Source organism: Python bivittatus, unplaced genomic scaffold, assembly GCF_059951505.1.
Source record: "Python bivittatus isolate LINGU-HERP-01145 unplaced genomic scaffold, Pbiv_v1 ctg000690_np1212, whole genome shotgun sequence".
Classification (NCBI taxonomy): domain Eukaryota; kingdom Metazoa; phylum Chordata; class Lepidosauria; order Squamata; family Pythonidae; genus Python; species Python bivittatus.
The window spans coordinates 12,640,484-12,756,605 of record NW_028277096.1 but is presented as its reverse complement, the minus strand read 5'-3'; the positions used below and the strand labels follow the sequence as shown (position 1 = coordinate 12,756,605).

General features: G+C 39.8%; 2 protein-coding genes across 5 annotated transcripts; both read right to left on the bottom strand.

The window, feature by feature from the left end:
• Positions 1–3,628: 3,628 nt before the first annotated feature.
• On the bottom strand, positions 3,629–22,679 carry NCF1 (neutrophil cytosolic factor 1). Its single transcript, XM_007421174.4, has 11 exons — positions 22,374–22,679; positions 20,249–20,329; positions 17,784–17,859; positions 15,189–15,354; positions 11,291–11,346; positions 9,780–9,902; positions 9,571–9,678; positions 7,915–8,032; positions 6,514–6,621; positions 5,695–5,837; positions 3,629–5,257 (listed from the first exon to the last, which is right to left on the bottom strand). The coding sequence occupies exons 1-11, from the start codon at positions 22,449–22,451 to the stop codon at positions 5,145–5,147; spliced, it is 1,170 nt and encodes a 389-aa protein (XP_007421236.1). The 5' UTR covers positions 22,452–22,679; the 3' UTR covers positions 3,629–5,144.
• Positions 22,680–37,131: 14,452 nt separating this feature from the next.
• GTF2I (general transcription factor IIi) lies at positions 37,132–115,444 on the bottom strand. Of its 4 annotated transcripts, XM_088152469.1 has the most exons (35): positions 115,140–115,444; positions 106,412–106,515; positions 105,076–105,214; positions 101,344–101,478; positions 99,549–99,732; positions 98,798–98,826; positions 96,918–96,966; positions 96,242–96,285; positions 94,583–94,648; positions 90,234–90,293; positions 89,471–89,527; positions 85,756–85,818; positions 83,716–83,817; positions 76,756–76,821; positions 72,506–72,586; positions 71,685–71,868; positions 65,355–65,413; positions 63,659–63,730; positions 62,964–63,147; positions 59,445–59,503; positions 56,416–56,487; positions 55,350–55,533; positions 54,332–54,390; positions 53,318–53,404; positions 52,336–52,434; positions 51,869–51,934; positions 48,466–48,649; positions 45,969–46,027; positions 44,262–44,372; positions 43,525–43,605; positions 41,462–41,645; positions 39,682–39,710; positions 39,070–39,138; positions 38,665–38,709; positions 37,132–38,249 (listed from the first exon to the last, which is right to left on the bottom strand). In XM_088152469.1, exons 2-35 carry the CDS (start codon positions 106,508–106,510, stop codon positions 38,191–38,193), a joined length of 3,120 nt encoding a protein of 1,039 aa, XP_088008595.1. In that variant the 5' UTR covers positions 106,511–106,515; positions 115,140–115,444; the 3' UTR covers positions 37,132–38,190. The 4 variants fall into 4 exon arrangements, with proteins under 4 accessions (XP_088008595.1, XP_088008593.1, XP_088008591.1 ...); XM_088152467.1 differs by lacking the exons at positions 89,471–89,527; positions 90,234–90,293 and having other exon boundaries at positions 115,140–115,443; XM_088152465.1 differs by lacking the exons at positions 85,756–85,818; positions 89,471–89,527; positions 90,234–90,293.
• Between the last annotated feature and the right edge of the window lie 678 nt (positions 115,445–116,122).

Genomic DNA, 116,122 nt, shown 5'->3' with positions numbered 1-116,122 from the left:
ACATATATCACATTCTACATCATCATCATTTTATGAATCTTCCAGGGTCAGAGGCAGTCTACCTCACAACTCAATTTGCTAGGAATTAATAGTGGAAGAGGGCTTATAATTAATTTTTTTTCCTAGGCAGTGTGGTCTAGCTTGTGAGGGCTGGGTCCCCACATCTCCCTAAGCTGTATATGTAGTTCAGTTTTGGTTTAACGTTCTGAGTGACTGGAAGAAAATTAAGCATGAGTTTTGTACAAAAAACATTAGAAGAATATTCACTCTCCCAACAAAATGAATGGAAAGAAGCTGTAAAGTTATAGAAGCCACTTGGACACAGTGAAAATCATTATGTTACAAAGTGCCACAGAAGTGTGTATAGTTTGGTCACGTCCGTGCAATTTTCTTGTCAGCGGTACCGAAATATATTGTAAGAAATGCTTGAGGTGATGTTAGAAAGGTGCATTAGTATGGGAAGTGAATGTATACATATTTTTATTTGCAGACAGGGCCATGTTGTGAATTGAAACCTGAATGATTGGCAGTAAAAGATTATATGATGCACTGAGGATTTGAAAAGTAATGTATCACAGACAAAGGTACTTGGGTTTGACAGGGAAATGGAGAGATTCATTGCAAGTTAGACATAAATATATGTAACCATGACTCTATGGCTTGACAGCAGAATATCTGCAGGACCGCCTCTTCCAACCTATTGCAAGAAATGAATGTTAGTCGAAAGGGGCATTTCAAATACGACTGTGTTTAACAATCTGCTTCTGTCCATTTTGTTATATGCAAGTGAAAGTTGGATATATCAGGAGTGCTAAATACGTGATCCTCATATATTTTCCTTCTTGGTGCAGACTGGAAGAAGCATCACCGGGTGTCCTTTCCACCTCTATTCTGCCACTATTATGTGGCATAAAAGGCACATTTTATTATGTGCGTAAAAGGGTTGGAATAACAAAGGGACCGTCATCTTTGGGACTGGCCGTGCTAATTACCCGCAGTCTTGTTTCCAGGGGATCTGGAAAGTTCTGTGCATTTTAACAACAATATAGATTATTGACATTAAATCCTCCTTTTATCACCTTCTTGTATTCATGATTCTCTTTCCCTGCTTTTGCCCTGCTTTTTCCAGTTTCTGATGTTTGCTGAAGTTTAATCAGTCAACATCAAACTATATAATTTTTTGCCAGCTGAACTGACTTGGGTGTGCCCTGAAGGATTGACCGGGTGTGGGCTGAGTGCAAACAAAACTGGAAACTAACCACAGTTACTTTTCCAGTGAGGAGGAACATCAAAGCAATTTGAATGCAGGAAGCCTCGCTAATGAACGGCTGTTAAATCAGCAGAAAAGTGAGTGACCGGTACAAAAGGAGAACTTGACATGGTTTGGCCGCGTAGGGCAAATAAAGCTTTCTTACCCTGTTGTAACAGGAAGGGGAGTTCACTTCAGGGAAAGAGTCCAAAAACAGAATGCAGGCATGCCACCAAAAAGAGCTTTTTGTCTCCAGCAATGATTGCTTGTTGGCCCAGTTTCCAGAAAAGTAGCCGCTGGCTTTGCCTTTTGCAAGAGTCTTGTAGCAATTTAAAGATTAACAAAGGTAATATTGTAAGCTTTCGCAGATGACAATCCACTTCACAAAGCACAGTCCTGAGAGAGGACAGATACACACACACACACACAGACAAGAACACACACACAGAGAACTATTTATTATAGGAGGAGAGCTGTGTTAGTCGACTGCAGCCAACATCAGAAGTCTGGTAGCACTGTTCCGACGGACAACTTTTATTAAAAGGCATCAGCTTTCATAAGCACGCTAGCCGTTCTGATTAAAAGAGCTGGAGCTCATGAAAGCTGATGCCCTTTAATAAAGTTGTTAGACTGACAGAGCTAGTGAGTAAGCAGTGCGGAGCTAAATAGACTGACAATCTTAACAAATACGGACAGTTTGCAGCAGTGCAGAAGCATCTTTGCTTCAGTGTGGTCCTATACTGTTGTCATCTGTCATTTATTTCCAGCTCTGCTGTAGGATATCTGAATCACCCAGCAGCCATCTTTCCTTTTGTGGTTCTGCAGAGCAGATGGACCCATCAGGAGGACCTTGCTTAACCCCCACCTCGCAGCACCTGGGTTCACACCAGCATCTTCGCTCTCAGAAATAGCACATCTGCTTTCTTTAATCACTGACCCAGACACACTCAAAAGGTGGGAAGAGGGCACAGGGGCTGAGTGCAGCTTCTTGGACAGCTGGAAGAAAGACTGCATAGCTCCTGTGGGTTTCAGAGTTTCAGAGTGAAACCATAAGTCAGCTTCAAGCTGTTTTTGAGGAACAGAGAACAAGGAATGGTGGCCGTGTGGAAGGACGCCGTAAGGCACCTTTCTTTCTCACCAATTTGTCTGGGAATGAGCCTCCCAGATTACAGATTGGCTTAATTTCAAGTCAACACCCATAAGATTGCATTGCATTTTAATGCTGGGAAAGGTGGAAAGAAAGAGAGGAAGAGGATGATCAGAACAAGGTGGATGGGCTCAATTACAGTGGTGATGGGTGCGCTAATGGAAGACCAGCTTGGGAACCGAGCGTCCTGGAGAAAATTATCTATGTGGTAGCTAAGAGTTGACACCACTTTGATGGCACATAATCAATTGAAGCAAATACATCCTTTCTCTGAATGTCCCCTGCCCTACCCCCCATCTTCCTCTGGTTTTTGTGCTGCCCATGTTGGATTGTGAACTTTTTAGCCCAAAGCTTTTATATATATATTTTATATATATTTTACATGGAGGGCATAAATACTGTAATAAAAAAGCAAAAGAGAGGGAAGGAACAATAGCTGATGTCAATATGGCACCTTCCCCCCTTCTAATTGTGAATTTAACTAAAGAACACTAATGAGATGTGAGTCCATGGAGAAATAACAGGGAAGTATCTTCACTGACATGGGGGAAGGCTACAGCTGGCAGAAATATAGAACAAAAGCAGGAAACATGTTCAAGCATCAAGCTGACCAGGTAGCCATGGAATATTGTGTGTCAGTTGGAAAGAGAGAAGCATAGAGAGGAAGCAATGGACAGACCCGCAGGTGGGCATTTTTAAAAAAATTTATGTAATTTATCAATGCCCTCAATCCTCATGGACTCTAGGTAGTTGACAGGTATTAAAATAGCAATGAGGAAAATATGATTTAAAACTTTAGTAACAAAAATATTAACAAGGTGTATGAAATAACAAGAAAAATGCACGTGTGTGTGCACACACACACACACACACACGGGCAGCTGTGGTTCCTCAGTCAGTCCCAAGGCCTTCTCGGAAAGCCAAATTTTTATGAGCTTCCGGAAAGCCACGCACGGGGCTGGCCAACAACTGGAATCATAACCCAGAGAGGGCAGGAGTCTTACACAATTTTTGGTTGAAAATTCAGCTTGTTGACCAACTTTCCTCGGAAGCAGCTTTCTGAAATATTTGCAAATTCCTTTCTGCCCAGAACCTTATGCAAGAGGCTTTTCTGGGTAATCTGCAGTTCTAAATTAAAAGTTACAATGGAAAGGTTTTCTTTGTGTGACAATCACTGCTGTTTAATTAGAACTGACTTGCTGAAAAGAGGATAGAAGCCATTTTCACACCAGTTTGTTTATTAATCATATAATTACAGATGTTACAAGTATAATACAATGGACATAGAGCAAGATCCCATATACCCAAAACATACTTTAGAAAACAGCCTATCTCATGCATGGGTAACAATCTTTGGCACATGAAAAATAAGTACGTTAAGTTGACAGATTTATGCCTGGATGAATCATATCTACAAGCTAGACGCATGTGTGTGCTCTGTAATGCCAGTTACCCCATTGATCAAGGCTCAAAACATCTCTGAGCATTTGTCCTTACTCACCTGTGGCTTGATACATAGACATCCATTTTCTGGATTTGCAGAAACAAAAACAATTATAATGCTCTAACTACAATAATTTCTATATAATTTCTACTATAATAATTTCGTTGTACGAGAAGTACAATGACAATAAAGATTACTTACTTAATAATTAGCAAATAAGAACCAAACAGCAGTTATACATATGCAAAAAGAATAAAATCAATATATACCATCATATATTTACACTGACAATGAAACAAATAGTATATAATAAACTAAAAATAAAACCTAAACCTACCTATCATTTCACTTCACTAACATATATTGAACACAAATTAACCAAATGAGTTAAATCACAGACAAATAAACCCCCAAAACAAAACCCCAAATGGAAGTGAAAATTAAACAGGCTTTGAATGTAAGGAAAAACACTGTTATTGGGGCTTTAATTGACATGGCTAAGAATGATGCATAAACCCAATTTGTACAACACACTTAACCTGGTTACTGAATTAACCTGTTTTCTGGATTCCCACAATACATTTGAGCCATAAACTAACTAAACAGATCACTGTGTTCTTGGGGTTCTTGGTGACATGGGAGAGTGAAAGCTGTTGGTTGTCCAAGGAACTGTCAAAGAAAAAAAACCACACCCCAACCATGACTGGCAGGGCAGGCTACTATATATAAACCGCCAGCAAACTTCACTCCCCCCTGCACTGGTGATGTTAACAAGCTTTGTAATGAAACAGCTGCAGGAAAACAGCCCACGCTCAGAGCACACCCAGAACCCAACAGCTCAACACTGAGTTGTAAATACTCTCTACTCTTTAAACAGGCTCAGTTTACAAAATGCACAAATCCGGGGGGGAGGCGGGGGGAATTAACTGATTTTAACACTAACCAAACTCAGCATAGCTTTACCAACTTGATTAAGCCAGTTATACAAAACACAGACTGTTTGTAAGAATTTGGATCTGTAGGGAGTCATGAGTGCTGAACACCTTTCTCCTCTGTAAGGTTGTTCGGGGCAGGCAGAAAAAGCATCACATTCTCAGAACACAACACAAGAGCTGCGAGATTTGTATTATTCAGTCATCGCCTACCAAACAGATACTGTATATACATTAAGCTCAGGGCGAATCACTAAAGATCTTTGCAATAACTCTTCCAGAAACACAGACCCTCAGAGGATCCTTTCTGAATCACTCGAGTCCCTTCGTGATGGTAGCAAAGGGAGAAGAATAAACCCCACAACTTCTTCCTCACTGGATTTTTCTCTTTGTGCTTTCAGAACAACGAATCAGGATCAGATCTTTACTGGGTCTCGGAGGAATTGCCGGCTGAGCCTTGGGTTCATCGCTCTCATTTGTTTCCTCTAGAAAATAAAACGGTGGGGTGGGGGGAAACACGCTTGAGACGATGCAGCAAGACCTATTACGACATGCCGCGCTGCCTTCCTGTATTGTGGTGGAGGCAAACCAGGGCTGCAAGACTGTCTTTCAGATCTGGCATCTGTAATGTGGCAACCCTGAGGTTAAAGAATTACTTTTCAGAGGCCTGGTTTGCACAAGAGGAGGCAAATCATCGTAGCATCTTGGGTGACCCCAGCTATCATGTTAGGCCAAATGTTCCATACAAATATTCCATACAAAAATATTTATATCAAAAAAAGGAAGAGAAGAAAGGAGCCTGCGTAGCCCTAGCTGAAGGTTTAGGTTGTCAAAGAAGGCCGTTTTGTGCCCTGACACCTTTTCATATTTAACCCAATTAGACACTCCAGGAGGACGTTTTCTGATGCTCCCCACAACTTACTGATAATGTTGGTTTTGCTTATGAGGTTGTTCTTCAGCTTCTTCCTGCTCAGCATGTACTTCACGCTATTTCGCCGGTACATCTCCTGGCTGATCTGCTTGCGGCTTTGATTGTGGATGCTCTTGATATTACTGATGCTAGACCTGGTCAGTCATCCGGAGGAAGGGGAAATCATCACTGAAACTATAAGTACACTAAGAGCAACATTGGAATCTGCTAAGCCAGGTTTCCCCAGCCTGGCATCTTCCTTGTGCGTGGACTACAATTCTCATTGTTCCCAGGCTGAGCGATTCCCGTTGCGTTTCCCCAGAAAATCCCCACGGTTCCACTGGCTAGGGATGATTTATTTGGATCCTGCATTGAGCAAAATGTCGGATTCCGTGGCACCTCCTTTCTAATTCTTTGTTTCAGGAATTCTATGCAATTTGCCCATTTCCCAGCCTTAAGATCTCATCTATCCTCTCTCTCCTGAGAAAACACAACTCAGGTTCTGCTTACTTCCTGCTGAAGTAACCAGAGTTTATGAGAGCCCCTGACTCAGATACTGGCCTTGGCAAGTGCCTGAGAATGTCTACTTATGGCCAAAGGCTGAAACAAACTAGTTTATTGATTTACATTCATATCTAGGGGCTCCAGATGACTTCTATAGAGAACTCTCTTCATTTTATCCCCACAACAGCCCTGTGAGGTAGGCTGCACTGACATTAGACTAGCCCAAAGTCTCCCAGTGAATTATCATGGCTGAGGATGGCCTTGAAGTTTAGTTTCACCAATCGTAATCCAACCCTTCAAAACAAACCAACATCCAGAGAACCCTACCTTCGAGGTGGTGCTGCTTTGTTCCTCAGCTGATTGTTCTCTGTAGCTTTTTCCTCTCCTGCTTTCTGCAGATACATTGAAGGGTAGTAGCCGGTGATTTCATCCTTCCTAAGATTTAAAAACATCATTTTATTGACACATAAAAATAAACAAGCAGGGATAGCTTGAACCATGGCCGCACCCCATGAGCAAGATCCTTCTAAGAAAGTTGAAATCTATATAATACTGAACAGCGTAAGAATGATTCATGCTCCAGGGCTATCTCCCACACACTGGTTTATTTAGCTATGGCAGTGTTTCTCAACCTTGGCAACTGGAAGATGTGTGGACTTCTTCGGGGGAATACTGGGTGTTGAAGTCCACACATCTTCCGGTTGCCAAGGTTGAGAAACACTGAGCTATGGTCTTAATAGCATTTGCAACACATGGATGTTAATCAGACTGCTGTCAGTTGAGACTTCCTCTTCTTAATCCTGCCACTTCAGATTTTTGAGGGCCTCTTTTGGGCTCTTTCTGGCTACTTATTCTTTGTTGACAGAGGCTTGCCTTTTAAGCATCACACTGAAGGTACGTGGACACTGGAAAATGGGAGGCACTCTCTCCATCTGTTGACGATGGTGTGGAGATAGGCCACTGGATCAGGAACTGCCCTGCAAAGTTTCTAACAAGGGCTTTTCCCAGTTTAACGGGGAATTAACCTAAAACTTCTGCCCATAAGTCAAGCCCTTGGCTCTGAGTGATGACTAAGGATGAAAGAATACGCTCACTAGTTTCACTCTGAAGAACTCCAGCAACATTCACAGATGACTTCATATATGGGAGAGAGAAAGAACTTTAAAAACATGAATAAGGAAGTAACCAAACGGGAGAAAAATAAACTGGCAGATTCATCCTCACAGGAAAGAGGTTCTCAGACCTTAAAACCGTTAGGATGGATTTGCATAACACATTGAATCTGGTTAGCTCAAGGCCTAACAGCAGCACTTAGACCACTTGCTCAGCTAACTTAGTTTTAATCTAAGTCAGAATTCTGGTCTTCACTGCAGCCAAAGCAACATTTCAGAATGAACACAAAGCCCAACATTTGGAGAGAAGATTGGCTGGTGCCACAGCATCCTGCCAAGTCACCACAGGGTGGAGGCTCTGTTGTAAAATCATCTCCTCAGCCAACAGTAAGTGGAGCACGGTTGCACAACAGGAAAGCAGGTGTGGTGAATGCCATTTCTGCAGGAGCCTTCAATGTGATGTCCTCCTAGTGGGTTGGGACTTTGGCTCCCAGATTTCCCAGTCAGAATTTTGAAATTGGTCCCAGTGCATTGCAGGGGAACAATTCGTGGAGAATTCAGGTACAGAGCATCCCCATTGTTCTCTCTTTGAGAAGATTCATAGCTGAAGCCTTACCTGACTACCCACCAACCATCAAGCAATTTATGGATAACTTCTATGGTTTCTCCTTCCTTCAAGGAAATCTCATCTTCCTGAGCAGCTGTGTAACCTTTTTGGACAATATGGAGTTCCCCTTAGAAGAAGAGAGTTGAAACTGATGTCAGGTGCCCAAAAACATTTATTGTAACCGCTTTCATTCATTTAGGTTCCCTTTTAAATCTTGATTTCACTCAGCTACTCATTTTACAGATTGGAATTGTGGAGGGTGAAACCAGCTTATGCACACAAAGTGTGAATGAGAGAAGTGGGACTAACTTAAGTTAGAGCTGAAACAAATTCTGAGGGACAATCAAAGCTTCATACAAATCTAATTCATTTTTTTATATTTCAACTAAACTGGTTTCAACCAGCAACCTCTTTTTAATGTCTTTTCTTTTTAACCAATGGTGAATATTTTCAGTTAATGAGGCATTCTAACAGGAAAATGGGCTTAACAATTTAAATGTTTTTAAAACACACTTATGGTAGCTTCTTCTGATTTATAATTCATAGAGCTGAACTAGACCCACACTTTGCAAAGCCATCCCAGTTCACCTTTCTATTAATTGATCAGCTTTATATTAATTTTTACTCAATATTTATTAATAACTTGATATTTTGTGATACACTGCTTACTGATCACTGAAACACATATCCTGTACTATTTTTGTTTAGTGTTTATTGATCACTAAAAATATTACAGTAACTTTTGGTATCTTTTGAAAGAAATCATATACATTATATGACATAAAGTATAATACATATAAACTATCCTTTTAAAAATCTAAGATGTCGTATGCTCTTTTTTTTCCCTCACAACAACTACCTTGCAATGAAGAGGTTCTCTTTCAGCTCCTTTGCCTAAAACAATTACATTTGCCTCAGATTAAGCTTTTTGGTGCTGATTGAAGCCAGTTTAGATGAAATATTTAAAAAAATGAATCAGATTTGGCTGAAGTTTTGATTGTCCCTCAGAATTTGTTTCATCTCTCGCTCTATGGTTGTTAAACCGAATCACCTTTGATTTTGCATTCTGAACCAATCTGGCCTTTATTGCTAATTATTTTAAAATATTACATTCAAATCTGAAAGGAATAAAGCCATTCAGAGACATCCTTAGCTCGCTCGCTCACTTGCTCGTTTATTTATCTATCTATCTATCTATCTATCTATCTATCTATCTATCTATCTATCTATCTATCTATCTATCTATCATATTTCTATAGCCGCCCATCTCACACAAGGTGACTCTGGGTGGCGTACAACAATTAAAAAAATGAATACATAAAAACAGCTACATATAAAAAACAGTAAAAACACACAAAACAGGAGGGGATAAAATTAATAAGGGAGCCATGGTAAAATCTCTCCGGTCCCCTGGGAGCCCCAGGCCTGATCACATAGCCAGGTCTTGAGGGACTTGTGGAATGTTAAGATTCCTATTAATAATCATAACTAATTAATAATTAATAATCATATTAAGATTCATATATTACAATATGAATGTCTAAACCTTAACTCACCACTTCCTTTTCCTTTTTCACACAATACCTGTAGAGCTAAACTGGGACCTTGCTCTGTGCGGTCCTTAGCTTGAGGACAGCTTCAAATCCAACAGTAAAGTTCATTTACCTGCATAATTGGGCTCCTGTTCTTCAGATTCATCTGGACTATCCATTGGTTCTAGATAAGCTGCTGGTACCCAGCCTCGTTTATTCTTTTGCTGACAAAACCACCATCCTGGAATGCATAACCATGATAGGAAAAAATGGTTTTTTCATGAAGCTCAAGCTCTGATCCCCCACAAGACAAGCAAAAAAACTCCCCAGCTATTTTCTTACCACTTTCGCTCTTCTCCACCACGTCTACCATATCCCCCACCTTTATGGCCATCTCAGTGTTAGAGTTCTTCTCATAGTCAGCAATCGCACGGTAGGTCTGTAGGATGATAGGGCCTGTGATGTCTACAGAAGAGGAGAAACCATGGTAATTAGAAGACCAGAAGACCCAGTTGGAGCCAACATTTAATAGAACTGGGTTACCCAAGAGCTATTTACAAGGGGAGGGGATCGTCCCTGGTTTGTGTACATCTGGCTTTGCTTCTTCCCCAGTGATCATCCAACCGCCAATCTACCCATTGTAGCAGAGGGAGGAAGGAAGATCCTTAGGCTATTAAGAACCAGAAGAACTTTTCCTTGGCGCTGTTCTCTTTTCAGGTTGTGAACCTGAGAGCAGGGACGATCTTCTTTCAAGGGGAAAATCACAGTTTATTTATTTAGTTCATTTGCTATATGTGCTTTTTTGCCTCTTCAGTTAAAAAGAATAAGCCGCTTAAAAGAGCAGCATATATATGGTACCTATCATTACTAATAAACCACAGCATAAAGTCAATAACAACATCATTAGCTGTGCCCACAGTCATCCTACGTACATACGTTCTCCATATCAGTCCCCAAATGCCTGTTTAATTAGCCAGGTTTTCACTAATCTTTTAAAGATTATCAGTGAAGATGCTGATCTAATTTCTGGCTGATTCCACAGAAAGGGGATTCCACAGAAAGGGGATTCCACAGAAAGGGGACCCACTCAGAATTTTTCCAGCTGAAGTGTAGGGTATAAAAACATTAAATAAACAATTCAGACCACATGTCTCCTCATCACCCAATGGTTTGTTTTTTTTAAGTTAGGTAATATTCTTCAGGTACAGCAAAACCAGTAATGCGTCTTGTGGCCCTCCTTTCTTCAACCTGGTGCCCTCCACTTTCTCAGCCAGCACAACTATTTAATCACATCTGGAGAGCACCGAGTTAGGAACACCTGGGCTAACACCTTTATTACGGCCCTCATTTTCATGGAGCACAACTCACTTCATCAGATGTGTGAAGCGTGATGCTAAATTTCAAGCACGCATGAACATGATTGGGATAGAGGGAAATGAGCAGCAAGATGAGAAGAAGATGAGATGAAGGGATAATTTCCAGAACTTTCATGGAACCTAAAAACTAGGCTTCAGCCCTGGGAGCTCTCACTTTTAAAAATTTACCCAATGCCATTTTTTTAAAAACGTATGTTTCTAGTCCTCATGATAAACTATGAATTAAAACTCCCTGAAAATGATAATAAAATCATTTTATCAGAGAGGGCAGCTAAGAGCCCACTTGGAACAGACCAAAGGGCATCTAATCCAATATTCTGCTTTACATCCCAGTGGGCACCCAGATGCCTTAGGGGAACCCAGATTTAGTGCAGGAACATCCTAGCACCACTTCATTCTCAACACAGATACGACCAACACAGGAACAAATGCAAGAGATGACACAAGCGTTTCCTTTTGCCACTTCCATTGACTTACCTGTTGCAATCTTCTTTGCATCTTTTGGCATTAGGAATGTTTCTGGTTTCTTGGTGCTGCAAGGGGAAAAGGACCAGACTTGTTACCATCTCAAGCCTCATCTCTTAGCCTCCGATGCAAATGAAATAGCCTCTAGCAAACTGCTGAATTCTTTAATTATTTCTAGGCTGGGCCTCTGGGGTGAAGGTGTAGTGAGATTTATCAAATCCTGTCCTTTAGACCAGGGAGTTTCAAACAGTGTTCCATAGAATCTGAAGGTTCTTGAGAACTTAACGGGATTGTGTGAGATATTAAGTGAGGGGGAAACATTCATTGAACTGCATTGAAGGGTATCCATTGCAATGTTTTCTAAGGTACAGTAGACAGGGGAGGCTGGTCAGGTGACATTCAAAAGCCCCATCCCTTTAGGACAGTGTTTCTCAACCTTGGCAACTTTAAGATGAGTGGACTTCAACTCCCAGGATTCCCCAGCCAGCCATGGGAGTCAAAGTCCACTCATCCTAAAGTTCCCAAGGTTGAGAAACACTGCTGTACGGTGTACACTACTTTAGAGAGATTGGGAAATAGAAACCACCCCATATGGAAGTGCCCTAAACCGGAAGCAGCCATTTTATCCATATTTTAATGAGAAAAGGGAATCTCCCTTATATTTTATAGTTGCTATTTTAGCTGGGGGACTGGCTCTGGGAATTTTGATTAGGAGGCAGGTTGCAAGTATTAAGTTCATTCTGAAGCTGTTGATTTTGGCAAATGTGAATCCGTTTGGAGAGAATAGCTAGTTTTCCGGGCTTGGGGCTTTGAAATTATATTTAACGTGCAATCATAGGAATTGAGTCTAGGAATTTTTTTCACGCAAGGTGTCTGTTTTGTGGGTGAGCAGCAGGGGAAGTCACAATGGGCTGGGTGCTAGACCCACCTTTGCAGACACAACAAAACACCCTATTCAATGATTCCCAGATAACATACAGAAAAGAAACTTTAGGTTCAAAATGACCAAGAAGTTGGAAAGTTTCCTAGCGAGGGTTGATGAGAAAGTGTGTGTGAGTGTGCTCGGATGTGTGCATAAAGTTAAACACCTTTAACTTGGGGGAGCCACTTCTTACAATATTCTCTTTAGAGATACATTTCAGGTTGCATGCTATAGGGTGGTTAGGAATGGAAGGCAGGGGGGTCCACAGGGAAGGGGTCAAAAAAGTCAAGATGGCACCCACAACCATGTGATGGCCTGTAAAAAAGGGTGGGGCTTCCATCGCACGGTTGTGGCTTGTCTGACACCCCTGCAGTTACCCCTGGTGGAGGGGCTGTTCTTTCTCTTTGCAATCATGGAATGGCAACAGATCTGATAGAAAGCTGATCCTTGTCATTTGTATCCTTTCTCACAAAAGTCTAAACCAAAGATTTAATATTTTTTCAGGCCAAGGAAACTGCTAAAAAAATATTTCGTGGAACCCCTGATCAAGGGGCAAAGTAATGAGTCATCATGAGCATAAACATCCCTTACAGCAGTGTTTCTCAACTTTGGCAACTTTAAGAGATGTGGACTTCAGCTCCCAGAATTCCCCAGCCAACCATACTGGCTGGGGAATTCTGGAAGGTCACTCGTCTTAAAGTTGCTGAGATTGAGAAACACTGCTCTAAAGCAATTGAAAGTGGACTTCAGCGCAGTTGTGTGCATTTGTTATTAATAAAAATAACTCATCATCTTAGAGAAGTTCTATCTATGTTGACATTGAAGAGCACATGATGAGCACATGATCACGAAAACAACTGAGCATTTGAACAAGGGAAAGCTCCCTGGCTGCTAAGCCATTATTCCATTTCTATTAAAAAATCACATTGCGAGCAGCGATGGTGACATGAGGTATCATAAATTTGCAACGAGATTCTTTCTCTAAGACCTCAAACCGCGGTCCGTGGCTGCAGCAGTGGCTGAAGAAAGGAAGAGGAAGTGCCAGGTTCTGAACAAAATAAATATGTACTTTGAAATTGCAGGTGGGTCCTTCCACAATGCCACTGTTTCCACCCAACTGGGGTGAATAAACCCTCATTTGCCTACCACTTTACATCAACGGGGAAGACGAGGGGGAAAGGCCAGGCTCCCTGGCACTTCGCATGTCCACTAGTTCCCAGCTAAGAAAAGGTGGAAACAGCAGAAATCTTGGGCATTTTACTCTTTATCAGCCAAGCTGGCAATGGATAAAGCGTAAATTGCAGAGTGGGTGGGCCAAAAGTTTCAGTCTTTTGATTATATTTCAGGAGGAAGCAGGAGACATTAAAGGGCAAAATGCAGAGACCCAAAGCATCCATTTTGCCCCCTAAGCTCCCCCCCCCCCGCCCCAAACACTTCCTGGTTTCACTATGTTGGATTGTGGCCCTCGACACACCAAGAACACTGGTGCATCCCTCAAACCAGTGTTGTCCAAACTTGGCCACTTTAAGATGAGTGGACTTCAACTCCCAGGATTCCCCAGCCATGCTGGCTGGGGAATTCTGGGAGTTGAAGTCCACTCATCTTAAAGTGGCCAAGTTTGGACAACACTGCCTCAGACCAACAAAAGCAGACTCACATTACAGGACCTGGAGAGGGAACGAAGCAAGACTGTCCTTATTTGTGGAAATAATTTGCCCATGAGCTCTGCAGAGCTACGCTGTTGCGTCACCAAAAAAAGTGGGTGGGTTTGTTGTTTGTTCCGTATTTGCAATTCAGCTTTCACCACAGCACTGCCCAAAATAAATATCCTCAGACTCTGAGGTCGCAGAGCCCTGGACTTGATGTTGAACTCTGCAGAATCCTCAGGCAGAAGAGCCTCACTAGCATCCATGACAGTTTATTGATAAGCTGAGTTTATATAGCAAGGTTGGGTGGGTGGCTGGGTGGGTGGGTGGGTGGTGAACCCTTCATGATTGGTTTGTGGTTCCAGGTGTCATGCAAATACAGGAAAGTGGATTAATTGAGTCTGCTCCATTCAGGAAGCCTTATATCAAAGTGCTATGTGAACAGCCTGAACATCATCATCAGCTTTTTACCCTGCTTTTGGTCAACTTCGTGTGATCGGTCACCATTTACCCCTTTCAGATCTTGCTGACTCTCTAGCAACTTCCTAAGTCTACCGGCCTTCTTTTTTATTCTTCCCCCCGTCTTGAAAGGGGAAGGGGGAATAAACAAAATTGACTTCACAATGGAGAGATCCTTGGGAGAGGGTTATGTAACAGACTCCCTTCTATGGCAATGCCACTTTAAATTTCCCATAAAGCTCCAAAGTCCAGACCAATGCAAAGTCAGGGGCATTCTGGGAATTATAAAATGGCATTTCAAGTGGCACTTCACCACCCCTAAGGATTAGGCAGGTGTTACATAAAATAAAAACTCCTTTATTTAGGCAAGGTCATGCTTGATTGTTGACATTGTCCTGCTCTGACTCTGTGTTTTTGCAATGAAGAACTTTTGGGGAGTTTCCTTCCCTGTTATCCTCCCTATTTACTCTGCCAATTTTCCTACCTAGATCTGCAGATATTGCATTGTCCAGAACAACCACCTGGCACATACAGAGCAAATGTGAATGCTGACAGGATAATGTGGATGCCAGGCTCAAGATACATAAGAAATTATTCCATACTGCAGTTTCTCCAGCTTCCATTTCAGTCTATAACTGGGGTCACATTGCGTGGTTTCATTTGATTTGGGCTTAGCACATTGTATGAATTCAATCACTGCAGTTTGTAAACTATGTACAGTATGTGCACCTGGGGTTAAACCATGTTTTTATAGCCATGGCTAGTGGCTTAATATATTTATCTAGCAATTGGGGTTTATTCCATAAGCATTGGTTACCCAAAACATGGAGGATCACAAAGCTTAAATGTAACCTGTTTCTTCCAGTGTCTTGCCAATACTCACTGGCTTGCAGTAGTCGGGTTCAGATCTTCTGGTCTGACTTTGAAGAAGTTCAAGACATGCATACAACGGGAGATCTTACGAGGAAGATTGATCAAGGCAGAGGAGTACTCAGACAGAGTATTTTGCCGGTTTTCAGTGGAGCGCTGGTTGTCAAACCACCTTGGGGCTAGGGAGAGAAAGGGAAACAAATGCATTTTACTTCAGGTGAGGCTATTTACCTATCTGCTCCAGAACAGCCAACTCTAACCTGCTGTAGGTCCCCAAAATCCAAGACAGAGATTTTGCTCCACATTCTCAAGTCTTGGACATTTCTCCTGTGTGTTTTGAGCTTCCGTCAAGGGAAAAGGAAGAAAAGGAAAGAAGATCAACTAAACCCTACAAGGAATGGTCACCCTTCAGGAATTCCATAATCACATCCTACAATGTAGACTCTGAGTTGGGTGAATTAGAAGACCTTTGAGGGCACTCCTAAGTCTGAGGTCGCTGGGCTATAATGTCGTTTGTTTGGCTTTGACTTAGCCTCGTATATGAATTCCAATTCTGGCTTTTATAAGTGTTTATGGTGTAGGACATTGTGTGAACCCAATCAAATGTGGTTCATTCAATAAACCACAGTTAAGTAACAGCTGAGGATGATAGTTCCAAATAGGTCTAAACCAATACCCCAGGGCTGAACTTCCCAACAGCCTATTTTTGCCAGCAGATGCTAGAGAAAAAGAAAGCAGAAGTCCCAAGGAGCTTTCACAACTGCTGGCCTTCTAAAACAGGATGGGCTGAATAAAAGGCAGGTCCAAGGCTAATTGGCTTGCAAGCATAGGCCCCAAATTCGGAAACTACCTGTCAGCAGTGTTGATGTATGGCTGCTTCTTTAGCCACCTGCAACAAAATAGTACTTTCAATTCCTCTGGCCCATAATGCAACCTTCCCAGGACACCTCTCTATTACATGTGAGGTTACTGTGCAAAAACCCAGAATTTGCACAAATATATAATGATCAGATCATGCCTTTCCCAGAATGCAGTGTAAATCTGGGCACATTGTGGTATTACGATCAAAATATTTAAACCTTCAGTTTAAGGAACCCATAAAATCTCAGGAAAGAGATCTTTTGAGCTTATCAAGGGCTCAGTTCCACTTTTCTAAAGCTCCAGACATCTGATGGTTGGAGGAAGAGGTGGCTTTTAAACAGAATTGCAGATTTCAGTCATAAACAGGTCAATAATAATGACAAAGATAACAATTATTCCATTAAAATGTTAGCTTGTGTGTAAGCAGGTGGGGGAAATTTCACAGAGACCTGCTCTGTTCAGGATGAAATCATTCTTCCACATCAATTTACTGCTGTTATTTTCATGAAATACTGATACTTCTTGTTTAGTTACATTCAGTGTATTTATAACTGAGAGCAAACACCTAGGAAATTCCAGTTAATCAGGGATCACATGTGGGCAATCGGATGCCCCAGGCTGAGTACAACACCTGGTCCCCCTTCTTTCTTTTTACAGCCTTCAGATTTCTCTCTGGTTACAAGTGCAGAAAATCAGTGTCATAATTTCCATTGTGAAGCAGGAATCAAACCAAAATAGTAATGTATGTTCTAAAGTAAGATTATACTATATATATATAGTATATATATATACTATACTATACTATATAGTATAGTATAGTATATATATATATATATATATACACTATACTATACTACTATATACTATACTAGTATATACTATATATATACTAAAAATATATATAAAAGAAACAAATAACTCCCCCACAAAGCCCAGGGAAAATTGAAGGGGGGAAAAAAACAGCAAAGTGGCCTGACCTCCCCCTGTATGGACATTGCCCCAGTCTTGTGATTGTAGCCTCCCTCCTTCAGTGCTGCCCAGTAAACCTTGATAAACCAAGAATTCTTGTGCATCTCTTTGAGCATACAATAGAGCTATGGGATTCTGCTAACTAGCTGAACTGTTGCAGATATTGTCCAAATATCCTGGTGGCATCTGGCATGTATATGAAAGGACTTTGCCTGTGTTTGCATATGGCCCCTTTTCTACATTGGGGCAAATCTTAGGCCAAGAGTGGATCTCAGTTTAGTGTGCTGCAAATCCAGGATCCTTCTTTGTTGTGTTTGACTTAAAAAAAACCTGGCTTGTTTGGAAACAACAAGCCACAGTCTGGGTTTTTTATAACACTGTAATTGCAAGTCTTTCTGGTTTGTTAAGCTAATTGTATAAATAGGAGAAGCCATGCAGCAGGAAATTGAACTATATGGACCAGCAGGTAGTTCTCTCTTACAAACTCAGCTGATTTTCTTTAATCCAGATCCAGGGAACCTGTAGCCCCTTAAGTGCTCCTGAACTACAATTCCCAGTGACCTTCACCAGAAGTAATGCTGGATGGAGTTAGAGGGTAACAAATCGTCCCTGTCCTAGGCAACCAGGTCCATCCATAGACCCTTCATACAGTTGCCAAAGACAGTCATGGGAGCAACATGGAAAACATACTTGAAGTTGGCTGGTGGAACTAACCCAGGCAAACTTTAACTTCATGCAGTTTGCTCACAGCTAACTGCAGCTACAAATGGCCACTTACCTGGCAAATGTGGGATTATCCTATTCTCTGTGTTAATTTCCCCAGATTCAATCGGAAACATTTCCTTCAAAACTTTCTAGCAAGAGAAAGGAACAAAATATCGGTTTTAGAATCTAGCTGAAAGTCTAAGTCTAACCGCCCAGAGTCACCCCACAGTGAGATGGGTGTTGTCAAATTTGAAATATAAATAAATAAAAATAAAATAAGTTAATTCACTGTTAAACATTATCTAACTGTCAGGTTCAACCCAAAGAACTCCCCGAGACAGTGCAGATACAGTTCTGTTGCATTTATTAGCTTCCACCTCAAGACAGAATCTCTCCAGATTGAATCTAACTTCCCAAGCCAGCAAGCCAAAACACCGTGAATTCCTTAGGGTGGTGCCAGTCTCATCTTCTTAAACTTCCCACACTCCTGTTGAGGGCTATACTTATCTCCTTGAGTGTGGCCTTCATCCAACCTGGTTGAGAAACATTGCCCTGGAGTAATCCATTATCCACCAATTTAGAAACCATTATTCTTTGTTTAAAAACACAAAGAAACAATCCTACATTATAGCGATATAGAAATTGTAGGTTGTAAAAAACAGGGTGCCTCCATATTCATTTGCACCCCTTTGCCTAAACCAGGTTAAAACAGGGACAGTGATTTGCCAGGCACCCCTTCCATTGGGTAAAATGTGGCAACTGCCTCAAATGGCAGATTCTGGAGGTCAAGGAGCAGCAAGGAGTTAGAAGACTAACTAAGCTGTATGTGACATGTGGACTGCCTGGACCATCTATGTTAGCCTCTCCCTCCAGACCAGCTAGCTTCTACCCATGAGAGAGGACGGGGGGCAAGGAGGATCCCGTGTTATCCTTCAACTCAGGGGACGAGGCTAGGTTCTCACAACACAAAAATCTCAGGTGAATGAAACACAGCTGCCATGTTCACCAAATGCGCCCTGCCCGCTATATATACTAGAGATTAACATAGGTTATTTACTTGAAAAGCTCTGGAACAACAAACATCACTGTAATTTAGAAAAGAACAAGTGTCTGGGGAATTCTTGCCCTTTGTCCCACCATCTGACATCTGGTTCTTACAATATCCTAAGACAATAGCTGTTCTCACAACACGGAGAAACTACACACAGACACTCCATTTAGCCTAGACCGGCATGTTGTGCAAACTCAGCCTCACAGTCTTGGATCAATCTAGGAAAAGGAACCAGAAACTGGGCTGCCTTAGGGAAATAAAGGGAGTTGAAACATACAGGGTTAAAAGGACCATCTTTCTTGGACCCCCGAGTCTAACCTGACATTATTACTGGATTCCACAAGCCTTCCCAATACTTTTAAACGTGCACATACGCACTCAGAAACAAAAAAAAAAAAACCCATGCCACTTTTTAAAAAAATAGTGATAACCAATTTCTTCTTTGTGGGCTTCCTCGACTTTCACAACAAGGGAAATCTTCATGGGGCTTGATTTCATCATCCTGTCAAGTCAGGAGGTATAAAAATTCCAACCAGCTATATTTTTGAAAAAAGAAAGAAAACAGAAGACCAGTCGTGGTGTGGGAGCTATGTCCAATGGAGAAATAGTTCCCTCCATCTTGACTTCCAGAAGTTATTCTCCATTGGGCTTGTTCAGCAGATGTGCGGGTTAAGCTCAAAAAGTTCCTCTATTAATTTCTACATTTGGGGGTCAAATATGATGAGACTAAGTTGAGGTGGCCTTGAGAAATATGCTACCTATCCTCAATTCTCAGCATTCTGTCCTAAGATCCCTTCCCCACATGGCTCTAGCTGCTATTATCATCTTCATCAATCATCATCATCATCCATAATTAGATTCACAGTCTAAGACTGGTAAAAATTTAATAATTCAAGTCCTAACCAAGGACCTAAGAATCATTAAGGTACTGTCTAAGAATATAGGCAGTTCCAAGCAAGGTGGTTTTTTTATAAAATTAGGATGTTCACGTCCTATAAATTCAAAATTTCCAGATATCGAGGGAGTCCTTTAGATATTGCTCTGAGGGCTCAATCATGATTGGTATAACAGCAGATTTCTTTTTCCATAAGAATTCAACTTCAATCTGCAAGTCCTGGTATTTTGTAATGTTTTCCGATTGCTTTTCCTCAATCCTCACATCATCCAGTACAGCAACATCAATGAACCAGACTTTCTTCTTTTCAAAGATTGTTATCTCAGGCATGTTATGAACATGGTGCCTGTCTGTTTGGAAGAAGGAGGAGGAGGAGGAGGAGGAGGAGGAGGAGGAGGAGGAGGAGGAGGAGGAGGAGGAGGAGGAGGAGGAGCAGGAGGAGGAGCAGGAGCAGGAGCAGGAGCAGGAGCAGGAGCAGGAGGAGCAGGAGGAGGAGGAGGAGGAGGAGATAATGGTGGTGATTTTTTTTTCACACCCTTCCCCCAAATCTAATCTAACCTAATAATAAAACACTCAGGCAAGCCATACTTACATGGAACTCATAGATCTCTGTGAACTTCCGATACACAACTTTTTCTATCAGATCTTGCCATTTCACCAAAAACATATAAACCTGTGTAAAGCACAACATTCAAAATCAACAACAATGTTCAACTATTTTTTTCTCTGCCCCACTGATTCCTCATCCATGTTCCAGAACAGGAAGAGATTGTTTTAGATTCTGGGTGTATATTGTCTTACTTACTGGCAGGGGCGGGCAGATGCTCTTTAGATAATACATTGTGATCATGTTCTGCCTTGATTTTAGCAAAGCCTTTAAGTCATGACCCTCTGATTAGAAAGCTAGTTATATGTGGGCTTGACTGGGGGACTATAAAATACATATTGGCTCTACAATCATACTCAAAGGCACACTAATAGTTCCTCATCAAACCAGAGTGGGTTTGTAAATTGAACATTGAATATTGAGCAGGGCCACAAAGTTCAGTCCTAGACCGTGTCCTCTCCATGTTTTTATTAATAATTTGAGGACAGGGTGGAGGAAATACTTATCCCATTTGCAGATGATAATTACAAACTTATTTGGGTGGGCTAGCTAATACTGTAGAAGACAGAAATAAAATTCAAAACCATCTTGATAAGTTTGAGAAATGGGCTGGAAATAACAGAATGAAATCTAAAAGAGACTAATGCAGGGTTCTTCATTTAGGATAACTGGCTTGGAAGGGATAGATGTGAAAAGGACCTTGGAATTATAACTGATCATTGGGGGATTGAGCGGCTAATGTGACTTGACTTTTCGGCAGATAAATGAAACTTTAGCCTGCTACAATAGCAGTCTAGTTTCTAAATCCTGGGCACTCATTCTTTCATTATATTCAGCATTGATCAGAGTCCACCTCAATTCCCATGCCCAGTTGTGGACACCACATTTTAAGGACGATTCCAAGAAATGGTGATAGGTGTAAAGAAGAGCAGTGAGGATTCTCAAGGGACTAGAAACTAAATCTGGGGAGGATAACGTTAGCATTTTTCAAACACCTGCAGAGGTATCATAACATGGAAGTCAAGACCTGTCTTCCATCTTCCCAGTGTTTCAGATACTTGAAAAGTCCTAGCATATCCCCCTATCAGTCATCTTTCAGTGGCCTTCAACGACAAGAAGGCAGACGTTGAGTGTTTAGGAAAGACTTCCTAGTGGTAGACCACTTTGTCAGTGGAACCAGAAAAGCGATGGGTTCCCCTTTACAGGATCTGTCCAGGGGAGGCTAGACAGCCATCTGGCGACCTGATTGAGATGCTTTTGTTAGGATTCCTGACCAGACCTGGAAGTTGGACTCCTTGGCCAACATGCCCTATCCAGCTGCACAGCAGCACTCCTTTAACTGGCCACACTGCAGTAACCAATTTTTCTCATTTTGTGCAATACACTAAAACACGAGCTAGCCGAGCAAGATGACTTCATGCATGTTAAGCCTCCACAGCATCTAATTAAAGTTAAAACTAACCAACACTGATTAGTTAGTTAGTTAGTTGCACTCTCTCAGACACTGAGAGAGTGCAACTGTTGGGTCTTTATCTGGCCAAATTAAGTCTGATTAAGTCTGTTCTTCTATGATTCTTTGAAAGATTCACTCCCTCTACTCATTCTGCTCCATTGAGCCCCTGTATCTCTGTCCCAAAGTCCTGCTTTAAAGGTCTCCCCAGTAATGAGGAAGATGAGATGGCCACTGAAAACATAAAGAGCTGCCTTATATTTCCATCAAGCTCAATATTATCTATTCTGATTGCTTAGACGAGTGTTTCTCAACCTTGGCAATTTTATGATGTGTAGATTTCAACTCCCAGAATTCCCCAGCCAGCACACTTTAAGGTCCACACATCTTTAAAGTTGCCAAGGTTGAGAAACACTGGCTTAGACCCTTCCTTTCTCCCTTTGGTAATTGCCAAAGCTGGGGATTAAACCAGAGACCTTTTGACTATTGAATACATGCTTCACCTCCAGACGGAGCCAGATCCCCAGGACATTGTAAATAAGTTCAACAATTTTTCTGAGATATGAAAGGAGACCATCAGCTGGACCCTCTATCCTCCAGAAGTCAAGGCTGAGGAGATTCAGCTTCTTAAATCAGAGAAGCTGATCTCCAAGGACTTACATAGTGTTGGCTGGGGAAAAATCTCTTCTCAAACCCCAGCAACTCGATATGCCGAATGTAGATGTCTGATTCACCCATCGCTGCTTCTGGGGATCTGTCCTTTTGATTCACCCTGGGAACGGTCAGTCTTACACTTTTCTCTGGTCTGACTTCAGCTTTTAACTACCATAAAAGGGGGAAGTTCGATTTCCCCACATTGCTGGCCCAGGGTTTTCCGTTTTTAATTTCCTTCCTTCCTACCGTGTGTTTCTTTCATTCTTTCATTGTGTATCACTTTCTGTTTGATTGCATCTGTCAGGGATCTAAGCCCTTTATGGCTTGGCATCAGAAACCTGCAGGACCACTTACTCCAGTCAGTATCGGCCTGACCAGTAAGACCTGCCAGGAGAAACTGCTACAAATCTCACACTTTGGGGAGGTTCAGGTGCTGAGGCGAGGAACTGCAGCTTTTCTGATGCAACATGGAACAGCTAATCCATGGAGATAGGCCAGCACCCTCGATGGTGGCTTTTCAGATACTTTTGAAGACCAAGCCAGTTCAGAGAACTTTTTCCTGCTTTGATGTGGCCATTTTTGTTTTTTATTTTATTTTTTATCTTGTTGTGTTTTTATCTTTTGTACTGGGCATATTTAAACTGTATTGTTTTTTCCTATGTAACCTGCTAAGAGTCGTTTTGATAGCGGCAGTATGGAAAAATGTCAAATAAACAAACAAATAAATAAAACGAAACACCCAGCAGCACCCAGTGTCAAAATCTGCAAGATGCTAGGTGTGATGTCATGACCCAAGCCACGCCCCTTCTGTATGTGTGTCAGCATTCCGTACACCTGCAAAAAGGGCGGGGCTTCAGTCCCAGCGACACATCTGCCATCTTGCAGATTCTGATATCTCCCTGCAGATGCCCATGTGGTAGTAGGGATAGTAGTAATAAGATGAATAGTAATCATAATTGTTTTGAAGAGGGAGAAAAAAGAACAATGCCTCACCCCCAATTCCCAACTTCTGCTGCTTAATATTAGCAGCATGATCTGAGGGTGCTCTGGGGATATCAAAATGTGTTTTGGGGGGGTCATGTGTGGTCCATGGGTTTCCCAACCCTGGCTTGTCTTCACATGAGCTCTGCCAGAAGAAGGAACAAGTGACAACATGTCTTACACATGGCTACCATCTTGGTTTTTTTGACCACATCTTGTGGACACCCTGTGGACATTGTCTCCTCACAATGTTGTGATTGATTCTGTGCCATCAAGTCATTTTCGACTCCTAGCAACCACATAGGTAGATTTTCTCCATGACGATCTTTAGGTCTCCCAATGGTGCACCCACAATGTTGTAGAAAGGATAAAATAAGGCTAATTCCATGTACAAAATTCCAGAGTTACTTCAAGTCATGCTCTCCTTAAGGTCTTTGGAGAAAATAATATGGTGGTTCTCAGCAATTCACTGATGATGATGATGATGATGATGATGATGATGATGATGATGATTCCGGGGCATCCATCTATGTTCAAGGCTTGGTACACTGGCAACAGACAGACGTTGTTACCCCAGACTGCAGCTTGCCATGCCCTGAGTAAGCCTGAAATCACCTGCCTGCAATTGTTTAATTTATTATTAGATTTGTATCCTGCCTATTTTGTCCAACTCAGAGTAGGCATACAATGCTCCTGCTTCTATTTTCTCCACAACCACCACCCTGTGAGGTGGGTTGGGGTAAGAGCTGGCTTCCATGCCTAAAGGAGGACTGGAACTCGCCATCTCCTAGTTTCGAATCCAGCACCTTTATCACTACACCAGACCGTGAGCAGCCTTCCCTTCCATGCAGGTGTGGCTCCTTCTGGCCTGCCATTGTGAGGAAGAGAAGCTGGAGGGGGGGAATTTGAACCCCATCTTGACAGGCTGTCCCATGACTTCTTTAATGAAACATTGCCATAGAAACTCAGCTTGTGTTGCTCTAAAGGGAAGCTCCCCCCACCCACAGCACCTATTTCCTTGTGAGATCATCCCAGAAAAAATGAATGAAAAAAGCATTAATTCCCTGCCCAGTTTTTTCTCTGCTCTGCACACTCTGCAGACAGGGGGACGGAGGGTGGATTTACAGGAAAAAGTTGCAGCACAATGAGATCACCTTCCATGTCTTTTTAAGTTATGTATCATCAGACAGACATACAAAGGGAGTCTGTCCTCTTGATAGGAATTTTGGAACTCCGTCATCACACTTTCAAATCCCGTCAGATCACTAGATTCCCACTCCCAGATTTGATGGCACCTGTAGAGAGTAAGGAAGGCGACCTTGATGGAAGTATGCAGGAACCGTTTCCTAGGCAAAAGGGGCTGAAACATGTTTTAAGCCCTGAGAAATGAGATAACATTTGGAAGTGACTCAGGCTGCCATCTCACTCATTCACATGGGTATAAGAAGTGGGAGGAGGTCTGGCCCAAGACTCGCAAGACTCGGTTAATTATAGCCAATCTCCGTAAAAGGAGTTTTAGCCTTCCAGTGGAATTGATTTCCTGGTCTGGTCTACCTCGTGGGGCTGACAGAACCTCAAGACTCACCAAGGGCTGAGATTTGCACCACTGGGAGGGGAATATGGTTTAGGGAATGCTGTCTTGGGTTGAATAGCCTTGCAGTGGCATCTCTTGGCCTGTGAACTGCAGGCAATTTATGTCTTTGGCCTTTGGGCTGATGGTTTGTATAGCTGCCCATCTCACATAAACGACTCTGGGTGGATCACCACAAGTAATATATGGCCGTAAACTCCCCCCACCCCTTTTTTTTGTGGCCTTTAGCTTCAGATAGGATATATTTGAATTTCTGTTTGGTTCTTTTGTTCTTGTTTTTAACTGGAAGTTAACTAGTTGGAGTTGCATGGTGAGTGGACAGTGATACAAAGTGAGTGGATGGATGGATGGATAATTGTCAGCCCTTGAAGGTAGGGCAGGTCAGGAAACAGACACCAGAAGAACTCCTGGATCTCTATTGTTATAGGGTATAAGAACAGAATCTTGAAAGCCTGACAGGGTTTTTCCGTCTTTTAAAGGGAATTAAGGTGGAGAACAAGCTTCTTCCTGTTCCCAGCTTTAGTTTTGTTAACTGTCACATTTCTTCTCCCAGGTTCTCTCTGAAGTTCTCTATAATAACAACACAACCTCTAGCAATTGTGCTGCTGACTGCGTGCAAGTTTTTATTTAGGCTTTCCACACCCAAAAGCAAAAAATAAAAACAAAACAAAGCCAAAAACCTTTAATCTCCCCAACATTCCCTTTTTTGGAAATCTCAACCTGACTCATGACTCAGGAGCATCGTTACATCACTGGATTGTCCTCAGTTGCTCTAAAAAAAAGAAAAGAAAGAAAATGCCATCCCAACCGCCAAGAAAATTGCCACTGGTTTTTGGATTTGGTGGACTTACACTTCCCACTGGCTTTTATCATGTTTGGATGGCCGAGGAGGGCTTTTTAGAAATATCTCAGCTTTGGGATTATGATTTATTGTGTCCAACCGAGAGTTTGAGATCAGGGTTTGTTGTTAAAGAATCCTCAAGGAGAATCAGTAAAAAATAATCTCAGGTTTGGACATTAGCCTGGTTGCCCTTGTCTGGTTTCTTTACTCACTTGTACGAATGGGAAATTACAGGTTGCTGATCCAGGGAGTCCTCGTTTAGTGACCACAATTGGGACCAGCAACTCAGTCGTTAAGCAGTGATCACTAAGTTGAAACCTCAACTGTACTTACGATCTGACTTCAGCTTTCCTTTGCTTTACAGACATGTGAAGGTTGTAAATGTGAGGATTGGTCGCAAAGTTACTTTTTCATCACTGTCATAACTGTGAATGGTTGCTAAACAAATACTACCTGTATTAATACACCGCTCACTCATGTTCTGATTTATTAAAACTTAACAAGTGGTTCATAGTGTTGTACAAACACAGCTCATGTTAACCTGCCACAGGAGGAAAAAAATCGACAGGAAGGTGTGCTGTGAGTTGGAGCCAGTCTTATGAATCCATGGCACCCTTGCTAAAAAGTTACTTAGGGTGAAACAAAGCTGAGAACCAGACTCTGCTCAGATATGGCTAAACTATAATCCTGAGCAGCCCCCAATCAAAATGGCCAATGTTGAAAAATGCTGGGAGTTGTAGTTCAATAGGATTTGAAAGGCTGCAGATTTCCCACTGCTGGATAAAGGGAAAGACACTGAATTTACATGAACAAATCAACTGCTATATAAAACTTATTTTGCTCTTCCATGATTTCTCCTATTTGCACAACTAGCTAAACAAACCTGAAAGATATGTGCTTGCCATGTTGTGCCATGCCTTGTGTAAGCCCACTATAACAAAGAAGTGTTATGGATTTGCCATATCCTAAACCAGGAATGGCAACAGCATAGGCTCCAGATGATTCGGACTACATCACCAGTCATTCAAGCCACCATGACTATCGGTGGAGGAAGGTGGCAGCTGCAATGCAGCATAGAAGTGTTGAGTTGTGTCTCCACTCCTCCATGCTAAAACCAGCCTTGAGAAAAAGGAGATCACACAGGCAACCTGTCCCCCCCATGTAGCATTTTCAGGGCAATTTTGCTTACAAGGCTAGAATGTTGGTTTATGAGGAGAACCTGTTCAATGCTGACCTCACTCTACTTTCTCGTCCAAGGTCAAACTCTACGTGAGTTTTAAGATCATTTCATAGCATAGGCCCTGTACATTTCTGTTCTTCTATTTCTTTTCTCATACTTGGGTTCTACAGACCCCCGAGAGAGAAGCTCACGAATTGGATTCCACCTAACGTCATATGCCTACGTGCCTGCAGAAGTTCTGCTTCTGCTGACTGAGGTGTGGTTGCTGTGGCAGGATGAATAAACAATTGCACCACAACTGAGAAACGATTATTGCACAGGGCTATGGCGTACAGAAGCCAGGTTGCTTGGTCTGAAGCAAGCTTCTATGAAAATGTCTGAGTAATCCAGTCTACCTCCAGGTGAAGAGATTGACTTTTGCGAGAACTGAACTCAGAGGTAACGTCTCCAGTGTCCACACGGCCATTTATTGATCTGCACTTTGTAGAATCAAGCTGCTGTAGCTATTCCAGCTAATAGGCAATCCAAAGGTGGGTTCTGCTCCATTGATTTCTTGCAGCTCAAACAACCTGGACCCAGCTGTTAAAGTAATTTGGATTTAATGTCTGATGATTTTGTCTGAATAAACAGAGAGCCCCTGATTGCATGCAAAAGTGATACCCTTCATTAGAAGCCCACATGAGATTCTTGGTCCACCACATGTAATAAAACATTCCTTCTGCTTCCTGACATTTCCAGCATCTATTGCTGTATGATTTATCTATCTTAGATATTATTGATGGGGTAGTATACCACCCATAAAACATTTTTCTACTAATTTTCCTTTAGATTTTAACTGGGTGTGCCAGTTTGGTCAGTGTGTATAATGTCTGGAACACATTTCTTCAGTCTATCAGCTAATATTGTAGTGCAAATCTTATAATCTACATTCAACAGGAAAATTGGTCTATATGTACTTTATATGAGATTGTCATAGGATTAGACAGCAAGAATAGCAGATTAAAGATTGTTTTCTATCTTTCTCACTCTTTGTCCTTTTCAAAAACTTCCATTGTGACTCCCACCAACCCCTGACTTTAAAAGTAGAACAGAGCAAAGGCAGAAAGTTTTGGAAAGACTTTTCCCCTTCTTGAATATTTTGGCATAAGTCTGGAAAGGAGTTGCTAACAAAACTTACAACTTTATGGAAAATCAAAGTATCTTCTCATGCCTTTCTCTTTCGTTATTTTCTATTAGACATGCAAGAAACAAAAGGAGCTGTCTTTGACCACAAAGCACAAACATGCAAAACATTTTCAAGAAAGAATGCAGCTTGCCAAGTGTACTTGTGAGGAAATTCCAGCCCCTTAATTAATATACAGCCTCTCAGCCAGGTGCGAGAGCAGAAAGAGATAAAAGATCTATTTCTGTCAAGCTGAAGAGGAAGAAGAAGTCAAAACGAAATGCTTGAGTAAAGAAAATGCTTGTTAGTCTAGACAATAAGAAAAACAGTCGTGTTGCTTTATACCTTAGCTACAGTAAATGTTATATTAAATTTTAAAGAACAAGTTGAAAAGAGAGTGTTGTGCTGTACGGTGTCACCTACTGGGACCAGGAGTCAATCCTTTTCTGTTGTGGCCCCAGCCCTCTGGAATATCATCCCTCAAAAGATCCACCAGGCTCCTACCAGGATTATGTTCCAAAAGACTTTGAAGATCTTACTGTTCTCCCATGCCTTGGGGTCGGGTGGGTGTTGAGCCCATCAGGTGGTTTTTTTGTTATATTGTATGCTTTTTCTGGACATGCATGGTTCTTCTTCTCCATTTTATGGGGATTTTCCCTTACTTTTTAAATCTTAAGCTGCCCATCTGGAGTCAGGCAACTTTTAAGTAGTTAAGTTGCATGCCTACACAAAATTCATTAATCAAGACATGCAGATCCTGTTGAGACAGTTTGGGTAAGAATTAAAGGAGACACACAAAAGTGACATTTGCTGTGGGACTTTATTATAGATCACCTGGAACAGTGGAAGATATGGATGAGGACTTTCTCATTTTCAAAGAGGCATGTGATACTGGTAATGGGAGATTTCAACTACCCTTGGATCGGCAGGAAATCTGATTCAGCCAGGAGTCAGAGAACTAACACATTCCTGCCCTTTCTTGCCAACAAATTCATTTGTCAGAAGATGGAGGAGGAAACACAATAGAGAGCAACCATCTCTGACTCAATCCTACCAACACTGAGTGTCTGTGGGTGTTGGGACCGCCCAGACCTGAGGATATTCCATCATTGACCTTAGATGGGATAGATCAATTTGGGGGTCTTCCTGGACTCACAGCTCCTGTGATGAGCAAGTGGCAGTTATGGCCAGGAGGACCTTTGCACAGCTTCCTCTAGTGCACCAAGTGTGCCCTTCCCTAGATTGGGGCACCCTTCAGTTAGTCTTGCCCTGGTCTCTCATGGCTTGACTGGTCCAGAATGCAGTGGTGTGGGTAGTGATGGGCATGACTCAGTATGCCCATGTAACACCTCTGCTTTGTGAGTTGCACTGGTTGTTGGTTTGCTTCTGGGTGCGATTCAAGGTGCTGGTCATTACCTATAAAGCCCTGCATGGCATAGGGCCAGACTACTTGAGGGACTGCCTTTCTCCCATAGTATCTGGCAGCACCTGATCTGGCAGGGTTGGCACGCTCCGGGTTCCTTCAGTTAAACAGTGCCATCTATCAGGACCCTGGAAGTGTGCCTTCTTTCTCACAGCACCTGCCGTTTGGAAAACAAACAGCCCTCACCCTACTGATGTTTCGAAGGGCCCTGAAGACCTTGTTTTTCGCCCAGGTGTTTGAGGAGTGTGATTGAAGCCCCCTTTTCTTCTTGTTGTTTGTTCCCATCTGAGTCAGTTATCTTTGCCCGTTTTTGTTTTATGTTGTTTCCTTGTTTTAAATATTTTATATGTCAGGCTGCATAAATAAATAGATAAGTCTGCCCACTAACTTGGAGTTAATTTGTACCAACAGGGAGGAATTGGCTGAAGAAGTGAAGGTGACTTGAAATATGGGACCAAGTGACCATGTTATCTTTGAGTTCATGTTAGGAGGAATGAAGAAAAGTCTAAGTTGGATATTGGAGTTTGATGAGTTCAGGGAGAAAGTAGGTCAGAATCCCATGACATGAGATTCTGAAAAGTGTCTGGAAAGGTGGGAAATCCTGCAAAATGAGATACTGAAGGCATAATTCCAAATACCATATATATTCACAGATAAGCTCACCTGCGGATAAGCTGATCCTTGAGTTTTTAACCAAAATATCATGAAAAATATGCTGTGGATAAGCTGACCCTTGAAATTTTTGTCTTTTTTCAATATATTGTTTTTATTTGTTTTCATATTTGTATCAATAAATGCTGTTTCCAGAACAGATTCCATTTTAAATTTTCACAATTGGCTTATCCGCGAGTATATAAATCCTTTTAAAAAGTTATTACCATATATACTTGTGGATAAGCCCATCCGCAGATAAGCTGAAGCCAATTTTGGGGGTGCCTATCCATGAGTATATATAGTAATTCCTCCTAGAAGGAACACTGGAAGACCTCTAAAGAGACCTATGTGGATATGCATAGAACTTTCTAAAATACTGAAAAGAAAAAGGGACATTATAAAAATTAGATACAAGTTGCCAGAAATGGTAAAAATAGTGTCAGAGTGAGCGGAGGCTTGCAAGAAATGCCCCAAACAACAAGGGTGTGTCATTTTCTGTGTGTCAGACTAAAGACAAAGAGGCTGTAGGTCTGTTGAAAGGGAGAAAGGGGTGAACTGGAATTGGCAGGACATCTTAACTTAGATTTGAGTCTCTCTTCTCTCAGGTGGGAAACAAAATCCAGCTAGCTATTGTTGTGTCACTCTTGGAAGGAGGGAGATGCAACTCAAGACAGACAAGGAGAGGATAAAAGAATACCCAGCTAATATAAATGAATTCAAGATGCCAGGCCCCAAAAAATTACATTTCAGAACTAACGGAAGTGACTACAGGATTGCGGACTGTAATATTTGAGAACTAGAGAAGATTGGCGCAGAGCAAATCTTAAAAAAGGGAAGGAGGAACCAGGAAATTGCATACCTGTCAATTTGACATGTACGCTGGGCAAGATCCTCAAGCACGTTTGTGAAGTGTCATAGTATAGTAGTTTAATAAAAATAGTAATTTTATTAAACATTATAATTAAAAAGATGAAAATACAAACTAAAAAAATAAAAGAATAAAAAGAAAAAGTAGAAAGTGCAGAAAAGAAAAAAGAAAAATAGAGAAGAAAGAAAACATAAGAGTATAGTAAAGAAAATAAATATATAAAGAAGTAACTTCCTACCTTCATCATAAATATAAACAATTTTAGTAACTTATCACCTTCTCTTAAAATACAACAAATGATCTCTTCTTCCCATATCACATCTCTTATCTATAGACAAATCCTTAAAGCCTTGTTGTTCAGTCCTGATCAGCAAAAGTCCATTAAGGGTTACCAGAGATAACAACATATCTATTTTAACCTTGATCAAATAAACCAACTTTATGTTCCTTCATTTTAACAATCTTGATCTTTAATCCCTTCAAATAATGTCCTAGAACTTGATTTCTTTTCATCTTTTCTTTGTCCCTTCTCACAAAATTCTTCAAAGCTTTGATAAGTCTCTTTTGTAAATCCAATATAAGAAAGTTATCCAGGTCATTTGTATATCCCTTTTAAGACATCGGCTGGTTTCATTTGTATATCCAGTGTAGTATCTTTTTCCATATAATTCTTGTAGCTTGTCATTTTTAAATCCACTTTCAGATCAGTCTCAGTCTCATCTGGTATAACTTGTTTCTCTTCCATAACATCTTTTAAACACAGTCTATCTAAAACACTCTTAAAATCAACTTCTGGATCCATTGTTCAAAAACATCCTTCAACACATCCAATGTTAACTTTTTTTTTTAAGATGGCACTGAGGCCGGGTGTGTCGTGGAGCGGGTGCCAATGGTAGCTGGTTTTAGTATGTTGCAGAAGGTTGGCAGTTTGGAGAGCTGGATGACGAGACGGTAGAGTTCCTGTGGATTTGGGCTTGTCCCATATTGGGCCCAGTGGATGCTGCTTCCTGTTGAGCCCAGGTGATTCGTCTCCCTCTTTAGGCTGTGCCAGGGCTTGGCCAGAATTGCGTGTTGCCTCTGGGACTCACCTCCTTGGTTGGGCTGCTGCTGGCTAGACTGTTGGCTGGACCATCGTCTCCCTGGACCGGCAGTCAAGACAACTGGACTGCTGGGTGCACCAGGTGTGCAGAGTAATTGCGGTGTGCGGATCAGCTGTGACACGCTGAGCAGCATTCGGCCACACAACAATGGAGAGGGGCACACCAGTGGCAACAAAGAAGGCTTTCTGCTGGCTGGCGTGGAAATTGTGAGCTCTGGTGTGGTGGCGACAGAGGCAATTTGGAAATTAAGATTGAGGGACCTTAGGGGTAGGGACTGGGCTGTCTTGTGACCTCCCCACAAGGAGCAACTGTATGAAGCACTTGTGAGCAATATTAAGTCCTCTCCTTGTCTGGACAGGAATTATCGAAGAGCTGATCTACTCGCCATGTCTTCATTCTGCCATGGTCAACAGTTTGCTATCTCTTCCCTGGAAATCTAAAATATGTGTTAGATGATACAACTATTAGATGGCTTCCTAGTGGCTGAATGGCCATATCCAGAGGGTGCTCATTAATGGTGCCACATCAGCTTGGAGACCAGAATGAATGAAATTCTATGGGGCTCCTTCCTGGGCCTGTGCTGTTCAACATGTTTATTCATGACCTGGATGAAAGGCTACCACATGTGCAGTTGACACAAAGCTAGGAGTGATCAACATTTTAGAAAGGAAAATGATTCAAAGTGATCTAGACTCGACCAGTTGGCTGAAATAAAACAGGATGAAATTTAACAGAAGGGAAGGAGGGAGGGAGGGTAGGGAGGAGATAGCAGTAATACATATGAAAGGGATCTTGATGTCCTTGTTCACTACAAGTTAAACATGAGCCAGCAGTGTGAGGCAGCTGCTAAAAAGGCAAATGCTATTTCAGGATGTAGTAACATATCATAAGAATTGTCCCACTTGGTCATGGTCAGACCCCACTTGGAACATTGTGTCTAGTTTTGGGCACCACAGTTTTAAAAGGGTATTAACAAAGTGTAATAAATTTGGAGGAAAGCTATCAAAATGGTGGAGAGGGCTAAAAATATAGTCCTATGAGGAATGGTTAAAGATAAGTATGTTTAGCTACAGAAAAAACTGGGGAGAGATTATCATATAGCATACACAGTATTATTATAGATTAGCAGTTTTCACATATCTAAAGGGCTATCATATTTAAGGCAACTCTGTTGCCTTAAAGAGAAGAATCAGAACTAATATTTGAAATTATAGGGAAGCAGACTCAGGTTAAGTATTAGGAGGAATTTCCAGATAGTAAGAGCTGTCAACTAGTGGAATAAGTTATCCCATGAAATAGCCTGTTCCCCTTCACTGGGTAACTTCAGTCAGAAATGCTTTAGCATATCCTACATTGAGCAAGGGTGACTAGATGATTTCTGAGATCCCCTCCAGTTGAGTCTGCTTCTAAGTGGCTCTTCTGACAATTCTATGTCAAAATGTGAATGTCATTTTGCAAGGTATATCATCCAATCTCTTCTCTCCATATGGATTCTTATCTACACTGTGTTCCGCTCTCATTAGCTGTTTGGTGTTTCCCCACTTGTTTCTTCTTTATTTCCTTTTTTAGTATTCCTTTAATACTGGATTATTGTGTCAGTTATCAATGTGTCATTTATAATCCAAAATGTGCGTTAAATTCACAGAACTATGTTGTACATAGGTTTACAACATCTTCCAGGCAACTTCCTTTGTGGTTCTTGGTTAGTTCTTATCAAATTTTCAGGTTTTTCCTCAGAAAAACACACCCTCTACAATGTCTACTTGGTGAAGAATATCAGGCTTATGGAAGCGATGAATCACCAGTATTTAAAATAAAGTGAAAAGAGTGAACACCAGGTCAAAATACTAGCTTTCGGGGCCTGCAAGCTAAGTCACAGGCAAACTCAGGTTCATTTCTCCTATGAAGGCAGTGACGTTACCAATGCACAAACCAACTTAAGCCCAGTAGGCTACATCAGAGATGCAGATCCTCGTTTCCTTGGGGGCTATGAACTGGGTGCAGGCTGCCTGAAGCCAGTGATTGGCTAAATCACACCTTTTCATGATCCAATGACTTCAACAGTCTTGTCAGGGGCAAAAATCTGTGGGTACGCTTTCCTAATTTTCCAGATGTTCACATCTGTTTCCAATTCAACTCAGCCAAACAAGTTACAGACAGCTTTCCACGTAAGTCCAATTGATATGAACTGGAGAACTGAGAGTCTCTTTCATGTCTTTTGACAAGGCCTAGCATAAAAGGGGTTCCCGGAGTGGGAACTGTGCTGATATGGAGATGCAAAGCATTCTCAGTACACTTTTCTGTACCACAATTATCAGAAAGGAAAGCAGGTCCAATTTTAAGATCCCCTGGCTTTTTTAAAATGACAAATGACTGTTGGCTTATGTTACATTCTCATCAAAACTAAAACGACCCACCTGTTGTAAAGGTTATTTGGGAAAATTGTTCAGGCACATAAAATAATTCACAGTAACATATACCAATAAAGTCAGGTGTGGGATGAGTTTATAAAGCAAGAAAAGGACATTTTAAAGACCTCTTAATAGTGAACAACAACAGCATGGCTGATTTGTGTTTAATGATTACTTATGTGTAAGCGTCTAGCTTGATCCAACTAGGGCTTACATGGCTCAATGTATGTAGATGCTGTACAGCTTACCCAAACCTAGCCAACTGCCTGAGGTGATCAATTTTTTTGATCCAGCTTGGCATAAGAGATTCCCACTTTATAATTTGAGCTTTTTGCCCATTAAAAGGGGCCTCCTCAGCAGCCTGGCCTTGGGCATGCAACTATCATAACAGGCTGTTCTGAAGGAAGTGCTGATTAAAATAAGACTGAAGTGTATGTGATTTGTAAAACAAAACATTTATTAAGTGAAACATGAGAAAATGTTTGAGAATTGCTGCCCTATGGCATATTTAGTAAAATAACAACAGGCCACCCAACTCCACCATGACTCTGGACTGTAAAACAATGAAATATAAAAACCAAAAAAGGAACCCCCAGAGAAAACAATAGGATCCAATAAACTAATCATCCCACGAGGGTTTACCTTCCACTCTAGCCCAAGGTTTTAAGGCCGTATATAAATAGGGCCTGAATGAGGAGCAACTGGATTTCTAGGGGAACGTTGTTCCAGAGGGCAGGCCCCACAAGAGACGGCCTGCTTCCTGGGTCTTATCTGTTTAAATGATGGAACCCGCAGCATGCTGATTCTGCTAGATTGTATGGGATGGGTGAAAATGACAGAAGACAGGTGGTCCTTCAAATAACAGTCCCTATGCCATGAAGGGTTTTATAGGCCATAACCAGCACCTGGTAGCAGGTACAGCTCACAGAGGTGAGACATGGGCCAGTGCCACTGCATTCTGGACCAGTTGCAGCACCCAAACAGTCTTCAAAGGTAGCCCCACATGGAGGGCATTGCAATAGACCAAATGCAGGCAATGAAAGCATGGGCCACTGTCTTAAGAGCCTCCTGGTCCAGAGATGAGCACTAGATGAATTTATGCAAAGGTCTTCCCCAAGCAGGAATTGCAAGTCCAAAAAGACTCCCAATGTGGACCTGCCCCAAATCACTGATGGCCCAAGGCACACCAGTGGCTATGCATTAAATTTGGTTTTTGTCTTGGCACAGTTCTGAGGTAAACTGAGAGGATACCAACATCAACCCTTTGCCATAATCAGATCACTCTCTGATCTCTTTGGCTTGCTACTGCTGCCCCTACCCAGGGGGGTAAGATCTATTAGATCAGTCCACCCTGGCAGCTGGGGTTCCAGAGGGAGCTTGATTTTTTCCCCTAAGGATCTGCTTAGATGGTTTGAATGAGGTTTTGGTCACTCTCTGGAATGGGCATGTGACAAGGGCCTTGTGTGTGAATGCCATAAAGATGAAATGCCATAAAAGACGCCTTCAGTGCTGTTGGAAGAAGAGTGAATCTGCCCAAGAATAAGTAAGAGCGAGCCCAATTAGGGATTACTTTGGCAATACTCAGCTGTGCATCTCAACTCCAGGTCAACCAAGCAATGCTGTCAAGGTTTGTCCCAATGTCTGAAGGCTGTGTGTGTCTGGATGGGGAGAACAGGCTCCGCCCTGACAAGACTGGCTGTGAGACTGGCGTGCTATTTATTTGTTTGTTTATTTATTTGCAGCTGCCACCCAACTCAAAATTGACTCTGGGTGGCTCACAACGTAAAAACAAAATGCCAAATATACAATTTGTCTCCATAAGACTGTCTCCATAATAAATCCCAGCCTGAAACCCGCCTGAAATTTGTCTAGATAATCTGCTTCCTCCGAAGTTCTCTTCAACTGCAGTGTTTTCAACAACCTTCCCTATAAAAAAAGGTTGGAGACAGGACAATAGTTATCTAAAATGACTTGACCAAAAACAACCTCTTGAGGAGGGAGCACACTACCCCCTCCTTCAAGGCCAGAGACACTACCCCTTCCCTTAAAAAGGCTGATACCACATCATGGACCCAATCACAGGTCACTTTCCTGGCCACTTTCATGACTCAGGAGGGGTTTGGGTTTAATAAACTGACAGCACAGAAAACCCTCTTCACTTCCCTAGAATCCAATTACAACCAAAAGGTCTCACATCTGCTTACCTGTGGAGTAGAGCCTCCAAAAGCCATTAATTTCAGGAATAACTGCCGCCCTAATTCCACGACCCCCTCCAGACCCACCCAGGTCTTGATTACACCCCAGGTTATCTCCCTGAACTATGATCAGAACATGGACAAGGACAGTCTTATTACATATGGACCTGGCAATAAGAGCAGCTAGAGTCCAGGGCCACCAAGGATTCAATAACCTGGTCTCTGTGGGACTCAGGGCCGGACAGGTCTCAACCACTAGCCTTACCATCCTGTAAGCAGCCCACCCTCAGCTTCCCCCCATAATATGAACCCATTATCATAATCTTTACACATTCAAATGAAACAGCAGCTCAGGAAATCAGTTTTTATTTATTTATTAAAAACATATGAGTTGAGAGATATATCATAGGAAAAAATTATTTCAAATATACAGATACTATTATCCAATTAGCCATTAAAGGAGAAAGAGAAATTAAAATTCATTGGACAAATTTCAACTCCCACCCCACCAAGTTTAAATAAACCTGAACTATGGTGGACATCCTTCTTCAAAAAAACAAAAAGAAGAAAAAGAAAAAGAAAAAAAGGCCAAATGCATCTAGGGGCTATTCACTTAGAAGGAAGATTTATTTATTTGCTAATCCCTGCTGATTTTTATTAACAAAAGCAAAAAGTAACAATCATAAGCTATGTGTTTGGCCTCTCTTTTCTCAATTAGGGCTGGAATTGAAGATATCTCTGTTTTGTAACAATTCCAAGGACTTTTGACCCAGGTAGACAGGAAGGCAGTAAGAGGGGACGGAATAGGTTAGGATAGGACAGATAGAAGGTACCTCTCTTATACAATTATATTACACAGGCCAGGGCCATCCCAGCAAACTCTTCATAAGCCTTGATGCTTTTGCTTTTGATTGGAGATTGAGGAGAAAAAAACAACATGGCAGAGATTAAAGTTAAATAAACTACTAGAAGCCCTATGAAAATAATGGCTATTTTTTGCATACTGTACATATTTCACTCAGTTTAACATGGTTCTTGTTAAGCATCTCAAGCCCTCCAGATATGGACTCCAACACCCATCAGCCCCAGCCAGCAAAGCCAATGGGCACTCGAGAGGATGTCATCCAAAACATATGAAGGGCATTAGGGTGGGGAAGATTGCTCTAAAGATTCAGGAGGACTAGAGTTCAAAGCAAGTGGCCCAAGGACAAAAGGAGCACAACTTAAAGACTGTAAGAGGGATTCCGCCAAGTTAAGTGATCTACATAGTTACAGGACCAATATAAATGGAAGTCAGATCATAGATTCTGCATTCACCGCAAGAGTCAGGGTCCATTTCCTACCTAGAAAAGTATCTGAAAACCACCCACTGCTCTGCTTCCTTTATGACTGTCCTTTACCCTAATGCAAGCGAGCTCTACCACGTTGGATCTGGCTCTTGTTTTATTTGAGTGTTTTCTTCAGTCTCTGCTGAATCTGTGGAGACAAAGAATATTTGGCTGCTTTTCAGCAATTCTAAGATAACTGAAGAACAAGAGACATGGAGATCTAACACTCTATTTGTCCAAAGATTAACAAATTGGAAGGGCTGCTAAGCTTCCCTGAGGTTAGTACTGTTATCTTGATAAAAAAAAAGAAAAGCAGCAAATGGGATATGATTCACAAAACACACTGAACCTATGGCATATTGCAATTCAAGAATGAGATACCAAAATATTCTATCACTGGAGCCATGTATTAATACAGTATTTGGTCACTGATTCACAATGAGAAAAGCTAGCAAGATTCTTTACAAAGGTTATACAACTGATTTAACTTTACTTTGGACATGGACATGACATACTTATCCAAATAGCAAGTGCCTTCCTCTCATTAGATCACAGACCCTTACCTTCCTCCACAGATACTTGCACTATTTGGTCTGCTTCAACTGGCTCTAGAAGAAAATACATACAAATATTTGTATTAATTCTATATTGGTAGTTAACTTTATCAACATGCCTTGACAATGATTGTAGCCTTTGAATGATTATTTCTACTCTACACGGAAGTCTCTAAATTCTCTACTATAAAAGAAGAGCATCTAAAATCGATCATTCTATTTCTACCACAATACTGCAATGGAGGATTTTGCTAATAACCATCTCCTCTCAAAATAAGTAAAAATTAAAATGTATCATATAAACATAACACAGTGATCATGAGCACATGAAACTTGAAACATAATGAGCACTAGCTTCCTTAGAAATCATGTTGGTAATTACTAAGCACACATGAATACAAATGTAACATTTACCTTGTACCACTGGCTCAGGAGCTGGCACAGTGGCTGCTGGGGCTTCTGCTTCAGCTTTATCAGCGATTTCTAGAACAAACAGGATCAGCATAATGCTTTTACCAAGCAATGCCCCTCAGAAGTACCTGAGGGTTATACTTAGAGACATAATGTTATTCTGTTTCAGTGTGCAAGCTGTTAACATGTTTTGGCAGTTCAGATAGGCAACACCAGAACACGTGTTGCTGTCTGTTTAAAATCTGAGCTTATTAAAATCGCATTCCCTTTCTGCAATAACATTTTCAGATACATTTGAACCACCTAGAATCTAGAAGCCAGTTTGCAGAAGATTAAAGATTTCACTAAAACAAAAGAATATGTAGTGCTGAACTACAGATGCTGATGCAGCCAAACTAAAATGAAAAGCAGGTACAGACAGGTAATGAAATGTTGAGAAAATTATCCTTCAACATATTGCTGAATTGCTATGTGGCATGCCAGATTGTATCCTAGGCAATGATGGATTATTTAGATACTGGGGAAAACAGCAGAAAAAAACTCTAAACTGACCACAGAAATGACAGCAATGCATAGTTACAAAGATTCCATATATTCTATCAATGAAATACTTACGGTTGTTCATTACAAGTCCAGGGAATGGTCTGTAGGAAAACAATGTAACATTTCAATACTCAGAGATCATTTATGTAACCCAAACTTCCACTGATTTCTCGCAGGAAAGATTTTAAGTGTCAGATTTTAGAACCAACAGGAGCCCTCTCCAAAACCTATTTCACTTTCTTCTATGTTACTTTAATGCAGGCTTTCTCAACCTGATACCCTCCAAGTATATCTGACTGCAACTTCTTTCATCCCCAGCCACCAGTCACAGTGTAGAATAGTAGTGGTTAGTGTGTTGGACTAGGAATGTGGAGACCCAGGTTCAAATCTCTGCTCCAACATAGAATACCCTGGGTGACTTGAGGCCAGTCTTTCAGCCTAACATACCTTACAGGGTTGTTGCAAGTATAAAATTGAAGGGGGATAATGTAGACGGCCTTGAGCTCCTGGAGGAAAGGCGGGATATAAATGCAACAAATAGTTCAATTAATGGAGTCTAGAAAGTTCAACTGTGCTCTACCAATACTATAATTCCTAAACCATCCAACAAGTTCAGTAAGAAATATTCAACATTAAAAATACATGACCCTAGTTTTGCATCTTCATACCCAGTTCAAACTATTAATCATCATCTTATTTCCTGTTTTATTGAATTCTGTTTAATTCTTTCACTTTTGGCATATTCATTCCAATACCTAATACTGTATCTATTTTTTATTTTTTTTTTGGTTATACCCTGAACTCCCGAACGTGGCTAGTTCCATGCTAGATCAGAAGCATTATTGTCTTTTTCTAAAATTCTGTTTCTGTCTCTACCACAGGATAAATCTCAAGTAACGAAATACCTAACCCTGCTACTGAATAACATCTCTTCAAATAAATTCTTCTCTGTCTTAAACGGGGATGAGAGAAGAAACTGTCAGCCAACATTCTGACTATATTAGTTCCGAGGTGGGCTACACAAATCCTTATAGCTATAAAGCATTCTAGGCATTATACCAAAGAAGAGTTGATTTTCCAACTCTGCACTATTTAAAATGGCTCAGAATGTGAACTTCCAGGGAAAAGAATTCTACAAGGGTGAGGCAGAAACAAAATTCATTTTAGAGAGCATTCCCTCCTGATCTTTCAACACTGCCATGGGGAGCAGTAAAGAAAGCAACCTCTTAGATGTGTTTGACTTTAGTCCATTCCACAGGCCAATTGCCTATGTAGTCACCAAATCTTCTTTTAAGATGTTTGTAGAAGGCTGGGGTACTGAGGTCAGTAGAGGCTAGAACAGTGATGGCGAACCTACGACACGCGTGTCAAAGGTGACATGCCATGATGTTCTGGGTGACATGCCAGTGTTCACCAACACATGACAACTATTCTCCCTGTTTGAGTTACCAAGAAACTGAGTTTGTTTTACTTGTATTTCATTTTTGTAATTATTTGATGTTTCTTTATATAATACATAGTACCACACGACTGGATTTTATTTTTTTTTAAATAAATGAATATGTAAAGAATTTTTTCTCTTTTGTTTGCGGGGTGGGGTGTGTAACACGCCAGCAGAGTCAAATTAGGCATTTTCCAAATTTTTGGCAGGCCGAGCCCAAAAGGTTCGTCATCACTGGGCTAGAAGATAAGATGTGCTCTCTTAGCACCCTGACTGCAACTGAAAAGAGTGCTGGCTTTTCCCAGCTCTGAGGTGCTGTGGGCCCAATCCAACACCCAGATCTGCAACAGTTTCTTCCAACACACAGCTGGATTATGTAGGTTACACTAAATACTGTTGAAAACCACATACCTAATGACAGTAAATTTAATAAACTCTGCAGAATCCAGAATCTTCCTCATGGAACTGATCTCAAGATAGCTGGGAGCTTTAAAAGAGACACCAGGGGGCATTCCATCCACCACCACACAGCCAGGGTTGACAGTGATTTTTCGGTATGGGACTTTCACAGGGTATCCCATACCTATGGCTTCCCCTAACAGAAGAGAAATGGGAGCTTAACAAAGACTGCAAGTAAACGGTTCTGGGTTCAGACGTACTTCTTGAAATGCATACACATATCTTGGGTACTGTTTTATAAATGCATGAAGAATAAACAACATACTTTGAGTACAACACAGTGTCAAGAATACTATCATGAGAAAGACTTCAAATGTGACATTTTTTAAAAATAACAAGGAACCGAATATTGATTTAATTACAATGCTGATTTGTTCATTTAAGGTGGTAGTAGTGGGGTTTTTAAAAGCTCACATGACCTATTAATTTTTTTTAAAAAGAGATACATAACACAACCCAGCTGACCAGACTAAAAATCCATCATGCCCACATCCTTCTTAACATAGTAGCCACACAGATATTTTGAAGAAATCCATGATCAGGAAATGAAAGCAACAACTTCTGCCCATTATTTGCTTCTCAACAATTATTATTTTTATTCAGAGGAACAGTTGCTTTTAAACATTTAATTATCACAGCTAATATTAAAAGATATCAAAATCTCTTTCTAAAATTACATACACTTTGTGGGTCAAACAACACTGTATCTTAATTATACACTGTACACAGAAGGGTTTTCTTCTGCTCTGCTGAATGTGACTGTCAAACAGATGGAGGTCCTGCTCTGTTTGGTACGGCCAGTGGCTGCTAGGAAGGGGCCCTCCAGCTTTGGCACATTCTCCCCGGAGAGCTTTGCCTGGTGCCTCTTTCTTGACTCCAGGCCAAGTCCTTTTTATTCCCTAAAGCCTTTAATCCTCATTTCCTATTTGTACTGCAACAGTATTTCTGCTGGAGATTTTGTAGCTGTTTTATTTGACTGCTGTCCTGTATACGCTGGATTAGGATTTATGTTGTATCTTTAGTTACAGTTTTAAAATTATTTAGATACTAGCTCTTCAGCTTTTTTACTTCTGTTTTTCAAACTGTTAAATAACCAAGTAAATAATAAAACAAGTCAGGGTGGGGAAATTATTGCAAAAGAAAGCAAGAACCCTGAGCAGCAGCGGCAACAGCTTCCTGCTGGCTGGCTCTGGCCCTGGAGGCGGGATTCGCTGTAGGAGGGAGGCATCAGCAATGCAGTTTAATTGTGTGGGCAGTGAACTAGGAGGCAGCTGGCTGTGAGCACCTGTTTTGTGAAGGAGGGGGAGGAGAGTTTTACCCTAAATTCTCTTTCTAAACAATGGGGGGAGGGGGGTGTTACTGTTACCTGTATACACTTCCCTTTGAAATTTGACAAGGGGAGGAGAAGGGAGTTCATCCTTTTGCATGTTACACCCCTTTCTCAGAGGTAGGGTTTCTTTAGCTTACTGTTTCTCATATGTAGCAGGCTAGAAGAAAATCATGTTACCACTACAGGCAGATCACAGCATACAATTCTTCACAGATGCAGCAGGCAACCCTGAACGCCTCTCTCCTTAGTCAACGTTTCATCTGTGGTTTCACTGCCACCCTCCATTTTATCAGTAGTTTCAGGCACAGACCATCTGCCATTTTGTGTAGTGGTTCTGATAAGAAATACACCTGATCCCACATAAATCCACCTAACCCTCTCTAAAGCTTATTGCCTTTATAATTGGGAGAGGCTTGTTAAAGGAAACTATTCTTTACCGTAGAACATATGCTTTTCAATTCATATGGACATGGATCCACAGCTGCTTAAAACAAAACACAATAATTAAGTGCTTGCTTGGTGTGCATCTCCCCCTTGTTCCAACTTCAAAAATGATCAAGATGGTTTGCTGTTTCAGTTGCCCTGTGTAGCACAACTCTGTGTAGTACACAAACCTGTGTGAATTCAAGCAGAGAAGGCTAGAAGGCAATTAATTGACTTTCTGTAGAGGAAACGCACAAATTACCAAATTTCCGACTGAACAGATCATTCACTTGCTCTCTCAGTTGTCGGGCCTTCTCTACTTTGGAGGTTCTCTCATCATCATCTGCAAAACGTAAAGAGGCAAGTCCTGTATTTGGATTGTTTTTATCATGACTTAAAGACTTAAGATAATCTAATGATCAATCCAGGGGGAACTCATTGGGATTGCTCCATCTCCTTGTAGTGGACGGTGCTTTCATTCCTGCTGTAATCCTGGCCCAGCTGGTTTGCTCTTTGGGGCTTGAAGAAATGGAGAGAAGGGAGACTAGAAGCAGTCTCATAAATAAAATAGTGGTTTGGGGTGTGGTGGAAAATGTTCTGGGAAATGAACACACTCCAGGCGTGGTAGCTCTAGACCAAAAGCTGTTTGGGGGGGAGGGGAATAGGAGGGGATACATATATTCTAAAGAAAGAGGAAGTATCAATTAATAAAATGGATGGGGTACTTGCTGACGGGAGGAGGGGCAGGTAAATTGTTGCTAGCAGCTGATTATCTGCTGAGTGCCCACTGGGTATAACCCTTATTCATGGTTAGCTTAAAACATGTATAAGCCTGTTTTATGTTCAAAGGAAAATAATGTTCTAACTACTACTAATTGCCCTTACCCCTTTTTAAAAGGCAATTGTGTTTCTGAGTTAGAGCAAAAATGTAAACAGAATTTAAAAAGTTTTACTCAACAGCTTTTAAAACTATTGAATTGTAGAAAGTGGGCAGGGTACCTGGTATTGTCACCTGAATGATGTTAAGGTCTTCTACTCCAGCAGCTGTGTTCACCACTGGGTCAGGCACACTTACAGCATTTATCACAGTGTTACACAAACTGGTTCTTCCTTATAAAAGATGTAAAAGCAAAGCATTAGCTCCAAACCTCTCAAATAAACCCCATTCTCATTTTTAATAATGCAACTGCACAGCGAAAATGTTATAAAAGATAAACCAGAGATGCAAATGTAAGAATTAGCTGAAGGATGACAGCTGTAACTAGAGACAGATCAAAACCTGTTTCCTACTACAGAAGGGTGAAGGTGCCGCAGAGATCTGCAGCTTTTGAATTTTGAGCACTGAGAAGGAAATACAGACCAGCACGGAGAGTGGCAGCTAGAGATCTGGATAAATAATTAATGAAGAAAGCAGAATATCAGTAGGCCACAGCTGATGTTGCAGCTACTTCCTTGTAGCTGCAAATTCAATTGGAATCAAGAATCTGATTTAAAAGCCATTGGTCAGTTGAGATGTGCAGTGCCCACTTGTGCTTGTCTACTGAAGTCTGGTTTTGTACAGACAGAACAGCAGGATACATAGGAAATGGAGATATTTCTTAATGAATGTACCCTTTTCCTCTGGGAGCTTAGTATCAAATATGGGGCCTCTCACATGATATACAGGTAGTCCTCGCTTAATGACCATTCATTCAGCGACCATTCGAACGGCACTATAGCAGCACTGAACAAATGGTAGCTATGCCCAGTCCCTGAAGTTACGGCTGCTGCAGAGCCCCATGGTCAAGTCATCAAAATTTGGATGCTTGGCAGCCCGCCCACACTTACGAATGCAGAGGTGCTTCAATTCCGCCCACCTACCTATCTCCCCAGCACATCTCTGCCCTTTTGGCCTCCGTGCACTCCAATGCCTCTGCTGGCCCTGCCACCCTGGACTCTGCTGGCCCTGCTGCCCCCAGCTGATCCATCTTCTTCCTCCTGCTGCTGATGAGGTGCATCTGGTCTGGCCCTTCGAGAGGCAGCTGTTGGCTGCACCAGGCCTTCTTCCCAAGAAAGAAGACCACACACAGCCAGCAGCTGCCTCGGGAAGGGCCAAGCTGGGCATGCCTCATCAGCAGTGGGAGGAAGAAGACAGCAAAGGTCAGCTGGGAGTGGCAGGGCCAGCGGAGTCCAGGGCAGCAGGACCAGCGGAGTGCAGTGTTGGCAGAGGCAGTGGAGTACAGGATGACCAAAAGGGCAGAGATGGGGGGAGAGAGGTGGGTGGGGGGAGCTGAAGAAGAGGCAGTCCCTTACTTTACCGAGGCTCGTGGCTGGGAGGGACCAAGCCCGAATGGCTTGGATTGGGGTGGGTCCTTGCCTAATGACTGGTGGGATTTGTTTAATGATGGCAACAGGGACTGCTGGGATTGCTAACTGCTAAGTGATGTGGGCACATGACATCACACTTTATGACCACATCGTTTAGCAATGGAAATTCCAGTCTCAATTACTGTCGTAATTCAAGGACTACCTGTATGTTGGACTGAAAACAGACTGGCCCAAAGTCATCTAGCAAATTCTGTGGTCACGTGGAGACTCTTCCAAAAAACGTAGATTTATTTGTATCACTCTTTAAGAACATCCACATTCCTGATTCGAAACCACATAATTATGAATTTATGAAGAAAGAGAATTACTGCCTTCTGAAGCAGAAGAGGTGAAACTCACTTTGAGGACTTGGAATAGCAGTAGCATTTTCTTTAATTGCTGCCTCAAACATTTCAGGCCTGCAGAGAAACACAGTTAAGATTTGGCATAAGAAAATAAAGAAGCAAAATCAACAAGCAGTTTTATTTCTCTCCGAGGGCAAAGAAATTACAAGCAGCTCAATATAAGAAGCACAAGGGCAGAATATTAAATGTGGTCAAAGGGTAGGAAGGATAATCTCAACACGTTCACTCCCGTTTACTCGAAGTCATGCTTTCCAAACCCTGTCCCATTCACAGAGGTTCAGAAATGCCATGTCGTCCTTGAGCCAAAGGTTAAAGCAAAACTCAGGGCAACGCTTTAGCTGGTCTATGTGCATCCTAAACGGAGAATTTCCTTATAACTTCACCCAGATGCTACGCATGGAGGCACTCTTTGTGGCCCTTCGAAAACAGAAACCGAACTCCTAATGATAACAAGAAGTAACCAGAAAGGGACTCCAGAAAAATGGGGGGGGGGGGGGGACCTTAAAATGGCATGCTGAAAAAATGAAGATGAATCAGACAAAAATTTCCACGTCATCTAGTTTTCCCCAACTTGAAGCCCTTCACCAATGTTGGAACTCCCCAAACTGGTGCCCTACAGACAATTGTATTATGGACTGAAATCCAACACATTTGGAAGGCATCAGGTTGTGGAAGAATGCTCAAAGACAAAATTTTATTTAATTCTGAATGAAACTAACAGCTTTTCCTGGAGCCACACCATCTCCAAATTCAGGAACAATTGAAAATTGCCTCCTCTTTCATCAAAGGCATGACTCCATAAGAAAGGATGGGGGGTTGCCTACTTCCCTCTGCATTAAAGAAGCACAAACTCCTTTTGCTTTTTGAATGGATTTAAGAGCTTCCATTAGAATACTATGTGGACACCATGTTGAATTCATTTCTCCAATTCAATAGTCTTTGAGGATCTCTCAGCTCATATAGCTCCAAACCCTCCCATTTAAATGCTGTTTTCCTGCTGTTCATTTAATGCTATCACCCCAGAATGAAAGTGTGGATTACCCGTTCAATGCCTGGTTTTGTTTCATCCTCATTCTTCTGGGCAACTACAGAAGTGCTGGATAAATGTTACATGGAAAAACAGTGAGCAGGTGTTCAGTCTAACTGAGTTCAGAAATGCGATGTGGTTTTGCTAAATATGGCCTGAATTCTAGTGAACTAAACGCTATTTTGTTAAGACTTGGTCAAGACAATCAAGGAGAGAGATGAGATTAGAGTAAGGGTGGTTGCCCCATGACCCCAAGGTAGCTCGTGGCCTAATCTTTAAAATCCCTCTGTAAATTCATTCAGATTTCTGTCAAGAGAATTTTGTACCTCCCCAAAAATCCCAGTGGGTGAAGAGGAAGAGGAGGAGGAGGAAGAAGGGAGATTTTATTATTTATTGGATTTTGAGGCCACCCAACCCCAAAGAGACTCTGGGTGGCTTACATGGTTTGAAAGTATACATAATTTAAAAGGACCATGACTGCCTGGACAAAACCGCCTAACATCCAGAAAAACAGTTGGCAGGGGCTCTTCAAACACCCTAACCCAGTGTTTCTCAACCTCAGTAACTTTAAGATATGTGGACTTCAGCTTTGCTGGCTGGGGAAATTTGGGAGTTGAAGTCCACAAATCTTAAAGTTGCTGAGGCTGAGAAACACTGTCCTACCCAAGGCCTGGGAAACGGAGCCAGGTCTTAGGACAGCTCTAGAAAATTTGAATGGTTGCAAGAATGGCCAAAGAGGGTGGCCCTATCCACCATCAGCACCCAACAGATTATAACATAAGTAATGTGACTTTCAATTTGCACCCTTCAGTCAATTTACTGTATTGCTAGTTACACACAGCATATAATAACTGGAGAAAAATCATTACTGGTATTCTATTTGACTTCTTACATATAATTAATCTGAATAATTCTGCTTTTTTTATAGAGAAATCAAAACAATTGAAGTCTCTTGTTTCACTATTTTACCCAGGAAGTTTATATAAAAGTACTTGTGGCTTATTTGAGAAGTTATAAATGAAAACAGAATTCATTCAAAGCTAACATATCTTCAGCTGATCAAATGGCACAAATAGATAGCCACACATTAAGAGGATTTTTGGCATATTCTGTAATTCAGTTCCCTCACACTTGTGTAGTCTGGAAGATGATAAACATCTTTTACAGTGTTTAGAAAGGTAAGTCTGCCAAGTATGTCTAACAAAAAAATAAGGAGACTTATGGTAAATTTTCATATACTTGTAAAACGGAATTCTTTCTTCTTGTAGAGGAGCTATGGCTGTGTAAATTCAATGTTATTTGAGTATTTGGACAGTTCTGCTCTCTTAGGAAGGCTTAAGGTTCAACTCTTCCTATATTAAAACACAACTGTTTGAAGAATCCAGTATCTGACTAATCTGAATTCCATCTTAATTTAAGCTGTGTAGAAAGGACACCCGTGTGGTATGCATTACATCTGGCTTACTTTTTAATGATAAATTTTATCTTAGCTTTGTTTCGGAGGATCTTTTCCAATCTTGGAATGCCAAAAGTGGATGGGCGACGGAATGGCACTCCCTCAGGAAGGCCTTCAACATAAAAATCTTCAGGATAAGATTCAAAGAGCGCAAAAGGAACTTTCACAGGTTCTGTCAGTCCAAGAGCTTCCCCTAGAATAAGATAACATGTCTATATGATTTGTTTTTCATTTAATAGGTTTTTCTTACCTGTTTGGTAGGTTTGAGCCAAAATGAGTAAACAAGACACATTTCATGAAGCAATTTCAGAATTGTTTCAGCTAAGAGCAGGATAATACAGGTAGTACTCAACTTATGACCATTCATTCAGCCACTGTTTGAAGTTAGGATGGTGCTGAAAGAGGAGATATACGACCAGATCTCGAAGTTGCAGCCGTCCCAGCACCCCCACGGTCATATGATCGCAATCTGGGTGCTTGGCAACCTGTTCGCACTTATGACTAGTTGCCAAGCGCCCCACAATCACATGATTGCTATTTGCACCCTTCCATGACAGCTTCCCCAGAAAGTCAAAAGGGAAGCCAGCAGGGAAGATTGCAAATCGCTGGGGTAAGTCTCCCCCACCCGTGCACCCTCCTTCAGCCTCTCTGCGCTCATGTCAGCCACTTGTGCACCCTCCCTGACCCGTGCAGTGCCTCTCACACACCCTCCCTGACCCACGCAGCACCTCTTGTGCACTCTCCCCAGCCTGCATAGTGCTTCTCATGCACCCTTCCTGACCCCCACATCCCCTCGCTCCCTTCCCCACCGGAGCAGCCATTTACCTACCTGCAGGCCTGGGACTTGCAACTTCCTGCCAGCTTCCACGCTGAGTTTGGTTGTTGGAAGTCGGCAGGAATTTTCCTTACCTAAGAACCATGGGATTCAGCTAACAACAGCAATGGGGACTGCAGGGATTGCTGTCGCTAAGCGATGTGGTCGTGCTTTATGACTGAATCGCTTAGCAATGGAAATTCTGGTCCCAGTTGCTATTGTAAATCGAGGCCTACCTGTAACGCTTTATATGGTTCATCCACCACTAAGTATCTCTATTCCAACATTAAGGTAGGTGGATTGCACAGAACATAGGCAAAATATGTTGTTCTTTAAACTGGAACAATCATTTTGAAAGGAGTCAATTTGTAGCAATAGGCAATGGAATGTTTCTTGGAATCAAAACGTGTTTTTTTTTTAATTTCAGAAAATTAGCTGTGTTAGCCTGTTATGTATGGATTGTAGACCATGGAACTTTATATCACACTAAACTTATGAAGTTTTAAGGTGCTGTAATGCAATCTGTTGTATGTTTCCACATTCATGCAGTTATTCAAATTTTATCCCACTTTTTATTGAATAAAATACTGAGGAAGCTAACAATATCTAAAATACAGAATTTCTTTTTAGAAATTATGGCAGCACTACACCTTTGAAAAAACTGTCCTCTTCAAAATGTCACTTTTTGCCAAGAAAAAGACTCAAAATACCTACAATATGTATTTATAGATTTTCAAGTTAGTCTTAAAAATTGGAAGGCAACAGTACAAATATTATAAATAATTATAATCTGAACATGTTAGTTATTAATTCAAATTTCAGTCCAGCTCTTTGCAGTTGTCTGACGGAAGACAAACAGGTAGTCTTGGATCATGACCATTCATTCAGCAACCATTTGAAGTTATGACGGTGCTGAATGAATGGTAGTTATGACCAGTCCTCAAAGTTCCAGCTATTACAGTGCCTCTGTGGTCACATGATCAAAATTTGGGTGCTTGGCAACCAGCCCATATTTACGATTGGTCACAGCATCTCGCAGTCATGTTCTCCTGCCCTGTGCAAACTGTCTCTGCTTCAATTCCCCCCACCTGCCTATCTCCCCCCCATCTCTGCCTTTCATCGTCTTCTTCCTCCCATTACTGGCCTGCCCAGGGATCCAGGTGCTGGGTGAGGATGAAGCTCCGGGATGCACACAGTGAGCGCAGCAAGGTGGTGGTGCGTTTGCTGAAGGGAGCTTGCTGGGCCCGGCTAGGGAGGAGGCAGTGGGATGGAGCTAGCGGAGGAGACAAAGTGGTGGTGTGGGTAGAGGAGCCCATCTTCCACTGTCAGCGCAAGGAGCAATAGCTCACAGACCATGGAGAGTACAGTGGGACAGGTTGGAGAGGTGGTAGCAGTGGTTCTCCAGGCAAAGGTGGTGGCTGTGCGGGAGGTGCTGTTCATGGTGGAGGTGGAATAGGTGGGTGGGGGGAATTGAAGCAGAGGCAGTTCATGCAGGGCAGGAGAAGCGCCAAGTCCTGGCCTAATGGCCGCAACCGGAACTACCATAGCCAAGTGGTGTGGTCATATGATATTTTACTTAATGACCGCATTGCTTACCAATGGAAATTCTGGTCCCAATTAGGGTTGTAACCTGAGGACTACCTGTATTCTCTTCTCAAAGAATGTGGAGCCAAAACTGAAGTTGAGTACAGTAGTCCTTGCTTAACAATAGTAATTGGGACCAGAATTTCCATCACTAAGCAATGCAGTCATAAAGCATGAAGTCACATGACTGCACTGCTTAGTGACGTCAATCCCAGCAGTCTCTGTTGCCGTTGTTTAGTGAGAATCAAGGGTCATTAAGCAAGGACCTTAGGTGACCCAGGCTTGCAATTTCCTGCCGGCTTCCAATAAGCTAAGTAAATGGAGAAGCCAGCAGGAAGTTGCAAGTCCCAGTCGCGACAAGCCTTTCCTTAGGCAGCTCGCAAGCAGGCCAGCTAGCAGGTAAGCGCTGCGGAGTGTGCGCAAGAGGATGTTGTGGCCCGGCATGAGCATGGCCATGGATTACTGCAGAGGGTGGGTAGGTGCTACACAGTATGAGATCCCCGGGCTACATTTCAAGACTGAACTATTTTCTATATGTATAATGTTTTGGTCTTTTGCCCTTCTTTTTTTCTGTTCATTTTTGTTTTTTCCTTCTGTTTATTTAAGCAAATAAAATATATTTAAAAAGGAATGTTTTCATGATTAGCAGAGTATTATCTCATGATAGTTCTTATCTACAATGCGAAGTGACACAGCCAAATACAGATTTATTTGATTCTGTGAGAATCAAGCCGCAGAGATATGAGTATGTTAACCACTATGCAGTTAGGCTGGGTGGAATAAGAGACAGGGCATTTTTGATAACAGTAAACTCCCTCCACAGAGAACTTTTAGGAGCTTGCTCAACTTTATTTTCTACATCGTTAAATCCATTTTATTCAGGCAAACATTTGAGAAAATGGGAATTCAATTACATACATAGTTGATGCTTTACTGAAATCAGTTGTTATTTTGCTAACAAAGTTCTCCTCTAAAATGCTAAGCATACATATTTAACAAGATAACAACACTTACCACATTTTTCATTAAAAAGATTTTCAACTTTCTGTTTCAGATCAGTAATCTTGGCATTCCAGGCCTCTGTCAAAATATAATAGAAATTAGTTATTTATATTCAATTGCACTATTCTTTTGTTTCACTGATTACACAATTGGATTTCTTCAGAACCTGTTTACGATGGATTCCAGAACACATAATATGCAATAAAATCACACTGTTTATTAGAATTGTTCCCTTGCTGGTTTAAAACTGTGGCTATAGACCCTGAATGGTCAAACGTTTTTTACTACCAAGAAGCAACCAACATCTATCAACTAAGTTACTGAGTGGCAAAGCAGAATTGACAACTTAACTGAAGATATGTGGAATGTAATTAATGTACAACCTAGTAGATATGTAAATATTCCATCTTCTAATTAACAATTCTAATGAATTCAAGAAGCTTAATGTAACATAAAAGGAAATATCCTCATGAACTTACCAAAAGAAAACTCTCTTCCTCTTGGCTTAAAGCCAGTATTGGATCCATTGGTTTGAGGATTAGTTCTAACATCTGAAGTTGATACCCTATTAGCAGGACCTATATTGAAACATACCAAATACATTCCATTTAATCAGTAACAGAAATAGCTATTAAGTTTCAATTTCATAGTGCATATCCTGAATATACAGGATCAAAAATTTGTTTTTTTCTAAAAATTTAGTCCTGCACAGCACACCTGTCATCTGAGGAGAATGTAAAGGACATATCACAAAAGGCAGTCTACCCTAAACTATTCTCACAGTAGATGCAACTGAAGAATAAGCCATGTATTTAAAAAGGAAAAAAAGCTAGCTGCCTAAATAGTTGCTTTTAAGTCTTCAATGCCTTGATTTATTCATGCAAGCTGGCTGATTACACGATGGGAAAAGATCTGCCCTATTTCTTGCATCTATACCTGCTTTGATTCCTTAACCTCTCAAGGCTTTCTCCAAATATCCAATTCCCCATTTAAAAGTTATTTCATTAATCCATTATCTCAATATACATGGGGGAAATAAAGAGTTATATAGAAAACTCTCTTGATAGGGTAAGATTCAACAAGATTTGGAAACTCCTCTCCAAGAGTGTGTAAAACGTGTCAATCTTCTAGCAGGTTTAGCACATGTATTCTATGAGTTTTGATTCCAGGTTGGAACAAAATCATTTGTTTCAAGCAGTGATATTCAGGGTGTTTGATCGTTGAAATGGGAAGTTTCAAAGTTGAAATGGGTCGTTTCATGTTCTCTGAGGTCATCGCAGAACATCTGTTCCAAGAACTATTTTTTTCAAGGTTTCAACAAAATACTCTAGCCATTTTGAGTTGTGCTCTCAAAGTTCCAAGTGGAAACATTTCCTATATAATCCCAAGGAGGGATATTTGGGGAATATAGGAAAGGAATAAAGGAATAAAATAAAGGAAAATATTTGGGGAATTCCATACCTTCATCTACGGTAACTTCAATCTCTGGAACCTTAGAGTTGCTTACAGGACTTCGTGCAGAGTTTGAGCTGTTGGGACTCTGAGATCCTACAGAGAAGTTAAAGTGTTTATTGTTTTTCTAAATTAAAAGTAATTAGTTTTTGCATGATTTAGGCTACCATATATGAAAATCGTTTAATATCATCAATAAAATCAATGGTACATTTCTGCCAGCATATTTAATAGAGTAGCATGTAGGTGGAGAAACATTCCTCTTCTGGCAGAGCATAAAAGTAAATGGCTTTTTGTCCTTTCTAACAATGAGTTTACCATTAAGAAAAATTGCATTTTATGATGATCTAGACAAGGGGCACACAGGGGGATATAGCAGTGATGTGAATGGAAGCAGAGCATTATTCAGGGGCCTTAAATAAAATAAAATTCATTAAGTCTACTGGAAGAATAAAGAACTAACTTGGTTTTTATTTCTATAATAAAATCCCAGAAATAACATAACACCAAACAGTGGCATTTTGCCACCAAATGTTGATGAAGCAAAACGTTCTTTCCTAAACTAAGCTAAAATTCCCATCTGTTATAGCTATCTAAAAACTGATAAGCTTTTGTATCCATGTTGTTCTTTTCTTGATCACTAAAAAAATATGCTTATTCCAATAGATCTTTCTATTAGAACAAGAGAAAGGGGAACACACTTTGGAATACATTTCTTCCACTCCTTCTATAAGTTACAGGGAGTAGTCCTCATCTAATTAACCAGTATCCCAAATCCACAGAAAGAAGTAATGCTAATCCAAAACCTTAAGTTAAGTAGCCAACTATGTAGGAAAGAGAATACATATGATTCAACAGCCCACAACAGATTTCAGCAGTACTGGTTTCAAAACTAGAAGAATTGTGCAATATATTAAGACAATGAAAGCCTCTTTTCTTTGCGTTTATTTTTAAAATGTGTATATCATCTTTCAACACCAGATTCCCCCATTTTGTAGGTATTATAGCTTCTCAGTCACTTACCTGAAGTATTCACTTTACTAGCCAATTCTGGAGGCAAATATGAGGTAACAAGCTCTGGCCTACAAATTAGACAATTTATTTTTAATAGAGCATTATCACAATCACACAAGTTACGTACGCTGCCTGTCTATGGGGTTACCACAGGGTTTTACGTTATGCCTGGGGAGATTTTGCAATGAAAATGGACTCTACGTGGAAGTGATCTCTTTTGTTAGGATTAAGAAGATAAGCAATTTGTTTGGTCTAGTGGTTAAAGCACCAGGGTAGAAAACAGGAGACTGTGAGTTCTTGTCCTGCCTTAGGCATGAAAGCCGGCTGGGTGACTTTGAGCCAGTCGCTCTTTCTCAGTCCAGCTCACCTCACAGGGTTGTTGTTGTGGGGAAAGGAGGAGGAGGAAGGAGTATTAGGTATGTTCACCGCCTTGAGTAATTTATATTAAAAAAATAATAATAAAAGTGGGATAAAAAATCTAAAAAAAAAGGAACTGTTACAGAAATCACTTTGTAAACACCACCTGCCCATTTCTTAATAGCAGAAATGTAGACAATGCCACACCAAACCACATTTTTATATCATTCTGACCCCAGAGCACAAAAGGGAAGCTGGATTATTGAGAATTCTCCTAATTCTAATTGGTGAAAATAGAATCTAGCCATTGATCACCTTGACCCCACTATGACTGCATTATGTCCTGCAATCCTATTCACACATTTGAAATGAAAAACTGGTAATAATCGAAAGGGCTTTTGGCATCTGTTGTGCTGCTGGTAAAGCTTTCTGAAAAACTATTTGCACCTCATTCAACATGCAAGTTTCAATTTCCCAAAATGTCTTAGCCTCAAAGATTCAGCAAACCATTTAAAAATCATATCAATTACTTCTATGGATATGTGTGCTAAAATCACAATGAACTGGACGTCTTATTGCGTTACATAACCTACCAGAGACAGCACAATAAAAATGAAATCCAAAAAATGCTACCAAATGAAAACGCATTAAGCAGTAACTATCCACTTACTTCTTCACAATGAATTTAATTTTTCCACTCCCCCGCACAATTCTTTCCAGGCGTGGGATTCCAAACCACGTTGGGCTTCGAAAGGGGATCCCTTCAGGCAAACCTTCTACATATAGATGCTCAGGATTTGACTCAAAGACAGGATAAGGAACTTTCACTGCTTCACTAAGACCCAGAGCTTGTCCTGTAAACAAGGAGACAAGAACTTAATTTGGATCAAACTCCTGTCATAGAGACGGCATTCAAAAATAACACCCACCCATCCAAGGCATAGATAGTTACTCCATTTTTCTAAGGCTACTTAATAATAAAGTTCTGATTTTGTTTATTATTTTATTGGGCATACTATTCCAAGTTTATAAAATCTTGAAAAATACTACACTTTTTTAGTCAAACGAAAGGGCTTTTAAAAAACTTCGTTGAACCTCTCAGTAAAAAATATTTTGCAGCCACCTCTTAAAGCAGGCATGAGAATTCCAACCTCAAGAGTATCTTTCCAGAGTGTCTTACACAGACATTAATCCAATGTAAGTTTCATATTACCATGGCAAGACAACTCAATCCTGAATGTCCTCCTCTGTTGCCATGACTAATTTCTTTTTCCTTGCCACTGCCTCAGAGATAATAGGGAATCTTATGAAAACATAGTTCTCCAAGTGGATTTCAGCACTTGTAACATCCTGTTTGTGTCTTCCTGAGAAAATACAATACTTGCTGCCTTTTCCCACTTTTTTCATGTGGAAATTAGAGCTCATCAAAACCCTACTGGAATTAATGGTGATCAATATCCAAAGAAAGATGAAGGCAAGGCATCACAATTGCTCTAGAGAAAAAGCAATATCCAATATTTTTATTTACTACATCTGAACTTTGCATTATAAAATAATCCATTAACATTCTCTCACAGATGTTCTAGTATCCTTGGCTTGTATAGTTTTACTCACACTCTTCTCAAAAACAAATAAAGCAATTAGAACATAGTAAGTATGAATACAGTTTGTATTTTATTGTGTCTGTTTTCATGAAGCATCAGTACTAACTAGCAAACAAACAATGTTTCACCTACCAAATTTCAGGTTAAATATCTCCTCGACTTGTTTCCTCAATTTTGTGATTCTGACATTCCAATCTTCTTTAACTGGGATTAAAATAAAATGTCAAAAATATAGATTGCACATTTAGTAATAAGATACAATGATATCTAATAGATCTACATTCTATTTCCAAGTAAGTTTAGTTACAAAAAAGTATGTCAAATAATATCATTTACTGATTGTTATTAGATGTTATTGTCTCACATACAGTCGTGTGAAAAAGAAAGTACACCCTCTTTGAGTTCTATGGTTTTTACGTATCAGGACATAATAAAAATTATCTGGTCCTTAGCAGTTCTCAAAAGTAGGTAAGTACAATCTCAGATGAACAACACATGACATATTACACCATGTCATCATTTATTTTACAAAAAGAAAACCAAAATGGGGAGGCCATGTGTGAAAAACTAAGTAAACCTTATGATTCAATAGCTTGTAGAACCACCTTTAGCAGCAATAACTTGAAGTAATCGTTTTCTCTATGACTTTATCAGTCTCTCACATCGTTGTAGAGGAATTTTGGCCCACTCTTCTTTACAACACTGCTTCAGTTCATTGAGGTTTGTGGGCATTTGTTTATGCACAGCTCTCTTGAGGTCCCACCACAGCATTTCAATCAGGTTGAGGTCTGGACTTTGACTGGGACATTGCAACACCTTGATTCTTTTCTTTTTCAGCCATTCTGTTGTAGATTTGCTTGCGTGCTTGGATCATTGTCCTGTTGCATGACCCAGTGTCGGCCAAACTTTAGCTGTTGGACAGATGGCCTCACATTTGACTCTAGAATACTTTGGTATACAGAGGAGTTCATGGTCGACTCAATGACTACAAGGTGCCCAGGTCCTATGGCTGCAAAACAAGCCCAAATCATCACCCCTCACCACCATGCTTGACGATTGGTATGAGATGTTTGTGCTGATATGCTGTGTTTGGTTTTCACCAAACATGGCGCTGTACATGATGGCCAAACATCTCCATTTCGGTCTCGTCTGTCCAAAGGACAATGGGCCAGAAGTCTTATGATTTGTTCAGATGCAACTTTACAAACGTAAGCCATACTGGCATGTTCTTTTAGAGAGAAGAGGCTTTCTCCTGGCAACCCTTCCAAACAAACCATACTTGTTCAGTCTTTTTCTAATTGTACTGTCATGAACTTTAACATTTAACATGCTAACTGAGGCCAGCAGTGTCTGAGGTGTAACTCTTGGATTTTTTCAAATTTCTCTGAGCATTGCACAGTCTGACCTTGGGGTGAATTTGCTGGGACATCCACTCCTGGGAATATTGACAACTGTCTTGAATGTTTAATAATCTTCCTCACTGTAGAATGATGGACTTTAAATTGTTTGGAAATGGCCTTATAACCCTTCCCAGACTGATGGGCAGCAACAATTGCTTCTCTAAGATCATTGCTGACGTCTTGACTCTTTGGCATGGTGTTACACACACCTCAATGCTCAAGACCAGCAAACTCCTAAAACTTCGGCTTTTATAGAGGTAGTCACACTTGCTAATGATCAATTGATCAAGGGCATTTGATTAGCAGCACCTGGCTGCTACTTAGCCTCTTCATATCTATGGAAGCAGTAAGGGTGTACTTAGTTTTTTGCACATGGCTTCTCCATTTTGGCTTTCTTTTTGTAAAATAAATGATGACATGGTGTAATATGTCATGTGTTGTTGTTCATCTGAGCTTGTATTTACCTACTTTTCAGAACTGCTAAGGACCAGATGATTTTTATTATGTCCTGATACATAAAACCATAGAACTCAAAGAGTGTGTACTTTCTTTTTCACACAACTGTATATTCTTTTCCCATCTATAATTATCTTGGGCCAAGCAGCCACTCACATCAGATTTGGAGTACTATGATTTATTGTGAATTTTTAGATGATGGTTTTGTTGCAGAGAAGAAAAATATAAAGCAAATATGTGCATTTGAAAATTCAAGCTAAGGTCTAAAGTTATGATTAGTCCCAATTATTCCTTGGTATGCCATCTGGACTAATCCTATATATGCCGCAACATATCTGGATTGATTTAACTTCATCAGGATGGGTCCAATATTTTCATTTCAACAAAGCTAAAATATTCAGATGCGCTTAGGCCTCATCTTTAGCTGCAACAACAGAGACAATGCAGTTGTACCATTTACTTGCTCAACTTCAAAATACAGATTCTGCACCTTAAACTTGTCAAGAATCTAACTTCGTTTATATGATAAAAGAGTAATAAGGAAAGACCACCTGCAAGTTTAGGACTGCAAGATTTTAAAACTGGATTAAACTTATTTAGGCAAAATATTTTAAAAGTTCCTACTGCTAATTGATTCAATTGTTCCTTTTAAAAATCTAGATAGTAATTACTAAAAATTAAAGCCAGTTCTCAAATTATTCATATTCTATCAAAAATGACGAAGAGCCTGTCTTAGAATCTGCATCAGACCTTGCTTTCTACACATACAAAACTGCAGCTAATTTTAACTTGAAGAATTAAACAAGAGCAACTGTCACTTCAGCTCATAATGAGTTATTAACTGAGTTTATTCCAGGTTTCATTTTTCTTCTCACCATCATAAATGTGCAAGGTAGATTCAGATAGCAGCATTTGTAGCATGTTTCCAATTACAAGAATAATGAGCCAGAGGTCAGCGAAGGTAGAGGAGGGGAACCTATGGCCCTCCAGATGTCACTTTAATTAACTCAAAGAAGCCCCAGCTGGCATGTCCAATGATGAGGGATACTGGGCTATAGTTCAATAACATTTGGAAGGTTACAGATTTCTATATGGTAAGGGTTATAGACCCTTGTCTTTCAAGTCATAATAGGTAAATAAAAAAAAAAAGAGAACATCAAGCTATCTCAGAAAGAAAGAAAAAAACAGAATACTGAGGTTCTATACTCTATCTCTAGATATAAAATAGGAAAAGAAAACAATAAAGGTACCTCTACCTGAAGTGGGAAAAAGTTTTCCTATCATCTTAAGAAACACTCATCTTACCTGGCATGTTTGTTCTTGGTTGAGTAACCTCTGTGGGAGTGATTGTTAGTAGCTCTGGCCTACAATTTAAAAAAACATAGACAATGATTCTGTGGTACTCATCTTACAAATATTTAGTGTCTCTTTTCTGAATTACCTAACATTATGAAAATTATTTTGAAACAACTTCATTAGGTTGTAGCAGCTCAACTCAAAATGCAAAATAGAACAGGTTGTACTCATTAATTTTAAACGCATTTAAAACGTATAAACCCTACTTATTTTATTTATCATTAAAACTACCCAAACAAATATACTATAATCTCACAACGTTGCAATCCATAGGCAGGATTTCAGGTGAGGTCCCCAACTTTCACACTCACAAAAGGGATGCAATGCATTCACCAGTAGGCCAAGATAGGGTGTTCCCTTCTAGCTCTGAAAGATGCTATCATATTTGTTAGGCTAAACCTACATACAATTTTATTTTCTAAAACACTTCTGGGATATATACAAGGCGTATAAGCTTGGTTAGAAATAAAGATAAGGTCTGAGACTGATGCTTTGCAGTATGGTGGCTTGTTTTTTTTAAATTAAAAGAATCTGAAGAAATAAAATCAGGTACGGCATGAAATGTGGAACAAATCACGAAGTGCTCAACTTGTATAAGTTACACTAAAGAAGAAGAAAGCCAACCAGTTTCCACAATATGATCTTATATAATAATAATAATATATCCAGCATTTTCAAGGAGAACATCAGGAATTGCTTTGAAGTCCTAAAACTAATTGACAGAGAATCGGAGGAACTGTGGGACGAACTTATAGAAGTTGTTAAGGACAAATGTGAAAAGAGACTGCCAAAGATGAAGAAAGAAGAAAGCAAACTGGATGTCAGAACAAACCATGGAAATTGCAAAGAAGAAAAGAGAAAGACAAAGAGAAAGCCAAGAAAGACAAAAATCCTAGGAAGGAATTTAACAAAGAGTTTCAGGGAACTGTTGGAAGAGAGAAAAAGCAGTATTACAACAACATCTAAAGACACAGAAGATGGAAGCACACATGGAAAACAAAGAACGTATTTCAAAAGATCTCTGAATGCAGAAAGATGTTCCAATCTCAAATTAATATGCTAAAGGATGCCAATGACAGATAGTAACTGCTTCAAAGGAGATCGGGGATAGATAGAAGGAGTATAATGAAATACAGTAGAAATATCATCATCCAAGATACCTTAGAAGATATTCCCAACTTATAAAAACCCCTACTCCTAGAAGATAAAGTTAGATCAGCCCTCTGATCATTACCAAGTCAGAAGGCTACAGGCACTGCTGGAATACCCAGTGAAATATGGCAAGCTACAGAAGAATCAGTCAAGGTTCTAACTAAGCTATGCTAGCAAATCTGAAGGACACAATGGCTAACAGATTGGAAGAAATCAATCTACATTCCAATAACAAAAAAGGAGATTTAATATGTTCAAACTATCGTACAATGTCCTTAATTTCACATGCTAGCAAGATAACATTTAGTATCATCCAGCACAGATTAGAACCATGCATGGAAAAAGAGATGCCAAATGCTCAATCCAGATTTACAAAAGGAACAGAAAACATTTTCTGATGCATGCTGGATAATTGAGAAAGCCAAAAAATATCAAAAAGAAGTCACTATGTGCTTCATTGAATACATACATACATACATAGATATTGATCGACAATATTTACTGTGTTGATCATGTCAAGTTGTGGAATGTGCACAGAAAAATGGGAATCCTGGAACATTTCATTGTCCTAATAAGAAACCTATATACAGGTCAGGAAGCCACAGTACAGACAGAGCATGGCAAAACGGACTGGCTCCAGGTTGGCAAGGGTGTGAGACAAGGCTGTATACTGTCCCCTTATTTATTCAACCTATATGTCAATATATATTAAGGTAAGCTGGATTGGAAGAAGATGAGTGTGGTTTTAAAATTGGAGGAAGAAACATCGGTAACCTGAACTATACTGATGACACTACTCTGACAGCTGAAAATGCAAAGGATCTGCAAGCTCTAGTAATAAAAGTCAAAGAGCACAGTGAAAAAAAGGGACTAAAATTAAATATAAAGACCAGACTCATAACAAGTACAATAGCCAGCCTTCGAATTAACAATGAAGATGCTTAAGTGGTAGATAATTTCTGCCTTTTAAGATCAACCATCAAGAGGAAAGGAACAAGCAGTCAAGAATATGCCACAGACATGCACTTGGTAGAGCAGCCACAAATACTCAAATGCTGTGATGTCTCTATAACTACAAAGATCAGAACAGGTCAAGAAATGGTATTCCCTGTGACACTCTATGGAAACAAAAGTTGGACTTTGAAGAAGCAGAATAAGAAAAGTATTGACACTTTTGAACTTCAGCACTAGAGAAAAATCCTGAGGATACCATGGACAGACAAGGGGGGTGGGGAACCAAATGGATCATCAAATCAATCAACCCAGAATTCTCACTTGAAGCACAAATGACCAGATTCAAAATATCCTACTTTGGACATGTATGTACATGTGTGTATACAGTGATACCTCTAGTTACGAACTTAATCCGTTCCGTGACTCTGGTTGCAACTTGAGCTGGTCTCAAGTCGAGGTAAAGTTTCCCATAAGGTTCAATGTAAATACGGTTAATCCGTTCCGCCCTCTGAATTTGGTTGCACCATGAGGCAAATTTCCCGATAAGGTTCAATGTAAATACGGCTAATCCGCCCTCCGAATTTGGTCGCACCCCGAGGTAAATTTCCCCCATAAGGTTCAATGTAAATACAGCTAAACAGTTCTGAAACATATGCATTTTATTTTTAAACCTCAAAAACATGAAAAAAAGTACAGTACAGCACAGTATGAAGAGGGAGAATGGGGGTGGGGAGGCAGTTATTGTTTGGAGGGAGAGTCCCCCTCCAAAGGGACATCGGGGAGATCTCCTTCAGGGGTTTCCTCTCTTCTTTGCCTCTTAGCTGCAGGCTCAGTTCTGGGGAAAAATCTGTCTAAAGTCAGTTGCCAGCCTGCTCTGCATTTTCTTTGGAGCCATGCTGACAAGCACACCAAAAACCTTCCAAACGCCACAAAACACACCACAAGCCTCACCGAACGTCTCCTTGCTACCGCGATCTCGCCCACAGGAAGCCGCGACCGCGTGGCAGCAGGGAAAATGGCTGCGGATCCGGTTCATAACTCGAGGCGGAGTTTGCAAGTAGAGGTAAATTTTTGGGGCCGGAGCTGGTCGTATCTCGAAAAATTCGTAAGGAGGGGTGTTCGTAACTAGAGGTACCACTGTATTTTGGAAACCATAATATAAACAGCATGAAACAGAAAAAAAGAAAATCCTTGAGCATGGCACCATGCATTGGAATTTTAACACACACAAGCCTGTCAGAAATAAATTCCATACAATTATTCTATTCTCTTAATACATATTACATTGCTTAAAATTGGATTATTTTTATCTTGCACAAATGCAATGTGAACATACTGAAATGCACAGGTAATTGATCTTACTTTTTTATTACAAATTTTATCCTATTCCCCACTTGAAGAATTTTCTCCAGCCGAGGGATTCCATACCAAGAGGGACTCCGAAATGGAATATTTTCTGGCAAACCCTCCACATAAAGATCAGTGGGGTGCGCTTCAAATTTCTGGTAAGGTACAGCCTTTGGTTCAGTGCTTCCCAAAGCCTCAGCTGTTAGAAGACAGCAAAAAAAAAAAAAAAGTATTCAGGTTCAGTGCAAAAGTAAGACAAAATCTATAAATGTCCTGATTTATACGGCAGCATCTCAGAAATAGGTTAAATTTATATTTGCTGCTAATTTTTTTTTATACTCCTTCTCTTCTCTTTATATTTTCTTTCTTCATTAGGCCATTGTTGAGGGCAGAATTCTGATAGTAAAGCAGTACATTTATTTATTATTTATCACTAATTATATATTTAATAACTTGTTTATTTATTATTTATAATTAGATTTGGAGACTGTCTGACTCCAAAAGACTCTAGATGGCTTATAATACACAAAATCAGGTAGTTGGGGGAAGATGCCCACCTCTTTCAGAAATAATTATAAGATACTAGCTTCCCAGTACAGAAAGAAGAGCCATACCCAAACTAGTAGACTTCCTTTAGGCATTGGAACAGGATGAGAGGGAACTCCTGCTTACACGCACATACACCTTGAATTGCTATCAAATGTACTCACCAAATTTTCTGCAGAATAATTGATCTACCATTTTCCTTAGTTTTGTAATTCTGGCATACCATTCTTCTTTCACTATAATCAGTAGTGAAAACAAGGATTTTATTAAAATATTTAACATTCCAAAGGGCAACATTTTATTTTCTCAGAAAGCCCCATTTCACTTTGCCATCCCTTCCATCTTGAAGTTAGAAGGATCAACCATTTTAGTAGAGGAAAAGGCCAGAGGAAGACACTTTTGCTAAGCGCATTCATAAGAAGTAGCTATCAAAAATAGTGAAGCTATAATAAGGGACAATAACAAGAATAAGGGCAGATATTTTCTCTGAGTACCAGACAGACAGCTAGCCCTGTGACAAGCATCAAAAAAGGACGAGCAGGGCAAAGGGATGAACCAGAAAATAGGCATCTGAGTTCAGAGTAGCTATAGAAGCCTAAATATCTGGTGGGAAATAAGGCTATTTAAGATTCTTGCTCTTCTAGTATTTACAACATATTGGTAGCATGGGTACTCACAATATACATGGGGAGATGGTGTTAGCATGTGTCTGTATATACATGTGAGAAAGTGCATGCACACACTGCAAACTCTGCATTTACAACCTTATGGCACATGTACAAAGAGCGGAGCCTGTGTTGTAACATCATGACATGTTATTAGGTTTGCAGCACTGTAGTTAGGAGTGGGTGCCTATGACTGGTAGAAACATGGTCTTAAACTGAGTCAGACCAATGATCCAGGTAGCCCAGTTTGTTTTAACTGGTGCAATTCTATTGGTTCTCAGAGAGAGTATTTTCCCAATCTCCTCTAGCTGCAGATGACAGGGATAAAACTGGATACTGTGTACAGTAATTCATTTATGCTGGTTTCTGAAAGGGTTCTCTCTGAACAGCTTATAGATCTTTCAAAGCAATGAAGACTAGCTTGGACTGGTTTTTGGTGTGCAGGGTCAATCCACTAGGGATGTTACAAACTGTTAGAGCTGTTGTTATCAGATTTTAACTGTTTCTGCTTAGCTAAGCATAGTTAAATAAAGTAATCGTTAATGGGTAATTTCCACAATAAATATATTTTACATATGCATTTTTATTTCTTAATGGCTTATTCATTGAAGTGCTTTATTTACTGTATTTTAATGAATCTTTCAAAAAAGTTTGCGAAGAATCTTAAAAAGGTACATATGAAAAAAACTTTTTAAAAATCACAAATCTAATTCAATCCTAAAATAATCTGATGAGTATTAACATAAAGCAAATTTAAAGGCCTGAGAATGTAAGAAAGCATCTTTCAAAATGCAATGTGAACATACTGAAATGCACAGGTAATTGATCTTACTTTTTTATTACAAATTTTATCCTATTCCCCACTTGAAGAATTTTCTCCAGCCGAGGGATTCCATACCAAGAGGGACTCCGAAATGGAATATTTTCTGGCAAACCCTTCACATAAAGATCAGTGGGGTGCGCTTCAAATTTCTGGTAAGGTACAGCCTTTGGTACCTTACCAGAAATTTCTACCCCCCACAAACGCCAACAAACTCATTAAAACATGTGTCAGTGGACTTCATTAGGAGATGAATTCTAATCACAGGTTGTCACAATCATGGATCCCTTGTCCATGGTTGACCATCAACCTCCCATCAAAAATAGTACACAAATCTACATCAAATGTAGCCACAACTGGGGTGCACCCACTTACCTCCTGCAACTGGTTTATCTAATGGTAAATCTTCTCGTGTTGAATTTAGTAGCTCATGCCTGTAAACATTCAAACAAAATATGTATTTCAGCAATCAACATTCCACTCTGATTACCAATTACCCCATAATAAATATTGTTTTACTTGTTATATACCTCTCCTGGCCTTCTTATTCCCATAGAGAAATTAAACAAGAACATGTTTTACAAAGTGAGAAGTCCAAATTACAGCAGAGATTTATAAGCCTAAATTAAGAACACCATCATTCGACAGGAAAACACACTATGCAGGGATGTGATAAACCAAGTTTGGATTGAGAAGATGGTACACTAGACTTACCATAAAAGTTTATTTTCTACAGCAGAGACAGGGTATCTGGTAGTGGGCATCTTCTCCCACATGTCTTGGAGGCAGAGCTTAGATTTCTTCTAATCCTACTTTCCAGTGGGAAAGGATAAGCTATTTCCCAGTTTCAGAATAAGCCAGAAAAAGACGCAAAGATAAAATACTTGAGAAAATTAGGAATAAAGAGGGAGATGTGAGAACTGGTTGCAGATGCAGATGGGGGGCCAAATCTTCTCTGTCATTAATTATTACTGGATGCCCTATCTCTGCTACAGACCACAGACTTTCACAGTAAATCCAGAGTGCTGTTTGCCTACAAAGGCAGGGCATCCAATAGAGCAGCAGTTCTCAGTGTGATCCGCAGACACCTGGAGGTCCCCAAGGCTTTCAGAGGGTTCCCAAAGTCAAAACTATTTTCATAATAACACTGTGGCATTATTTGCCTTTTTCACTTTCATTCTCTCATGAGTGTATAGTGGAATAAAACTGCTGGCGTCTCACCACCAATCGGTAGCACCAAACTGCTCTAGAAGTCATTGTATTCTTCACTGCCACGCACTCACAGTTATATTAATTTTATTAAACTCAACCCTTGGGTAGACATCTTTTTAATGCTCTGTGTGATGAAATGGAAAGTATGCATAAAGCACTCCTGCTGTATACGGAAGTATGATGGTTGCTCAAGGAAAAGCACTTGTGTGATTAAATTGCAGGTGGAAATAGCAACTTTTTTCATGGAACATCATTTTTATTTGAAAGAATGGCCATGGCTATTCACTCTTGAGTATTTGGCAGATATTTTTTCAAAATGAACGAAGCAAGCCTGTCACTTCAGGGAAAATTGACAGTATTTGTTGCCAATGATAAAATTTGAGCTTTCAAGCGAAAATTAGAATTTTAGAAAACTTGTATCCACCATTGTGAGCTTGATAGCTTCTCAATGCTTAAAGACTTTTCTGATGAGATCATGGTGATATTAAGAAATCTGATTTTTTTGATTTATTGAACTATGTCAGCATTTGAAAGATCTGTGTAACTCAGTGAACCAATTTTCCAAATGACCAATGCATGATGTTACAAAATCATGCATGAATAAAAGATCCACCCAAAGTGCAAGATGGATATTAATGTAACAGAGTATAAAAAATTCACTGATATGGTCTCAGCGTCCATGTTGCAACTAACCTTTAAGAAACTACCACATAGGCAAAAGCTTTTTGAGGTCCTCAATAATTTTTAAGAATGTAAAAGGGCCCTGAGACCAAAGGGTTTGAGAACCGCTGCAATAGAGGGACATATCAGAGCTGTCCCTGAGAGTGGGTTCTTTCATCAGGAAGTCCCTGGTGCTTACTTTCTGTAGCACCCTCCTGCTGAATATGTTGCAGAAAATTTGTTTTATTAAAAGAGGACATGGAGGATGATGTGGCAGCCGCACAAAGGTCCCACAGTGGGTTGACTGTAATCACAAGTGGCTGATTGTGTTTCTGACAGAATGGGTCACAATTATCTGTGGGACAGATTTATTCTGTGCCTAATTAATATTGATATAATGACCAGTGAAGCTCTGTGGCCAAGGTTAGCCTGTTGAAAAGACTCAAGGAGACACTTTGTCTCTGAATTCTTCTGTTGTACTCAGATCTTGATGGATTGTTTGACACCCTCCTAAATGGGCTTTAGGTCTGGAAAAGGAAGATGAGAAGGATCACTTCCTGGGAGCAATAAAAACTCAGTTCACTTTTGGGGCTTAGGTACAGTGTTAAGATGTTCTGAGGGATGATGAAAATTCCTCGAGGGAGAGGGCTCCTATTTCTGAAAACTAACTGACTGATGTTATGGCTATCAGGCATGCCATATTCCATGTTAGACAGATATTTCAAACGGAGCTCAGGCTAGGACTTAAAGTCCTGATGGATGCCCCTCCTAGGAATATATGCATGTATGTATTTAAATAATTCTCAATCTAGTGGCGCTGGGCAGCTAACAATAGATAAAAACATAAAATACAACTAAATAAAATGAACTCAGTGTAATACTATACACTGCAACTGAGGCTCTTCTATAACACATGATGAAACATACATACCTGACTCAACTAACATCCTGGCCTCAATGCCTGGGGGAAAAGCCAGGACTTTATTGATGTGAGAATGGGCCAACAAAGGCTCACTGCTCTTTAGTGTTAGAATGTCAGAGAGATCTGACATTAGCCTGAGGAGAATGTCTGACTGCAGTCTGTTAACTAGGTCTTCCTGTACAAAGGCCAGTTCTTGAGAGATAAAGGATGAAGTTAGTAGTATTTTTTTTTTGCTTTTGGCTCATCTACAGAAGACTTTACAATTTAGGTCACAGATATTACCAGAGGCCAGGATGGTTTGCACAGATAGCCTAAGCAAGTGAGCTGGTCTGCTCAATCTTCAAGTGTGCAATTGTAACCAACTGGGACTTAGCATGCCTCGCAATGTCAGGAGACCTCATGGTCAAGATGCTCACATACTGATTAGATCCAAATAGCAGAGACTTCTGAGCTAGGTGGAGGTTATCAGTATCAATTCTCCTCCAGAGTTTCACACAAGTTGCAGGAATCTGGGAATCAGTGGAAACTGGGCCAGCTGACATTGAAGTCATTTGTTGCCTCTGCTCCCTAGTTTGGGAAATATGAGATGAAACTATCCATCTTGTGGCTGAAAGGTGCTGGAAAGAGATTCATGACTGATCTCCTAAACAGAAGTATCCTGCAGTTCCACTACCTTTCCCTTCAAAGTGCTGAATATGCCTTTTTGTCTAGTCTCTAAGGCTTCTCCAAACAATTTTCCACTCTTAAATGGACTTAATATAAACACCAATTTCACCTTCAAGTCTTAAGTTCCAGTCCTTCAGCCACAGTTGCTTCCTAATGGATAAACTGGCTACCATGCCTCTAGCTGAGAACTCTACATTATCTAGGTATGGCAGTCCTATCCAGTTTATTCATGCACTGAGTTTTCTATGCTCAGGCGGATGAGTAGAGTTAATTGCATGGTCCAGAGAACAGAAGCCCAGGCAGAAACAGAAGTAGTGAGACAGTCCTTGTTGTCTTATTAGAACTGCACTGTATTATCTTTATCCTGTCCTCTAGGTGCTTGGGGGTATTTTCACCATTATTCATTGCGGACCCAAAACCAGTGCCATCAGAAAGGCATTCACTGAAGGGGCAGACTTGAAAACTTGATGGCAAGGCAGGTGTGCCCCTTGCTCCCCCAGAGACCCTCCACTTCAGTTTGTTTGCTAAATATCTCAGGAAATGGGAAACACATGATGGGGTTGTAAGCCACCAGGAACACCTCTGCTATCAGTGGGTCCATCAGAAGATCTACAGGAACAGAGGGCTGTGTTTTCTATAGGCTGAGAGTCCTGCAGACTTTCCTGAATAATTGTAGAAAATCTGCTTTCAAAAAATCCTGGTGGACTCAGGGACTGGCTTTTAGTTCTCTTTCTTACCTAGAGACAATTCTTCCTCCTCTTTTCTATTTGACTGGTCCTAAGGAGCAATTTAAGTCAGATGCCAAAAAAGATAGGCTAGGTCTCTCCCTCTCTGGTGCTTGCCCTCTCTAATGGGGATCTGGTGAGAATGCATCTGAGGAAGAGGACATAGGGATGGGCAATGCTTTCCCCATCTCCCTCCTTGTGCTTTCTCTGCAGGCAGGAGTTACCACCTTCTTCCTCCTTTCTGGGATGGGTGGTGGACAAGGTAGACTCATTCCAGTGATTTCAGGACTGGTTGGAAATCCCAATCCCATCCTCTGGAGTCTCAGATGTAATGTAAGATGAATAGAGCCTGCAGAGAGGGACAGTATTTGGCAGAGCCACTGAAGGTAGTCCAACATGGAGGTTCTGTCATGGGAGGGGGGTTGGGAGGGTTCTATATTCAGGACCCCATTTTCCATCCCTTCTAGTGCCCGGGCCAACCAACTCCAAAGAGGAGCAATGACAACCCCACTGGCAGTTGTAAGCAATATATGGCTTGGTAACCACAACACTGGTCATGTTTCCCTGAAGGGAAAGTGGGAGTGAGTTGAAGGGCAGGATATTGCACCATCGGGCCCTGCCCCTTTTTTGGCTGCAGTCATCAGAGAAATTCTTTAGTGTCCATGGATAGGAATTCCCAACTATGTGTTTGTTGGTCATAGGAGCCAACTAGGTTTATTAACAAAGGAAAATAATGGTAAAATTAAAGCAAAAAGGGGGGCAGGGAGAAAGAAACAATTATCAATTCTAACCTGTGGATAGCTATCAGACCTCTTGTATAGGTCTATTCCCCAGAGCAAGATAAGTCTAGAACTGGGGAAGGGAACTATTCCCCTCCCATAGGAAGGAGGATTAAGAGAAAACTATGCCCTGCCTCTAAAATGAGTGGGAGCAGATACTCACTATCGGGTGCCCTGGCTCCACTGTTGCAAAATGTTCAAAGTGCTTCCTCACTGGCAAACAGAGATGCAAATGGTTTTAGGAATCCTTCAATAAACTCAGCACAACTTGATATATCAACAATGATATTAGCTGGATAGTAAGAACCACCAACAAAACAAACATAGTCATAGCTTCTTGAAATGTGAAATACTCCAACATAATCAGCAGAGATAGCTACAGCTGAGCCAAAAATCACATGCACACAGCTCCATTTAGCTTCCCCTTTCTCTGAATCTTTACTATTGAAAGTGGTCATGTTAAGAACTATGCTAAATGTACTTGTAATAGCTTATACTGTTCTAGTTCACAGGGCTTCATTCTAGTCCTACTTTCAATTTCCAAAGTAGCATGCCCACTTCTCCCTGGCTACCTAGCAGGGGCTCTACCTCTGTTCATACAGATACTTAAGTTAACAAGCTTAAAGGATCAAACACACTCATAATTTTCCTAAATGTTGTAACAGCAAATTTCATTTTTCTGTCTGCCTTGCATTTATAGGTAAAGATTTACAAAATGACCTGTGCCTAAACTGTTCACACATGAAACAGCTGTTTTTGGATGACTTATCCTTCAAGTGAAACGCATGCTTCATTATGTTTCGATTTGTGTACAAGTTTGCTCCTAATAGGGAGAGGGCATGGAGGGAGAAGAGGGGGAATCCACAGACATTGAGATTGGTGGCTAAGGAGGAGGAGAAGATGGCTGAAGCATGCCACCCCCTCTCCCCCCTCAGCAGCTCCCAGCATGACATATCCCATCAGCCTACTATGCCTTGACCTTCCCAGTGCCTCTTATTCCTTCTCTCCCTCCCTCTAGTCACTACTGGTGTCCCAATGTGGCATATTCCACAGCCTGCCCACCCCAATTTTCTCAACATCTTTCATTCCCTCCCTCCTGCACAGATGCAGGGGAGTGTTGGCCTGAAGGGAATAGTGACTGCATTCTGGAATATGAGATAGTGCTGTGGAGAGGGTTGGGTTATGTTGCCCTGAGTCACCAGCAGCAGCTGAAGGAAGGGAAAGTACTGGGAGGATTGAGGGGCAGGCCAGGAGGATATGCTGCATTGAGGCATACACAGGGTCAACAAAGGGGAGGGAGGAAAGAGAAGACTCTGGGATGAAGGGGGTGGGGGCTAGCTGGAGGGATATGCCGTGTTGGCAGTTGCTGAGAATAAGAAGGGAGAGAGGGAGTGATGCACAGACATCTTCCTCTATTTGCCCTGCCCAATTATGTTTTATCCCAAACACAGAACAGTGAAAATGTTCTGAGTTTTGCGTCTGTCAAACTGTGCCTTACCCAGAATGGTTTCACAGAACTTACAGAAAGCAGTGATTTGTTCCAGGATTGAAACAAAACATTTGTTTTAATTTTGCATGCTTCCCTATTTATAGGTAACCCTTTCAGTGTGTGATTGACTCACTTCTAATATTCTTGGAGAAGGGGAGAAAGATGGAAGAGATCACCATAGTTCAGCAATTCTTTTGGCAGAAAAGAAAAGGCAGCTGTATTTGTCCACAAAATTAAATCCAACTTACTTACTTCTTAATCACAAATCGAATTCGTTCCTTTGCCAGTAAAATCCTTTCAAGACGTGGGATCCCATAAGTGGAGGGTCTACGAAAAGGAATTCCTTCTGGTAATCCTTCCACATACAGATCTTCAACATGAGATTGGAAGAGTGGATACGGGATAGATACAGGCCCTTTTGCATTAATAGCTTCAGCTTTAATATAAACAAGGAAAAATTATATTACAGCTTAAATATAGAATGCCAAGCTATTTGTTCCCAAAGCATGCTGTAACAAAAGTAACAATACGTTTCAATGGAGCCTATTTTAAATAAAAGTGGGGGACCCCCAAGGTTGGAAAGCTCAATCTGATGCCAAACAACATCAATTACCAATAGTAATTTTCATTAACAACAGATTAGCACCCTGGTTTTGAGCTCTAACACATACAACAGTCAAACTATGATTCAGAATTAAACTAATTTTATTTTTTCTAAACTGCTTAACATTGTAATCACTAGGCGTAAGGTCCTCTAGAGATAAAGTAATGATCATAAATCAGGATTGCTAATTCAGATATTCCATCAAGCTATAAATGGTGCAGACCCAGCTTGTAGATCAATTCAAATTTTATTTTCTAATTCATTTTACAGGTGATCAGAAACACTGCACTAGTTCACACAGATACCAAACCTCAACTATAAATCTAGGCCATGTCCATGGTAATCCAGAAGTCAAGTTTACTTGCTATTCACAAATATGTTCTGTAGGCCTGCAGTTGGATGATCACACCTACAAAAGGATGTTTTCATCTAGAGCCAGGATGTAAAAATTTAATAGGGACCATCTTACGTCTCCCTCTGTCTGTATTCTCCTGTCGTTTCCCAGGGGGAGAGGAGGTGGGAGCAAATGACCTATTGAACAGAGCAACACCTGCATTTGGCAGGAAGTAAAAAGAGAGAAGAAAGAAGGTGTTTCAGTTCTTATTCTTACGGTGACTCAAAATAAGGGAGCTTTTTCTCCCAATCTTCTGGATAGGCAAGGGAAGACACTGCACTATAGTTCACTTCAGAATCTTCAATATCTAACTTCAACTTTGCACGGATTCTGCCAATGCATAGAGATTGGACTGATCCAAAAATTATCAAGGGAGAACTGTAGGTTCAAACTCAGCAGGACAGGTAATGTGTGATTTCAGAGTCCTCTGAAATTTCAAAAATCTTTGAATGGTGCAGTGGCTTACCACTGGTGGCAAACTGGCTCTTAATGTCTTCAGTGTGGCAGCTGTTTTCTTTTTCAAAAAAGAGGTCAGCCTCATACTGTAGTCTCTGCCACCACAAAGTAAAGTAACAACAGAATAGCAAAATGTTGCAAGAATTTGCTGGTCTTAAATACTGTTAGGTCTTCTAGGATTTGAGGAATGTGGCGCATCTGCTCCATTGTACTACAGTATGAAATAATATCTGTGAGCCAGGAAATGCTGCTGAGCCCTGCTCCAGAACAACACAATAAGTGAATTGGGGGGGTCAGGCTAGGGGTAAACAATATCTATCAAGAGGAAAAGACTGTGCAGCCAATACAAAATCATCTTACTTTCATAAATTTTTCACATCCCCTCCCTTTGTCCCAGGTGCATCACTGAATTACATTTCTCAAATGTTAGGCAGCCCTCATTTCAATCATTTTTAAAGTAAAAAGGATAAGCACTGAATAATAAGAACTGGTCACAGAGGCTAACTCACTGCCTTTCTTTTGGATGATATTGGGTACTTATGGAAACACCCAAAAATGGGCTATACTGTCTCCAGGAAGGCAGGAATCACATGGATAAGAAGGGTTGGGGCAAAACAAAATCAAAATCAGTTCTTATGATGTATGAAAGGAAATATTAGTTCCAAGCATAAAGGACAGATTGGAAAACAGAACAACTGACTCCTTATGAAAAATATGGAGTTTGCCCTGACTGAAAGTGCTACTAGATCAAACATTGTTCTCATAGATGCAACAGCCATGAGGAAAAAAAATGTTAAAATTTGCAGCAATAGACTTAAAGGGCTTCTCAGTAAGAGTTCTGAAGACTGCAAATTCCAGAGAGGAAAGTGTTCATTAGAATCACTCGGAACAACAGTTCTGGGAAGAATCCGCTTATTGCATAATATCCCATAGAACAGTAGTTTGGAGAACCAAAGATAAAGTTGACTCCTTTCTTGGGTGCCTGGTTTGAGTCTAGATACTGTAGACAAAATAATAGCAAGTGCTTAATGTGTGCTACAGAACCATTTATAGAAAAACTTTCCATCTGTCTTTGTATATCCTGTTTGTTGACTTTCTCTTGAAAGAGAGAAGATCATTAATAACTTCTCTGCATCCATTCATAGCTAAATTAGCATGCAGCTCAGCTTCCATACAGTGAGGTACAACCAACCCATGTTTGTATGGCCCTAATTAGGGAAATCTGGGTACAATTACTTGGATTGTGAAGGAACCGCTAGGCTAAGCTGGCTCAGGGAGGTCTGGGTGAAATGAAAGGAGCCATGACAGAATTAAAGATAAAGTTGCTATAACAGGGCCACTAGGATCATCATGACTATCTCCTGAAATGTTTTTAGAATCCTTATTCTTAAAAGAAATAGAGGGAAAACATGAAAGATATTATTGGGGCACAGTGTATGCAATGGATTAATGGTCTCTGCTCCACGTGAATTGGAGATGAGAACAGACTCAAATAAATGAGTCAGAGTTCTTCTGTATCTATTGCTGTCCAGCTCAGAAATCTGTTTCCACGCCAGATGCACTGAGCTAACAGGAATAAGATTATCTGCTCTGCTCACAGGTAGGGCTTTTCTGTGGAGAGACTTTGATCATATCCCATTTTGATGATCAATGTGAGGCTCCATATACTTCTGAGTTCTTTAGTCCTAGTGGTATAGGTAAAGGAACGTACTAAGAGTCAGAGTAAAAGGAACGTACTAAGAGTCAGAGTAAGACTGAAAAAAGGCAATCCATATTTGTCTAGGGCACTTTACAGCTGAAGCCAAAGTGCTTTCTTCTTGGAGATTGGATAATAATTATACATATAATTATTGTATAATTATGTATGACATACTATATGAATAAGTATATGGTTTCCCTTGATGTTTGCAGCAAAGAGCCACAAAGACCAACTTCAACTCTAGCTAATTAAAGCTGCATTGAAGTTCTACCTTGGACCAAGTTACTTATATTGAAAAACCCTGACATGGCTTTGCAGTCAATCAAGCTGGCATTGGTGATGACTATGATTCTGGAGGAATCCAGCATGGGCATGCCCCTTGAAAGAACGGTTGTCTGGTTCTATCAGAGGAGGAACAATCAATCTTTCCTCTGAATACAGCCCTGACAACTAGTGGCTATTTGACTATGATCAGGAAGAAGCAGTCACTGAAATGGTTATGTGTGAAGCTATAGTCATGGGAGAATACAAAAACAGGACATCAACATCTTAAAAACATTAAATACACTTGATCCTGAATGGAAACTCACTAGGAATTTTTTTATTTTGTTATTGTTATTTTTTTCTGCTCTCCTTTTAACTTTGAGCTGGTGTTTGTTTTGTGGCTTTGGCAGTACTGAGAGGCCGCTCTTCAGCTTGACATAGTGCTTGGCGATGTCAGCTGGAGCTCATTGTGGTGATGACCAAAGTGTAACTCCCTAAGACTTTTAGGAGCAGCAGCTTGACAAGTCTGTTCCTAAGTGACCTCTTTCTGTCAGCAGAACTTGGTTTATCAAGGAGCTTCAGGAGATAATGTAGCAGAAACTATGCCTGGTGCACCAGTAAACTAAAACTAAAAGTGAATCTGACTGAGCACAAGAGCTCATGTTTAAGCCTACACTGTGACAATGAGTGGCAAAGTATTCCCACATTTCCATCCTTATTGCCTCAACAACCAACGGCCTTGTGTAAGGTTATTCATTCTCTGTTAGGGAGAGGCAAGCAGGGAGATATACCAGTCAATTACTGTGATGATTCTGCACAACATTTTGCTGATAAGGTCACTCAAATTTGCCAGAATCTTGTCTCTTCATGGTGGGGTCTGGAGGAACATCCTGTTTTGTTATCTGGGATTCATTCCAGCTAGCAGATTTGAATGAAGTGGAAAGGAGCTGGGAGCCAGGCTCTTCCTGGTTCTTTTGGACAGTTAGCATGTATATGTTTGTAACCAGGTCCAGAAACTTGGCAGAACCTCTTTGATAGAGGGGGTTTCTCACTGCATTTAAGGAGGCACTATATACCCCCATCTGAAGAAGCCTTCCCTGGATCCAGCAACATTAAATAATAATTATTTGGATAATTATCATCCAGTCTCCAAGAAGAAAGCACCCTGGCTTCATCTGTAAAGTGCCCTAGGCAAAAATGGATTCCCTTTTTTCAGCCTTACTCTGACTCTCAGTACATTCCTTTATACACTAAAGAACATAGAAGAGAAATGATTAAAAAAAAATGAATGAGCAAAAGGAAACAGAAAAAACAGACTAACAGAGAAAAAAAATTATGAATAAAACTGCAGCAGTATAGTAGGAAAACTTTTTGAGAGGCCTGAACTGGGTGAAAGTGGGAAACAGAACTGAAGGAGGAGATTAAGAGTACCATTATTAACACAAGCTTTGCTTGTCATGTGATTCCTGCCTTCCAAACAGTGTAGGAGATTAACTCATACACGGATGCATTTTCATGACAAACAGGAAAAGAATTAACTACCACAAAATATGCAATGTTAGCACTCTGCTTAATTTCCACAAGTTCCAGGCTGCAGCTTTTCTTGGTAGTGCATTTAAATTCCATGTGGAGGATATGTATTCTTAGGAAACCAAGTCTAAAAAAATTACCTTGCAGAACTTCCAACAGCAGGCCCTCCAGTAAAGCAGAAAACACTAATACCTATTGCAATCTCTCTAAGTCTGCAGAACCAAGACAGTTATAAGCACCCTTTGGCACTGGCAGTTCTTGGACAATGGCAGGACAACACAACAAAAGACTCTATGGCATAAAGAAGTCAAACTTTTACAAAGTTATTAGGAGTTTCCAAATATAATTGAACAACTGGAGGGAGGAAGAGACATACCATATTTTCTTTCAAATAACTCTTCAACTTGCTTTCTCAAGTCTGTAATTCGGGCATTCCATTTCTCTGAAAGGAAAAAAAAAATATGTTAGCCCTATAGAGGATATAGCAAGCCTTCTAACATATTTCATTCTAATTATTATTTCTATCTTGTTGTTAATGAGTGAATATAGAACGTAAAGCCTGCAAACACACACACACACACACACACACACAATTTCCCCTGAAGGAACAATCAGATTTTTTTAAGACAAAAATTCTCTTCAGCAAGTCAGTCAGTAGCTTATTGCCATCACGATTAAAGAAGCCTTCTAAATTTCGGAAGTATTTACATACAAAACTTGGATTTTGAATGTTAGACACAGATAAAACTCTGACTCATTTTAGAATCAATCCACCTTCATCTCATGATTAAGAGTATCCCCAATTACATAATAAACATGAAACGAGCCCAAAGCCACTTAGCTCAACCCCACACTATCTGCCACACTAATGCATTCTACAGAATACTAGCTTACTGGTTTGTTTACTCATGAAGTCAAATCACTACCTCCTCTTCTACTCTTCTATTGGTACCACTACCTCTCATCCTCCTTCTGCCACACTTCCAATGATATACAAATTCAAACAAGCCTGATGAAGGGCTTGATTACATCTATCATGACATCTACTCTCACATGAACATCTCGAATCTTCAAAATACATATCAAGGCAATACATTTAGATCTACAAAATGTATACTTTTTTCCCTCATGGCCAGTATGACTGTTTTTGATTTTTGTGTTGCAAAAGTTCAAGGTATTTCAGGAAGACTTTGATGATGATCATCATCTTCTTTTTTTCCCCCATCTTTCCCAGCTTTGTAGACTCTCCAGAGAGCTAAGCCTTGCATAATCTGTCTGAAGTAGGATAATTTGAGACTGATTATTTAAGAATCAAGTGAGAACTCTGGGTTGATTTGTTCGATGAACCATGGGTTTGTTTTATCCATGGTATTCTCAGTAGCCTTCTCCAACACCAAAGTTCAAAAGCAGCACTACTCTATCCTACTTCTTTACAGTCCAACCTTTGCTTCCATAGAGTGTCACAGTGAAATACAATTGCCTGCACTATTCTGATCTTTGTAGATATAGACACATCACAGTACCTGAATATCTTTTCCAAGGCCTTCATGGCTGCTCCACCAAGTGTTAATCTATGGCTTATTTCTTGACTGCTTGCTCCTTTACTGTTGATGGTTGATCCTAAAAGTCAGAAACTGTCTACCATTTCGATATCTTCCATCTCAATTCTAAGGCTGGCAGTTGTACCTGTTGTCATCAGCTTGGTCTTCTTTCATTTTAGTCCCATTTTTTCACTATGCTCCTTTCATTACTAGAGCTTGCAGATAGTCTGCATTTTCAACTATCATAGTGTCATCAGCATAGCACAGGTTATTGATGTTTCTTCCTTCAATTTTAAAACCATCCTCATCTTCCTTCAATCTAGCTTCCCTCAATATATATTACACATATAGGTTGAATAAATAAGGGGACAGTATACAGCCTTGTCTCACTCCCTTGTCAACATGGAGCCGGTCTCTTTCACCATGTTCCATCTGTACTGTGGCTTTTGTACATAACTTTTTCATGACTACAATGAGAAGTTCTGGGACTCCCATTTTTCTTTTATTCATAAATATATAACTTTTTTATTAAGAATTTTGATTATAATAATAAAATCTAATACAAACTAAACTTAAAGAAAGAAAAGAGGAGGAAAAAGTGCAAAGAAAAAAGAAGAAAATTCAGAAGAAAGAGAAAAGAAATATATAAAGAAGTGACTTTCAACCTTCATCATGAGTATAAACAAATTTATCGCTTCATCCCATATCCCATCTCTTATCAAGAAACAAATCCATAAAACACAATCTTTTCAGTCCTGGTGCCAGCAGAAAGTCCAAAAAGAGCAGCCAGAAGTAACAGCATATCTTATATTAACCTTGCTCAAATAAACCAACTTTATATTCCTTCCTTTTACTTCTAACAGTCTTAATCTTTAATTCGTTCAAATATTGTCTTAGGATTTGATTTCTTTTCATTTATTCTTAGTCCCATTGCACAGAGTTTTTCAAGGCTTTAACAAGCCTCTTTTGTAAATCCAATAGGAAAGAATTATCCAGATCACTCTCTTGGTTTGTCATTTGTATTTCATTTTTAAATTTTAAAATATCAGCCAGTTTCTTTTGTAGATTCAGTGAAACATCCTTTTCTAAATCATTCTCTTGACCTGTCAGTTGTACAGTGGGGCAAAAAAGTATTTAGTCAGCCAACTTGTGCAAGTTCTCCCACTTAAAAAGATGAGAGAGGCCTGTAATTTTCATCATAGGTATACCTCAACTATGAGAGACAAAATGGGGGAAAAAATCCAGAAAATCACATTGTCTGATTTTTAAAGAATTTATTTGCAAATCATGGTGGAAAATAAGTATTTGGTCACCTACAAACAAGCAAGATGCCTGGCTCTCACAGACCTGTAACTACTTCTTTAAGAGGCTCCTCTGTCCTCCACTCGTTACCTGTAGTAATGGCACCTGTTTGACCTTGTTATCAGTATAAAAGACACCTGTCCACAACCTCAAACATTCACACTCCAAACTCCACTATGGCCAAGATCAAAGAGCTGTTGAAGGACACCAGAAACAAAATTGTAGACCTGCACCAGGCTGGGAAGACTGAATCTGCAATAGGCAAGCAGCTTGGTGTGAAGAAATCAACTGTGGGAGCAATAATTAGAAAATGGAAGACATACAAGACCACTGATAATCTCCCTCGATCTGGGGCTCCATGCAAGATCTCACCCTGTGGGGTCAAAATGATCACAAGAATGGTGAGCAAAAATCCCAGAACCACATGGGGGGACCTAGTGAATGACCTGCAAAGAGCTGGGACCAAAGTAACAAAGACTACCATCAGTAACACACTATGCTGCCAGGGACTCAAATCCTGCAGTGCCAGATGTGTCCCCCTGCTTAAGCCAGTACATGTCCGGGCCCGTCTGAAGTTTGCTAGAGAGCATTTGGATGATCCAGAAGAGGATTGGGAGAATGTCAGATGAAACCAAAGTAGAACGTTTTGGTCTAAACTCAACTCGTTGTGTTTGGAGGAGAGAGAATGCTGAGTTGCATCCAAAGAACACCATACCTAGTGTGAAGCATGGGGGTGGAAACATCATGCTTTGGGGCTGTTTTTCTGCAAAGGGACCAGGATGACTCATCCGTGTAAAGGAAGGAATGAATGGGGCCATGTATCGTGAGATTTTGAGTGAACACCTCCTTCCATCAGCAAGGGCATTGAAGATGAAACGTGGCTGGGTCTTTCAGCATGACAATGATCCCAAACACACTGCCCGGGCAACAAAGGAGTGGCTTCGTAAGAAGCATTTCAAGGTCCTGGAGTGGCCTAGCCAGTCTCCAGATCTCAACCCCATGGAAAACCTTTGGAGGGAGTTGAAAGTCCGTGTTGCCCAGCGACAGCCCCAAAACATCACTGCTCTAGAGGAGATCTGCATGGAGAAATGGGCCAAAATACCAGCAACAGTGTGTGAAAACCTTGTGAAGACTTACAGAAAACGTTTGACCTCTGTCATTGCCAACAAAGGATATATAACAAAGTATTGAGATGAACTTTTGATATTGACCCAATACTTATTTTCCACCATGATTTGCAAATAAATTCTTTAAAAATCAGACAATGTGATTTTCTGGATTTTTTTCCCCATTTTGTCTCTCATAGTTGAGGTATACCTATGATGAAAATTACAGGCCTCTCTCATCTTTTTAAGTGGGAGAACTTACACAATTGGTGGCTGACTAAATACTTTTTTGCCCCACTGTAAATCCACATTCAATACCATCTCTATCTTGTCAGATAAAATTTGTTCTGACATTTCTTTAATAACATCTTTGGACATAAGCTATCCATAGAAGCAGACATCACTACTGACATTGTTGATATTGTGGCTATTCTTCAAAAGGCTCCTTCACTATTTTTGTTGTCGTAACTTTTTGCACCATCTTGCAGGCCTGTACAGGTAGTCCTCCACCTACAACTATTTGACGATGGAACTGAACAAATATTGGTTATGACTGGTCCTCTGAGTTCTGGCCACCCCAGCACCCCTGCAGTCATGTGATCATGATCTGGGTGCTTGGCAATCCATTTGCACTTACAAATGGTTGCCAAGTTCCCCACAATCACATGATCGCCATTTGCAACCTTCCCTGCCAACTTCCCCAGAAAGTCAATGGGGGAGCCAGCAGGGAAGGTTGCAAGTTGCTGGAGTAAGGCTCCCCCCCAACTTACCCTCCCTGAGCCCCTCTGCCCTCGTGCTACACTGGCCACTTGTACATCCCCCCCGACCCACATAGCACATCTTATGCAACCCCACACATCCTCCCCAACCCATGCAGTGCCCCTTGTGTATCCTCCTTGACCTGCACGGTGCCCCTCGCACACCCCCTCACACCCTTCCTGACCTGCACAGCACCTCTTGCATACCCTCCCCCACCTGGCAACAGCCACTTACCTGCCTGCAGGCCTGAGACTTGCAATTTCCTGCTGGCTTCCCCACTGACTTTGGTTGTGGAAAGCCAGCAAGAAATTGCCTCGCCTAATGACCATGGGATTCAGTTAACGACAGTACCTGGGGCTGCAGGGATTGCTGTTGCTATGTGATGTGGCAATCCTTTTACGACCACGTTGCTTAGCGATGGAAATTCTGGTCCTAAATGCTGTCATAAGTCAAGGACTATCTGTATATCTTTCTTCTACCTAAAATTGTTACTGCCCTCTAGAGTCCAGTTTTTGAAATCACTGAATTATTTATCTTTTTTTTTTTTTTTTTTTTTGGCAAAACCAAAACAGGATCTATTTCCCACGAGAAGCTGTTTGTACTTTATAATTAATTCCAAAATCTTATTGTAAAAGCTTCAATATTCCAATTTTATCTGGACCCTTAATCCATTTGTAACTTTCTAAAATCAAAATCTTATTTAGCTTTTTGCTGTTTATTTCAGATTCTTTACATTCTTAAGCTTATAATTAAAATTTTCTTTCATTCAGGATTAAAGGCAAAATCACCGTTTTGAAACTTGTCATTTTGAGGGTCTTAAAATAGCTTAAAAGTAGTTAATGAGCATGGCTGGTGTGGGTCTTCCGGGCTGTGTGGCCGTGTTCTTGAAGTTTTGTTTCCTAACGTTTCGCCAGCACCTGTGACCGGCATCTTCAGAGTGCAGGAGGACAGACAGGAGCAGTTCTCTCTGTGCCCGTCTGTGCTCCTGCACTCTGAAGATGCCGGTCACAGGTGCTGGCGAAACATTAGGAAACAAAACTTCCAGAACACGGCCACACAGCCCGGAAGACCCACACCAGCCATCGTATGCCGGCCGTGAAAGCCTTCGACAATACATAGTTAATGAGCAATTTCCAAAAGTGATTAGAAAACAAGATTTGCGAACTTAGTATCCTTTAAAAGTCTCCACTGTGGTTGCAAGCAAGATGGCTAATTGCATCATCTCCTGGCACCAAAACCTGCAGAAAACCATTGTCCTGCAGTGTTCTCATGGGGAGCAACTGTCCAGAACACATGTGGGTGATCTCACATCCTCTCCTTATCCAGAGGTTCCAAGGGGACTGGTCTACTCACTGGTTCCTTGGTCTTTGCCATGGTCATTGGAACATACTGACTTCTTTTTGCTATTCTTTGGCTTTCTAAATAATCCAGTGTGTATCAGCAATAATGTCTCATGTTCCTCTGTCTTTTCTAAAGCCAGACTGAACATCTGGCACCTCCCTTTCTATGTAGGGCCCTGATCTGTGTTGTTGGATGACCCTAAGCATTATTTTGCTAGCATATGAAATTAAGGATATTGTACAATAGTTTACACACACTGTTAAGTCTCCTTTTTTTAGTACAGGTAGTCCCCAGTTTAAGAGCAAGTTCCGTTCCCAAGGTCTGTCTTTAAGTTTGTATGTAAACCAGAATATTATTGCATAATACTGTATAAGTAGTTTTATGTAATTAACTCAAACCATTGTATATTTAACTCAAATCATTGTGTATTTAAACTTGAATTTTGCTACAGTGGGCTCAGTTCTTAACTATGAGTCGTCTGTAAACCAGGCATTCTTAACCCAGGGACTACCTGTATTGGAATGTAGATTGACCTTTTCCAATCTGTTGGCCACTATGTCATTCTCCAAATTTGCTGGCATAGCTTGGTTTACCATTGCCTTCTTCTGTGCAATTCGAAACAATCCCTTTGCCACTGTCACTAAAGTCATATTTCGCCTCTAGCATCTTCCTATATCACTACTGCACAATACAGGTGCCTGCTTGCTTTAGCTGGGCAGTTGGGATGACCTTTATGCCTTTCACACATATACAATATGAGCAGAGTCACACTATATTGTCATCCCTTCAAGGTAGACCAGATCAGGAAACATATGCCACAGGAAAAGCAGAACTATACTTTATTGAGATAGGCTATAATAACATAATCTTGCAAATCTAATTGGGCTTCTCCTCCCTTTCCTCTTATACCCCAGTAAGACAGGGAGGAGTGAGGCTGAGTCTCTTCTTAATACTATCTTCGTTCCCAGGACTTAATGAATAATTCTGTATTCTTTGTTTACATAATGTTTTCTGAATATTTGCTTCAAGGCCATTTCCCTGGCTCTCTACATATATGGCATATATGTAGCATATATTAGCATATACTCCTAGCTTTCTTTGTTCATCCCTCCCAGGAACACCACCCTGCCACAATGATGCAGCACAGCAGGACTTGTGGGGGACACTCTTAATTAGCCTCGTCTAAACTGTCCCAGTGAGGTTTCATGTATTATGTACATGTCCATATACCTTAACTAAAATTGCTTCACAAATGAAACACTTACAATAGTTTCATCTTAAACTTACCAAAATTGAACTCTCTAGCTTTTCTTCTCCCAGCATTGGAAGTATCATTGGCTGGTTCTATGCTCTTTGTCTTCTTATGGGGTGGTGAATAGTCATCATCATCTTCAGAGAGACAAACATATGCATCACAGCTGCTATTTGACAACATCTAACATCTTTCAAGATCATAATAAATAACCTGCTGTTGGATGTGGTGAACTATTCCAAAACAAGGAATGGACTCATCTTTACTTATCAATTCTAGCATTTAACTTTCCCATTTGAAGTTCAAATTATGTCAACATAATTTGGATTTTCCCACCTTACTGTCAACAAGGCCTTCTCTTACCCCAAAGAGACATTCTGTTTGGATTCCAACCAAACATAAAGATACCACATTAGATAAGATGTTTTTGAAACAAAAATACCATACAGAACATTAGAGGATGCAAAATTCTTCCAGAGTGATATCACATAAATATACTGGTAGAAGGTGGGACAAGAGATAATTGGTTTCTATTCCAGCAATAAATGAATAGACACTGAAAGCAACAGGAATGGATCTGTAAAATTTCACTAGTGATCTAATAAATGTGAATAAAATGAACCTGTATTTTAAATAGAGAGAAATCAATAACATCTGCCAAAATATCTAAAAAGGAAAAAAATTTTATGTTAAGTATGTTAAACTATATTCAAAGATGCAATTATCAACTAAAAGATTACAGGGCAAGAGAAAGAAAGGTGTCTGATACACACATACACATGCATAGACAGAAATATCTCTTGTAGTTTTGTTTCTACCCTTTCTCTCCCCCCCTCCGCTCCATTAGCCTCCCAAGTCAATTCAAGAGCTGCTCAAAGTAAAATGAACAGAGGCTCCAGTGTGAAACGGTTGTTACCAAATGAAGGCATAGAGATGGTCTAGCATTCTTGAACAATTTTTGAAAAATTAACAGACTGACTTTTGCCATTACTGGAAATGAAACAGACACAGATTAAGGAAAAAGATGCATGCCCTAAAAGTAACTGAGGTTATACCTCTACAATGTCACACCTTTCCAAATTATGACTTGGAGTAAATAACATAACATAGTGTAACAGTGAAAGAAGGAGAGACGTACTCTTATTAATCTTATTTACAAAATCTGACACTACATCACAGAACATGGTCCTTTTGTTTTTTCATGCAGGAAAAGCTATCAATATTTTACTTTTCTTCACAGGCAGAAATATTTATCTTATGTTCCTATTTCTCATACAGGAATATTGAAATAGGTAGGCATGATCAGTCATTCATTATCTTACACAGTCTTATCAGAATTCAATCAACCTTCCAGGAACTGCAAAATCTAGATAGGTATAAACTCCCTTTCAGTTCTTCAACTTCTTTCATCTCACTTTTGTTTCTTTTGTGCGATTCATGTAGTTTTTAAAATAGCAATTTATCACAGGCAATACTGAAGTAGGTGGAGGGAAATAAGTGCAGGAAAAAACAGGATCTGAGAAGACTTTCCCTTGAGGTATATCACCTGACCTTAGAAATTAAGCAGTCAACTTTACAAGTTATTCTCTACTTCCCAAATCTACCATTTGAATTTCTCATGTGAAACACTTTGTTTTATCTGCCTCAATCTTACAAAACTTCAGCAAGACCAAAATGATATGGGACATAACAGGCAAACAGGTCTTTTGGTTGTACTGATCACAAATGAATGGATCTTTCCCAAAGACTGGAGAACTTCCATAGCTTTAATCATTGCTCAGTAAAACATCCTCAGTTAAAACAGTACCTGCTGAAACTGCTTCCTTCTGATAAGCAGCAATATCATTGACTAATGAGTATCCCCCCATTTTTTTGCACTTTTAACATCAACAGCTCTAGAAAACATGGATGATTCAAATCCAGCATTTACAAAAGACTAGCTTGCCCAACACAATTTATCTTATGGCATGGGAAAGGTTTGGGAGGAAGGGTAGAAGTGATGTACACAATGCCACATGACTGAGATTCTTCTGAAACAAGTGAGCAAAATAAAATTAGTTGAGAAAATGGCCAACCTTCAATGGTCACTTCCACTTCAGGATCCTCACTTGTTTCAGAAGTGGCATGCTGAGAAGAATCTGAAAAAAGCAGAACAAAAAACCAAGTCTGAACGGTGCAGACACACTGTAAGACTGATTTTACTCAACAGTGGCGAGTCAACAAGTATCTGGTATACTATGAATAAAACAGACCCACAACATATAAGCCAAAATATTTATTCACAAGCTTTAAGACCTATGAGATGATGATAGAAAAATGTGGATGTCTAAGTACTAAGATTATCTAAATAGCCTTTTTCTAGATTCATTTGAATTTTTGTTGTCAAACATTTTCAAAATGATTGAACGTAGGAAATTCACAAGTTCTCTCTCACACAAGACAATTACAATGATGCAAACAAATGATAATGATTATAGTAATATTTCTAAAAATGTACATTAAAGGTTAGAACTGTAAGTGTGAATAACAGTTTCTCCGGTTCAAGTGTATTCTACAACTGTCCGCACCTACTGAGTGGTACACCTTCTTTCCACATTAAAGTCATCAATTATCAGCAGCAAGATTTTATATAATAGAAGTACAGTAAGATATAGATATGGCATACTGTCAACATAAGACATCATTCTGAAAATACACTATTCTTATTTTCTTTCCTATTCCCAATGCCAAAGTCAGAAAACATCAAATCCCAACAAACAGCTCTTTCAAACAGTCAAAAGATTCTGAAAAGGGAGTTATGACTCCAGGATAGTGAACTCCACTACTTCCATCACTAAATTGCTTTGCTTCCTGTCAGCCCCTCAAGGCAGACCAGGTCAAGAAACAAGGCTGTATCAATAAGTTATAACTCTAGCATTTCTTGTGGTGTTTTGTTTCCTGGCTTGGTCTACTTCAAAGGGCTGATGTTTCCAAACAACTGGCTCTATCTATGCACTGGACCATTTGCTCAACTGTTCTATTTCCACCATTGCAATCATTATATAACATGTTAAGGAGTCCATCTTCATTAGGAAATATCCGGTAAATATGAAAAAGAGTTAGGAAATAAAAGCTGTTCCCCTAATCAAGCAGAAGTCAAGTACTAAATGACTTTACCAATATCTTCGGGCAGGTCTGAAGATTTATAATTCCCATCATTTTTAGCCATTTATTTTAAAGTATTTGAAATGAAAGAAAATTTGATTCAAAAGAGTGTTTAATTAACCTCACTGTTGACAGAAATGAAAAGTATCAAAATTGTAGTGCAAAACTGCACTTTAGGAACAGCTTACGTATAGTTTGCCAGTGTTATTCTCTGAAGGGGATTTCTAACAATGTAACTAAATACACTATCTTCAGGGTCAGTCAGAAACATGCACAAATAAAACAGTAACAATTGAGCTAATGAAAATCTGGAAGAGCAGGTATAGTCTGGTAAATTCCAGGCATGTAATAGGGCACTGAAAATGAGTTTTGAATTAGATAACTCACTCAGATCATCAACCTAATATAAATAGCTAGCATAGGCCCATGTGAGCAGGGAGACTTGTTAGTAAAGAGCTCATGGAATTCTCAAGGTCATATTAGAGGATGACTTTTTTCATTGTCCTATCAAATCAAAATTTACTAAACAGTTATATATACGTAATGTTCTGGTAAATCACTTGTTTCAAAGGGCATCACGTAACAGCTTATATATATGGATGGTTCATAGTAGTTCACAGAAGGATTTGCATTCAGCTTTCCATCCCAGTTTAGGAATTGCTGAACCTTACTTAATCACTCTTTTAATTTTGTACTTTCCTTGTCACATGTCTCCTTCAGAAGTTAAGGCTTCCCATTCTGCCTATCAGCAAGGTACACTGAGAAACATGTTGTGCAGGATTTCCACACTGGGAATAACATGTTGCCATGTCAGACAATATATATATTTGGACATAACAGTGAACTACAATTTAGACTTATAGGGATGCCTCTGTTCATTCTCCTCTATGTAGCCACACAATCTAGAACAAATTTTCCAATTTTAAATTCAACTTTGGCATGTTGAAATAAGCCAACATTATAGGACAAAGGTTGAAATTCATTGTTTTCAAATAAACCATAGTAAAGATTAATCAGTTTGAACAACAGGGCCATCTCTGTTAATGAAGAACAAAAACTTATGAATTCCTCTTTAATCTGAATCAGAGGAAGAACGGAGAGCAAGTGATTCATTTTTTAAATGGTGAAGTATGCTCCAAACAGGTTCAAAACTCCATACTGACAGGGAAGTGATCTACACAGCACAACAAAAGGTTGCCAACAAAGTAAGACATAGAAGAGATTCTATGTCCAAACAGTAATATACAATTTTACATTGTACAGAATAGAGGCTCCTTTAACAGCCTAAGGCTTTCTAAAAAGTTTCTACTAAGCTACTTCAACTACTAATTTAAGTCTACTATTTTAATACAAATGTTGATTATGTTAGCCTTTTACACCTGTTGAGTTTTCCTCTGCAGATTCTAATCAAGCAAAAAATTCAGTTTTTCAGATTCTCAACACCAAAATAGTGCTTTTTAAAATATGCAACACAATACAATCATGAAACTAACAGGGAAGGATCCTTCAACATTTAAAATAAATAGATTAATAGATATAAATACCAGTTTTCTTAAAAAATTGAATAAGGCAGAAGCAGTACAAAGAATATTTTTCTTATTCTGTAACATTACTTTGGGTCAGTCCAAAACATCATTACTTTCAGATTCCATTTCACAATGCACAAAGAAAGCTTAGGAAGCAGAGTGATCTGACAACTGATATGATCCTGAAATTTGAACAGGGAGCTAAATCTAACAGTAACTTCATGCTGTTGCTAAATTAATGCTTCATATAACTGTTCACCTATATGTTGATGCAAAAAATATTTCCATAATAGGAACGTTCCTATGAGCCACAATTTGTAGCCCACCAATTCAGTCCTGTTACAGCCAGCTTTTATTAAACAAGTTAAGAATCCTTAATATTATGATGCTGAAATCAACACCTGAAGAGTTAATATATGCTTTGGCAAGCACAAGTCACATTCTCAGCAGCAACAGCAGCAGCGGTCCCTTTTCAGAAGCTAGGTCTTTAGATTTGAGGGAGAGAACTTGTTCAATAAAATTCCTATTAGCAAGCAACATAAACTAAATAATTTTTCACATTGTTTTTCTCCACATCCCATTGCACCACACCTTGCACTGCTAGTTCCAGATACTGAAATAATTTAATAGAAACAAGTAAAATAGGCCTAATAATCATAAAATTTAATTAAAAGTACATGATTATCTAATTTTTCATCACCACCTTTTAAAAAAATATATACATATGCTGCCTTCATACTTTCAAGCTCTTGTGTTATGCAGCAGTACTACTGTCTACTCAAGTAGGAAAAAGATAAAGAAAATCCACCCAAGATGATAGAGAAGACAGATTGGATGGAGGAGACCAACTATCACCTCTTTCCAAACAGCTCACATAGCTTACTGGAAGGTGCAAGAGGGGAGAAAGGGAAAGGGGATTATCTTGCAAATATTTCTCAATATGTTTTCCACAATAAACATGCAGGACCACAATTCAAGGGGAGAAAAATAAATACACAACCATGTGGAATGTGAAAAAAGAATGCAAGACACAGACACAATGGATATGTTTGCACTGTGCTTTTTCAATTTTTTAAATACCTTACCAGAGTTTATTTTTTAAAATTTACATATTTCTAACCTTCTACTGGCAATTCCACATCTGTTCCTTCACTGCAATCGGAACCCTGGTTGCTCCCTTTAGACAAATATAAACATACCATCATAAAAAAGTGGAGGATGCTAGTAATACTTGAAATTTCATAATTAGTATCTTGAATAATAGGTTAAGTAGAAGTGTTATGGCACACTGGCACCTAGTCTCCAGCAGGTTCACTGCAAACAGAAATCTATGGGAAGAGTCAATCCAAAAAGTAAATCCGAAAGTACAGCATTTGGGTCATCTGTAATTTGGAAGAGTTTTCTTCAAGAAATACACACAATCCAGATGGTGTAGATTTTTAAAAGAATTAGGGGAAGGACGAAAGCGTGTAGCTGGGAAAATATACACATTCTTTCCAAGTTCTATTCAATTCATTTCCTTTGTAATATTGAATTGTTAACCCTCCTAATTTGCCAATATGAAGGGTTAGAAAATAGGGAAACAGAAATGTGTTCAAAAAGTCATTTAAAAATGCCTCTTGATGGGAAGATAGTATATGTCTTTGTTCCCCACAGATGAAAAAACAGGGAATACAGCAACTCTAGGCAGAAACAAAGTTTCTGAATGAAACCAAACTAGAGAAAGTAATGGGGGGGGGGAGAAATCACTGCTCTACAAAATTCAGGCCATGGATCTGAAACCAAATTTAGAAGAACAGTGCTCCTGGCAAGCAGGACATGAAACTGGGGCATTAATGTTGTGAGAAATAGTACCATGATGATGAACAAGTGAATTGCTATACCTGTATAAGACTTTGCCATGGCGATTTTCTCATCAATCGCCGAAGTTTCTGAAGGACCTGCTTTGTAAATAAAGACAGCCATAAAAAAAATCACTAAGATTTTTCCATTTCCATTATGAGAGCATGCTGGGCTGAATCAAGCAATTATAGAGCAAAGAATTGTTACAATGGGGGAGGAGGGTGTTGAACAATATGTAAACCACAATTAATGGTTAGCATGAATAAGCTCCAGATGCACCTACAGCCTCCTCCCTCTACATGTCATTTGTACAAAACACATACCAGCCCATGTGTGTTTTGTGATGTACTTTCAAGGTGCACTAACTACATATTTTAACATAAGAAGTCATGAGCTTTGTGTAATCCTGAAGGCTACACATTTTCCTTTAAACAATCCATAGACAGATGGGCCACTATTCTATTTGGATTACTGCAACAAAATCGGGCTCCTTGGAAAAGCATATGGCAGCTTCAGCTGGTCCAGAATGCAGGAGTGCATTGAGATTCACTCATGTAACACCACTCCTGAGCGAGCTGCATTGGCTTCCAGTAGGCTTCCAGGTGTAATTCAAGATGCCGGTTATCAACTTTTAAAGTTCTACACGGCACAGGGATAGGTTACTTGTGGAACTGCTTGTCTCCAGTAACTTCTGTCCATCCCACCAGATCTTACAGGGTAGGCATGCTCGGGTCCCCTCAGTGAAACAGTGCTATCTTGTGGGAACCAGGAGATATGCCTTCCCTGTCATGGTGCCCACCCTACAAAACAGCCTTCCTCCTGAGATCCAGATGGCTCTGACTCTGTCAGCCTTCCAGGAGGCTATGAAAACCTGGCTATTCTCTCAGGCATTACAGCCAAGTTGTTAGCAGAACCTGAAATGCATATGTTTGGGACTGTGATTTTTTTGTGAGATAGTTCAGCTCTTGTATCTATTATATTTGCTATTAATTATATTTTTCATTCAGTTTTATATTGGTTTTGTATTGTTAGCCAACCAGAATTATTTGTCTCAGATGGGTGGCCATATAAATTTTCTAAATAAATACTGCTGAGGAGGAGGAGATGGTGGGCACCTATGGGAAGTATTTGTACTGACCATCTTCTACATGGCACAGAAATATAATTACAGAGTTATAACAGTGTGAAGAGTTCCAAGAATCATCTACCACTGTGTCCTAGAATGGCACCAATTCATGTTGCACTTCATACCATATCAGTACCATTAAGACAAGCAATAATTTAAAGCTGCCTACCCACTCAACACATTAATCTTTGTACGTGATTTCTGGAGCGAAGCAACACTCATAATTACAATCTATCAACTGTCATATGGTCAGTACAAGCTGTAGTTTTGCAAATTTACTTTAAATCCATAGCTTCTGATTCAGTTTTGACAAATTGTATAACCCATTGTTTGTCACTTCAGATGACACTCTAAACTGTTAAGCTTTCTCTGTCTGGCATGTTATCTAAATAGAACCACAATGTTTCAAATATATCTTTCTGCCAGTCCTTTAAAAACTTTTCATTTGAAACTGAGGCATAGAAACACGAATATATTTTGCAAATCTAGCCAATGGATATTTCCATTTTGAATGCCCTATCACTTCTATTTAAATTCCAAATTGCTTCCAAATGCAGCAAGAAATCCAGCTGTTAGCAACTGTCCTCAGCCAGCATCACAATGCAAGGCTAATACAATTATTTTCTGAAAACAATCTTAGGCACAATTATTGTTCATCTCTCTTTTTTCATCTGTATTTAACAATGGACTTTTAACCAACTCTCAGTCTAATGACAAATCCAATCAACAGAGGAAACTAATACTCCGATGAAACATACAGGCAGGAACACTCTCCAGTGTCATCAAGACGGCAATCAAGATGAAGTTCTTCTGGCTATGCTGTTGGGACCATTTATTAGTGATTTGTATGCAGTGGTTGCATATGCTGCCCATTTATCCAAGGTGACCTCTTAATTCCAAATTCAAGGCATTTTAGGAATAGTAATGAATCTTCAGTCAGGTATGCCTTGCTCGCAAAAGGCTTCTTTTTGTCCTTTTTCAAATAAATAGGGAGTTATTATGCTACTATTTTGTAAAAAACTACCATGAAATTTTGGGGATTTAACGTGATGATGTGTTGAAATCTCACGAGATTCACACTATGAGATTTTGCTTAATTTAAGTTTGAGGTTCCATAGATACTGTCTAAGAGCACTTCAGAAGTCCTCAGCTCTGTGGGCACTGCACTGATAACCCTTGAAATAAGGTCAGTTTAAATATTAAGAAGCTGCTTTCAAGTACCTAACTTGCATGTCTTCTTCTATGATCCTGGTGGCTACTTTTTAAAGTCAAAAAAAGTCTATGCAAAGGCATCACGCTCCTGTACATATACCACTTGCCTAGCTAAAACGGTATGGCTGAACTTCACTACTATCTCTACTATAATTGAAGGCTTCAGTGGGCATATTATATAAAAAAAAATTCTGCTGTTCTCTCTAGGTTGGGGAAAGGAGTAAAGTGGTATTACCCTTGGGATATAGCAGGAGAAAGAAGGCATCTGTAAGCAAAGCAGCTTTTTAAATTCAGCTATTTCTTGGCTGCTTAAATGAAGCCAGAGATGGTTCTGTAAAGAGTATCCATGCTTTAACACTTCCATCCTACTACTGCTTCGGCTGTCAATTCACACACACCACTTTCAGCATTCTGGTGCAAACCAACCTTGCTGTGATGTTTTGCAATGCCAGCACTAGGCGACGGGTCACAATTGGACAGTTGTCCAGTTAGTATTCGCCATCCTCAATGTTCATCTCCTGGCAGAGCATCTTGCACAAAATGGGTCATTAAAAAAAAAAAGGCAGCACAGCCAATAAACCTCATATCTGGGTCAGGAGAAGGGAAGAAGGGGAAAGGAGAAATGTCCTGACAAAAGATACTGAATGTCACTAGCTTTTCATTAAAATTGTCTCCTGGAAGATAAATGTAAATTAGGGAAGGAAGAGATGAAACTATATTTTTATCATAATATAAAACCCATTACCTTCCATTATAAAATTTAGTGTGGCATAAACAGGATTCCAAAGTAGTCTTCCACCCAAGTACAGACCAGACTTAGACCTGCTTAGCTTTCCAAAGGTTACTCAACTCTGTGCCTTTACTTTAAACCCTAGCCCCAGGAAATTACATTAGGCTGGGATCATTCAACAATGATGCTGCCCTATGGAATGGTTTTCAGAATAATTTGTATATAGCTACTGCAAAAAAACCATTACGAAGTCACACACTCCATTAGTCCTTAATTGTATGGCAAAATAGACCATTTCAATTAAACCATGCTAATCCCATATATGTACAGCTTGCCATCAGGATGCCACTTCCAAATGGACATTCCAAGGGGCTGTGGAAAGGGGAGAAACAATTTAATTACATTGAAGTTTAATAAATAATTGCTATGGCTGCCGTGTTTATCTTGTATTGCACATCAACCCTATAATTTTTTAAGCAAAGGGTTTAGTGCCTATTCCACCAAGTCAGATAAGGTGGGTGCACTCCAGGTCCCTTTCTTCAAATGTTGCCATCTGGCTGGACCTGGGGAATGCCTTCTTGATAGCAATTCCTACACTTTGAACACCCTGGTAGGCTACTATCCACCTAGCCTTCCAGAAAGCCTTGAAGAGCTGGCTCTTTCCACAAGCACTGGGGTAGAATAAGGCTCAAGCTTGATAAAGTTATTGTTGATATATTGGGGGGGGGGGTTGTTTTGGGGGGCGCTGGCAGTTTTTATGGTGGTTTTATGGCTTTTGCTGTTTGTAAGCTGCCCAGAGCTATGATGCATAACATGGGTGACCTTGTCTCTTTTAAATCAATGAAGTACACAAACCCACATAATTTCTGGGTGATAAGATATATAAAACAGTCATAGGGAATTATGACATGTAGACTATCTTTCTATTCCTCCCTCCAAAACTACACATTTGTAATACTTGGTATTTGGCAACAATACCAAGTTTGACTATTGACAGAATAGTTATTATACTTATCTTTATGTTACGTAATTTATCTAAACACCTAGAAAACACCTGTCAAGTGTTTAGAAATGGGAGGAGGGAGCCACAGACAATGGTATATAGGGAGCAAATGCAGCACACAAATGAACAGGAACCATGCAGGGGTCCCCTAACCAAAAGCAAGTTCTGCTTCAAATAGTGTAATCTCACACTGGAACCACAGCCCTATGTTCTCTTCCTATCTCCTCCAATTCCCTTCATCTTCATTTGTCTTTCTGGCAGCATAGTTTACCATTCAAGATTTCAGACTGTATAAAAGAAGATTCATATTCACTGTTACCTGGAATATTAAACTGATAATACTCAGGGTCTTCTGATTCTTCTTTAACTGTTACCATCTCGAGTCCTGAAGTAGAAACAATTAATATTCTATTTACATAGATAATTAGGAATCTAAATCAGCACTTACCTTTTGCTGTTTTATATGCATCAAGAAAATCAACACATTCTGAGTTAACTGTAATTAACATGTTGAATCCCAAGTTTAAGCAACAGACACTCTTCAATTTTGACATTATAACAGAACCGATTATGTGGCATGAAGTCAGTGCTGATTTGCAGCAATCACATAGATATTCTCCATGATGATCTGTCCCTAACCTGGTTTTCTAACAGTAATCACCACTGTGACTGCATTCATCCACCTTGCCAGAAAATTGTACTTTTTTATAATTATCAGATCAAGTCCCATCTAACCTAACACTTCATTTCCAATCTCAACCAAAAACAAAGTGTACACATTTATTTCAGTCCAACTAAGAAGCATGGATAGAATCAACTTGTAATATACCCACTTGACATTTGCCTATTTCTCCAGCAAGTGTTGTTGCAGATAACCCATCCTTAGATTTATGTGGTTTAAGACAAATCACTAGTTATGAGTATTAGAAGTTATATAGACCAATTAAAGCTCAATTTTTCCTGAGCTGAAAAACTGAACCATGGCCAGTACTACATTCCTAGCACATAGCAATTGGTAAGAACTGCTAGTCTTTGTGTCAGATATTATTAAATATTTTTGCTCTTCACAAAATTTTCCTATTACTATATGTCTTATGAATGAACTATTGCCATTTAAATGTTGTTTGTTAGCCTATAGTACAGTATAGCATGTAAAAGATTCCAAGCCTTGAAAAGGAACAAATTATTTACTTTTTGTGTTTTTTATTTTGTTGTTGTTGTTTAGTCATTAAGTCGTGTCCGACTCTTCGTGACCCCATGAACCATATGTTTTTTATTTTATTTATAGCTAAATACTTTATTTTTACTTCAGCTTTTAACAATTTTTTAAGAAAGTTATACCATAGTAAAGATACAAAAAACATTTATTATTTCTGAAAAGATCAGTGTGTGTCCAGTTACCCAGCCCATGGCAGAATATCAGACATTTACACACTTTTTTGGGCGGAGTCCATTAAAAAAAATCACATTTACAAGGAGATATATTAGCAATGGCCATAATTTTTATTGGTGCTCTTAATCAAATGATAGTGGCAACGAAATGCAGGGCCTGAAGAGGCCTGCATTTCCCATGTGTAAATATTTCTTGTTTTTACTATGAAAAGTTAGGAATAAACCTTGTATTAAAGTGAATTCCTAGCAAAGAGGCATTTTCAAGATCCACTAATTATAATGTATGTCATGCAGTCTAACTAGGCCATGAAGCCTATTACCGGCAGTTTTGAAATCACTAAAAAAATTAAATGGATGCTTCATATTAAAAATGCGGATTTTTTGAGAAATGCAAATAAAACATGTATGTTTAGGAAAATGTACCTGACAATGAATTTGGGGGAAGTATTTAAAAAAAAAATTGACAGCACAGATACTTGAATTTCTGCTCTTAGAAAACACAGGCTGATTTCAATTCACAACCTGTGAACAATCCCCTTCGCAAGCTCAAGAAATAAGCATTTTAGAAAGAAATAGAAATACGAACCAGAATCTTCATTGGGCTCAGTCTTCACCTGAATGGAAGGGCAACTAGACAAACAGAGAATAGGTAATTCTCACCCAGTGAGTATAATACATCACATGAATTTATCTCATCATTGATTCAATTAAATGAGTTCTCACTAGGCTAACTGGCTCTCTAGGACATTGAGAGGAAAATTCCTTCCGAATTGCCTATCCTCAACTGGAGAAACATGCTTAGAAGGCTCTGGCAGAGCCTTTAAATAGTTATAGCAACTTTTAGACAACTGCAGCTGCTCTGCAACTTGATCTGAATTCCTCACCAGCATAAGTCAGTTGTAGGTGTTCTGGCCCTAAACCCTAACCCTGAATTTATGTGGGGCTATTGAGGACTAGACACCTCAAAGCTGCTGACCATAAGATGTCAACTAAAAACTCTCAAAAATGTCACGCATTTGATTTTTTATTTTGATTTTCTGCTGCTTTAACCTGATGCTGGCACTGATTTTTTTTAGCGTTTAGGATTTTTAAAGTATTCTTTAAAATGAGTTGCTAGCAGAATTGTTAATTACAGCTGAAAGACAGAAGATAAATACTGAATATTGTCACTTCATGTTTTGTCACTGAAAAAAGTACTGCTGTACTGTTTGTAGACAAGCTATAGGAAAAAAAATCAGAGAACACCACAGAAGGTTTTGTACCTTCCGCCTGGAGATGTTATCGTGTGTGAGGAGTCTGACACACGAGGACCTGGAAAAAAAATGAAAAAAGAATATATTTCCATAACTTAAGTCACACAAATATTAAGCTGAATACAGAATATATATGGGAATGTGAAAAAATAAAGTTGATTAAGGGATACTGATATTTTTCCTGTTATATAATTGTATAGAACTTTTACAGTTCTATACAATATACAGTATAGCATTGATATCACTTGGTTGTGTCAAAAAATTCACTTGGGCTATCTGTTTTTACCCCCTCTCACTGTCTTGCTCTAGAAGAATGTATCTGTGATCAAACTGAGTGGAGCCAATTACAGGAAGCATATGATTTATTCTGAATTTCCCTGACCTTTAAGATCTTTGGGAGAAGCATATTCCCTCAGTCTTTCCACCACCAGAACAAACAGAAGACCTTTTTGGTGGCTGCTCCTATGTTCTGTGATTCCAACTCCTTTGGTTACCTTTTCTGAAGTTTTTATTTAAACTGGTATTGACATATAAACTGAAGATGTAGGTACATGGCATATTGTTTAATTAAAGGACCACAGCAGTATTTTATTTATGCTTTATATTTATGTTGTTTTTAATATTGTTCACTGATTCTTATTGATCCAATTTATATTTCTTTTTTCTAGCCTGAGGATATATAATTATTACTTGGTTGAGTATGACATAAATTAATCTGTAAGCAAGTATAGTGTAATTCAATACAGAGATGTTAATTATAAATCAGAATCAGTTCAGAATATCTTCCCCTAGTAAGATTAAGATTAAAAGTTACATAACATTAGTTCAGAACTCAAGCTCAAGAAAATTCTGAATTCTAAAGCCAAGAAGTAATGGCCAACATTTCAGCCAGGTTCTGATAATTGTAGGGAAGGAGATGGAAAAAAAGCAAGACTAAAAGTTCAGCCACATCAACTCCAGAGTCTCCTGGCCAATAAATTTAAATAAATAATCAATCAATCAATCAATCAATCAATCAACCAAAGCAACATCAGAAAACTAGATTGAGAGGCTGGAAATACTCATTGATGTTCTCAAGGCTTCTGAGTGAGTCTTACTTTAATCTGAGAAATTAAAGTCTTGCCTTAGCAAGACTTGATAGAAGCCAGGTCTGATAAAGTGAACAGCCACTAGCTATGTCAGCACTCTGGGTCATGGCAATTTTCAAGGCTCTATTGTTTGCTGAGCATCATCTACTTATGATTCTGATAGCATATACTCTCTCAATATGAATAAACAGACCCTGCAAAATCTTAGAAAGAGGTGCTTTACAATGTGCAGATGTATAAAAAGCACCTTTTAAAAAATTGCTTAAGGAGTCATTTCATTTGCATGGTCCAGCAGCTGCTTCAGAAGTGATGCAGCATGCACATACATACAGAGGGCATTGGGAATAGCTTGTGAAACAACCAGCAAACCTTGCAAATGACACAGCTACTTTAATTATTTGAAAAGAGGTTCTTTGTTAAATGCTTCTGCACAAAGACCTTTCCCGCCCCCCCCAAAGGCTTTCCACAGCCTTACTGTTTAAGATCCACAGTATCTGAGACAATATATGTAACTTTTAAACAACAGGATTTGCTTTACTATAAGAGTAGCAAAAATAAATTCCTGCATGAGATGTGCTGGGGTGGGGGTGAGGGAAGTACAGAGGAAATTATTCTGGTCTTACAAAAGGTTGAAAAAATTAAATAGTAATTTGAAACTGCTAGCATAGTTCAAGAACTTTTCAATACTGTATACTTCTTTTCAGGGCATCAACATATCTTGAAAAAAGCTACAGAAATATAATTGTTGCTACATAGAAAATGAACGTTTTAATTTTTTATTTAGATCAAGTTAGGACTCACCTAAATGTTTCTTTGGCTCAAGGAAAGGCCTATATAAAGAAAGAGCAAATTCTATTATCCTAAAAGGTCCAGTTATGAAAATGATAATAGCATTTGAGTGTCCAGATCATTTCTTCAATTTTTGTTCATAATTCCTACAAAACCATCTATAAGATAGGGTAATATTACAAGGTCCATTTTGGACTGCAGAGGGAAGATGAAGGAATGGTGAAAATAGTATCACAAATAGAAATGTCTGATTCACAGCAGAACAACATCATTTCCCTCAGTTTTGGAAAGGGAATTTCCATAATCCATACTATTACAAATTAATTTAAAGCTTTAGAGAGAAGTCTTCAAAGCTCTAATTTAAGTGAAAAAAATTGTTCTTTACTAAAAGGTTCCTCTTTTCTGATGCCAAGATAATTGATTTCTCTTAAGTTTCTAACGGCTACCAAATTATCCGAAGAGAAAAATATGTAGCGCATAATGAACTGTCCTCCTCATGTAAGCATCCAATCTATTTCCAAATTTGGTCTTTTGAACATGGAAGAATATGTTCTTCCTGGGAAGGACTGCTCTTCAAGAACCTGCAGAGATAATCAGGTTTACAAGGGAGTTTGTTTCTACATGGGAATTGCTGTCCTGCTAATACGTTAAATAGCTTTAGTAACCCATATTTACACTTTATTATCCAAAGTGGTTTATGAACATTTTGCTGCAAGCTCTAAGTATCTCAAGAAACTAAAAGAAAATGAAATTAAGTTTGTACCTTTTGATGACAAATGAGATCCCAGATTTGTTTTCCAAAATCCACTTCAGTGTTGTGACATCATAGCTGGAGGGATGTTTGAAAGCAAGTCCTTCTGGAAGCCCATGTACTACCACAGCAAATGGATCCCTCTGAATCTTATCATATGGCACAGGAACTACTGTTGATTTTCCTAAAGCTTTACCTAGATGGGCGAAAATCAATCTTTAGCAATGGGATATCATTTTTATTGGTAAAGTAACCAAACAATGGCAAATGTGTCCTTTTCTTTGATGCATAAACTGATTTTGAAATAAAAATTAGCCCAGTAACTCTTTATATAGATGAGGTAGATAGTGTAACCACTCTCTAGCCCTCAGGTCTCCAGTGTAGTTCTCTGATCTGCCATTGTGACCATAAACAATTATCCTCACAAGCTCCAGGTTTTCTTTCTTTAAAAAAAATGTTTTTTTTATTTAAAAAATGAGAAGCTGGCATACTTCAAAGGAAAGCACCAGCCTCCAGCATGACATTTATTATTATGACAGGCCTTCTCTGTGGCATCTCCCACATTATGAAACTCTCCTCAAAGGTACATTTAGCCCCTATGTGGTTAATAGCCCATAAGCATTCCAAAGCTATATTATTTTAGTGAGCTTTGGCCCCTAGTGGTCCTTTGTGAGGGCATTCATCCTTTATATTTGATGTTGTGGGATTTTGATTATGAATTTGTAATTTCTGTACTACTGTATATCACCTAGGGTTTTTTTGCGACTGAGGCAGATAAGCATTGGATCCAGAGTCGTTTTGCGTGAGATGTACAGCTATATAAATGTGACAAATAAATAAATATTGTATGTCAGTCAGTCAATAATTAATTAATTTCCAAGAATAGTTCTGAGCCCCAAAGAGGCCCCCATGAGCTTTCCTGGGGGGGAAAATTGATGGTTATAGTAAAAAAAAAAAAAAAAAGGATTAAAAGAGCAGCAGAGGTTTTTCAGGAGGGAATACCAGTTGAATCTGTGTATTTGTGTACACATATGCATGTAAGCATACTTTCTCCCAGGGACTAATCAACATACATGCATACTTATTACCTGCATATGTGGTATGTGACTGCGTAAATATAGGGGGTGTTTCTGCTCTTTCCTCAAATTGTATCTTCATGTTTTTGTGCGTATGTGCACTGGAAAGGTACACGGTCAATGAGCCATGGGACTGAGAAGGAGGGGGGCCTTTGAACCGAGTAGTCAGTGGCATTCTGAGCCACTGCCCAACTTCCTTTCCAACACAGATGCACTGGAGGACTTTTCTCCAGAGTTTCCAGCTGAATCCAATACATTTTCAAACTCAGACTTTTTTTTCATCACATCACATCAAATTTGTTCTGTTTTCATAAAGTTATCCTGCTGAAATTAAGGGAGAGACTGAAGTTCCTTTGCATAATTTATTTCCAATATTCTGTTGGGTTGGAAAGAATAAAAAGCATGCTCCAGAACCTTGCATTATGGAATTAGCTATAATGAGAGGTTAAACCTTATGTACAATGTGTATCTTATTTATATAGGAATTTATAAAATGCCTTTACTGTATAGTTCTTAAAGAAATAAAGCAAGCTGAATGTTTACTAATTAGTTAATCCCATGAAATAGAGAGCAACTCACATTCATCACTGAATTAGGATTCAAATCATGCCTCATATCTTGATGGTTTAACTGCTTTCCTCAAATGAAAATCAACTGCATTTAAATCCAGAATTAGAAACATCAGGATTCTGCTCTGAACAGTAATTTGCCATTTAAAAATAAATATTTACCGTAGCAAATACAGAAATAATCCTCCACAGACTTCCTGAGAGCTTCCATTTCCACAATATCCACAGTCATCCTGTTATCAAGTGATGCTGATTTTGTCTTCTGCAATTCTACAGCTTTTGCCTCTTCATTAACACCTAGGAAGAAATTATGAAATCTGACACTGTCCATAAACCTACTACCATAAAACCATGAGATTATTCATATATTAAGACCTTTCTCAGAAATCCTGCTTCTTGTCCTCACACCATCTGGCTACAATAAATCTTCAGTTATACAACCAGCATTATTGAATTACGTCTCCAGGAATACAGTTGTTTGGGGGAGATAGGCAAAACTGCATTGTTTTGGACACACAGTATTCAACGCTATTTGTATTATGGGTTTGATGCCACTTTGATGAACTTCTGTCAATAATTATTACTTACATAATTTATAAGTAATTTTTAATGTATAATCTTTGGAGTTTATTGGTATCCTATCTTTTCACTGAAAAGTATTCTGTTTCTGGAGATCTATGAACTGGACATTTTTCCAATGTCCTTAATAAACCAAGAGCTGATTTAACACTTTATAGGACCATGCTGTGATTACCATGTGTCTGCCAAGGAACATAGCAACATTTATATCTTGCCAACTTTCTCAGTGGCTTCCCTATAAAGATGGTTTTCACTGGTCCAGTTCAAACACAATGTTAAACCAGAAATGAAATGAAATGGTTACCTATTCATTCCTATTTGGCATCTCCTGCTGGTGAAAATAACTGCCCAAGCCTGGAAGTCTCAACAGACGGTTTGCCTACAGTAGCATCCAACTAGGATCTGAAGGCTCCCAACTCCTCCAGCTCATGAAAAGAATGAGATATTGCTCTACAAGAGTGTTTTTCAATGTTGGCAACTTGCTGGCTGGGGCATTCTGGGAGTTGAAGTCCAGTTGCCAACATTGAGAAACACTGCTCTACATGATTGCTGAAAATGAAACAAAACATAATTTAATTTTGGTACAAATTGCTCAGCCAATCAGGTGATTGCATAATCTGATTTCTGAGTTGGACTATTATGGATAGTTATATTTTTATTTTATAATTTACAAATGAGGAAAGTGTAACTTCTTATAGTGAAGATAATCTCCTAAAAATTCAGTATTCTGGGTAACTCTGAAATTGTCAAATTTGTCCGGTACTGTATTGACCTCCATTTATGGTTAAAAATTACTTTTTAAAATGTTTAATAACAGAAAACTCTGTTGAAAGAAACAGAAGTTCTGAAAATTGCTCCCCCAACACACAATACATACTCAATATTAAATATTATGAATTGCCAGGAGTCCCTGAGATGGGTGATAATATACGTTCAAAAATCAGGTAGATGTTATTTGTTGTTGTTACCCTCAGAATAGTTGATAAGAAACTATATTACTTCAGTGCATTCTAGCTATGTAGCTTTTTCTTCAGTAATTCCCAGCAAGCAATTGAAAAAATCTATTTTTCATTTAAAACAAAAACTATTGGACTTGTTCTGAGACACCACCATTTTATTTAAAAGCACCAATATTTATGTAATTGAAACTTGACAATCGCACTGAAAAAATGTATAGCGTTCACAAGTAACAGAGGTGGTCTTATCAAGATAAATGAATTTCCCAGCAACACTAAGCCAGTTTAAAGAAGTTATTTTTGTTTGTTTTTAAGCAAATATATTTCATTTCTGATCTAAATGTACAGTGGTACCTCGGGATACGAACTTAATCCGTTCCATGACTCTGGTTGCAACTCGAGTTGGTCTCAAGTCGAGGTAAAGTTTCCCATAGGGTTCAATGTAAATCTGGTTAATCCGTTCCGCCCTCCGAATTTGGTCGCAACCCGAGGCAAATTTCCCCATAGGGTTCAATGTAAATCCGGTTAATCCGTTCCACCCTCCGCCCGAATTTGGTCGCAACCCGAGGCAATTTCCTCTTCAGAGACTGACTCCCGCCAAGCCTGCTCTGCATTTTCTTTGGAGCCATGCTAACATGCACACCAAAAACCTTCACAAAACACCGCAAAACACACCACGAGCCTCACCGAACATCTCCTTGCTACCGCAACCTCGGCCACAGGAAGCCGCGACTGCGTGACAGCAGGGAAAATGGCCGCGGATCCGGTTCATAAGTAGAGGCAAGTTCATAACCCGAGGTAAAATTTTCCTGCCGAAGCTGGTCGTAACCCGAAATGTTCGTTAGTAGAGGCATTCGTATCCCGAGATACCACTGTATTTTGTGCTATTTGCACATTCAAATGAACTAAAGATAAGTACCATTGATACCACTGATGTAAAAATAAAAAATGCACGGCAAATCTATTGAAGACCCATTCAAACTGTTATACTTAATATTTTTTGTTATAATTTGGTGATACAATACACACCTAAAGTTAATTGCATTGCACACAGCATGTCAAAAAAATCTTACAGTGCTTTTCCATCCAACTAGCCTTCTTACCAAATAACTGGGCAATACTTATGAACAATTTACTAAGCATTCTTAGCACTCTGATAAGCTGCCAATAGCAAATGGTAATCAGCCTATATATACTTCTTCCCCCTCCCCCCAAGCCTTTTTAAGGTGCTCTTCATGACAGGCAGAAATTTGATGGCCTCATTTTTGTGAATGCATAATGGATGACACATAAATATATTAAAATAAATAAACAATGCCACAAAAATTACATTTGCTCACAAATTCTCAATCTGTTTCATCATGCTCTCTCTCCACACTCAGAGAGCTGTAGCTGAGTGCAGTTGCTTGGGTGGCTAACTTGAGGAATAACACAAGCAGAAAGATTTGGTTTAGTTTCTTATATACAGCCAAATTGATGCAATTTGCTTAGGTGGAGCAAGATTGTGCTGCAGTCACACCTGTGTTCATCCTGCTTGTTCTACGGCATCACCTCCCAAGACAACTAATAGGCAGTTGAGAACCAGTGCTTTAACAGACTCAAAGGATCTTTATTTAAAATAAACTCCTTAAAGAAGTGCTCAACAGCACAACATAATTGTATGAAATGGGACAAAATAACTTTCCCACATTATTAAAGACACTTATAAAAGTATGTAATTGTGCTGGAAGCTCCAAAAATTACTGGGCTTAGTAATTATTATTACTAATGCACTGCAACTAAGATCTTGCATGTATCCTCTTTCCCAAGAGGAGGATTCTGGCTGAGGTTCAAACCAGCCTTTGTGTCTAAGCAGAACATACAACTGTTTATCTCTCTACAACCTTCCCTGTGTTCCTGCTTGCCACCCAATATTCAGTGCTACTCAACATACACAGTTCTCAGTGGACTAGCTTTTTGGGGTGGGAGTCAGGGAGGGCCCCCCCCTTTTTTAAGAATATTTGCACATCTGTAAATCACAGTCCCTCCAAGTATGTGAATTATTTCCTATTGTTTCTCATTGGTCCCATTCTTGTTACAGTCCTCTCAACACTTACTACCCTAGTTTCCCATTAGGACATATTATGTTGCACTACTTTGTTTACAAAAAAATGTAACATTACCAAATGCATAGTCTATTCCCTTCTGCTACAGAAAATGGGCACAATATTTCCATGTTTTCAAAATAGCCCATATATTTATTTACAGTATTAACAAATATAAAAGGAATGCTACATGAGCAAAAACTTTTATGTGCAGATCCTAACAAACTGCAGGAGTAAGTTAAGAAGTGAACAATGCACTTCTGATTCAGACTTACAGTACTTCACAAAATCCTTCTGAAAATCTTTTCTGGTATTGACGAAGGCTCTTCCTCTCTCAGTTCCCACCACAAACACATCTGTTTCATACACAGCAATGCAGGCAACTTCTGCCTTAGACTTGGCAAGCTCTTTGCACTATGGAAGTAAAAGGCTGCTGTTTAGAACTGCAGTAGCAAGAACGAAATTTAAAAATAAAAATGTATTACATCCTCCTTTTCTCATTTTTTTATCCCTGGCACTCCTTTATTTTTCAAAACCCGAGGCTACAGCCTGTCCTGCAAAGAGGAAAATCCTTTAACTGAAAAACACAAAGAACAAAAAACACAAAAACTGGGAATTGTACAAACAACATGAAAGTATTCCAGCAATAAAAGAATGTGATAAACTTATCCACACTAGTATCTTAAGTGCTAGGTCAGATTTACACAGCATTCCTCTTCATTCAATTTTATTGTTTTCTTAACATCAATAATAGGGTAGAAAATATTGGAATTACTTAATTAGCATATATTATAATAATATTTTATAGACATTAACAATGGCAGTTCTTGAACTGAAATTTGAATATTAAATTTAGTCACTTCCAGTTATGACAAGTGTCATTAGAAATCCAAGTACAATTTCTAAGGGCTTTCACTTAATCAGTGGTGCAGACTGATAATCTACAAACCACTGATGATGAAGGAGCCTAATCACATGCTGTACCTTAGCAAAAGTCACATGCAACACAATGGGAAGCGTTCTAGAAGAACCAAACTCCTTTTCAAACATTAGACAAGCAGTGTTTGACCATCACTGATCACATGAGGGTCCTGAAAGGAATTGATTATTCATTCACATGCCCACATAGCAGAGACAGCATGACTTGAAGGTTTACTGAGTAAACCTCCCAAATCTTATATCTTCACTGCCAAAATTGCAGAGATTATGAAAGCATACCAATAAAAAGGATGTAAAAAAGTGACTGTCATTCAAGGTGTCAAGGAGGATGAGAACAGAAGCATTTTTCTTTTAACTGCTTCTTGTAGTTGAAAATTATTGATTTTCAAATCGCATCCAGTTGGAATGAAAAAGGTTCTAAACAGGAAAAGCCAAATACTGTTGGTTTCTCTACTGCGTTAACTGAGTAGCTCTGCTTCCTACTTGTCCCTCTGCTATAGTCTGATGCAATGTAAGGAAACAATGGTCTAGACTGTCAATTATACCTTCTCTTTTTTTGCAAATGAACTGATAGTTAAAGAGAAACAGATGAACATGCATAGAAGTCCCTGGAGATGTAAGCCCTGTGGGAAAAAGTCACAGTACAGCAGGCACATATTAATTACGTCTTACCATTGATTCAAGGGCTGACATGAGAAAAGTAACCACCATTCTGCTCTCAGATGAGTCCTCATCATGGCTGGATGCTGCTGCCATCGCTGCTTGAGCCATTTTTGCTACAAATGTAGAAAAAAGTATGCTATGAATCAAAATTATACCTGACATAGGGGAAAATTATTTACCCTCTTGTGTAGCATGGAAGACAAAGAAAATCACAAAGAATGGGACATTAACCTATAAACATCAAATTAATTGGATATAAATCCTTCAAAAGATTAACCTTTTTCTGTGTTTTCAGAAATGTTGGATACGCTGGCATGGTGGTTGATGGCTGAGGATTGGCTGGGTCTTCTATTCCTGTGAATGGGGAGGGTGATGGAGAGGAAAGTGGAGTTGTGGAAAGAGTAACTTTCTTAAAGAACTCACTAAGTTTAGTTGGCATGGTTTTTTTTCTTTTTTCTTCATATACGTCATAACACTTTTAAGATTTCATGCATTTCCCAATATACCTTTCCAAAATGTTCTATATTTGGATTCATACTTTCTAATTCTGATAAAATGTTGTTAACATCCAGGAAAACACTTTAAGTTTTAGTTATTTCCTCTTCCTCCTCCTCCTCTTCTACAATCCTTCGTGCTTCCAATTCTTCTTTCAGTTCAATTAAAATTTCATTTGAAAGCTCTCCCTCACCATAGGCATCACTAAGCAATGTAGCATCAGCCTCTATATCAAGGGATTTCATGAGTGTCAAAATTTTCTTACTTAATTCGCCCAAATTTTCATTTAGGTCAAATCCTTCAAAATTATTTACAAGAACAGCAAAACATTTTAAACACTTTTTCCAAATCCCTTGCAAGCATTTCACACTAACGTCCTGCCATGCTGCTGCAACATTTCTCATATAGTGGAGGACACTGTAGTCTTTCCAAAACTTGTGCAATGTTACCCTATCATCCTCTGTTGTGACTATGGTTTTGGAAAACACTGCATGTAAATAGTATGCCTTGAATATTGAGATAGCTCCCTGGTCCATAGGTTGTAGGTGTTGGCCTCGCGGGGTAAACCAGATAGGAATCTACCTTTACATCTGGGTAGATGCAGGGGATGTCCAGGTGCATTGTCGAGGAGCAGGAGAATTTTAAAAGGAATTCCCTTTTTCCAAGCAATATTCCTTTACTTGTATGAAGCAATTCATAAACCAATCCTCAAAGAGGACTAGCATCACCCAAGGCTTCCAATTAGATCCGCAATAAATGGGCAGCGTGTGCTTGCTTTTGAACACATGTAGGTTATCTGATTTGTGGATCCTTCCACAAATTGTTACTGATTTGTTACTCTATCCTTAAGTGCTTTACATCAGAGCATTGCTTTGGCCTCTTTGCATACGTAGCTCCACTCTGGCATTTTTTTCCAGTATAACCCAGTTTCATCCACATTGAATATCTGTTCAGGCAAACAGTTCCCTTCTGCTATGGTATCATCAAGTTCATCCAGAAAACATTTGGCAGCTTCTTCATCAGTGCCTGCAGCTTCACCTCTTGTGTGTGTGTTGTGGTAATCAGATCTTGGCTGAAACCGCATAAACCAGCTATGGCTGGCAGTGAATGTTTCAGTGCACTCCTCACCTGCTTGTTCCTTCAGTGTTTCAAAAATGCTGCATGCCTTAGCCTGAATGATAAGATAGCCAATCGGCATCCTCTTTTGTATCTGATCTTCGATCCAAAGTATAAGTAGTTTTTTATTTTGTGGATGAGGTCTTTCTGTTGTCTTGTTATAACTGTTTTTATTCCTGTGATCCTTTTATCGCCTCTCTGATCCTTTCCTTATTCATCAAAATAGTGAAGATGGTGGAATGGGCCAGGCCTTCTTCTCATGCTACAATATTCATCTTCTTCCCGACATCATACACTTTGATGATCTTCAGCTTTATATCAAGACTTTTTGTCCTCTCTTCTTCTATTTTAGATGAGAGCCAATGTGATGCAGTGGTTAAAGTGCTGGTCTAAGACTGGGGAGACCTAGGCTCAAGTCCACCATCAGCCATGAAAATTCACTCTCTCAGATCAACTTAGCTCACAGGGTTGCTGCTGTGGGGATAAAATGAAAGGAGGTCCCCACGTAAACTACCTTGAGCTCTTGAAGGAAAGTCAGGATATCATTCTAGTAAGTAAACAAAATTAGGGCTTGCACATTACTTTGGATTCCATTCAAAGTACTTCAGAACATGAAGCAGCACAAATATAGTACCTGCCTGTGACTCATTAATGTACCTATGTTATTTTTCAGGAAGCAAATAGAGTTGGTTTAATGAATTGCAGACAAGATACTACATTCCCATTCATTCTGAACCAGTTTTCCAGATCAAACCCAAAGTGTTGCATAATCCTCATTACCCATATTCAAAGCAATAAAAGTTAAAATCTATTTTTTTCTATAAAATTCTAAGATTATAATCATGAAAACTTTTAAGTCTCTCACCAATAAAAAGCAGAATTATTTGTCCTCTCCCATTCACAAACGCATTATCAATATATACTGATACCCCCACCCACATACTACTTTGAGAAACACTCCCATACCTTATTTTCAAAAGCTAATGAAAGTCCAATTTGTGTTCATACCTATTCTCTGTATTATAAGAATTCTGCACAAATAAAATTGATCCTGAAATAGAAAAATGTGTATCTGAAAAGTTATATTTCCTATGCAAGACAAGTTTGAGGAGTACTGTTCTGGAAGACTTATGACTTTTCCAGACTGGGGGGAGGGGTTAGACCAGGGCTCTCCAAAGTGATCAATATCAACCCCCAAGGGTTGATGGGACTATCCAAGGGGTCAACATTATTTGTAGCACTACTAAACTAGTATTTATTATATTATTTTCATATAATAAATGTTTTGGGGCCGATGAACAATCTGACACTTCATGAAAGAGTCAATGAGCTGAAGCGTTTTGGGTCCCTGGGTTAGACAATGTAATTCTTAATGTGAAGTGCTAGCCCATACAGTGCAAATAACAGTATATCACTGCAAAAATAAACAGCCTTACTGCCACTCTGTTGACATAACAACATTGTTTGAAAATAAATATACCTCCCTATTCTATTACATTTACTTCTTAATTCCATGCATCATTATTCAGATATCCCACTTAATTTAATTATCTTTACTAGCAAAAACCTATGGCTAGATTGCAGCCACTGAACATTATGAGATTTGTATTTAGGTAAATATGCATAGGATTGCTCCTTTGATGCTAAGCATCTCTAACGTTAGAAAGTGAAAAGCCTTTCCAGTTGGGATAGATTATAAATAAATTCTGCTTCCCATTTTTGTGGGATGATTTAAAAAAAAAAGTATCCATTTGAAGGCTTCAATATTTACAAAGGATGTTTCAAAAACAGACATATATTTGGAGGGAAAAGACTTACTAAATAGCTCAGACAACATCAAGAATCAATATGGTGTAGAGTTTATGGTTTGAATTGGGATTACAGAGGCCCAGGTTCAAGTTCCTACTGGACCTAAGAGTGGGAATGGAAGTCTAGAATGTGTGCTGCCTTGAGCTCCCAGAGGAAAGATGTGATGTACATATGTACAAGACATATCTGCGGGGACTCCCAGGTCTTGTAAATTCACAGTACTGCATACTAGGTCCTCTAACAGTAGCCCAGCATCTATCCAAAACACTTAAATGAACAGAAGGTAAAATTAGTCTTTCCCAACCACTCAAACTGAATATTAAGTAAAATGTGCTCCTCTAAGAAAGGCTCAAAAAAGGGAAGTGAGGAGTATAATTTGAATCTCATGTAAGGACTTAGTAACTAATGCCCTTAGGACCTTGAAACCTCAGGCATTTTCTTGCCAAGACTGGCCTAACAATTAACATTATTAAGGTTGGAAATATAACTGATTTTGCTCTAACACCTTTGTATAAGGAAGGACCTCTGTGAAGAGGAATCCATTTAAGCTATCTCAATAGCCTCTAAACATGCTTAAAATAAAAAAGCGTTACAAATTAGTGTGTTTTTTTAAAAAAAGAACAGGCAATTTGATGTTTAATACAGTCTGGAAAATGTTAGGTTTGGCTCAAGATGACTTATACTAAAATATTTGTTAGGACGCTAAGGTTCTTTCAGATGACAAACTCATGTATCTTTTAAACACTCCTTTAAAAAAAATACATCCTGCAAGTGCAACAAATAAATACCTTATATAACAAAACATACTAAATACTAAAATACAACTAGTATTTTGATTAGACAGAGATCTGGGCAGCTCCCACCTCAGTGGTGTTCCAGAAGGCCTTAAAGACCTCGCTGTTCTCCCAAGGCCTTAGTGTAGGGTGGATGGAACCTCCTTATTCCAAGGATGGAATATCCTTGCCACATGTGTTTGGATATTAGTTGTCTGGATTGCCATTTTATTTCTGTGTCTTTCTTTTATTCTATTTGTATTGTTTTTACATTCTGAGCCACCAAAGTTGGCTTGGATTTGGGCAGCACTAAAATCAAATAAAATAAAATAAATGGAATACATGGTCTTGGAAACACCTTTCCAAGGCTATGATAAATGTCTTATCTTTTGCTCCAATTAAAACAGAAATCAATTGAAAAGTATGCAACATACCTTGATGAAAAGAAACATATTTTACATATCTAGCCCAAGGATTTTTTGTCTCTGTGTGTGTGTGCGTGCCTTCGAGTAAGTTTTTGACTCCTGGTGACTGCCTGCAGTATTCTTGGCAAGGTTTGTTGGAAGTGGTTTGCCACTGCCTCCTTCCTAGGGCTGAGAGAGAGTGACTGGCCCAAGGTCACCCAACTGGCTTTGTGCCTAAGGACTAGAACTCACAGTCTGATACCTTAATCACTACATCAAACTGGCTCTCAGCCCAAGGAATGAGAGTACACTAATATTTAATCACAGCTATAACTGAATACATTTCTCAGGTTTAAAGAAAAAAAAAATAAAGGACCAGATCTCCAGAAAAAAAATAATAAAGGACCAGATCTCCAGAAATTAAAAGATGCTATTTCAAAATCCTGAGGGTAAACATCAAACCAAATTGAAATTTAAACTTAATCTGATGTTCTTCTAACAGCAAAATCTATGTTCTAGAATTATTTCTAGAATTATTCTAGAATTAGAATAATCTTCTAACAGCAGAATCTATGTTCAGAAATTATTTAGAATGACCCCTCTTTATTTGGAGTTAAAGCACTGAAGCATTTAAAGAACATGCATTAAAGTATCAAGAAAAAAATGGGGAGCAAACCCCACTTAATCAAGTGAATTCTTCAGAAGATTCATTTTTTAAAAACTGCTTTGTCTAACTAAGATTATACGTGTTCCCTAACATCACAAAAATAAATGTTAATTCAAAGCATGCTGCTTTCCTTCAGGTTATTCTCTTATTATTGTCGGGAGGGGATCATGAGAAAATTCAAAGGTTTTCCTTCAATCAGATGGGAAAGAGGAAGAGAAAAAAATCGAACCAGAGACCAGAACAAAAACAAAGCAGTACTGCCTAGCCCTTGTACTTCTGGCAAGGTAAAACAAGGAGGAAAGTCAGTTGTGTTTAAAATAAGTCATTTCCCATTTAGCAGCACTAATTTGGAGAAGCACAAAGTCAAACACCACCAGCAGTAATACTCCTTTATCTGCAGAACTGAGATTTGAAAAAAAATGAAAGGAGAAAGGTGTGATTAACTCTAAATTTTCAGCATGAAAACATCAAGATCACACACAAGCAAGAAGCAGCAATAGAACTTCTGAAGAGAAATGCAAAATGGTGAAAGTGGCAAACAGAAGTTACTATGAAAGCAGAGATGAAAATTTAGGCAACAATAATATCTATTTAAATCTGGCAAAAATTGTGGTGGGGCAGCAAAGAGGTTCCATTCAGAGGCTTATCCTAAATAAAGCAGTAAAGGGAGAAGATATACCAAGAACCATTAGGACATTTGAAGATGGGAGGAATGCTGGGTGGAAAGGCCCATCCTATTATACAATTTCCAACCAAATGCACAGCCAAGAAAAAACATTGAAAGGTTCCACTCAAATACCGTAAAAAGGGAAGAGAAACAAAAATGTATTTGAATCCCTCAAACTGGAGGTAGACAAGGGTGACCACAAACATATTGTAGAATTGTGAACATACATGAAAAATGGAACTTATTTCTGAATAATCATGCATAGGCTGTATCTATATAATCAGACAGTGTCTATGAAAATATACCTGCATTTATTTACATTTACCACCTTTCTGCCAATAAGCTGATAAATTAAAAAAAAACTATGTAGAATTGGCCTCTAGGAACTGAGAGAAGAGGAAACATCTCTTTGCAGAATACGTATGTCTCCCTAGTAGCTTTCCCTAGTAAGAAAAACAATGTAAAGGGAAGACAGCAGAGAAAAGAGAATATGGACAACTGAGGGGGGACATAAATTATCCCTATTTAATTATTTACTTAGTTTTCTAATTTCTGACCAACACCACCAAAGAAGCTTATAATGGCCCTCATTTATCATGATACATTAATATCCAAAATTGGTAAGTGCAATTTTTTTTAAATAACTAAAACTCTTACAATTAAAAACCAAGATGATTATGAAAAGCTGAATGGGCAACCTCTACTTTAGAGAAGGGGAAACAATATGAGAAAGAGGCTTTCATTTGGCCACTGTAATATGGGTCAAGTGGGTGAAGAACAGACACATATACACAGGGAAATAAATGTTCCTTATTTATTTTTTTCTTCCTGTCTTGCGAACAGAAATATATGTGGAAGACGCTCATATTCAAATACTCTCTCTTCAGAAAATAGTCTAAAGGACAACTCATGTAGATTGGTTAGTAGTACCTCCCCCAATTTTCTCTAAAGTGAAAATGCTTCCTTGGCCCATTCTCAGAGGTGTTCCCTCTAGAAAGCTGGCTACCTAAGAAGCCTTCTCTGGATCGGGGAAGAAGAGTTGGAAGAAAAATCATTAAAATTTCCTCCCCTTCTTCTCCTGTCCCTCTGGCAAAAAGGCCAAGCCTTCAATGTTCTGATGATAGTAGCAATAGCAGTAATACTAAGAGGTAGTCCCTCAAACAAATTGGCCACAGAAATTTTGCTATAATAAGAAAACTAGACAGAGAGATAAAAGGCATGAGAAAAAGCAAGCATACTCTCCTCTCTTTTACATCAAGATCTTTTTTACCCAACTTCCCAAGAGGGAAAACCTCTTTCCACATTTAGAAAGATGACTAAAGAAGTTGACCCCTTATTAACAGGGACCTGAAGAGAGGTTGAAGAAACGCAGTAATAGAATTTCCTCTCATACATTTTCCACCACCTCTTTTTCAAGGGGGAAGGGGATCCTTAGTTAATTTTCCAGAGGGAGCCTCTGTAGTTGTAATAATAGTCCTAATTATGTTTGCTTGCTTCCAATAAGGCAGCTAAAATAGCTTACAAGAATAGTGCAAATGTGATATTATTATTATTAATTACAATCACTAAGCCACTGGGGGAGCTCCTCCATCAATTTTTCTGAGGGTTTTGATTACCTTAAACACTCTTTCCAAAGAGGAGGAGACAGCTTGTGAATAATTTATACTAATAAATTATTAGCACTGATACAAATAATTTATCTTTACCTCCACCCCCAACTTTTCAGAAAGAAAGCCTTACTACGACTGTTTGAAATCCTTGCACATTTTTATGCTATTTTCCAGAAAGGAGTTGAAACTTTTATGTTTAGTATTTTCAAAGCATTCCCCCTCCTGAAAAACAAGCCACATTAGTGGGAGAAAGGTTGATTTTATTTAATTAATTTACTTAACAATTTGGATCCCACTCTTTAGGCAGAAAGATTCCTAGATTAGCTAATAGGATTAAAATGCATAGTAATAACAAAATCCATTATTCTGTTTTTTTTAAAAAAGTCCATAACAGAGAGGCGAAATAGTATAAAAAATTATATGGTCTGTAGCAGTAGCACAATTCCAGACTTTGAAAATTAAGCTGCTCATTAAAAAATAAGGATAGGGAGAAGTATGAGAGAAACATTAAATCTATAATAATTTTTAAAAATGCACTTACAATGTTAGTGAAAAATGTGTGAGAACACATCTCTAAGGAAAATAAGGAAGACCCCTTTCCCATCCACTTAAAAACAGTTAAAAAATTTAAATGGGGAGAAGAGTGAGGACCAACAAAACACCTACAGCCACAGAAAAGGGGGATCGTGAAAATCCTTAGATCACCTCCTTTCCAAGCTCAGAAAAACTGGCATGAAGTACTGCAAGAAGGACATCCATTTCCCAGGAAGGGGCTTTTTTGGGGGGGGAATAAAATTTTTAAAAAGCGGAGAAAACCTTTCCCCACTGAAATGGGCAGAAGTATGGGAAGGAAAGTGAGAGGATAGGAAGGACGACGACGACGACGATGATCATTAGGGAGAAATGAATTAAAATGAGCCCCCCCCGTACCTCTGGAACGGGGAGGGAGCCCATTGCGAGGCGAAAGGGCCAATTAAGTTCCTCGCACGCGCCCCCCTCCCACCCCGTCAACAGCTCGAGGGAGGGGCCCTCTCGCCCCCCCCCCACGCGCCTGTAGAAAACTGTCTGAGGAAGTTCCCCTTCCCCCCTCGCCCCCCATGAGGGGAGGAGGGGGAGCGTGAGGAGAAAGAAGCTGCTCGTTCCCCGAGGCCCCCCTCCTCGCCCCCCCCACCGAGCTCTTCCCCTCCCCCACTCACTCGTTGCTCCGGAGTCGCGGGGGGAGGAGGGGGGGAGTAGCCCGTCCCCGTCCCTCCGCGCTTCCACCCTCACGAAAACAATGCAGGCCGCTCGGCTGCGGCTCCGGGGCTGGCCAACTCGGCTCTCCCGCGCTCGGCTTGCTGCTTCTCCTCCTCGCTCCCCGCTCAAGTCTCGGGCGGCGCGCGGGTCCCGGCTCAACGGCTCACCCTGAACCCAGAACCGAGGAGAAGGTGGGGGGGGAGGAGGAGGCTGAAGAGGGCGAGGGTGGGCTTTTTTTCTCCTCCAACCCGCCTCTGCGCATGCGTCTCCTCCGCGGGGCTACTTCGGGCAACGTAGTTCTCCTCGAGCCCCTCCGAGCGGCTGGGAGGGAGAGGGAGGACTACCACTCCCAGAAAGCCCCGCGCGCGGGCCGTGCTTGGAAAGGCTACGCTGGCCTCTTTTCTTCAGGACCAGAGAGAGAGGGAGAGAGAGTCAATGAGGAGTGGGAGGGTGGAAAAACATGGCTGTGCAAAGCGCGGGGCGGCAGCGAGGGTGGGGGGAGGAAGAGATAACCGTGGCCGGGGAAGCACTGGCCCAGGCCGCCGAGCAGGCGTGCGAAGGGCTCCTCAGCTCCTCGCCACGGGAAGAGCGTAGCCAGAAAGGCGCAGGTGCAAGGAAAGGAACGGGGATGGGGCTGCAGCCCCCACCTGGGCCGTCTGTACGTACAGGGTTTTAAAACCTTTTCTCCAGCCAGCAGAGGAGACGGGGCGGGGTGGCTAACAAATGAACACCCCCCTCGGGTGTGAGCTGAAGGAGCTGGCACACGCGGGGGCGCGCGCGCGTGCACACACGCCCGCCCGCTTCTCAGTGCACAATGAGGGAATCTTGCTGCAGAGGCCGGAGATTTGGCAAGTGAGCGAGGCCTCGGAAGGGAGGTCCTTCCTTTCGCGTCCTCCATTTGATGCGCTTTCTGGGGACGGGCAGGATCGGCTGTTTCAGCCGC

Coding starts and splice junctions, on each gene's coding strand:
- GTF2I (XM_088152469.1), bottom strand. CDS start 106,510: ATGGCTCAAGCAGCGATGGCAGCAGCATCCAGCCATGATGAGGACTCA. Junction 72,587..76,755: donor GTTATTTGAAAGAAAATATG/GTATGTCTCTTC, acceptor TGCCAAATGCAG/GTGTTGCTCTGTTCAATAGG. Junction 52,435..53,317: donor TGAAGTTACCGTAGATGAAG/GTATGGAATTCC, acceptor GTTTCAATATAG/GTCCTGCTAATAGGGTATCA.
- NCF1 (XM_007421174.4), bottom strand. CDS start 22,451: ATGGGTGAATCAGACATCTACATTCGGCATATCGAGTTGCTGGGGTTT. Junction 5,838..6,513: donor AAAGCAGCACCACCTCGAAG/GTAGGGTTCTCT, acceptor ATGACTGACCAG/GTCTAGCATCAGTAATATCA. Junction 5,258..5,694: donor AAGCAAAACCAACATTATCA/GTAAGTTGTGGG, acceptor TTTATTTTCTAG/AGGAAACAAATGAGAGCGAT.